Source organism: Natator depressus, chromosome 10 (assembly GCF_965152275.1).
Source record: "Natator depressus isolate rNatDep1 chromosome 10, rNatDep2.hap1, whole genome shotgun sequence".
Lineage (NCBI taxonomy): Eukaryota > Metazoa > Chordata > Testudines > Cheloniidae > Natator > Natator depressus.
In genome coordinates, this window is record NC_134243.1 from 31,884,219 (window position 1) to 32,018,963 (window position 134,745).

Genomic DNA, 134,745 nt, shown 5'->3' on the forward strand with positions numbered 1-134,745 from the left:
AGGCTGTGATCTGCGGTGCCTTGTAACGAGCTGTGGTGAAGCCAGGAGAACGTGGCTGGGGCTGGCGCACAGATGGGGCCTGGGCGAAGCAGCTTTGTGGTCTAAATATCATCAGCGGGGGGCCTTGGCCCTACTCCAGTCCCCTTTAAGCTGAGCCAGTGTTGGGGAGTTCAGGGCAGGATTATTCTGCAGCCCAGAGCCAGGGCCCAGCTGCAGGACGATTACAGCACTTACATAAGCAGCAGAGCAGGGCTTTTTCCTGGGTCTTCCCGGTAATGCTGTAGATTAACCCTGCACAGCACACACCCAGCTGGTGGAGCCAGGGGGCAGCTGGCGAGGGCCCGAGAGGAACCACAGGTCCCAGCTCCAGCCAGGGAGGACCCCAGCATTGAGCGAGCCCATTGGACGCTCCAGCCCCAAAGTGACTCCACCTCGCAGTGTGCGTGCTGTGGGGCCATGGGATCTTGGGGCCAGTGTCACTAGTGGGAATCCTCACCACCAGACTCCCCACAAGCCATGCTGCTCTGCTGGAGGGGCGCCAGGCCGCAGGCCGAGTTCAACCCCAACAGCGATTATCCCCCAGCACCTGGAAAGCACCAGTGGCAGCCCCCTCACATAGCCGTGGACCCAGCTACCGCCAAGGAAAGCGACAGCACATCAATTTGAACCCATGAAACATCCACCCCACGCAAACAAACCGGCCAACGGTCAATGGATGGGACTTGCGGGTAGCTAGTCCACCAAGGGGGCTGCCAGGATGGTGGCAGCCAACTAGCCCAGAGTGCCACTAAGCTGGGATGTTGCTGGGGAGGATACACCCTCGGTGGCGCACGGGGTTCTCTGGCCTGTGCTATGCAGGGTGGGGGAGCCACAGGCTGTGCAACTGGTGCTGGCAGAGCCGGGGGGGGGCAGGAGGCCCCACTGGCCCATTACACAGGACAGTTGGACCGACAGGCAGCTCCGTGAGGCGGCGGGAGCCCCCCGATTCCTGGCTGCAGGGGAGCCCTGCATCCCACAGCAGAGCCAGGGAGAGGGGATTCTGCACCTTTGGCCTTGTTCCTCCCCCTGCCCCCATGGTAGTGTGAACAGGGGGCTCTGGCAACCCCCCTCCCACACACCCCGAGGTCAGGAGCAGGAAGCGGCAGCAGGTGATGGAACATCTACACATGGAGGGCCCTGCCCATGGAGCCATCCACATGAAGCTGCAGGCCCAGCTCAGTGGGCAGCTGTTCTACCCGAGCCTCCTCTAGCCACGTCTTTTTCAGCAGGCCTGGGGCAAGCGCAGGTAGAGCCCTGCGCGGGACTATTTTATTAATCCCGCTCCTGTCCCACAGCGCAATACTCACTCCCGCAACGGTTCTTGCATTTTTATCCCACTCCCACCTGCAAAAACCTCAGATCCCACAAATCCCACAAGGAAGAGAGATTCTCCCCGGCCACTAGAAAAACCCAAGCCAAAAACCCCACGGTTGGTTAATATATTAAATATATAAATGGAATTCAGATACAATTTTTACCACAAAAAGAATACAACAAATCTTGCTTAACCCAGGTAAAAACACTAACTCCTGTTACAATAGACATCAAAACTCTCTCTAGCCCTCACTTAAATTTAAGTATTAAAACCCTTTTTTTTTTCCCCCAATAAACCTGCTTTACATTGCTGAAATTCGGTCTATGATAAACTGCTTTCTTAGGGACATCACACAGAACGTCCAAACGAATTGCACCACAATTTTGCCTTAAAAGGTGCTGGTTTTTTTTTTTTTTAAAATGACTATAATAAGTTAAGTGGTTTAAAAAAACTGGAAGTTTTTAAACCACTTGAGCACTATTTTTAGAACTTTGAACCATCCCAGTCAAGTTATTTAGGGCAGGGTTATTATTGCTTTTTGAAAAACATTTACCAGGGAAACCGTGCACAGCACTGACAGTAAGCTGCTGCGGCAGTGACAGTCTGCACGTACGTGAAGTCACAGAACAACAAAACCGGAGGGGGATTCTCTGACCTGACCCGAGCCAGTGTACGGTACGGATTCACAAAGAGGGAGATAAACAAGTAAAGGAAAGAGCAGCTCGAACAAAATAATTAGCAATTTCTCCAATAGGCAATTCTTGGTAAACTGATGAGAGATTTAGGGTTTTCCCACAAAATTACCAGTGTCTAGTTTTTTTGCCCACCCACAACAATGTACATTTTACCCACTCCTCCTATTATGTCAGCAGGTCCTGCAGGACCCCAGTCCCGCCACGCGGGGCTCTAAGTGCAGGTAGCAACCTGCAGGAAGTGTCACTGCAGAAGGGCCCTGGAGAAACGGTGAGCTAAGCTAGGGCCTTAGGAGACAGGGCCACAGAACGCAAGGAAGCGGATTGGGCTAAGGCAGGGGCTGGGAGGGAGCGGGTGTGGAGCCAGCCCGTGGGCAGAGGGAGCTGCTGCAGGTGGAACGGGGAGAGGGCAGTCTTTCCATGGGATTATCCTTCTGATTGCTCTAGGCCCAAGAATCCTGGTGCTGAGTCACCGGAGGTACAGGGAGGAAGGGGTTGGAGTCACAGGACTGCTTGGGTTACAGAGCCCATGCTGTGGGCCTGAGTTGGGGGTATGGGGTGTTTCTGGCACCCGTCTTGGCTGTGAAGGTAGAACTTGGGTAATGAGCTCCCAGTGTGAAGCAGCACAAGGGCAGCTGATCATCCACCCCAAGCCCCGGGCTTTTTCAGAGTCTCTGCTTCAGTGGTTGTAGGCTGAGTTTGGGGGCAGGAGTGAAGTACTCTGGGTGCTGAGACAGGCACCTGCTGCCAGGGATGAAGCCATGTCACTCACTGGCAGACTAATTTGAGCTCCCCACTCTTCTGTCCATTGTTTAAGCGGGGAGACTAGAGCTGCACCCAGTGCTCCTGGGACACTGCTATTTACACAGCCTGCCTTAACCTCAGCCCCTGCCCCAGGCCCCTCTATGCAGGCATAGCTTGGACTGAAATGGCCTTTTACTGCAATGGCAGATCCAGCATGGTGCTGGTCATTACACTTGCCCCCCGTCTCCCTGCATCTGAGACTGCTTGTTAGGCACCCAGCTGCTGATTCCATTTTCTCAAGTGCATCATCTCACACTTAATACTTAACATCAGTGCAAAATCCTCAGTGTCCAGCCCCCTGGGGCAGGTTTCATCTTTTCCTGGGTATTTTCTTCTGCTGCGTGTTACGCGCAGCTGGGATCAGCAGAGTTCATGAGCTCCCTCACAAAACCAACAACAAATCATTTGTTTTCACATCACAATGAGTAGAAATAAAAGCAACCAAGGGTTCAGTAATGAACTGAGCGAAACCGAAAAGTGACTTTTATTAGCAGCATAAAAGGAGACCTGCAAAGGGAAAAAATTGTGCTTATGCCCCTTTGGGGCTTTGAATTTAGCATCTATTGAGCTTCATGACTGATTCACATTCTGGAGACAGGAAGCCCTCGTTATTGACAACACTCCTGGCCCCTTCAGTGAACGTGTGAATGCTAACGTAGATCCACCGAGGTGTCCTCCAGGGTGCCTGAGCTATCTAAGGCTGCGTCTACTTACTGAAGTTGCCTGGGATCAGTTAAACCAATTTAAGAGCATCCACAACTGGGGATATAACTGGATCTGTTTTGATCTGGTGCAATGGGTGTGTTTAGAGAAGATCTAGAAGGAAAAAACAAGTGAGAAAACACCCCAGCTCTTTATCACAAGCAGCTCAAAGGGCACATGCACCCAGTCCTGTTAAAGTCCTTGGCCAGGTCCCCTGAAGAACTGGCAAGGCAGGCTAAATTCCACTGCTATTGGGAAAGGAGAGGAACGCTCGTTTTCCAGTTATAGTCACACAGTCACATGACGTGCTCCTGATGCGGCTGTGGAGCAAGCCTAGCCCAGATGGTTGGTGTCCCTATTTTATACAGCAGCTTCAGTGCGTCACAGTGCTTGAACAGATGACATGGTCCTTGGCATCACTTCATTTCAGTGCACGGTCAAACAAGACTAACTCCACAAACTGAAGGGGGGGAGTTTACTACTTAAACTACATCCAACACATGACAAGCTGCTCTACTCTGAAGTGTCATCAGAGCAATTTTCCTCCTTCCAGATAAGGGGGGGAGGGCCTGTTTCAGGACACGTTTTACAACTTCCCATCATTCTGTCAAACCCAATTCTGCATGTTCTGAGCTCAGGGCTCAGCCACGCTGGTTCCTTAAAGACAGCAGCAGAAGCAGAGCACTGTTTACAAACAATGCAAAAGAGGTTTATTGAATCATCGCAGACCACGCCCAGTACAGCAACATTTGCAATAAATTAGAGAACCAAACCTATCATCCTAGTGCTAGAAAATACACTGTTCACACACGCAATGATTTCTGCTAGTAGCGCCCAGCAGAGTTACTGAATCAAGTCACAATTAAACCATTCCTTCAGTACTGCAAAAACAATGACACGGGAAAAGCAGCTGGAAAGAAACTCTTGCATCATTACGAGGGTGTTAGCTTGGCACTGACATTGCTAACAGGAGAACCTGGATTTCCAAGTTATCAGGGAACGTGTTAACAGCGGAACTTAAAGCCAGAAAAGTCTCCCGAGGCTGAGACGCCGGCTCTCCTGAGGCAATGTTCAGAGTGCCTGCCTGAAAGGGTTGCGTCTGAGTAGGGGTCAGGAAGGAAGAGGAAAAACCTCAAACAGCAAAAATCATTAATGCACAATGCAATCCTGATGCACAGACCACGTCCCCTGCAGCCTTGTTCCTTTCGAGGAGGTTCAGCGAGATACAATCTGCAGCTGATATATATCAGTCCAACAGGCATGCAGGCTGCAGGGTTATCGTTTGCCCACGGCACAGTGCAACCCGCACGGCCAAGTTTCCCGAAGCTCAGCTTGGGCCATCAGTGAGTGGGTTACTGGCAAGCTGAACCTGCTATCCTCACTGACAGCCGCTCAGTGCCACCAGCAGGGTGCAGGTGAGAATCACAACTGTGCGGTAAGGCACAACCAAGGGATTTGCAGGGCCATTGGGTCTCAAGTCATTCACATGCCAAGCAAGAGGCAGGCTCCCGAAGGGTAGGCAAATCATGGGAACCTGAGCTAGAGCAAAGACACAAGACTGGGCTCTGCTTCCAGCACTCAGACCATTCAAAAGACCACGTTAGGGAGAAGGGGAATTCATAGAATCTCAGGGTTGGAAGGGACCTCAGGTCGTCATCTAGTCCAACCCCCTGCTCAAAGCAGGACCAACCCCAACTAAATTTCGAGAGAGAAGCCAAGGGAATCCGTGGCACAACACACAATGCAGCCTGCAGTCCCAGTGGAGAACGCTCTGGAGAGGAGCCCTCCCCAGACATGAGGAGCAGGGAGCTGAGGCATCATCCCACTGACTGCACGTTCTGGGGGCATCCACAGAGCAGGACACTGCCCAGTGCACCTTAGAGCAGGGCAGCTGCACCAAGCTGCCATGGTGGGAGACTCGGTTCCGATGATGGCTAGCTGTGCTCTCACCACTAATTTGCTCCAGTAAAGCAGCTCCATTCCAGCGGTGAGGGCACTGAGCGTAACACTCCACAACTGTATAATTTCACAAAGGGGTGGAGGGTTGTGCAATGGGGACCCCGGCCACCTTAGAAGCAGAAGTGCAAGGTCAAACAGTTGGTTGCTACACCAGCAAACCCTAGCAGTAGATGCTGCAGTTAATTTTGCCCGGAGTTTTTCCCTAGGGCCTGGCTCTGAGTAACTGAGGAGCCAGGTGCTGCCAAGTCAGATGCTCGGGGCGTGGTGCCCAGCAGCAGTTGAAGTCGCAGTGCAGTATGTGCTGGCGGAGGAAGCTGACACAAGCAGCTTCGCTGTCCTGCACAGCCTCCTCTCCAGCATCAATCACACCCTGCAGTGTTCCTACGCGTGGCCTTGACTCAGACCAAAGGGAGGCGAGCACTTAGCCCCACCTCACATCCTGGGGGATTATCGCCTGCCCTTAGCGTGAGAAAGCCTTGTCCGTGCCCGCTGGGGATCAGCTCCCCAATTCCACGGGCGCCACACACTCCTCCCGAGGCCTCGCAGGTCCTGCTCTCTCCACAGATGAGCGATGCGCCCACTCCAACCCGCCAGCCCTCTGAGTGTCCCCCGGAGCACCCAGCCCTGCTCCACTGGACACAGGCAGAATTCACAGATTCGCTGCTCCCAAAGAACCAGGACCTCAGCTTAGCAGTCACCCCACAAGCATGCAGCACAGAGCTCCAAGGAGCTGTGACGACTGGGGCAGTGACAGGGCACTTCTGGGCACTGAGCTGTGCCTGCGCTCTGCCTGGCCCCCAGGGCATTTCACCCTGGAGCATGGTGCCCCAGGGCATGCCAAGGGAGGCCCCAAAAGGAGACACCCCACCAGTTCTGCCCCCCCACTGCAACCTCAGTACAGAGCGACAGCAAACGGATATGACCACACTGCAATGGCAGCACCCAAGTGTCCTACCCGCCACACGGCTGCTAGCACTGAGAGGGGCAGCATTACCCAGCGATTAGAGCAGCAGATCAGGAGTCTGGGCTTTGCAGAGTTCTCCCGCCAGCCCTTTCCCAAAGAGGCCTTGTGTGACCTTGGCCAGACACTGCACAGCCTGTCTCCATGTTCCCCTCGCTCAGTGAGGTAGCAGTGCTCAGAGGACTCTCCTCGCAGGGGTCGTGAGGCTGAATTAATGTCTGACGAGCAGCACACACCCTGGGAACAGCTGGCTGGCCTCCTCCTGGCAAGGAACACGGGCAGCTCCACTCTGAAAAGCGCCTACAAACAGCCCTGCGGGTCCCAAGTACACTCGATCTGCCCAGCCGATGAGCAGAGAGCACGTGCTAGCACCACAGGGACTGGGTAGCCAGGCAGGGGATTGTTATGGCTCTTGCATCATCTACAACTGGAACTTCATTCGCAATTCTGTTCCTGATGAGTGAACCAGCTGCGGCAGGGCCAATGGGGGAAAAGCAGCCCATGCTTCTCTCAGCCAGTAGTAGGCAGCAGCTCTGCACCTCGGTACGCAGCAGGAGCAGCAGGCTTGGAAAATGAGGAACTGCAGTTTATACAGACACCTTTTCAGAGTAGAACTGCACTTTAGTCTGTGGCTCTCCTGGGCCAGAGAATATCTGCCATATCCAATATACCAGCCATTGCATGCCCCACTAGACTCACTCAGTACCCATCTCACCACATTATCCCTGAGCAGCACTCGGGTATTCCATTGAGACACCAAACACGCCATGTCCACGCCACTCTTTGGAAAAGGCAAAAATTCCTATTCAGGAGAGCCCATCTGTCTGACTGGGCAAAAGGAAAAGAAAATCCAATACCGCACGCACACGTGCGCGCACACACACTCCCTCCCTCCTCATCTTGCTCTCACCCAGATGCACATGCCTTCCCTCACTGCAAACACCAAGGTGAGAGTAATCAACTGAGGCCTCCCTCCAGCACCCAGACATGCCCTCCCTGGGTCCTAGTTTGGGGTGTGTTGGGAAGGTGGCCCTGGCGGAGGTACGCCCTGCAGCGCAGCAGGTATTGTGTGATTTAGAAAGGGAAAGAGGCAGATCTTCTGGAAGTGATGGCACTTCAGAGACAGCCAGGGACCGAAGCCCCATCAGCTCAGAGGCTGGCTGCGCTGGCAGCCACCTGTGCAGGATTTGGGGTGCCCAAGCCCTGCGGGCTCACAGGTGGATTTGCTGTGGCTGGTTTCTCAGCAGCCAGCCTTTGGCTTGTGGATCAAGAACAGCAGCTTCCCACACGAGTTCGTGATATGGGTTTAATGAGTCCATTGCTGGAGGAGAGTGCTGAGATGGCTCTCTGGGGTCTCCCAGGGAGCTCACATTTGGCTGCTGAATCGCATCCTGAAGAAGCGGTCCCTGATGTACTGCTCACTGTCCCCCGCCACCTGGCTCAGCCAGGTCACCCTACTGCCAGCGATGTCCTCTTTCAGCTTTCGCTTGGCGACAGACACCCAGCCTGGCCCCTCGCTGCTCTGCGGCCCAGTCAGCAACACGTAGCAGGCATGCCGGCTCCGCTCAAACAGCACCGCTGGAACAGAGAGAAGGGGGTTACAGCCAGACCCCTGCCCGGGACAAGGGCAGATCAGAGCGCTGCAGCCAACCGAGACCCCGCAGGCTCTGTGAGAGACGACAGTGCGAAGGGCCAGCTGCCACAGCCAGCGTCTCCACTGGAGGGGCCCAGGGAGCAGCACTTACCGTCGAAGGCAGCTATTCGGTCTGGGCTATTGTTCAGCTCCAAGAGAACATTGGGATAGGATGGATGGAACAGATACAGATTCTGGAGAGCCACTTTGGAGCCCTGAAACAAACAGGAGGCATCAAGGCGGGGGAGCACATCACCCTGCCCAGTTGGGCAGAAGCCACACTCAAAACACTCACCTGGCTTTGGGGAAATAAGCCAGGTTTTGCCCAACTCTGCTAGTTTGTGCCAGATGGCACCAAACGTGAGAGCTGGGCGGCAGACATTACCAGTCCAGCCTGGTCAGACGAGGCCCATCAGTACCAGAGCTGGGTTTATTCACTGGTCTGTAACGCCCCCGTCTGTTTCTCATAACATTCCTGAATGCCCCAGGTGCCCATCAGCCACACACAGGCAACAGAGAGGGAGAGGGTTCAGGAAGACGTACCCAGCGGTCATGGGGAAAACACTTAGCAAGTCTGCACACAACAATCAGGCTGATGATGACAAAGGTCCGAGAACGAGCAGCGTCATCACTGCCCCTCACTCAGCTCTCACAGACCCTCCCCTGGCTGGTTCCCAGCACCAAGAGGCTGACCTGCCAGCTGACTTTCCCCATCCAAGTCGCTGTATGCCACGGCCAGACAGACAATGCTTGAGGGGCACCAGAGAATCCACGGCCTCAAAACAAGTTCTATAGGGGCATTTGCTGTAAGTATGAAAAATCAAAGCTAACCCTCCACTGGGAGCTCCAGCACCTGCAATTTTCTAACCGCTTGGTAAAGACACGTGCAGACACTAAGGCACCAAGTCTTCCAGGTCGCCATCTCCTCCTGCCGGATGAGCTGAGCTGCCCCCCGCTTACCAGCCCCATCCACAGCACACCAAAACACTTGCCTGCCAGGCTTTCAAGAGCCAGGCTGTGAATGAGTAAACTCGGGGGCGGGGGGGGGGGGGTGTTGATGTGGATTCAGCCCACGTCATCACAGGAGGGGAGTAGACTGTGATACTGACCAAGGGTACTGGGCCACACATGAGCAGAGGAGAGCCTGGAGGGACGTGTCCAGGCACATGTGTGCGCACAGTACAGGAAGGGCAAAGTGCTTCCCCGGGGCTAGCAGATTTCAGAGTGTGCGTGTGTGTATGGGGGGGGGCAGGGGGTGGCTGAGGGGGTGTCCTGCAAATTCCGGTTCAAAATCAGAGTGAGCCTAAGGGGCTGCCCTCACCGTTTCATTGGCCTCTGCCTGGTACTCTCCCCAGAAGAGGAACGTGGACCGGTGATCTGCAGTGTTGAGTGTGGCTGGCCTTGGACTCCCTGCTCTTGAATTCAGCTCCAGCTCCCAGTGGACTGCTCCAGAGCCACCCTCAACAATCATGATCTGGCAGAGAAGAAAGACCAGAGCTTACCCTGAAGCATGCAGCACACAGAGAGTCAGGGGCCCAGCTCCACACCTCCCTGAGGGAACAGTGCTTGGCTACATGGGGAAATCAGATCAGGGCACGCTAGCTGAACCCAGACTCCACGGAATGAGCTGCCATTTGGAACCTGTGCTCTAGTTCCTCCTCAGAGCTCTACAATTTTCCATTGCTTCAATCCAAGGCTCCTCTGACTTTCTCAGCACCTATCCTTGGTATTTGCTCTCTCTCCAATTTGGGGGATGATCACAGCTGAAATGGACACCATGGAAACATGCATGATGCAGCCACGAAGGGGGTACCTAGGGGCCTTTATGTGTAGTTAGCCATGTCAATGCAGAGTCACATCTAGAGGTGCTCGGAGAAATCAGACCCAGAGCTCTGCCTTTGGATTCACCTGTCATTTATGGTTAGTTACTTGCAGGAGGGAAGAACTCCACACACTGTCTCGGCTGACAAAGGAACCTCCTGGAGAAAGAGCTGCACATCTCAGCAAAGGTCTTTGACACCTATCAAGAGAGCCAGCTCCCCTCCGCCCAGTGCAGGGCTAACTCCTTGTGCACATGGTATTCGAGCCCAACCAAACACAGACCGTAGCCAGCAAGTGAGCAAGGAACGGGGGATCAAAGCAAAGAGCTTTCAAACCTTCTTCCTGTTGGGTCCAACTCCACTTTCAAGGACTATGTGGAGAACGTCAGGTGTGTAGTAACCTAACACTGGCTCGCTGCAAGAGAGACAGGAGGAGAAGGGGACTGAGACAAGGTACCAAGCAGCCAGGGAACAGGTGTCTCAGGCCCAGTGCCTGTTTGTCTAGAGCAGCCTGTACCCAGCCCACACCCAGCCTGGTGAGAGACTCAACTGATCCCACAATGGCTCAGCATTTGACATTATTAACTGGAAGAGCTGGGGGTCAGACCCCTTTTTTTCCCTAGGCTGAAAGTTCTGCCGAAGCAGCACCCAGGTCCTACTTCTTCCCTGAGACAACAGGAACTTCAACCCCTGAGGCACAGGTAACCAGGCTGGGGCACAGAAAGGGGAGGTTCATGTAGTCAGCACTGGCCTTCAGAGAAGATGTAGGATTACCACCCCTCCATGGCACATAAGGTAATAAGCAGGCCAAGTTTCTACCCACTCATATGGCTACAGTATTTGGGTTGGGGGTTGGAGCCAGGCTATTGGGGAGGGGGTTTGCAGCGGAAAAAGACACACACTACGTACCATGACCTTCTCTGCCCTCACTCCCTGCTGTGGCTCCCAGGGAGAGACAGTCTTGGAAGAACCACAACACAGCCCCCCACTCCACGAATTGCAGCCATGTCCGTAGGAAATAGACTGATTGAATGAGGCTCCCCATTCACCCTCCCTAGAATCAAGGCAGGGCGTCAAGCTCTCCCCTTTGTGAAGGGATACTAGATCATATGAAACATGCACTTTACACGAAGGAGGGGCTGTTTATCCCTGGAACTCAAGTGTCATTGGGCAAACTCTTGGAAAGGAGCATCTCTCTCCTGCAATGGCAGCATTACCTCAAGATGTGGGAGGCGTTGACTGTCCACAGGGAGTTAAGAGTTTGTCCATCGAGAAGCTCAGCCATGTCTGACTTCACAACCAAGATATTCTCCCCCGATTTCCCGGGAACCTTCACCAGGTAATGAATGTCTCCAGAGCTGAACAAGGAGAGGCCAAGACAAGGAACTAGTGAGATTTCCTACCTGAGAATACCACTTTATTCTTAGCATGCCCGATGCAGAAATCAAAGGCTATCATCCCGCCAGGAAAAGGAAAGGTAAACAAGACCATGCGCCAGGCCAAATGTCTCTGCTGAAGCCAACATTTGGGGAGGAGAAGTTGCAGGTTGCCAGCTCTCCCCATCCAACTGGGCACTCTCCCTTCACAGAGCGCAGCTCCCTTGGGTGCCACATGTAAGAGAAGTAAAGCATTCACTCTCCCTGCACTCCAGGTGGCTGTATGAGGAAAGCACTCTGGACTTGTGCCCTTTGTTTCTTTATAACTGACGGATCACTGCAACCTGGAAGTGCTCCCCTCCCTCTCTGGGGAATAAAGAGATTTCCCTGACTGGTCACTGCATTAGAAATTCAGGTGCTGTCTAGTGAGTGAGTGACCAAACAAACATGTTCTGGAAAATTCCCTTATCCCCTGCAGTTACACACGATTCCGGTACCTACCAATCTCCCGCACTCCCTGATCTCTGCCCTCATGCTTTAGCCATATCCAAACCCACAGCCAGGTCAGTAGTCTAGGGGAGAGTTAAGGTTGTGTGGCTCGTGTGGAAACGCGTTTGGGTGTGCAGGGTTTAACTAGCTGTTGGAACTGAAAGGATGTCTGTAGTGGAGCTGAGGTGTCAGAGCGCGTGGGGGGGAGCAGGAGAGTTTGCATTACTGTGGATTTGAAAGTTCGTTTAACTGGCGATGGTCTCATTTTGAGAGATTGCACAGACTGGGACTGTGCTGTACCCACAATGCAGTTGGCTGTTCAAGACCGTGCGCACACATGCACGCATTCCGGTTTGTACTGATGGTTTTAGTCTAAACGAATTTGAACTGGAAGTCTCCAAAGCCTAAAACTTGGCAGAAATCATAGAAATAAAACATGGAGGAGACATTACACAATCCGGTCCATCTCCCTGGGGCCAACACAGGACTGGGACGTGCAGGGCATTTGATCTGTCCCGATTGTTGGGCGTCCCCCACGCCTTCCCTCTGGGGAGGATTCCACAATCCAATAGATCTTGCTGCCAGGAAGTTTTTCCTGCTATTTAGCCTCAATCCATGCTCTCAAATTCATCCCTTTCCCCCTAATTCTAACCCCTGTGTGCCACACTCACTACTTCCTCTCTGTCTTTGGTGTCTTCCCCCAACCAATATAGAAGCAGAATTACATCCTCTCCGCTTTGTTGTCACTTACTGAGTCAGTTCCCCCAGCCCTCTCCTCACTGTTTGGCACTGGAACATGCTCCTGGACAAGCCAAGAGCAACACCGTGAAGCGGATCTTAGAGACAGCTAAACCACACTGCTGCATGCTTCAGTCAGTGGACCAGAGGCCCCATGTATAAATCACAAGGTCAGGAGGATGCAATGCTGCTACCTGAGAAGAGGTATGTGATGTGTGGGGCTCTCGAACTTCTTCTCCCACTGAGAATCTTGCTTCAGGCTGGTGAGTTTACTTTCCATTCCACTTGCCATGCTGTAGAGATCCTTCAAGGAGTAGCCATAAAGAGAATTTACTGTGCAAACAAAGAGAAATCAGGATGACGGAGGAAGCTTACCTTGACCATTGTGCTAAACTGTGCAAATGAGGCCTTCTCTCCTGTCCTTTCCGCTCAGAAATTGTGCGTCAGATCCTTAGGGAAGCACAGACTAACTTAGCAACCTGCCCTACACTCACTTGGCATTACCTGTGTTTCGAACTTACATTTCAATGCACTGTCCAAAGAACATGTAAAGAGCACACTGTGAGTTCACAAGATGAGCTCTTATTTTCAGTAGAGGGCTCCTTCTGTTGCTTTATCTTGAATGTCATTTCAGAACCTGGAAGCTAGTCTTGCAAGAATGTGAAATACTGTACGACAAGCTGGAAGAGTATTTACGCATTTCAAAGTGATGGTCACTTCTCCGTACTGGGAGCATATTTAGCGTTCAACCAGCAAGAGGCCTTACCAGTATTGAAGAGAACATAGTAGGAGCCAGTCTTAGTCACATGCATAAGATAACCAGGCCTTGCGCCCAGACTCAGTCTGCCACTGGTTCCAATCTGCTCACCGTTCTTCCCCGAATAGATGAAACTTTTAGTCTACAGAGAAAAGGAAAACCCTAAGAATAAATACTTATTAACACTACTGCTGCAGGTTAGCATTCTCCTGCTGCTGCAGCCCAAACCCTTGGGGAGGCTGATGGCGTGAGATGGAAAGGTGGCTGCCTGGGCACAGCTTGCACTGTGGCTCACCCATCTGTGTGGAGCCTTCTCCACACATCAGAAGACACTTTACATGCCTTGGATCACTTTTTGCTGTTGACTTAAGACAGGGGTTTTCAAACTGAGCTCTTGTCAGGGGGTACGCGTGATCCTGTGATGGCGAACTACACATTTTATTTAGCAAGACTTTGCAATCTAATCATAGGTATACTACGACCCAATTCTAGATAAGGGTATGCGGTAGACTCCATTATTTGGAAAGGGGTATGTAGCCTTAAAACAGTCTGAAAAACCACTGACTTTAGACAATGCAATTCACAACACACAAACAATTCGCCACAAACCCATCTGGCCACTAGGTGTCACTGTCTGGCATGAGCCTCAATCTTTTTGTTGTGCATAATTAACCATAGGGCAAGGTTAGGCCTATTAACAGTAACAAAGGTGACTGTAGAACAACTGCTTGTGCGTTTTTGCTGTTGTATTAGGTAACAGGGAAATTTAGCTTTACAGGATGCTTATCTTACCCACGGCAGCAGAGTGGCTGGCTAGGTCTCGCCTCACTGGTTTATTGAGGGAGGCTGTCTAGGACACCGGCTTTCCTCTTTCCTCTTTCTGAACAATGCCAGCTGAGCTCTAACATCCGTTTGGCCAGAAAGAAGAGCAGAAGGCACTCAGAGCAGCACCTCAGCAAACCTGACACCCGGAATCAGCAGACTATGGGCACCCTAAACCAAGCTCCCACTAAGGCTAGCTCTATAAAACGGTAGTGCCAAAGAGAATGAAGAGCCCAACCTGCTCCCACTAAAGTCAATGGCAGGACTCTAGTTGTTCGAGCAGGAAACCTGTTGACCAGACAGGAACTTTTCGAGAACCAAGCTGGAGCAGACACCAAGCACTCTAGAAATGCTTCAAGCAGAACACTACACAGGGAGCCAAATGGGGTCAGATTCATATGACTAGCCAACAACCACAGCTAGCAGAGCCAGCAGGTGAGATCTCCTGCATGGAGAGGGGCAGGGGAGGGCCTCTGAAGGCAGTATGTGGGTGACTGGGATGGGTAGGGACATAGAGGACAAAAAGGGGGGAAGAAACAAACAGGTGAGGGAGAGGAAGAGGAAAGCTGGGAGGTGGAGTGGGATCCAAAGGAGCCTCCCACTGAAGGTGTGAATGGGTGGGTGAGGTATGGTTTGATCTTGCTGGAGAGATTGACATATGAACTGGGAAGGGCGGTGAGCTGGGGAAAAGAAGGTTTGAAGTAGCTGGCACTCGGAGAGTTAGCTGAGGATGTTGATTACTGTAAGGGGACTTAAGAACTTGATTTTCAGAGGGAATGACATGGAAACTCATGACTGACTCACCTCCCCTAGACACCTATCCCAAGGTCCCCAGACAGAACAATAAACTTCCCAGTTGTTCCCAATCTCCCAGGCTGGGGAGGATAGGGAAGGTGTGGGGTTGGGGGGGGCAGAACCTATAGTTCAACAGGTCATAAGTTTCTATCCATTGTGGAGAGTTCAGTTCTCATAGATTCCTACATTCCAAGGCCAGAAACAAATCATTGTGATCTTCTAGTCTGGCCTCCTGCGTACCAAAGGCCAGAGAACTTCCCCACAATAATTCCTAGAGCAGATCTTTTGGAAACACATCCAGTCTTGATTTAAAAATTGTCAATGATGGAGAATCCACCACGACCCTTGGCATGATCTCATGGTCATTTGTGAAGCTCTTGAGCACTCATACCCTATCAGTCCTCAAGGATAGTAACGGCCAACACCATGTACACACTGGATTGGACATATGGCAGAAATGTCCATGACTTGCTCCTCACTGTTCAGTTTAATACACAAATCAACTATTACAGGTGAGAAGCGAATACATGCAGATGGCTGCCTGGCACAAATATGCATAGAAACAGACACAAAGCATAATGAAGAGCTTATGGCAGCACAAACTGTACTCCCTCTATTTGAGATTAAGATCTCAACAAGTACTGTATTCACAGCCCTAGCCCCAAGGGCTTGTCAGGAAAATGGCCATTTAAACATCCACCCACCCAGCTCCTGGAGCCGATAAACTCCCCCACCCGTAGCCTGACTCTGCTGCCACTCTCAGGAAAGCCAGTAGATAGACCTTTCTGCTAATCACAATACTATCACTTTCAATCTCAACTGTACTTAGCAACAGAATCAATCCACTTAAAATAATGCTGAAATAAAAAGAAAACGGTACACAGTTCAAGCATAGAAGTTTCTGGTTATCAGGGAATAAGGTACAGATTATCAAGGGGTGCAAAATTTGGTTAGGAGCTGGTGGCGTAAGGAATACATAATCTGCAATCTTCCTGATTGGGGGTAAAAGTTTAACCGGTCAAAGTACAGACATTGAGATATAGGGGTATGTTGTCCATATAATGGCTATGTTCAGGTGTGGAGTATAATGAGCGGATACGATGATGGGGATGGATCTACCCTCATTTGGTGGGATATAATGTTCAGTGAGTTTATGGTTCCAGTTCATACGGTCCAATGGAAAAAGCCTCTCAGTCCCTTTCCCATAGTGGATGCATGATGTCGTACTGGCTCACACCTCCTGGTACTGTCGGTGGCCGGTGATGTGTTCGATGTAGATGTCCCTGGACCATCGGATGGTGTCCGAGGTACTACTCCAAAACTGGTTTCTTCCAAGCTGTAAAACTTAACATGAGGCTGCCCATACAGTGAGCTAAGGCCCATCTTCCATACTAAGGCCACGGATTCTTTTATCTGAGATGTGGCAGAACCCCAGCCCAGTGCTCCATCAGAAGGGTCAGAGGAGGGTTCACAATGGCTAAAGAAGTTGAACAGGATAAAGAAAACCTCAAACCCCTGACAAGGCTTTGCAGAACGTGGAACGCGTTCAAACATTTTTTGGCTGCTTTATCTATAAGTTGTGAGATAAGAAGACGACACAAGTAGCGAGGGGAACGCATGAGAGGGAATAAAAAACAGAGGAGATGCAGGAGTAAGAAGAGGCGGTGGAATTTCTGATGACCGCGGCAACAGATCAAAGCTACTGAGCTGCTCCAGTATTCTGTGTCTCTGAGAATGCAGGGCTCCCACATCCCCAGTGTTGTCCAGTTAAAGAGGGACACGTACAGTTAAAGTGGTACCACCTTCACAGTGTGGACAGCTATATTGGTATAAAAAGGTGCTTTTGAGGGGTATAGCTATTCCTGTTTGGGAAGGGAATAAGCTCTCTGGTATTAGTCACCTTTATACCAATATAACTGTGTCCACACTACGGGCTGTTCCAGTGTAGCTCTGTTGATAAAATCATCCCCCTAATTGACACAATGATACCAGTACAAACACTGTGTAAAATACAGGCCTTGGTCAAATCTCAGGTATGAAGGGGACATCATCAGCTTAATAATCACAGTTCTGAAAAGCAAAAATCTTCAATTTACCTTCTCTACAGTGCTTTACAGGACCCAAGCAGGACATTTCAGAACCTGATTTCCTGGTGCTGTTTGCATTTCTCTCAGCCTGGGCAAACAGACCAGGCCAGGCAATTGCACTCTTGTTCACCATCAAGGGGGCAAGGTACCATGGCTGGGCTGCAAACTCAGCAGGGGAATATTTACACCAAAATATGGTTTTCACTGGGATTTATATTTTTAGATCAGTGAAATATTTCTATTCATTTGAGGGAGCGGTAAAACTTTATTGGTCCAAAAGCAGCAAGACAATGTCCCTTCTGGGTGGGGCAGGGGAGGGGGAGGGGAAGGGGACCTGCCCTACTGAAACATGCTGGTCTCACAGAGGCCCCCAGGGGGTACTTCCCGTTTTAGAACGCTCCTGTCACACCTAGCAGCATGTGCAAAGGGTCTATCATGGCTCAAAGTGATGATTGTATGTACCTCATCTCCTGCAGTGATAAAGATCATCACGTCCTGAACACCGTCCCCATCCACATCTGGTATCTTTAATAAGGGAGTCATCACGGTATAATTAGCTCCAAAACTGTTAAACTGCCTCCATCGAACTTCCCCTGAAAAACACAGTTATTCCTGTTATGAGAAACATTTGCTCAAAATATACAAAACATTTGCTCAGAATATTGTTTAGTGGCTCTGTGGGACTAAGGAACAATTTGTCATTACTGTTCTCTGAGATACCCCACAGCCTGATAGCCCATCCTGCATCATCACCTAGCCCTGCACACTGGGGTGTCAGATTTGGCACTTCGTAGTTACGGGTCTTCTTCGCATTTCAATTATAAATTCAAATGTTCATGGGTTTTATTCACAGATGAAGCTCAAACCTAGCTTTCAGCTGGGGAGCCTGAAAGGAAAAGGCCTAAAATACAGCTGGCACTAAGATGTCTTTCCTAATTCTAAACAATGAACAAAAAAGTGTATGCTTGGCTGGGACTGGATCTCAAGTATTTTTGTGGGATCTGCTCTAGGAGAAAGATTTTTCTTTGACACTCTGAAGCTACTTCTGAGCAAACTCCAGATGGATGCATGAGCACATTACAGTATGCCACAGCTGAACTCCAGAGACACAGGGAAACTGGGAGAACCTCACCCCTACTGGGGACTGATGCCTGCTGATAACAGCTAACACCAGCCCAAAGCAGGTAACTGGCGTGAGGAGTTCCTTTTCATGACCTGTAAATTTGATATGATCTATTGAGGGAAGATCCTGTGTGATTTTTATCAGACACCTAAGACACTACATAGAAATCTAGATTTAAATGAATTAAACATAAGAGTGGCCATACTGGGTCAGACCAAAGGTCCATCTAGCCCAGAGTCCTGTCGGCCGACAGCGGCCAATGCCAGATGCCCCAGAGGGAATGAACATAAGAACATGTCATCAAATGATCCATCCTGTCGCCCATTCCCAGCTTCAGGCAAACAGAGGCTAGGGACACCATCCCTGCCCATCCTGGCTGATAGACCTATCCTCTGTGAACTTATCGAATCCTCCATGAACTTATCAAATTAAATTGAAGTAGTCTTCAGAAATTCCTTACTGATATCTTTGCTTCTGCACAGAAGTAGATCTGCCAACCTGGATGTTAGGGGACACACAATCACAACTGAAGATATAAACTATACATGCCCAACGACTTTTAAAATAATGAAACCTGTGTCAGCTTCTTACCCAATTTACCAAGATTCCTCATCAGACAATTTTTAAATCAAGACTGGATGTTTTTCTAAAAGATCTGCTCTAGGAATGATTGTGGGAAGTTCTCTGGCCTACAATATGCACATGATCACAGTGGTCCCTTCTGGCCTCGGAATCCATGACTCTCCCGTATCTGAGGAATGGACACAGAGCCTGTCTGATCACTCCTTTGCCAATTGTTTTTGTGTAAATGCAAGCTGTGATATTTTGATTTTATATTTATCATCCCATTTTACCAGCTCAGAAACAGCTAAAAGGGCTTTGCTTACATTGTCCAAATACAATTCAACCACCACACATATGCGGTTCCAGACAAAGGAATTTTACCCTTCCAGGAGTGCAGGGTAATCACTGGCTCGCTGTCATAATGGCAGCAGTGCTGAATAGCAAGGAAACTTTGTGCTGTCTGCAGCAATGCAGAGCAGGCTGCAGCCTATGACCTCAGTGGAACGCTCCCAAAGCTTTGACCCCAACATTAGAATTTGTTACTATCACAACAGATTTGGAATGGGAGGGTTCCTCTGAGGAGCGGAGGGTAGCGGAGAATTTTACCCCCACAGATAACAAGCAAACAGACAAGGGAGGGAAAGAATATAAGTTTTAGCTAGTGATACCCTGACTCCAAAGTTGCCTGAGGCTATGAAGGGAAGGCCAGGCTGATGCACCACATATTTAATTGCAGGTGGTTTTATTCTTTTCTGGGTAGACAGCGAAGTGAAGTTGGAGAAATGTGTCCCAGTGCCTCAAAATGGAGTCTGATTTAGCACAGACACAGGCTTGAGCAATGGTCATTTCAATCCAACACGAGGGAACTTTGGCGCTTTCATGCCCTTATTATGATCCTCATTAAGGATGAACACAGAATCTAATTACCTCCAGTCTTCTGCTCAGTTGAGGGAGAATTTCAATGGCGTCCAGAGACCTAGAGTACAACTGCACTTCCTTAGGGTTTTCAGAGTTAAGGCAAGTGGAAGGCAATGAAAAAAGAGATGGAAAATGACACATGCATATGCAGGAAATCTACAACAGAACGTACTATTTTGTCTGGGAAAAAATTGTGAGACTAAATCTTTGAGGCGGTGAAAGCTGAGTCTCGCCACTGATTTGAAAACAACCAGAGGAGGATGAAATGCGAGACTCTCCCTTCAGGATGGAGAGCTCCCAAGGCAACTATCTTAGAACAAAGATACCTGGGTAGTTAGGACTTTCGATAAACCACGAAGCAGGACTCTCGGGGGAAAAAACCTTGCCAAACGCTCTCCTGGATTTTACTCCTAGGTTAAGCTACCACTGTCCTTTGGTGGCTCTCTAGGATCACTGATTTGTAAAGGGATTACTGGGAAGGAGCTGTTTATTTCTTTGACTTCTAGGTCCCTGATAGGGTGGTGATGTTTGGAAGGCAAGCACTGCCCTGTTCCGAAATATATCCTATATGAGCTACCCATGAAATGAACTGCGAGCTTGACATGCTTCACAAAGAAGAAGCTGAAGATTTCCATTGCACCAAAGACCTGATGTGGAGAAGTGCTTACTGTATGGTATCAGGACAGAGCATCAAACGACTTACAAGTGGGCATTGCCATGCAGCCATCTGCAGGGGTGCTGGAACAATTTTTGTAGTGGGGGTGCTGAGAGCCAGTGTTATAAAAGAGTAATAGCAGGGCAGTTACAAAGTTAGTCATGCTAACTGTGTTTGCATATTATTGCCATTTCTCCCAGCCTTTTACTAAGCACAACAAAACAACCAATCAAACGAAAAAACCAAACACCGCCCTGCCCCCGACACACACACTCACACACACACACACACCCCCCACTCCCACCCCTCTTTGGGGACAGAGCCTGGCTCTTCATATGCCTTTGCACCAGCACCAAATACATTCAGGGCACTTCTGTAAGAGAGAATGACTGGCTCAGTGTTACCAGACATTTAGACCCTGGCTGAGTGACATTCTGGAGTAGGCAGGAGAGCTTTTTCTACATTTTGTAACGTACCCATATTGAAGCAGAACTGCCTTGACTACACAGGGATGTTAACGTGTCCTAAATTTTGCCATTGAGCAAGACCAGAGTTTACTTTGACCAGCTAACATATTAAAACTACAACTTGGCTTGTCCACATTAGGATCTTAAAATATATGGGCTGACACCATTTCTCCTAGTGAAGATAATGCTTAACAAGGAGGCAGCACTGTTTTCATGCTAGTCTTGCTCAATGGAAAAACACAGGACCTGAAAGCAACTAAACCAGGGGAGGGCAAACTACAGCCCAGATCCAGTTCATCAGGGTTTTCAATCTGGCCCACGGGATTGCCAGCCCCATGGTGCACTGGGGCTAAGGCAGACTCCCTGCCTGCCCTGGCCCCGCGTCACTCTTGGAAGCAGCCACCACCAGGTCCCTGCAGTCCAGGAACGGGGAGGGGTGCCCAGGAACGGGGAATCGCGGTCAATGGGAGCTTCGGGGGTGGTACCCCCAGGTGAGGGCAGCACGCAGCAGAGCCACCTGCCCCGCCCCCAGGAGCCATTGCCGGACATGCTGGCCACTTCTGCGAGTGGCACGGGGCCAGGGCAGGCAGGGAGCCTGCCTTAGCCCTGCTATGTGCCACTGCCACTCCAGAGCAGCTTGAGGTAAGCGGTGCTGGGCCGGTGCCTGCATCCCACACCCCAATGCCCTGCGTTGAGCCCCCTAAGCCCCTGTGTTGAGCCCCCAGGTGCACCCCAACCCCCTGCCCTGAGCCCCCTCCTGCACCCCACATCCCAACCCCTTGCCCTGAGCCCCTAACCCCCTACTGCACCCCAACCCTCTCCCGCACTTCGCACCCCCTGCCCTGAGCCCCCTGCTGCACCCAGCACCCGCCTGCACCCCAACCCCCTTGCCCTGATCCCCCTCCTGCACCCCAAAGCCATGCCCTGAGCCCCAATGCCCTGCCCCCCGCACCCCTCCTACACCCCAACCCCCGTGCCCTGAGCCCCAACACCCTGTCCCCCCGCACCCCTCCTACACCCCAACCCCTTGCCCTAAGCCCCTTCCTGCACACCGCACTCCCTTCCGCACCCCAACTCCCTGCCCCAGCCCTACATTCATGGCCCTGCATACAATTGCCCCATCCAGATGTGGACCTCATGCCAAAAAGTTTGCCCACCCCTGAACTAAACCCAAAAGGGGCATGTAAATAGCTTCCATTATGTCTACAGATAAAAGGAAACTGTGCTGAGAGATTTCTTTCAAGACAGAGGTTCTGCTGATTGACCGGTAGTTACCCTTCCTCAGTTGATAGGGAGGAGGGCCTTTTAACCTTCTGGGACTGTTTTCTACCCCACCCTTGCAGCTGTCTGTCCTGAGTTTATCACAGTATGTATCATTCTTGTATCTAAAACTAGAAATATGAAGTATTACTCTGAAGTCCTATTGTAATTATGCAAAGTGTGGGCCATTAATGGTGGTTTAGAACCTTAATGGCTCCCACTGACTAGGACAATTGGTTGGCTCTGTTTACTTGCAAGCCTTCCTGTGTTCCTGTTTCAGAGTAGCAGCCATGTTAGTCTGTATCCGCAAAAAGAAAAGGAGTACTTGTGGAACCTTAGAGATTAACAAATTTATTTGAGCATAAGTTTTCGTGAGCTATAGCTCATTTCATCAGATGCATGAGAGTCAGGGCGGGAAGAATGAAGGCTTGGGGTCTCACAGGACATGTAACCTGGTACTGGAATCCATCTTAAACCTGGTGCTTTTCCATTTAGAAGGAAGGGTTGGGACCCAGAGACACAAAAGATTCCCGCCTTGTGCCAAAGCTATAAAAGGAGGTGGAACAGAACAAAGGGGCTGCCAGTCATGAGAAATCCCCTAGTTACCACCTGAGCTGGAACTAACAAGGAGTGTACCAGGGGAAAGGATTGGGCCCAGACTAAGGGAGAGTCTAGTCTGTGAAAGAAACTTATTGGAACATCTCTGAGGGTGAGATTTACCTGTATTCAGTTTCTTAATATATGAGACTTAGACCTGAGTGTTTCATTTTGCTTAGTAACTTGCTTTGTTCTGTCTGTTATTAATTGAAACCACTTAAACCCTACTTTTTATACTTAATAAAATAATTTTTGTTTATTAATTAACCCAGAGTAAGTGATTAATACCTGGGGGAGCCAACAGCTGTGTGTATCTCTCTATCAGTGTTACAGAGGGCGGATAATTTAGGAGTTTACCCCGTATAAGCTTTACACAGAGTAAAACGGATTTATTTGGGGTTTCAATCCCATTGGGAACTCGGTATCTGGGTGCTGGAGACAGGAGTACTTGCTGAGCTGCTTTCAGTTGAGTCTGCAGCTTTGGGGGCGTGTTTCAGACCCTGGGTCTGTGTTGCAGACCCTGGGTCTGTGTTGCAGCAGCTAGTGTGTCTGGCTCAACTAGACAGGGTTCTGGAGTCCCAAGCTGGCAGGGAAGACGGGCTCAGCGGTAGTTTCGGCACATCGGGTGACAGTCCCAAGGGGGTCTTTGTGACCGAACCCGTCACACCTATTATATCAATATCCTCATTCAATACCAGGCACTCAAGTTCATCCATTTTAATATTTAGAGTTACTGCATTTGTATACAATCACTTATAAAATGTGTCAAAATTTAGTTTTCTCCCTTCATGTGATGTAACTGAATAGGACTCATTCATTTGCTTATTTCTCTTCAGTTTCTACCTGTACTTTATCGATACATATCCTCTCCTCTTTACTAAGTTATAGAGCCGGGCTGTTAATAAATCCTCCCTAAGGGATGTCTCTGTCTGAACCGTGTTCATCCACACCTGTTGGCTTTCCCCCAGCGTTTAGTTTAAAAACTACTCTACTAACTTTTTAATTTTACCTGCCAGCAATCTCACTCTGTTTTGGTTTAGGTGGAGCCCATCCTTCCTATATAGGCTCCTCCTTTCCCAAAAGATTCTCCAGTTCCTAATAAACCTAAATCCCTCCTCTCTACACCACTGTCTCATCCACCCATTGAGACCCTGAAGTTCTGCCAAACTGGCCCTGCATGTGGAACTGGAAACATTTCAGAGAATGCTACCATGGAGATCTTGGTCTTTAATTCATTGTCCTCACCTGGACTGTTGGAGGCAAAGTAGCTGGGCTGTTCCCCCTTCGGAGAAAGAATCTCCTGAATGGGAGTTGTGAAAAGGCTGCCAGGTGGATCTACAGTTAAAATCTCCAGGCTATTTTCTGTAATAGAATAAGGCTGGGAATCCTTTTGAATAGGTGGAAACTTGATTAAGAACAAATTCATTCAGCTCTGATGAATCCTTAAATGCACTCTGTGATGGCTCCTTTAGACATTAAATCCCATCAAAGGGAGCCAGGGCTGACCAGGTTAACTTTGATGGTGCAATCAATATTCACAGTTTTTCAGTACACCTCAGCAACTATACTGGATAACAAGGGCCTGGAACTATGCTGTTTTTGTGAAGAGGAATTAGAAACTTTAGAGTCGATGGCAGAACAGGAGAAAGAAAAGTGTGCCAGATTTCTCTCTGAATTCGGTACCCTTCTTTGTGTGTTATGAAGGGACCTTTCCCCTGGAATGAGCTAACTGGGGGGAGGGGGGGAACTGCTGATTTTAAGTGGCCCTGGAACAGGAATGTCAGCTTAAGTGGCGCTTCAAAAAAGGATGGAGCATCAGAATTCTCCAATCTCAAACATGTTTTTGACCTGTCCATCCAACTATTTCCAGTGTAGATGGGAGGGAGGGGGGAGGAGAAGAGGCACACAGGAAGTTAGAATGAAGGCCCAATGGCATGGCAAGGGGGAAGGAAATGGGGGGAGGAGAGGAGGCACACAGGAGGGGGAAAGGGGAACTGGGGTACACAGAGTCCCTGGCCTGAGTTTAGCAAAATATGCTTTGTGCTGACCATTGCCCCCCTTCTGGTTTCCCAATTTTCCCCAAAATCAATAGGGTTCTGTTCCCTGATGGCTAGAAATTTTGGAATTGAGCGGATTTGGTGTTCCAAAGTTATCGCATTTTAGACAGACAGAGAAATGCCATCCAGATGAATGTCGGACCTTGCTTTGCTCAGCCAAAAGCATGATTATTTGAGCTGCCCTTCCTAGCAAACTAGTAATCTGAAAGTATAAGTCTGATATCATCCCTGAGATGCAGAAAAGATACTGATACACAGAGGTTACTTTGCCAACACTGAAATGCAGTGGACATCAGCAGCTGTTGAAAAATATGCACAAAACTAATTCAGAGATTCACAAAGTTTAAGGCCTGAAAGGGACCATTAGATCTTCCAGTCTGACCTCCTGTATAGAGCGGGCCATTACATTTCATCCAGTTAGCTCTATTCTGAGCCCAACAACTTGTCTTTGGCAAAAGCATATCTTCTAGAAAGGCAGCCAGTTTTGATTTGAAGACATCACGGTTATGTCTACACAGCAGCTTCCCAGCACGGGCAGACAGACTTGGGTTAAGCCCTGCCTGCTTGAGCTAGCACGCTGAAAAGAGCAGTGTGGCCACAATGGCACAGGCAGCAGCTTGGGCCAGCCACCTTAGTACAAACCCGCCCAGCCCCCTGGGTGCACACTCGAGTGGCTGGCCCAAGCTGCCGCCGCCTTTGCCACTGTGGCCACACTGTTATTTTTAGTGCGCTAGCTTAAAGAGATCTAGAGCATCTGTCTATCTCGGGGGTTCTCAGCCTGTGGCCCACTCATCATACAGTTGCAGCCCAAGGGACCATACATGTAGTATATATATTGTGTGTGGATGCGGCCCACAAAACATAGAGAGAGCTGCATATCCGGCCCACAATGGTAATTAGATTGAGAACCACTGGTTTACCTGCACTGGTGGTGGTCATTGCCGAGCCTCACTAGAAACACCCCCATTCAGAGAGGATTCCCCATTGACAGCTGCTTTTTGAAAACTGCTGGTCAATCCATTTAATGTGTTCTTTACTGATACTGTACAATGCTAATCAGAATGTCATGCAATACTAAGAAAAACCTCTTACGAAGTATTTGGTATATTACAGCTATGCATTGATGCCAGTCAATATGGCTTCATTATATTCCCGTCCCTAAACTCCTTATTAATGAAATCCCATCTCAGCTGTTCCATTATTTTGCCTGGGATTGATATCCAGGCTAACCAGCCTCATTACTCTCATAATCCAGCTGGCTTTTTTTTTTTTAAATATTGGCACACCATTGGTTGGATTAAGCTATAAAGGTGAAAGAGCTGCTTTGGTGGTATAAGCTGCATCCACACTAGGAGCACTCTGCCAGTACAGTATACCAGGACAGCTATCGTATACGCAGAATACTGGTATAGCTATACAGGCAAAACATTCCTTGTTTACCCTTGGCCTAGGCAATTGCCAACTTCCATTCCAGTGGCATACTCATCTTTACCCATCCAAACGAGAGTTCCCCAATGTTGGAGGCAATACCCTTTGTGTTAGAAAATTATCTTCTATCATTTTAAGACACTCTAATGATGTTTTTCCTACAGGCTGCAGAAGACCCCCAGCATGCATCCCCCAAATTAAGGTCCCTCAAAACAACACAATTTCTGTCTTAACACATTACAGATCAGTGTTTTGGGAGTACCTCATCCTCTTCTCTGGTTTGATTTGGGGGTTTGTAACAGAGCCCCACCATTCATCCTTCTGGGCTTTGTTAGTCGGCGCATTGATCCATGTACATTCAAGTCCCTGCACTTCTGAGTTCCCAATAAATCTAAAACAGGTAATGGTGTCTAATGCAGAGTGCCCCGCTACACACTCTTATTTTAACCACTTGGTCCTTCTTGAACAGGTGATAAGCAGTGATTTTAACATTCCAATCATGTGAATCATCCCATCAGGTTTCAGGAATGCCAATTATATCACATTTCTCCTCAATGAAAATTCCCAATTGTTTTTGCTTGCTACCTGGACTCCTAGCATTGGTATATAAGCAACTGAACATTTCTTCTCCTCATCTTTGAGGCACACAATCCCCATGAGAAACATTCCCAGCTAGGGCTGAAAGTTTCTTCCCATTTCCCCTCAGCATATCTGAGCACTGCAGAGGGATGTGAGGGACTGCAGCACAGACAGTACCCAAAACACACAGCAAGACGAAATGGCAGCTTCAGAACTGAATTGGCTGGGGACATGTTGGCTTCTCACAGCCTTAGTGATGTTTGCAACGTGGATGCATTTGCTATGTTTTCACGCTGATGAAATACCTTGCATTAGTCTGTACCTTATTCATAAGCCAGCAGACCATCAGGGTTCCCTACTGCCAGGGGACAGAAGGGATGAAAAGCAATAGCAGAGGTGTGAATCCCCTGTGGTTCAGTAAAGTTCTGCCCCTTAGCCTACCTGTGTGAGGGTTGATTGCAGTTAGTAACTCTGGGTTCCCAATGACAAGACAGCCCGGGGACTGAGCCCCACCCAGCTGCCCAATGGCGCACTCCATCCACAGGAGGTCTTCGGTGACAGGCCTCTCCCAGAGCGTGCTGCCGTTGGTGCCCGAGACAGCAGCAACAAAGGCACATGGAGCAGAAAGGCCTGAAGAAAGAACACATTGCAGAGGGAAGAGTACTGTCCTCCCCTCTACCTGTCCGTGTATACAACCAGTTCAGTGGGGTAACTTGTCCCCCCACCTCCTGTTCCCACATGGCCAGTGCTAATGTTTCCCCTTCACATTCACACTGTCTCTCTCAATTCTCCCTTTTTCTCCTGGCTTGGTGAATAGTGGTTCCTGCTTCGGGACTCAAAGATAGCAGCGGGGCTAGACACGTGCTGCACAGACATCGAATGCTAGCTCCTTGGGAGATTTATTCCTCATCTCTGGTGAGGACAACTCCATCCACCCAAGGGGTCTCTGTCATCACAGCATTACTAACCAGCACTAAAAGAGAAAGCACACCCCATACCACTATGCCTCTGTCTGTTCCTGCTTAGAGTCACAATTACCTTCATCTGAGCAGGATCTGTTAAAACTGCTGCTGCCATTGGTATCTTTGAAAACGAAGATAACATCTTGTACTTTGTCTTCGTTCACATCTTCTACAGCCAGAAACTTGTAGGTCACTGCAGAGAGATCACAAACCGGATGCTAGAGAGCAGCGCTTGGATCAACAGGATTGAAGGGTACAGTGACAACGCAGGTAAACTGGAGGAAAATGCATTTTCTTAAAAGCACGATTGCTGCCCCCTTCCTTTTTCTTTGGGAAAGCAATGCCAAGATAGATTAGCACTTCATTTATACTAGTGTTTGAACAGAGCCTAGCACAGGGGGATCTCTGGTCTAGGATCAGGATCCCTAGGAGCTACCATAAAAATACAACAACAGTTGTATCCAACAGTAAATATTAGGAAATCTTATGCAGTTAGGGGAGTCAAACGGTTGAGAATTTGATAATCTCTGAAAGTGTGCTAATGAAATACACTGATTTGGTCATGCAATTGTCTCTCTCTAATGGCTGGCACTTGCGGATATAACAGCCTAGTACTAGCTCTCAGTCAATGGAGCTCTCCTTTAGCGCAAAGGGTAGAGGCCAGTGTTTATACGGAAGCACTGGATTTGATCCCCTGCTGATGTGCGTGATATCTGTGAATTGTGGCCATGATTTGTTACGCTAGGAACACACAAGACGGAAGAACTGCTCCTCCCCTTAAACTGAAGGAGGAGGATTAAAGTGGCAAAGTAAACTGTGAGGAGAGCAGGATGTAGTGTCAAAGGTCTGGCATGCAGTGGAGCTCTACCTAGCTTTTCACAGAAGAGCTCAGTAAAAGGACATTTTTCTTCGGAATTAAGTGTGAGAGTAATTTACAAGACACGATTCTCTCCCTTCACTAATCCAATGACGGTAAGATAGAGGTACTCATTTCTGATGGAGGCAGGACCCCGATACTGCTCTTAAGACTCAGGTCAAAGGCACTTAAAGAACATTTTAAGTTAAAGTTCAACCACAATAAAGGGCAATTCTGTAAAAACATCCTCTCAAGCTTTGCCCACCCGAGGGCCAATCTGCTACCTTTCTAGTGCTTGAGGGCAGCACTAATTTGCCTGTGTATAAAAGATTTCAAACACCTACCAGAAGGCCACTCCAATTAAGATAGGGGGCCACTGCATATCAAGACCTGGGATACCTGCAGCTCGCACTCTCATGGGCAACGTCCCTGCAGGCCCTAGACTGAGGCCACACCTTGGCCAGGGTTCTACAATCCTGACTATGATGAGCACAGGGAAATGAGCGTTTAGAAATACCGTTTAGTACATCAGACTCACCCGCACGGTCATATTTCCTGTTCCACGTCCTTTGTGAAACAGGCCTCACTGGACACGGGATGATGAACGAAAAGGCAAACACCACAATCAGGCACAGGAATAATGAAAGGAAGAAGGCAGCAGTGCGCCATCGGGAGAGCTGAGACAAGCGGGTGGGCTTCCTGCAGAGAGCTTCTTTTTCTGCACAGTTCTCATGGTTATCTGGAGCTTTCCCATCCTCATTCTTCAGAGGGTGGATCTCTGCTTCCAAGTTCTTGTTATCCATCACAGGATACTCATCAGAATTCATCAGACAATTTGTGTCACCTGAAGTAACAAAAAGGACGGTGTTACAATAGACTTTGGAATAGATCAAACAAAGCAAGGTACAGAATATTCAGTCACTACCTCAGAGCTTCGGATTGGAAAGCACTGAGTTATTAACAATGGCACAGCAGGAAAAAAACCCTCTAGGTGTTAAATAGGAGCTAAGCAAATAATATCACCTGGCCTCAGCACAGCTTCATGTGAAACAGGAAACAACAACCGGTATTAGAAGATTCCCACGCTGCAAGAAGGGGAGAAAATGTGGATGAAGATATATAGCTCTGTTGACATTCACCTGCAAAAAATCAGTTCTCAGGCTGAATACAGCTGGAATAGGGAAGATAAAGAAGGGCCACAAGCTCTTCAGTATTCTAGACTGGAGGACCCTGACCTGGTCTGTAGGTCACCTTTGGGGAAAAGCATGCACTGAAAGCTTCTTTCATTGGCACACTGATCCTTGCCGTTTAAGATAGATTTCAGTAGAATCCCAGGACCATATAGGTGGAGGGAGACTGTGAGCTTCATATGCTGACACAAATCAGAAAGTCATTCCCTAGTGTAATGGACTAACAGGAGTTTCCTTAAGAGAGAGAAAAGCAAACATGGAGACATTCTACACAGGAGCTAAACAAACCCATTAACCCCCGTCTCTGAGAAACCAAAGTGCACCCGACACTGCTACACACCAGTTCCAGCCTCAGGCAGGAAAGCAATAGGGTGGGTTAACGCACTGCAGCATCTAGGGATGAAGACTCCTTCCCAGAATAAAATGAAAAGAAGGAGCTTAAACTAGAGTCAGCCAAGTAATATTTGTGATGCTTTTCTATCAGCAGTTGAATAAATTACTCAGGCATTAATTTTCTCCCTTATTCATCCAGTTTTATAGATAGTCAAACAGTATTTGTCAAAGACATTACTTTCTTCCTGGCAATCAGCAAATAATGTATAACTAGCACCCTGTTAGTTGGACAGCTTTACTGAAAGCCTCTCTTTTACACATGGCAGAAGAGAGCAGGCAGTGCCTTGATGGCATTACCACTCTCGCTCCAGGGAGCGAAGGGAATGCCTGGCTTTATGTCTGCACTGCAAAGTGCAGGACCTGAAGAGCACTAGACCCTTACTTGTGAGCTTCCTATCTTGTGAGTTCACAATCCCATGACTCTGATAAGCAAGTCCCAACCCTCAGCAAAAAGTGAGGATCATAAGGGAAATAAATGAAAAATAGTAGATACAGACAAAAATTAGCTGGGTAAACGCCTTTCTTTGGGTCTACCAAAGCACCTTTTGTTTCTATGTCTGCTAAAACCAAGTCACATTCATGAGCCCAGTACAGCTCATGTGTCACGTAAGCAAATAATCAGGTTGGTTTGCTGGTTAATTTATTCTAAAAGCCACAAATAGCAGCTTTAAATAAATCAGGCATGTTACAGAAACCCAGAGCTTAAAACCTACAATCATCATAAAAATCAACTTTACACCAGGTTAGTTTTCAGGCCTCATTAAACTGTTAGGGAAAAGAGAAGCAAAGAATGAAAAATACAATGTTCCAATGGCCTTGGACAAAAGCTGCATGACAGCTTGTCATAAAAGATTATTTAAGAGCCAATAAACATGATGACAAAGCCAATTTTCCGGAGCCATGCCCTGAACAGTCACATGCCCAAATTCTGACTGAATAATTTACCTCTCCAGGAGTCTCAGCAGCAGATCTCATAGACTTTAAGATCAGAAGGGACCATTATGATCATTTCGTCTGACATCCTGCCCATTGCAGGCCACAGAACCTCACCCACCCACTCCTGTAATAGACGTATGACTAAGGCTATGATTTTGGCACGGGTATTTTTTTATTAAAAGCCGTAGACAGGATGCAGGCAATAAACAATAAATCATGGAAATGTGCACAAAGCTGAAGCCCGAGCCCCACCACCCGGAGCTAATGCCCGAGTCCTGCCATCTGTAACCTTGCTTCGCAGGGCCCCCTGTGGCTTGGGGCCCCAGGCAATTGCCCTGCTTGCTACCCCTTAACGCAGGCCTGGCAACAATGGTGCAAGAAATGGGATTTTTGACACGTGCTGTACTGCAAATATTAAAGGAAATAAGTGATTTCTCGTTTTCTCTCAAATCTAACACTTCCATTGGAATTTTCAAGAACACAAAAACGTCTCTTAAAATCATGGAATCTTTGACCTCCATGACAGAATCATAGCCTTATGCATAACCTCTGGCTGAGTTACTCAAGGCCTCAAATCATGATTTAAAAACTTCAAGTTAGAGAATCCATCATTCACACTAGTTTAAACCAGCAAGTGACCCATGCACCAAGCTGCAGAGGAAGGTGAAACCCCTCCAGGGTCTCTGCCAATCTGACCAGGGACAAAATTCCTTCCTAACTGGACCAGCCCAGTCCTGAGGGGCCCGGGCCTACCACCCACCAGATGACGGCCGGGGCTAGGCTGCACCACACACGCTGAGGGACCTTTTTGCCCTGGACCCAAACTGGGGCCTGGCCCCCCTCAGCCTGGCCTGGGGGAAGGGTGGGAGGGAGACGCCGGCTCTCTCATCAGGCTGCATCCGCTCTGCCCATCGGCACCGCCTGGCAGGAGCCTCGGAAAAGCAGGCTCTGGGCGCGCAGCCGCGAGGCAGGAGGAGGGCGGGGGCTCGCGGCGGCCTTCGCTTCCAGAGGGGAAGCCGGTGCCAGCTGAAGCGATGGCGGCCGGAGGCAGTGAGGCCCGGGTCACGGATGTGGAGGAGGATGCCTCGCAGCTCGTCTTCCCCAAAGAATTTGAAACTGCTGAGACGCTTCTAAATTCAGAAGTGCACATGCTTCTTGAGCATCGTAAACAGAATGAGAGTGCTGAGGATGAGCAGGAGCTTTCGGAAGTCTTCATGAAAACTCTGAACTACACGGCTTGCTTCAGCCGCTTCTAAAACTGGGAGACCATTGCCAGCGTCCACAGTTTGTTGCTCTAGAAAAAGCTCCATAAATTTGAATTGGCATGTTTGGCTAATTTGTGTCCTGAGACAGCTGAGGAGGCCAAGGCTTTGATTCCCAGCCTAGAGGGCCGGTTTGAAGACGAGGAGCTACAGCAGATTCTTGATGACATTCAGACCAAAAGAAGCTTCCAGGACTAGGGCTAATTACCAACCCTTATTATGAAAAGAAAGATCAGAGAATTTCAAATGTTTCTGTGCACACCAGTCCAATCTAGCTAGCTCCAGAACAGCGTAAAGAGAGTTCTTGATGCACAGTACTTCAGCCTTGGGTCCCGCACAGACACGTTTAAACTGGGGACCACTCTTTGACTTGTTGAATAGTGTAAACTTGACAAAGACTCATTTGCGGCGAGAGCCATGGAATCTTGTAAACTCCTGTCTAGGTGGTTTCGGTACCTGTTTCCCCCAACTCTCCAAATATGGTGATCCGTTAGACCCTGAGCATGTGGGCAAGATTCAGCAGCCAGAGAGAGAGAGAGAGAGAGAGAGAGAGAGAGAGAGAGAGATATACACACACACGCGCGCGCGCTCTCTCAGCCACACTTCAGTGTTAAAAGGAAACACACATGGTCATTACGGCCTGAGGCCACAGGTCCTTTGGAGCAGATACTGCATGAACAGAACTGCTTCCTCCGTCAGAGCTGGATCAACTCTTATGCTGCATTTTTTCCATCTGGCAATGGTGAGTAGTAAGAATCCTATGCGCTTAATGGTATGGCATAAAATGATGCCTAGCCCTGCAATGGAAAATCCCAGATAAAAGGTGGATATAGCAGCTTCAAATATCTGATTAAAGAAAAGGAGAATTGAGAAGGCCAGGTTGTTCAGGGGCTGTTTGCATCTGGGTTCCATTTTATCCAAACTAGCAAAGTAAAGTGGGTACAAACAAAAAGACAAGCACACCTGAGCACGGGAAGACCTAATGAAACCTGACACAACTCCAGTGTTTCTGGAAGCAAACTGTTTGTCTGAGGTGGAGACAGCTTACCACTCCCTTTCTACCCCCATAAGAGCCATAGGGGAACGGGGAGACTGCAAAGTGGTGACCGAAAACAAAGGGCCTTGAAGCACAGGAATGAGAGCACTGAGAAAACCATGGTGCTACCAGAGCCAGTGGCAGGATCTCATGTGGACAGCCGGTAGGTGACTCATAAAGGGAATCAGACTGGCCAGCTCACCCATCCACCTACTACATTTCGCTAGATTTAAACAAATGTGTTTTAAGCAGCATAAATCCCAGGCAATTTTTTTTTAAAGAACATCAATTTTGTACAAGAATAGAACTCCAGCAGATATAACTGCCTCCGTATCACCACAAAAGTCAGCAATAATTTAAAAACCTTACCTTTTTCTAGAGACCTCTGCTCCACAGACCCTGTCTACATCTAGTAAATCAACGTGGCCCAGAAGTCAGAGAAATCTGGGTGGTGGACTAGGGTTGCCAACTTTCTAATCGAACAAAACCAAACACTCCTGCCACGCTCCTTCCCCGAGGCCCCGCCCCTTCTCTGAGGCTCTGCCCCCTCTCACTCCATCCCCCCCTCCCTCTGTCACTGGCTCTCCCTCACCCTCACTCACTTTCACTGGTCTGAGGCAGAGGGTTGGGGTGTGAAAGGGGTGTGTGAGCTGCAGCTGGGGGTGCAGGCTCTGGGGTGAGGTTGGAGATCAGGGGTTTGGATGCAGAGGGCTATGGTCTCTGGACTGGGGGTGCAGGCTCCAGGTGGGGCCAGAAATGAGGGGATTAGGGTGTGGGAGAGGGCTCTGGGCTGGAGCAGGGGGTTGGGATGCAGGGGGTGTGCAGCCTCCGGCTAGGGTGTAGGTTCTGGGGTAGGGCCAGGGATGAGGGGTTTAGGGTACAGGAGGGGGCTCTGGACTGGGGCATAGGGTTGGGGTGTGGGAGGGAACATGGGGTCCCAGCAGCACTTACCGTAGCTCCCAGGAAGCAGCTGCTATGTCCCTGCACCCGTAGGCGCATGGGCGGCCAGGAGGCTCCGTGCGCTGCCCGCGCCCTGAGTGCCAGGTAAGCAGGTCCCATTGGCCAGGAACCGTGAGAGTCTGTCTTAGCCCCGGGTCCCTGCTGCGTCTCCGACCGGACTTTTAACTTTTCAACTGGGTGTTCTGTTCAAAAACCAGACGCCTGGCAATCCTATGGCGGACGCAACTTGCTTCCTTGTGACACTTGGTGCTGCACATCCACCAGCTCTGCTGGCCAGAAACTTGACATGGGACGAGTCAATGCTAGGAAGCATTCCAACTAGGAACGGAACAGAGGAAGGAATGGTCTTGCATATAGATTTCCCACTCAGATTTGGCCATTTTGCTTTCTCCTCCTTGACCATCTGGCTGAGCAAGTGAACCAGGTATCATTTAGTTCTTGTAGCAGGAGGTCCTGGCAATACAGGCAATATGGCACTGGTAAGCACCATGAAGGGAGCCCTGAGCACCACGACAGGTTCTTGGGATGATTCCCTAGCCAAAGGCTGAGCATCCAAGTAGTGCTGCTCATTGCTACATTAAGCATCAACTGGAAGCCCCAGGGTAGCTCAGCCCAGCATTTCTGTACTAGGAGCTGTACCTTTATGCTCCACCTATAAAGCTAGAGCACCTTCTGACATACAATAGAATGCACTCATCACCCCTAATAAAAATAATTAAACACTCCCTCTATCCTACCACAATAGCAGGAAAGTGGATTCTCCACTGGACTTGGTTTGGTGATGACGACAACGCCTCAAACCTTTCCGTGAGAAGTTATTTTTATAATGCGATGCAAATCACTTCAAAGTCATTAAAGGTGGACAAGGGTAATAAATTCAGGTGTAATTATACTGACAATCTCAGCAAATTTCCCTTCATTTGCAACAATGACTAACTCAAAAACATGACCCACAGCATTTGTTTCTCTATTTGGGCAGTACTCAAAGCAGGTCTACACTACAGATTTGCAGCTGCACTGCTGTAGTGCTTCTAGTGAAGATGCTCTACTTCTCCCTCTCCCTCACAAGGGCCATCAGCTGATTGGCCGCAGGGAGGGAGAGGAGGAGGGGCAGGAACCCAGCACACTGGGGGAAGAGGCAGGGGAGGGGGAGCTTGCCTGCCCTGCAGCAGTGGCCAGCAGGACCAAGCTTCTCCACCCCCCCGCACCCCCTTGCGGCGGCAGGGTGAAGAAGAGCAGGCCGGGGCGGGCAGGATTTTTAATGGCACGCTGCTGCCTGCCGGGGTCCCGGCCACCGGCCCCGCTCAGCCCGGGTTTGGCAGCAGGCTGAGCGGGGCCAGCGGCTGGGACCCGGCAGGCAGCAGCGTGCCATTAAAAATTGGCTCGTGTGCCGTCTTTGGCACGCGTGCCATAGGTTGCCAACCCCTGCTCTAAGCCAATGAGAGAGCGCTCTCCTGCCGACACAGTGCTGTCTACACCAGCGCGTAGATGCGAGTCCTGCTTTACGCTACAGACTTATATTGGTATAACTACGTCGCTCAGGGGTGTGGATCATTCATGCATCCGACGAAGTGGGTATTCACCCACGAAAGCTTATGCTCCAATACGTCTTTTAGTCTATAAGGTGCCACAGGACTCTTTGCCGCTTTTACAGATCCAGACTAACACGGCTACCCCTCTGATAGTTATGCTGAAGTAATTCTGTAGTGCAGACCAGGGCTAAGGGCTCATCTTCACATACAGCACTACAATGATGCAGCTGCGCTGCTCTAGTCCTTTACTGAAGATGCTCCTACACTGATGGGAGAGCTTCTCCCATTGGCGTAGTAAATCCACTTCCCTAAGAGGCGGTAGCTGTGCCGACGGGAAAAGCTTTCCTGCCGACCTCGCGCTGTCTACATTGGGTGGGGGGTTGGGTTAGGTAGGTATAACTATGTGGCTCAGGCATGTGAATAATCCACACCCCTGAGTGACACAGTTATACTGATATAGGTCTGTCGTGCAGACCTGGCCTCACACCACTGGAGTAAAGGGAGGGTTGGAGTGTCCATTCGGAAATCCAGTCTGCAGGTGATTCAAATGCAACTGGAAAGCTCAGACCCTGAAAATGGCAAAGAACAGCCCAGCCCTACCCCAAACTGTTTGTTCTTTGAATCACAAAGAAATCTGGTAATTAGTTTTCCTTTGTCTCCAAATAAAAAATAGCTCCACTTTCAGATGTTTTCTCTGGTCTTTTAGCAGCTGATGTTTTCTCTGACAGTAGTATAGAACACAGGTTACTCCCATTTGTTAAATTAATCCAAAACAGGTGTTCAAATCTGGTTAAGTATGCAATTATGTAATTAAACTCAGCTGTGTAATCAGCATCTTAACTCCCACTGACTCAGACTCATTGCTGAAAAGTGATTCCTTATTTGAAAAATAATTTACATGTTATACTTTGGAGTCACAGCAAGTAATATGTACCAAAAGCTTGAACGAACAGCTGTTGGACTGTCACCACTTTATATCCTAAAGTAGTCTCTCAGCCCAGAGGAGCCCCAGACTAGTCCAAGTGGTGCAGGCACGGAAGAGGAAAGTTCCATGGCCTTGCAGTCATAAGATCCCCTACTGCACGTACGCTTCTTCTCCTGTGGGTAGTGACACGATGGCAACTGCACAGACCATGGCACAATGGGTGGGACAGGCACCAACAAATCCAGACATCCCAAGGAGGGCTTCCAGGCAATACTGCTAAGGAACTGGTTCCCAGTCTAGGATTTCACACACATATTTAGTCCACATTACAAACTGACCACCTTCAAACTTCTAAGACTATTCTTCTTTTCAGTGGAAATAAAAAGATTAGAATCAGTCACAGGTCAAAGTGAAGAGCATGGAATGGAACCTGCAAAGCAACCTCTGATGGCCCTACCTTTTGCTAGGGAATGCCCAATTTTCAAATATCAGCACACAACAGCGTATGCTTTCCATACAACAGGGTAGGTTGCCAGTGTTGCAGTCAGAAGACACATGCACTCACCACTGTGGGATTTTACTCTACCCTCTGCTGCAGCTGCACTCCTGTGATGTAAATATGAATGAAACATGCCATTTAAATCACTAAAATGTTTACAATTAACTCTCTGCCTTTCATCAGTTCATCCCCCACCTTCTCTCCAGGTTTTCTTCCCTTTTCTCCCTTTAGCCTTTAAGAAAGAAATGTACCACTAAATTTCAAGAATGAATAATAACTCACCCTGTACTTGGTATAGCTACCCTCCAAGCTTCTCCTTTCAAAATACCTGTAGAGCAACTGTTGAGCTCAAACCTCTCACTTGTTCTCATGTCACTCTGCTGGGTGGATTAGCTCACTTTCCATGGTCTGAAACACTGAACCATCATGCCTCTGCCTACAGTAATATCCCACATGATGCGAGTTTTGCCTCATCCCTGAACAATGCATCATAGCAAGTAACTTTTTCAAGATCTGAGGCTCAAGTACAGTTTATTTACTTCTTTCCCAGATGGAGAAATCTGTCTGAAACACAACTTGCCATTTGAGGAACTATACACAGCGTTTTCACATACCTTAAGGGTGAAAAATTTCTGTATGCCAGACAAAACGTTTGAAACTATAGAACGTGATTGACAGGATGAAGAAATAGACAGCTTCCACAAACTGTTCTCTGCGTAAAAGAAGTTACATTCTCTCAAGCAGCATTCCTTTCACACTTGATGTCTCCCACAACCACCCATGATCTGCTGCCATTTTTGTTGAGGTTTTGCTGCATTATACATGTGTCCATGTGGAACCCCTCTGAACTCACTAGGGACCCATCTGCAGAATCAGAGCCTGACTGGGCCAAATTCTGCCCTGCTGATGTCAATGCTTGGAGAGCACCAAGTATGGCCAACTTGAAATCCGCAAGAAACTTTGCAAAAAATCAAAAATAATTTTTCCTCTCCGAAAAGACTGGCAGTATTTTAAACAGCAAGATCACTTTGAAACACACACAACACTAGGGCTGTACTAAACTTTTGCTCTGAATAGCTATTTTGGCAAAAGCTTGGAATTTAGCTTCAGCTAAATAATATTTTGAATACAAACCGGAAGCCAAATAGTCACAAGGCAAAACTCCATCGCTGAGGTGTCTGTAGCATGACTAGCTCAGCCATTTTAACCCATCTCCCTGTCAGTTATGACGATAGCTCAGGATGGCGAGGAGATGCTGCCCCTTTTTGGCCCATCCATGTGGCATGAGTCACTTCTCACCTCCTTATTGTCAGTCTGCATCCAAGTGCCATGTCCATCACCCCCTCACTGGCATTCTGTCTCACCTTCCTTGCAGTATCAGACCACGCCCCAAAGAGAACTCAGGACCCTTGCAGTGCAGTAAGCCGTATCTATGGTTGGTCTCCTGTGAGGTTGTTCATTTCTCCTTTTGCCACTGGCACCAAACTTCTCTTGAAAGCAGCACATCTCTCATCCAGGAGACTTATCTTAACCCTCTACTGCAGGTGAACAACATAAATCAGAGAGCATTCACAGCAAGTGCTTTAAGCTTCTCAGAGTGCTAGTCCACTTCATAGAATATCAGGGTTGGAAGGGACCTCAGGAGGTCATCTAGTCCAACCCCCTGCTCAAAGCAGGGCCAATCCCCAACAAAATCATCCCAGCCAGGGCTTTGTCAAGCCTGACCTTAAAAAGCCTCTAAGGAAGGAGATTCCACCACCTCCCTAGGTAACCCATTCCAGTGCTTCACCACCCTCCTAGTGAAAAAGTTTTTCCTAATAACCCAACCTAAACCTCCCCCACTGCAACTTGAGACCATTACTTCTTGTTCTGTCATCTGGTACCACTGAGAACAGCCTAGCTCCATCCTCTTTGGAACTCCCTTTCAGGTAGTGGAAAGCAGCTATCAAATCCCCCTGTCATTCTTTTCTTCTGCAGACTAAATAATCCCAGTTCCCTCAGCCTCTCCTCATAAGTAATGTGCTCCAGCCCTCTAATCATTTTTGTTGCCCTCCTCTGGACTCTTTACAAGAAGGATGTGGAAAAATTGGAGTGTGGGGCCCAAAACTGGACACAGTACTCCAGATGAGGCCTCACCAATGTCGAATAGAGGGGAATGATCACGTCCCTCGATCTGCTGGCAATGCTCCTACTTATACAGCCCAAAATGCCGTTAGCCTTCTTGGCAACAAGGACACACTGTTGACTCTTATCCAGCTTCTCGTCCACCGTAACCCCTAGGTCCTTCTCTGCATAACTGCTGCCTAGCCATTCGGTCCCTAGTCTGTAGCGGTGCATTGGATTCTTCCGTCCTAAGTGCAGGACTCTGCACTTGTCCTTGTTGAACCTCATCAGATTTCTTTTGGCCCAATCCTCTAATTTGTCTAGGTCCCTCTGTATCCTATCCCTACCCTCCAGCGTATCTACCACTCCTCCCAGTTTAGTGTCATCTGCAAACTTGCTGTGGGTGCAATCCACGCCATCCTCCAGATCATTAATGAAAATATTGAACAAAACTGGCTCCAGGACCGACCCTTGGGGCACTTCATATCTTAAAAAGTAATGCATGTGTCATTTTGTAAGAGAACAGTCATCCTGTCTGGAATAGTTCTCATTATGATCAGGTGTTTGAAATTGAGAGACATTTGCTGTTTTTTTCCCTTAAGTGTGTCAATGGGCACAGCAAGTTATTAAAATCAAATAGGAGCACAGCATTAACTCAGCAGGAATACAAGGGTGACTGGTTACTGGTTATTATTACTAACTTCCTGATACATCAAACAATCAGATGTCATACACACAAGTGCCATTTACTGCCCTGCAGACTACACAGCTTCAGTCCAAAGTCACTTGTTTGGCTGATTAGTTTTTTAGCATGAATGGTCTATCTGTAGTAGTCAACAACTTAACGGTACCTGTATTGATTACTACAGAAACTATCCAACCCACACCCCATTCATCCACGGGTTTTATAATCTGCATCGAAAGCATAGTGACTTCTCTGCACTTCCCAAAGATTAAATACCAGAGGTTTCTACGGGGTCTCTCATTAGTAAAACTAGCTCCTTGTCAAAACACACTATGGTGCACTTATTAATACATTAAGTATGATTTTAAATTAAAACTAAAGCTACAATTGTTGGGGGCAGTGGTCACATGACATGTAGAGAAAGTGGCTGCCTGACTCCTGGTCTCCTCAACCCCCCACCCCACACTAATCCTCATCAATTAAGGATTCCCAGGTATATAAACCATAACTTTGTCTGAAAGGTATTAACTAGATGAGGACCACCCTTTCTGTTGTGTTGTCATGGATCCAGCTGGGAAAAACAAACACCAAATGACCCATGCCTGCTAAGGCCAAGGGAACCCAGCCATCTCTCACACTGGACTTTGCAGCTCTGAGGACTTTGTAACTACCAAATTTGATTTTTTTATCTCAAGACATACATGAGCTCTCTAATGATGTGGGAGAAGTCAAAGCTTGTTTGGTCTATTTAGATAAGGAAGAAAGAAGAACTGCCATAGAAAAGAAGGAAATTAAAATGGAGAATGGTTCATTACAGCAAAGAGTAACCAGTCGTGAGGAGAAACAAGAAAATATTGAAAACAGGTTACAAAAATAATTTGTGGTTACTAGCATAGGGATAGTTTGACTTCTGTATTTGGGGGGGGGAAGGGGGGCTGCTCCTGTCAGGCCAATGGAGCAAATTCCACACCTGCCTGAAGCTTGTGGGGGGCATTGCTCCCCCCCCCCCCAATACACCACTGGTTACTAGGGGTCCTTGAAGCATGAGGAAGGAAAAAACATCATCAGCTTGCTCCAGAACATAATCTGAGATACTAGGTTTGGATCCCAGTTTGCCTCCACTGGAGACTGAAAGGGATCATTAAGTGGCAGGGGCCAGCAGGAGAGCGACCAAGACACCAATAATAACCACAAGCCCATCGTCTTTAAACTGCAAAGATTTAATGACAAAGTTAATCTGATGACTGCTCCCAGGCAAAAATGAACTCAAGTATAAGGATTTTAAATTTTCTTTGTATCCAGACTTGTCTGTGAATTTAAGCAAGAAGAGAGCAGAACTAAATAGCATCAAGTGAGCTCTTCTGGGATCAGATATTACATACATCCTCAGATATCCTACAATCTTCATAATGAAGCTGACACACACTGTGAAATACTTCAAAACCCCAGCAGATACTTGGCAAGCACTATAGGAATTGAGACCAGATCTCACTACAGGTATCAGCATGATCCTCTGATAAAGGAAAATAAATGGAGAATATAAGCCCTGAAGAAAAGGAACTGTGATTGGGAAATACTAGGCAACTCAAATACACATATTTTATATATTTAATAGTGTTACAGGGTATAATTATCTGTAATATAGGTTAATAATAAATACTTTCAATATATTGATAAGCCAACAAAAAATATACTAACAACTATATTACTCTTATCTTCTTTTATTTATAGCTATATTTATGAGCTTACTCATATGTTTATAATATATATGTATGGTGCCAATATATTCGTAACTGCTTACCTGCATGTTATTCGTGATATATGGCCACTTGCATATTTATTGTTATGTTTCTACCCATACTTAAAGTTTATATACTTTTACAGTGCTACTCAAAGTGGTGCTCCACGGACCGCTGCCGGTCTGCAAGCCATCGGCTGCCAGTCCGCGGCGAGTTTCCAAGAAAGAAAGAATAGTATAATTTAAAAGTCACACTGGAATTCCACCAAGAATAATTATCAGTGGATAAAGTCGACAATATTAAATAATATGTTTTCAGAAGCACATATTATAATATTGATAATTCTGCCATAGCACTACATGTTTTGCATGAGACGCGCGAGCGCGCGCTTACCCCACTCCTTCGCATATAAAGACCCCGCCCACCGGCAGTTACCATCGAGAAGTTGAATAAAGAACATCATACGGATCTCTGCGTGTTTGTCATTTGGGACCCCCTCCGAACCCACTGATCTGAGAAAGTACTAATAATATTATAAATTTTAATAATTATTTTCTATCCTATCCCTCCGTATCCCTTACGAGGTAGATAGAGGCAATCGAGCACTACACACCTACAGCCAAATAGACAGTCCTCGCTTCCTCCATATCCATATATCGTTTCATACACGCTCTCATTGTTCGTACTTATAGCCTTCCCCTCTTCTAGAATCAAACCTACATGTTTCTGCCAGGAAGTTCTTGAAATTCCTTGCTTTCTCACTCTATCTTTCAGACAGGTAAATCTTATTTTTAATGTTCATTATTCATTCTTTCCGTATGTTCAAACCATCTTACCTTTCCAATTATTGTCCTGTTTGCAATTTAATTTTAAAAATGTATACTACCTTCTTATCCTAACATTACTTACCCTATTAATCAATGTTCTCCTGCACATATTTCTCAATAAAAGCATTCCCACTGCATTTATTCGGCTTTCATCCTAATATCATAAATTAAGTATATACCCGGGGTAATGGAATTTATATTCATTATTTTTATGCCTAATTTACAGATGGCGAAGCGAGGCCCAATCAACATATTTATCAAAAAGAGACATCCAGTTGCTGAACACGCAAGTAATTCTGAATCAGATGATGGCAATGTAAATGAAACCGAAGTATTGTCAACAAAAAGAATTTGTACTAGCTTTACTCAGAAATATGACTCCTCATACATTCAGTTTGGTTTTGTAGCCACAAATGACGGTGGAGTGCCAAAACCAGAGTGCGTTATTTGTGGCGATGTGTTGGTTAACGACGCAATGAAGCCATCAAAGCTCAAGAGGCATTTAAATACAAAACATAATGAAATTAGTTCAAAGCCAAAAGAGTTCTTCAACAAGCTTTCTTTCGATTTAAAAGGCTGTCGATGTGACGATGTGACGCAGCAGGGAGGGGGGAGTGTTGACCTGGGAATGTGCCCTGGGGACGGGAGACCTGAGAGCCTGTCACCTGAGCCAGGAGGGGGAGGGGGAGGTGACACCTCTGCCCAGGAATGTGGATGGAGGCTGCAGCAGGGAACCTGCTCGGTGGGTTTAGTTTCAGTTTGGGGCTGGGTGGAGGAACACAGGGAACCCCAGGGCTGGGGTCTAAGCTCCCTGCTCCCCCAGAAGGACTTCACTGAGGGGTCCTGGGTGTACCCACAAGCTCTGTTTTGGACTGTGTTCCTGTTGTCCAATAAACCTTCTGTTTTACTGGCTGGCTGAGAGTCTCAGTGAATCCCAGGAAGAGGGGTGCAGGGCCTGGACTCCCCCACACTCCGTGACAGTCAGAAACAGATCTTTGAAGTGTCACACATAAATACTTAAAAAGAAAAGGAGTACTTGTGGCACCTTAGAGACTAACAAATTTATTTGAGCATAAGCTTTTGTGAGCTACAGCTCAGCTTATGCTCAAATAAATTTGTTAGTCTCTAAGGTGCCACAAGTCCTCCTTTTCTTTTTGCAGATACAGACTAACACGGCTGCTACTCTGAAATCTGACAAATACTTGTGCTTTGCAAGCTTCTTATAAAGTAGTGCTTCACGTTGCTAAGGCTAAAAAGCCATACACAATTGGTGAGACGCTAGCGATAGGCTGTATTAAAGATGTCTGCATGGAAAAGCTGGGCGAGCTGGCGGCAAAGAAAGTGGCTCAGGTGCAACTTTCAAATGACACTATAGCTCGATGAATTCACGATCTGGCTCACTATATGGAAGATCAGCTCATAGGACAGATTAAATTAGCAAAGTACTTTTCTTTGCAACTTGATGAATGTACAGACGTTGCTAAGATGGCAATTCTGATGGTGTATGTGCACTCTGAACATGAGGGTGATTTGAAGGAAGAGTTTTTGCTTTCTGCTTCACTACCAACAACAACAACTAGTTCTGAAGTGTTCAAGACTGTGAGCGACTACTTTGTGAACAAATGTGGGTTGGATTTCAAGTTTTGTGTAGGCGTGTGTTCTGATGGCACTGCTGCAATGACAGAACGGCATTCTGGAGTGGTTACCCAGATTAAGGCACTTGCATCTGAATGCAAGTCGACGCACTGCTTCCTTCACCGAGAAAGTCTTGCAACAAAAAAAACGTCAACAGAACTAAACAGTGTGCTCAGCGAGGTTGTAAAAATTGTGAACCATGTAAAAGGTGAATGATTTAAATTCAAGACTATTTGCTGCATTATGTGATGATATGGGAGCTGATCATAAAGAGCTCCAATTGCATGCCAATGCACATTGGTTATCAAGGGGAAAAGTCCTGTCAAGAGTATTTGAGCTCCGAAATGAGCTTGCCGAGTTTCTTCAGGACAAAAAAACAAATTGGTCACAATTGTTCCGAGATGTGGACTGGATAGCCAAGCTGTCTTATTTGGCTGATATCTTTGCCATCTTTAATTATCTCAACACCTCCATGCAGGGAAGGATGGCTTCGTGTCCTACAATGGCAGACAAGATTGACAGACAGAAACGAAAGCTAGAAGCATGGAAGAGTCGAGTGTCAAGAGATTGTTATGACATGTTTGACAAATTAGCGACAATCATCGCTGATGCAGGCGAAGACCTTAATGTTACATCTCTGCAAAACGTCATCAGTGAACACTTCACGAATCTGGCAGAAATTTTTGAGTTTTACTTTCCAGCAGAAGAAGATCCACGGAAAGGGACTGGATGGATCCAAAATCCATTTATTCTATTGAAAGATGACTTAACTGTCACTATGGAGGATAAATTGTTGGAGCTGGCTGCTGACGAAGGATTGAAGATGAGTTTCGAAACTACAACATCACTTGCTTCCTTTTGGATAAAAGTGAAAGCAGAATATCCTAAGATAACTGAAATTGCTCTGAAAACTCTTCTCCCATTTCCTTCAACATACCTCTGCGAGACTGGCTTCTCATCCATGAGTATCATTAACACAAAGTACAGGAATAGTATGGATATTCATTCTCCATAGCGCATGGCACTGTCCTCAATTGAACCATTGGATAAGCTGACAAAGAAGAAGCAGGCTAACCTATCACATTAGTAAAGGATAAGTTTTAACATGCCTATTATTGTGTTAATAAAATAGCTTATCAATTTGATATTTTAGTATTATGACATTTTCAAAATTATTGTCTTCAATTTAATGTTACCTATTCCTTTTAATCTTTTTTTTAAACTTTTACTTTATTCATTATAATTTTTTATTTTATTACTTATATATAAATTTTTTTATAATATCTTTGTTAGGAGACTTTGTTCGTTTGATTTTTTTAATATTTTTTTATTTGTAATGTAATATTGTATTAGTTTACAAAATAAACATAAAATAAAAAACGTCTACCAACTATTATATTCATTATATTGTTTCTGATATAAATTAGTATTACTACGAATGTTCAAATAATATTTTCTTGGATCGTAAATGAATAATAGTCATTTTATACTATCCACACAGACGCACAGCCTTTCAGTCAGTCTTCAACGTATTTAAATGGGAACATCTCTGCGAGTACGCTACACTTGGTATGCGCACTCCCACTCCAATACATACAGTGAAGAAGGTTAGTTTTTCTGATCTGATGGTGCTATGTGCCTATGCAAATAGGATAATAATATGGCACCAATATGGTACCGGTCCCTGGCACATTGGAAAAAAATTGCCAGTCAGCCACATCAGATAGTTTGAGAAGCACTGCTTTAAAATGTGTATGGTGGTAATATATTCAGGTTTGCACACATATCATTTATGTCACTTCATGTTAATCTTTTTCCATTAGTCTATTGGTATAAATATGTATATACCATGTGCATATTGATATTTATATGCTATTACTTATGCATTCATATCTATGAAGCTATAGGTTTAATTCATTTATACACCTTGGCACATCTAAGTATTTTGGTAAACCTAGGTATATTTCTGGTAGATTCCAAATACACCATGTGAGATCTGAACGTGCCTGTACTGGAAATCTGGGATGTCATGGGTAAGGCAGGTGGTATTTGCATGGAGAGGAACTCAGAGGCTGTCAATCTATTGGGCATCAGTTAGCATCTGAACAATCACTGATTTTTCATGAATTCTATTATGTTTTGTTCCTGGAACGTATTGGGGGCTTAATGGACCCTCCAAGAGAATCAAAACTTTGAGGCACATAATAAAATGGATGTCACATAGCTTCCCCTCAGGAGACCCATTTAAGGAATGAAGATGCAGACAGAATTAAAAACCTATAGAGGAGCATTACTATCATACCTTTTCCAACTCCAGTAACAAGGGAGTTGTGATACTAATCCAGAAGAGCCTAACTTTTCAATCTAGTCAGTCACGGTCAGATCCAGAGGGCAGATACATAATAGCTGAAAGTATTTTCAATACTAAGAGATTAATTTGTGGGGAGTGTATATAATCCTAGTGGCAGGAACACACCCTTTATCACAGAAATAACTGACATTAATTTCCAACAGAGGTGATGGCCCAGTAGAGCTAAGAGGAGACTGGAATGATGTCATGGATGATATCAGAGACAAATCTGTGTTCCAGGTGAAAATCTCAGGCCTGTGCAAACCATCCATTATCTCTACTGAAGTATATTGGACTAGTGAGTATTTGGAGACTGAAGCACTTTACAAAGCGTGACTACACATATTTCTCCACAGTTCATGCCTCCTATTTCAAATTCGATTTGCTTATGAAATTTAAGGTGCTAGCTCCTGAATGTCTGGAGGCTCAAGTCAGTAATATCATCATCTCTGATCATGCTACCATTTCTCTTCACATAGATAGTGATCATAATGTTACAAGATCCTCAAGATGGAAGTTAAACACACGTCTACTTAGAGACCCTTAATTTATTCAGATGATTGAAACATCCATTACCAACTTCCTGAAGGAAAATACAAATACTGTCTCCTCTACTCCAACTTTATGGGAAGCACTGAAGGCTATTTTAAGAGGAGAATGCATAAAAATTGCATCTGAAAAGAAAGGAATAAATTACTTAGTTCTTTAACAGAAGAGGCTGCTAACGCTTTGTCCACGCTGGCAAGATAAAACATTCCCTGAAAGACAACAGTTTTGTCTGAGGACAAGCACTGGTGTGAACAGTGCTTTGTTGGTAACGCCGCTCGTTGGGGGTGGAAGTTTTTTGTCTGCGGGAGAGCTCTCTCCCGCAGACAAACAGTGGCTACACTGTGCGCCTTTTAGCGGCACGGCTGTAGTGGTACAACCATGCCACTAAAAGCTGTGTAGTGTAGACATAGCCTAAGCGTGGAAAAAACCCAAAGAGGATCCTTAGAATAATGACCTGGTGCACTCTCTCATTACCTCGGAATACAAATACAATGAATGCATGTTCACCCAGACTGAATTCATGCTTAACAGAACTAAACAGAGGCATTAAAAATGCGGGGATGAAGCGAGCAAGCTCCTTGCGAGGAAAATTAAAATGGCGTCATCCAGTAACACTGCATCCTCTTTGCTACAGGACAACAGTTATTTTGTACTAGAACCTAATAAAATTAACAGTTTAAAGAGTTTTATGCACCCCTTCATACATCTCACAGCGAGCTCAATTCCAATCTATTTGACCAATTCTGACAAATGGTGTTATCCTCCACCACTTTTGTCTGGGGTACCCTCTATTGCCTCTACTATTTGATATAGCCATGGAATCATGAGCAGCATGTATCAGACACCCGGTCCTCCACTGAAGGAATTACCATTTGGGGTAAAGAGTACAAGGTAAGTCTATACCTGGATGATATTCTGCTCACTCTCAAAAATCCTTCCTCTTCGATTCTACCTGCACTAACCTACTTCAGAGAGATCCCAGATTTTGGATAAACTGGAACAAGTCTCAAGTGACGAATATTTCTTGTAGACCAAACCCATCTCATATATAATCATTCTCCTTTCATTCATACAAAGAGATAACCTATTTAGGCATCAGGATATACTCTGATTTATCAAAGATAGTATCTGCAAACAAATGTCATACTCAGAGAAGTGACATAAGACATTGAGAAATGGCATTCACTACCAATATATTTATTGGGAAAGGTAGAAGCTATTAAAATGACTGTAGGACCAAGATCAATGTTTATTTTAATTCCACTTAAATTTCCTGCTTCACCTTTCACAAGAATAGAGTTGTACAACAATTCTTATGGAATACAAAGACACCACGGATAACCCACAAGATACTTAAGAAATCATGGCAAAATGGAGGGCGGGGGACTACCTGATTTGCAATTTATATCACCCAGCTTTTCAATTAAGCTTTTTAATAAGATTGTTCTGTCCCACCAACTCTTCCCAAACAGCAATGTGAGTTGAGATTGAAGAAAAGTTAGTTAACTCCTTGGGTGCTCTCTCTCTCTGCACTTCCATTTTTTAAATGGTTGCCTGCACCTTTAAGGAAAAACACAATATTTACCTCATCTGGAAGTGTTTTTCAGAAAATCAAGTTGATTGCCACTTCAAATCTCACCAACTCTCCTTCCATGCCAATCTGGAATAATCCCCATTTAAATTTGCTAATAGCTCAAAACTCAAATCTGCCTGGATAACCAAGGACGTATTAACCATAAAAGATATTGCTGAACACACAGTTTTAGCCTTCTTTACATATCTTAGTGATAAATACCAGCTACCAATAGATCAAGGTCCTTTCTACAATAAACTTCAACTCAAAATTATAAAGGAGCTGGGGAATGGCTAGCAGGTCACAAACAACACTCCACTTGAATTGCACCTTAAAAAGAATAAGAAAGTTAGCCAAAAATATTTTGCAGATAACACATACAAATGGCAGAACTCCTTAATTTATCCCACTGAATATACCATAAAAGAACAATGGGAAATGAAGCTAAATATCTCCACTTTTTCTGACAAGTGAGATAATATATAGCACAATATATGCAGAACATGCAGTTCTTTGGTTTTGGGTTTCTTTCAGAACAAGTTTACAAGCATTACTGGACTCCTGGGTGACTGCAATGAAGCTGGACTCTCCCCACACAGTAAACGTTGGAGATGTGACAGCTCCAATGCAAACCTGTCTTACATTAACATACAAAGACTAAGTATATCCACACTTTGGGGGAAAAAAGGTGTGGTGGTCTACCTAAGGCGACTTGGGTAGGGATTTCCCCTAGTCCAAGCCTTTGTGTTTCGGGCATTCTCAAAGATCTACCCTTTCAAGTAATGCCAAGAAATGGACTACTGCAGTACTTACAGCGGCCAAGAGAGTCATTTTGCAAAAATGGAAATCTGCTGTTCCCCTCCACATTCTTCGAGCTAGCCAATATCATCCTCATGGAAAAATTGACATTAATCTATACAGCCACAAGATCCAACTGTGAAGACACTTGGTCGTTCATGACAGCTTGACAAATTGGCTCCAGGTACACTGAGTTTCTGATGTGCCTTTTTTCAGGAGGTGGGGTGGGGGGGTTTGCTATAATGCTCAGGAGTACTTATCTGTGAATATTAAAATATTGTGTTGTTGTTAAAAGCGTACTCGTGCTGTGTTTTCTTTGTCACTGTACTTTAAAGTCTGTATGGATTTATTAAACTTTTGAAAAATAAAATTAAAAAAAGATACAATTGTTAAAATTACTAAAGTACATTTTGTGACACAGCCTCCTTGCTCTATAATTCAAAAACTCCACAATATGCACTAGTTATGCGACTCCCGAGCATGCTCAAATATGTGTTAGTCTCTAAGGTGCCAAAAGTACTACTTTTCTTTTTTCAGAGTAGCAGCCATGTTAATCTGTATCTGCAAAAAGAAAAGGAGGACTTGTGGCACCTTACAGACTAACAAATTTATTTGAGCATAAGCTTTCATGAACTACAGCTCACTTCATCAGTTGCATTCATCCAATGAAGTGAGCTGTAGCTCACGAAAGCTTATGCTCAAATAAATTGGTTAGTCTCTAAGGTGCCACAAGTTCTCCTTTCCTTTTCTTTTTGCGGATCCAGACTAACACGGCTGCTACTCTGAAACTTGACAATGTGCACTGAGTCTCTCAGTCATTAATTTACAGAAATGAGGTCTGTGGCTATGTTAAATAAAATGGACTTATTTCACCCATTCTTGTCTTCAGAAATATGATCTTCCATTTCTGTGAGATAATTCGCTCCCTCCCTCGAGAGCTTTCCCCAGAAATAACCTACTTCCTCTGGAATGAAAGTTTCTGTTTCCCTCTCTCCTACACTTTTATGCTGGAGACCCAGATAAAAGAAATCTCAGATATTTTATAGAACATTCAACATGCTGCCACAGGGCCCAATCTTGTGAAATGCTGAGTGTTCTCAATTTCCACTGACAATTCAAAACCTCTCAGGATATAATCCTTATTCCTGTGGATTGTCTGTTCACATTAAAGACAACCACAGTGGACAAACCCCATTCGCTGCCTGTTTCATTGCGAAGCGTACATCTGTTCTAGCACACGCAACTGCCCTTCCTGTAGGAAGTCAGCAACCTTGTGCAGCATGCAGTTGTGTTCCTTTCAGAAAAAAAGTTTTCGTTTTTAAAAAGAATTAGTAAGAAGTTGTGATTTCGCCTCCCCCCAACACTGGTCATTTCTTAACATGTTAAAGGATTTTTCTCCCTGTTAGGACCAAGTCTGCAAGTGTGAAGTTGTAAAAATTAAATTGAGTTTGGTTATCCATTTGAGGGAAAGGGAGCTCAAAGCCCCTACCCCCCAATAAAATAGCCAAATAGAAACAGAGTGGCTTAATGAAAATGATTTTAAATGAAAAATAATTTATTTTAAACTGATATTGTGTATTTTATTTAAATTATAATAAGTTTCTCTTTTTAAAAATAAAACCTGCTTAAAATGAAATCTGAGTTTAATACAAAATATGTTAAGGACTAAACTTACTCTCTCTTAAAACATTTAAATAAAAAATAAATATGCTGAATCCATGAGCATCTACCATGAACTCTAAGAGTTATAGGCTGCTTGTCTACATAAAGAAAGAATCGGGGGAAAAACGTCCAACTTTTGAGGTCAAACTTTATAAATAAGGCAAAATAGGTCAGCTTAAGGGCCAGTGTAGCCATGCCCTAAGTAACTCATTTTCAAGAGATTTAGGCAAGAAAGAATTTAAGCTCCAGTAAGAAGCGACGGAAGCTCCCTAAAAGTAGGGGGCCCCCGGGCCACCCCTTCCCCTTGAGCCCCTCCCCCTGCACCACCCCTTCCCCTGGAACCTCCTGCTTACCCTTACAGCTACTAAAAAGTGATGGGGCCATGCCACCTGGCCCCAGTCACTTTCACATGGGCATATTTAAAATTTTTCCCAGGCTGACTTGAAATAATCCATTTAATTCACTGATTACAATTAATCCCTCTGTTCCTTTAATAACTCATTTAGTTGTAAATGTTAAACACATTTTGATAAAAAGTTTGTGTTCACAAAACATTTAAGATGGTTTTGTTTAATAAAAATAAATTGTATACGTTGCTGTGTTTCATTAAATTCCATTTACCATCCCTAATGCAGCTGGACAAAATTTACAAGCAAGAAGTTAATTAGCTAGTAAATAAGCAATCTGAAAAGGAGGACTAATGGCACCTTAGAGACTAACCAATTTATTTGAGCATAAGCTCTCGACAGCTCACGAAAGCTTATGCTCAAATAAATTGGTTAGTCTCTAAGGTGCCACAAGTCCTCCTTTTCTTTTTGCGAATACAGACTAACACGGCTGCTACTCTGAAACCTGTAAATAAGCAGTATATCATTCACTATTTTCTAACATACTAAAAATGTGCAATTAATAAGAATCTGAAAATATTAAGCTATAATTGCTTAAATCAAAGTAAACAGCATATCTCCTACGTAGCAAAAAGATCATCAAATCTAGCGTAAAGGCTCTATTTAGCTGTAAATCAATGTTTTAATGGTTATGTTAACCAATGAGAATGCACCTTTCTCTAGGCAATCACTGAACTATAAATGAAAATGGTGATTACAGTCAATTATTTAAATTGAGGCTTTCCACTTGGTGATTTAAATCAATGCACCCTGAATAGAATGTAACAAACCAGCCAGAAAAACAGGTTTTGAGTGCTAAACAACTGGGGATTTTTCCCAGCAAGACAGAAAGCATTTGAAGGCAGTGGCTTACAAGGAAAGTGCCTCTTCAGCATTGATGTGTTACACGGTCATCTAAAAAAAATTAATTCAATCCAAAGAAAGAAAAAGGGTTAGAACACTTACTTCTTACTGTAGAGTCACAATTTTTAAAGAAAATGTGATAAATTGACTAATTAATGCTGACAAGCTGGGCAGGTGTTTAACATCTTGAATTCTAACACTGTGAGCTGGTTGTATGAACAATGCAATTTTTTACTGAACCCTCCCCATCACCCACTCCAAACTCCCTTGGCCAATACCAAATGGCTGAGGCCATGAGGCAGCAGAAAGCAGAGGACTACAGGAACTGTTCTGATTAGAAATCACAATCACAAGAGATATAGAATCATAGATTTTAAGGTCAGAAGGGACCATTATGATCGTCTAGTCTGACCTCCTGCACAACGCAGACCACAGAATCTCACCCACCAACTTGTCCTGTAACAAACCCCTAACTTATGTCTCAGCTATTGAAGTCCTCAAATCGTGGTTTAAAGACTTCAACATGCAGAGAATCCTCCAGCAAGTGACCCGTGTTCCCCGCTGCAGAGGAAGGCGAAAAACCCCGAGGGCCTCTGCTAATCTGCCCTGGAGGAAAATTCCTTCCCGACCCCAAATATGGCTATCAGCTAAAACCTGAGCATGTGGGCAAGACTCGCCAGCCAGACACCCAGGAAAGAATTCTCTGTAGTAACTCAGATCCCACCCCATCTAACATCCCATCACTGGCCATTGGGCATATCTACTGCTAATAGTCGAAGATCAATTAATTGCCAAAATTAAGCTATCCCATCATACCATCTCCTCCAAAAACTTATCAAGCTTAGTCTTGAAGCTAGATATGTCTTCTGCCCACACTGCTTCCCTTGGAAGGCTGTTCCAGAACTTCACTCCTCTGATGGTTAGAAACTTTTATCTAAATTTCAAGTCTAAACTTCCTGATGGCCAATTTATATCCATTTGTTCTTGTGTCCACATTGGTACTGAGCTTAAATAATTCTTCTCCCTCTGTGGTATTTATCCCTCTGATATATTTATAGATAGCAATCATATCTCCTCTCAGCCTTCTTTTAGTTAGGCTAAACAAGCCAAACTCTTTGAGTCTCCTTTCATAAGACAGGTTTTCCATTCCTCGGATCATCCTAGTAGCCCTTCTCTGTATCTGTTCCAGTTTGAACTCATCTTTCTTAAACATGGGAGACCAGAACTGCACAAAATATTCCAGATGAGGTCTCACCAGTGCTTTGTATAACAGTACTAACACCTCCTTATCTCTACTGGAAATACCTCACCTGATGCATCCCAAGACCGCATTAGCTTTTTTCACGGCCATATCACATTGGCGGCTCATAGTCATCCTGTGATCAACCAATACTCTGAGGTCCTTCTCCTCCTCTGTTACTTCCAAGTGATGCGTTCCCAGTTTATAACAGAAATTCTTGTTATTAATCCCTAAATGCATGACCTTGCACTTTTCACTATTAAATTTCATCCTGTTACTATTACTCCAGTTTACGAGGTCATCCAGATCTTCCTGTATGATATCCCGGTCCTTCTCTGTATTGGCAATACCTCCCAGCTTTGTGTCATCCACAGACTTTATTAGCACACTCCCACTTTTTGTGCCAAGGTCAGTAATAAAAAGATTAAATAAGATGGGTCCCAAAACCAATCCTTGAGGAACTCCACTAGTAACCTCCTTCCAGCCTGACAGTTCACCACTCAGTGTGACCCGCTGTAGTCTCCTCTTTAACCAGTTCCTTATCCACCTTTCAATTTTCATATTGATCCCCATCTTTTCCAATTTAGCTAATAATTCTCCATGTGGAACTGTATCAATTGCCTTACTGAAATCGAGATAAATTAGATCCACTGTTTTCCCTTTGTCTAAAAAATCTGTTACCTTCTGAAAGAAGGAGATCAGGTTGGTTTGACACAATCTACCTTTTGTAAAGCCATGTTGTATTTTGTCCCAATTACCATTGAGCTCAATGTCCTTAACTACTTTCTCCTTCAAAATTTTTTCCAAGACCTTACATACTACAGATGTCAAACTAACGGGCCTGTAGTTACCCGGATCGCTTTTTTTTACCCTTCTTAAAAATAGGAACTATGTTAGCAATTCTCCAGTCATATGGTACAACCCCTGAGTTTACAGATTGATTAAAAACTCTTGCTAATGGGCTTGCCAGTTCCTTTAATATTCTTGGATGAAGATTATCCGGGCCCTCCGATTTAGTCCCATTAAACTGTTTGAGTTCAGCTTCTACCTCGGATGTGGTAATATCTATCTCCATATCCTCATTCCCATTTGTTGTCCTACCATTATCCTAAGCTCCTCATTAAAGACCGAGGCAAAGTATTTGTTTAGTTATTGGGCCATGCCTAGATTACTCTTAAGCTCCACTCCATCCTCAGTGTTTAGCGGTCCCACTTCTTTCTTTGTTTTCTTCTTATTTATATGGCTATAGAACCTTTTACTATTGCTTTTAATTCCCTTTGCAAGGTCCAACTCTACATGGCTTTTGGCCTCTCTCACTTTATCTCTAAATGTTCTGACCTCAGTAAGGTAGTTTTCCTTGCTAATCCCTCCCATCTTCCACTCCTTGTAGGCTTTCTGCTTTTTCTTAATCACCTCTCTGAGATGCTTGCTCATCCAGCTTGGTCTACAACTCCTGCCTATGAATTTTTTCCCCTTTCTTGGGATGCAGGCTTCTGACAGTTTCTGCAACTTTGACTTGAATATTATGGAACCTCTCTCACAGAGGAGTAGTGACAATTTGGGAAAAGGAGAAAATCTTCATCTTTAACGTATGGAAGTTCAGCCCACGGAGATGAAAGTTCCCGGCACTGCAACGTTCCACGTTGCTCTGAACAGCCTTGTCAAGACGGACTTTAATTAAAAACAAAGGCAGCTGAATCCAATCTGATTCATACCAGCTAAACACAGCCCTCAGTTCCCTGGTCAGTTGTCTAGTGTGGCCATCGGCCAGGCACAACATCGCCAATGTACCATCGCATCCTTTCCCTAGAACAGTGGTTCTCAAACTTTTTTTTTTGCTGACCACTTGAAAATTGCTGAGGGTCTTGGCGGACCACTTAATGATCTTTCCAAATGTTGTTTGCACTGTTAGCTAACTATTGTATAGCGCTTTGGATAAAAGCGCTATATAAAAAACCTTAATAATTAACTTTTTTTGTTCTACAAATAAAGCACACAACTCATATTTTAATATCAGTAGTCTTACCTTTCTAATGTGATGGATGTGCCCTCTCTCGCCGCCACAGCAGCCCCCAAGCTGGGGCTGGGAAGGGAGGGTGTCTCTCCCTCTCTCCCGCGCCACGGCAGCCCCCTAGCTGGGGCTGGGAAGGAGTGGGGGTCTCTCCCCCGCCACAGCAGCCACAGAGCTGAGGCTGGGAAGGAGGGCCGTCTCTCCCCAGCAGCCGCAGTCCTGGAGCTGGGTAAAGTTGCCTCTCTCTCTCGTCACCGCAACCCTGCACGTCCAAAATTCCTCCCACCCCCTCTTCTCACCCCACTGCCCTCTCCCACCTACTGCCTATTCCCCCACCTCACCTTAGATGTGCATCATCTCCAGGGTTCAGGCACCTAATTAGAGGAGCCACGCCTGTGCGACTCCACTAATTAGGTGGGTGGCCCTTCATTCTATTGTGTGCGGCCGCCCACGTTCGCACCTTAGAGGGAACTATCCGCAGACGACCTGAATGGAGCTCGTGGACCACAGTTTGAGAACCTCTGCCCTAGAATCAAATCTACTCCCTTCTCCAGGTGTGCAGTGGGCACATTACACAAGTAACATTGTTACAAGGTGTGTTTCCCTGTATGCAGACAAATCCTTCCGATCTCATTATTCAAGCCATTTTTTAAAATGTAGGAACAAAAGTCATCGTTTTGGCCTTCTGTGCCAAAGATCTTAAGTGTACAAGGTTAAAAAACAAGCTGCCACAATTTGTATTAAACATTAGCTGCACTGGCTTGATGGAATTAAATGAACTATTCTTGGCTCCAAAGTCAATAAAACAGAGCTTCCAGAGCATGCAGCTAAGAACAATTTATGTAAATCATTGCTTCATATGAGGGGAAAAACAAGCTGCTAACACACATCACTGCACTAATGGCACCTTTCCACAAGCACTGAAAAGCCCAGGCCTGGCTGTCATTAGGCAGTCGTTTAAACCAACGGACAAAAGGCCCTGTGGATTACTGCCACAGCCTTTTGCCAATGTTAGGATTCCGCTAGCAATCTCTCTCTAGCCAATAATGCACATCTGAGTAAATACAAAAAATATATATATATAAAATTACAAAATTCAACACAATACTCAAGAGATCTGGAACAGCAGGGAACACTGCAGGTCAGCACTGCAGTACAAAAGCAAAGCTATAGTATAAACAGGTCCTGAATTTCTATAGTGCCCTAAAAAAACTACACTCAGTGTTATGGTTGCAAGCGATGCACTCAAAAGCCAACAAATGACAATGTGGAGGTTGCCTGTGCCACCTTTATTCTATCTCCATGTGCATGCATGTCAATCTACACTAGTTACATCAACATGTACTACTTTTCCATAGAACCCCTGCATCAAACAGTGCACAGACAGTAATGCAGAGGTGAAGAAGGTGCTTACACACCACAATCTCTATTTACCAAAATTAAAGCAACTCTCCTCTGTGGAAATTAAATATTTGTAATGTTTTAAAAATCAATTCAAAAAAACATAAAAGTGTTATTCTTATCCTCACTATTTAACGAGGGCACTCCACCTTGTTGGGAATTGGCAACAAGGGATGGATCATTTGATGATTACCTGTTCTGTTCATTCCCTCTGGGGCACCTGGCATTGGCCACTATCAGAAGACAGGATACTGGGCTAGATGGACCTTTGGTCTGACCCAGTGTGGCCGTTCTTATGAGGTAGGGTGGCTCTTCTTTCCTTGCATTCCCATAAATGGAAAAACTAAGTCTAAAATGTTTGTCTGAAATCACGTTTTTCAACAGTGAAATGTAGCAGGTTTGGTTACTTCAGTATGTGCCTCAGAGCACATAGCAAACTAATGTAAGAATTTCATTGCCTGTCACTGAACTGGAGTTACTTTTGGCAGGGAACTCAAGTGTTGAACTTGTATATCACACAACAGTTTAATGTGAGAGGAGTATTGCATACATTTGAAACTACCTGGGCAATGTTGAGGAGACTGAATTACATTAATCAAGTTGAAATTTGGCAAGGAGCTTTGGGCTAACACCTTCACTCACATGAAAAGTTTTAGATCTCAGTTTTGGATGTCATACAGAAAGATACCTCCAGTGGTAGCGTACTCTGTCAGCCCCTGCAGAGGAACTGGTAGAGTATCTGGAGATAAAAAGAACGAATAAGTGCAGCTTGAAGTTCTGTTAGCTGTATAGAATACCGCTTTCCATATATCAAGCCAAAAGAAAAAACTCAGTTAGTTTTGTATGGTTAGAGGATATCTTTGAAAGTAATTCTTGTGAGTTGACCTATATTAAAAATAAGTGAGCAATGCCAACTGTTAGAAATTCCTGAAATGAAAACAGTAATGTCTTGGGGCCTGATTCCACGGAACGTTCACCTGACATCTGGGTGGAGGCAGAGTGTGCTTGTCATGTACAAACACTGAACCCAGGTTTATTCACTTCTGATTTATTATAAGTTGACCGTAAACGTTAGAGATCAAAAAGCCATCCGTAAGTGCATATCCAAATTCATTGGGTCTCCCCACAGAGTGTTATCTTAAGATTTTATAATGCTTTGCTTTAGGGAGTGTGTTTTCCTGGGAGCATTAAGTTTACAGAAAATGTTAGCAGCAGTCTTCTAGGTTCCATGCCAGTTCAGTCTGAGATAAAGGGTCAACAGCTGATTTCTGAACAACAGGAGAAGAACAGAAGAACCTGGGGTGTATAGTTACTTTTAATGAAACTTTGCAGCTTTCACATTTTTCTAGTAAGTGGTCAAAAGTCAGAAAATGCCAAAGTTAAGGTTACATATACAACTTTAACTTTACACACACAACTGTAACCTCTGTCCCTTGCGTATACATTGTGTAGTTCATAATGGCACAGCGATACTTTTTCCCGCCAGATCACTGCATCTTTCTGTGTACATGTTGGATGGTGTTCAATAACTGAGGGTAGGGGTCATGATAAGCTCTCTATTGTTCTGGGCGAATCCTTTTACAGGTACAGCAGTATAAATCCAGAGTAACTCCATTCTATTTCTCTCTTGATCTTAGTACTTATGTGGCCCCCATTATCATAGTGTGTATCACAATATTTTAGTGTGTTTATCCTCAGAACACATCTGTGATGTTGGGAAATACTTACTATTTATTTGTATTACAATAGTAACTAGGAGTCCTAGTCATGAATCAGGACCCCACTGTGTTAGGTGCTGTATAAACAGAATAAAAAGACCTTTCCTGCTCCCAAGGGGTTTATACTTAAATTGTAAGACAAGAGACAACAGCTATAGACAGATGGGGGAGCACAAGAAAACAATGAGACAATACCATTCAGAATGATAGACAGTGGTCTCAGCATATCAGCAACCTAACCGTTATCAAGTTTATTGTAGACATCATGGCAAAGAAGAGTGTCGAGGAGGGATTTGAAGGTGGATACTGTGGGAGTTTTGTGGATGTTTACAGGGGCATAAGCATGGACCTGAGGCACAGAGAGGCTCAGTGACTCACCTAAGGTCACAGATAATCTCTGACTGAGTAAGGTATTGAATTGGGATCTGCCAAGTCCCAGGTTAGTGCCCTAAGCCCTGGGACCTTAATTTATGTCAATGGATACATCTACACGACAAGCAGAAACCTATAGCAGCAGGTCTCAGAGCCCAGATCTACAGACTAGGGCTCACGCTACAGCGTTAAAAATAGCTGTGTAAACATTCGAGCTTGGGCTACAGCTTAGACTCTGAAGTCTAGGGAGGGGGGCAGGCTTCAGAGCCTAAGCTCCAGCCTGAGCGCAAACATCTATACAGCTAGTCTGTACGCCCGGCCCCTGAGGCTCAGTGCTTTGTGGATTTCTGTCTGCCGTGTAGGCATACCCAGCGTGACTGAGATGTAAATATGGGCTTCAGTATGCAAGTTGTAAGGTGCACAGAGAACATAAGAATGGCCATACCGAGTCAGACCAAAGGCCCATCTAGCCCAGTATCCTGTCTTCCAGTGGCAGGTGCTTCAGAAGGAATGAACAGAACAGGTAATCATCAAATGATCCATTGCCCATTCCTTGTCAAACAGAAACTAGGGCCACCACCCCTGCCATCTTGGCTAATAGCTGTTGATGGACCTATCTTCCATGAACTTATTTAGTTTTTTTTTTTTAGACCTTGTTATAGACTTGGCCTTCACAACATCTTTTGGAAAAAAGAGTTCCAGAGGCTGACTGTGTTGTGTGAAGAAATACTTCCTTTTGTTTGCTTTTGTTTTGTCTCCTTAACTCAAGTTATGAATAATCTGTTCCTGGCCATGATCTGCAATTTGTAGCCAGATGAGCGATATGGCTGGGGAGGATGGGAAGAGGGCTTGTCTACACACAAACTGGCAATGAAATTAGCTAGAGTGTTTTTAATTAAACTCTTTTGTTATTTAGGGAAAGTCTGTAACCAGACACTCTTATTGCAAATTAAACAGGTTTATTTCAATTTAGTTTAGACAATTTAAACTGAACTAAAATAAACCATTCTTAATCTGAGCATCAGTGCCCAGAGCTGCAGGGAGACAGATAGGAGCAATTAAAGACTATTCATGTATTTTAGCCAGGCAAGCAATCACATGTTCAGGCATGAGGCGCATATAGACAACCCAAGCATTACAGGGTGCACTACAAACTGCTGAAGCCTGGTGATGGGTGTCTGTGGCCACTTTCCAGAGGGCCGCAAAGAGCCAGCTATCCACTGCAGTCCCGCCACTCCCCACCCAGCATATGGGGCACTGTGGGTGCTGCCCCTCCCCACCAAGCCCCATACTGGTAAATTTCATGCCCTCAGGGGCCCTGGTGGCTGGGAAGGACCCTGCACGGGAGGGTCACCAAAAGGGGCCAAGCCCCATACAGGGGAGTCATGGGACCCCCCCCCCAAAAAAAGTTGTAGAGAATGGTGGAATAGCACTGTCCACTCCCCTATACACACAAAGTCATAATTACCAGTCATTACAGGTACAAGCTGTAAGGGGTGCGGCACTGCTCCCCATACATACAGGAACTCTCCAGTACAAGCTGTAAGGGGTGCGGCTAGCCCTACACTATCCCCACACACAGGGATTCCCCCCCCGCCCAAGTACAAACTAGCCCTGCGCCCCCCGGCACAGGGACACCGCAGTACAGGCTGTGGGGCTAGTCCTGCACAAACACACACACTCCCCCACACAGGGACCCCCCCAGTACAGCCTGTGCAGGGGTGGCACTAGTCCTGCACCCCACCAAATACAGGGAACCCCCTCAATACAGCCCGTGAGGGGGTAGGGGAAGTCCGGCACCCCACCACACACACAGGGACCCCCCAATACAGCCTGTGGGGGGGGTGGGGCTAGTGCTAGCCCTACATCCACCCCCCTGTACACAGGGACGGCCCCAGTACAGACTATATGGGGGTGTGGCTAATCCTGCAAACCCCCCCCCCCCGACTCCCCAGTAGAGGCTGTGGGGGTGGGGCTAGCCCTGCAGCACCACTCGCCCCATGCACAGGGACCCCCTCCAATACAGCCTGTGGGGGTGGGGCTAGTCCTACACCTCCCAGTACAGGCTGTGGGGCTAGCGCTAGCCCTGCAACCCCGCACACAGGGACCCCCCAGTACAGCCTGTGGGGGTGGGGCTAGCTGACCCCCTCACGCAGGCAGGGCCCTGCCACAGGGTGGGGGTCCCGTATCCCCCGCTCCGCTCCGCGCGCGCACACACTCACCCTTCGCTGCTTGCCAGCCGGCCTCCCATCAGCTCAGGCTCCTCTCTTGGCTCCGCCCCGGGGCGTGTCTCCGCCGGAAGGGGTGGGGCTCCGCAAGCATCACATCTAACACCGCCCCCCTATGGGCATGACGGCATTTCCGCTTCTGGTCCTCTCAGGTTCTGTGTCCCCGGAGTTGGGCGTCTGAGATGTGCGCCTGCGCGAGACCGGGGTGCCCAGGCGCTCGGCAGACGGCTGCGGCCCCGCGTGCGAGCGTAGGGCCCTCTAGGGGCGGGCTCGGACCAGGGCAGCACCCCGAGGTCCGCCGGAAGCGGCCGCTCTTCCAGCCCTGGCGTCTGGGGCAGCTGGTGCCGGGGAGTTCCGCAGGCTAAGCGCACTCTGGTTAAACATAGCCCGAATTTCAACAGCTGCGGTAGGGTTGCCAAGCCTCCAGGATTGGCCTGGAGTCTCCAGGAATTAAAAGGATGTCATGTGATGAAATCTCCAGGAGTACCTCCAGCCAAAACTAGCAACGCTCATCCGCAAGCTCCTTGGGCCCTGGTGGTGCCTGAACAGGAGCCTGATTAGCGTCGGCAGCTCCGGCGCCTGGGCCAGAGGGGAACAGCTGGGGCAGGCACCACAAAGCAGCAGCAACAGGGGTCGGCTCCAGCTGCAGTCGAACTGTGTTTTTCCCATCTGTGACCATTCTGCCACTTGGTCTAAGAAACCTCTGCCCAGGGCTGCAGAACTCTCGGCCCCAGATTACTAGGAGTTTAGGAAGCAGAAATAATTTTGTGAGTGTCTCCGCAGGGCAGAGAACATGCAGCACGGTGCTGCGAGAGAACTGGCCAGGAGTGTAGCACTGACCGCACATCACCCTCTTCCTGCTACTGGGTTGTGATTATTTTAAGGGGAGCAAGTCAAACCAGAACCCATTCAAACCAATATTTTTACCTGAAGCAGAACTAAAGCTTATGGTTAAAATATTTTTTTAAAGCTCACTAGTTTAAAACACGACTGATCTTATTTGCATTATAAAACAATAAAGAGATCGAGGAGTGACACCTCTAAGAATAACTGATTTTACATAAAGAAAAGGAGTACTTGTGGCACCTTAAAAACTAAACAATTTATTTGAGCATAAGTTTTCGTGAGCTACAGCTCACTTCATCGGATGCATGCGATGAAGTGAGCTGTAGCTCACGAAAGCTTATGCTCAAATAAATTGTTTAGTCTCTAAGGTGCCACAAATACTCCTTTTCTTTTTGCGAATACAGACTAACACGGCTGTTACTCTGAAACCTGATTTTACATATTCAAAGTTGTTGCTGTATATAGAATCACTCCAAGGCACACATGTAGTATTACAGTAATGGAGCAAACATGGTGAAAACAGTGAAGTTAATGAGGACCAGGAAATTGAAGAATAAGCACAACAAACTCAAAATAAAGGGGAGGGCGGGAGACAGAATTTACTCTTCAGGGAAGCTGCTCAAGAAGATATGGACCAAGATTGAATTGATTTGATTCATGTGGCTGAAGAAGCTAGACTTAGGAGGCAATAGATGTAACACTGCAGGGAGTACACTGTTCTGCCCACACACTTGCAACTTGCTGTTGAAGAAATGTGCAATCTCTGCCATAACTTGTAAAGCTTGATATCTAAAAAATAGAGAAACAAAACAATATTGGTAATCATTAGATAGGGATAGATAAGACAGAAAACATATTGCCTCTATATAAATCCATGGTTCACTCACATCTTGAATACTGCATGCAGATGTGGTCGCCCCATCTCAAAAAAAACATACTGGCATTGGAAAAGGTTGCCCTTTTCTGAACAAAAATGATTCAGGGTATGGAACAGCTTCCCTATGAGGAGAGATTTAAAAGACTGGGACTTTTCAGCTTGGAAAAGAGACTAAGGGGGGATATGATAGAGGTCTATAAAATCATGACTGGTGTAGAGAAAGTAAATAAGGAAGCATTTATTCCTTCTCATAACACAAGAGCTAGAAGTCACCAAATGAAATTAATAGGCAGCAGGTTTAAAACAAGCAAAAGGAAGTATTTCTTCACACAATGCACAGTTAACCTGTGGAACTCTTTGCCAGAGGATGTTGTGAAGGCCAACATAAACAGGGTTCAAAAAAGAACAAGATAAATTCATAGAGGATAGACCTATCAATGGCTATTAGCAAGGATGGGCAGGAATGGTGTCCCTAGCCTCTGTTTGCCAGAAGTTGGGAACGGGCAACAGGGGATGGATCACTTAATGATTATCTGCTCTGTTCATTCCTTCTGGGGCACCTAGCATTGGCCACTATTGGAAGACAGGATACTGAGGTAGATGGACCTTTGGTCTGACCCACAATCCAATATGAATTGAACATGGTTGATTTTTATGATACAGAGTTAAAATGCAAACTGGAAACATCAAGTCTCTTTTTACTGTCTTCAATGAAAAAACAAGAACAAACTGTTTTGAAAATTGTATTTTCTCTCATGTATGTATCTTGATCCTTGATATCAACTCCTACTGTCAGAGGAGGACAAAACCAAGGCAACATTTAATTTACCCAAAATGTGGACAAAAATGGAAATGTTTCATTCGTTCATTTCTCTTGCTCATGGAGCACAGAGTGCCTACTTCACATCACCTTTTCCAGACAGCCTGGTCTCCTGCCAACACTGCAATAATGATGTCATAGAATCAATGTCGGACACATTTGAAATTGAAATATCAAATGATGATTTGGAACTTCTTAAAGCTCATGAAAATCTCCAAAAAGCAAGAGCTATCTGGACGAAGGAAAGTGCAAAAAAGGATTGGGACAGTTCTTGGTTCATTTACAGCTGAGCTATTTCTCAATAAGAAAAAACAAACATATTAAACTACTGGGGACATCATAAAAAATGGCATGTCCGAGCTGTATCAATTGGCACAAATTGTACTGGCAGTTCCAGCAACACGAGTGAGTGCTGAAAGAATGTTTTAAGCTTCAATGTATCCTTTCACTGCAGAGATCCAATATAAGAGAGCAAACATTTGCAGTGTTGGTGGAGTCATGTTGGTGTTGGGATACGAGAGACACACACATAATATCATTTATTGGACCAACTTCTGTTAAAGAGAGAAGTTTTCGAGCGTCACTCTATCAACATTCTTCTTGAATTGTGGGCATCACAACTGGACACAGTTCACTAGGGGCTTGTCTAGCCGAACACTTAGTTTACGGCAAGCTGGGTTGTAAATCTAGCCTGCTCTGCACTATCTGCACGGACTCTGCAACTCCGCCCTAGAAGTCCTGTTGTCACTATAATATATACTGCTTTGAATGGGAGTAAATAAGAGCACACTAGGGAACTGAGTGCACAGCTGCCAGGTCCACAGGGACAGTTAATGTACAGCTGGCTAGTGCAAGTTAGTTTGCAGCAAGCTGGCATGCATATCTAAGTGCATAGACAGAGCTTAAGTTAAAATGCCCTATCTGAGAAAGGGGCAGTGGCATGCACAAGATGAAGTAAGTCTCTAAGTTCTAGTCCCAGGCTAGATAGTACCTGAAAGCTTAAAGGCAGGCCAGATTAGTCACAGCTGAAGATCAATTCCTCAACCACCTATCATGGGGGGCGCTGGTAGTGACCTGGATATTTAGGTTGGTGTCTTATGTATTAACCCCCTCAGCAGTAGTCGTCACCTGCGCGGAGCTGAGAGGATAAGAGAAGGAAAGTGGAAGTGCAGCTAATCACACTGGCCAGGAGAACAGTATGCAAGTCATAGCATTGACACTCACCTCAGCATTTCTAGCAGAATCCTTGCTCAGTGTATTTGAAAGCTGCAGTATTGCACGGATTTGCTAGTTTCAACCACAGTGTCATACCATATACACATGCCAAGCTAGTTAGTAAGGAAAAGTATCAGCATTACTTCATTTGCTTAGTAAAACATTTGAAGTGCCAACAGTTCCCTCCTTTTATTTATAGGTAAAGTATGGTATACTTGGTGAATACACTGGCACTGAAACTTCAACATAATACTGACCAGCATGTGCTGCAGAAAGGCACAGTAACAGCCCTTTTGGATGGGGTGACAGCAACAGGTAGGAACAGAGACAGGAGCCAGCTCTGGCCAATGCAATAAAGAATTGCCCTGAATTGCAATTCACAGAGTCTCTACCCATTGAGCACTCACTCCAGGAGGTGGCAGTAGCTCAGTATTTGGAAATGCACCGTAAAGGAAGCTGCACCCATTCCTATGCAACAGCTTGTTTTCATTCTTACAATTTTCCAAACATTTAAATATAAAAGCAGCAATGGTTTGCATACACAAGAGACATTGCATTCCCCATGACGTAGAGCAGGACTGCTGCCAGTGCTGGTCTCTAGAGTGATTATGGAACGATTTTTCCAAAATTTACAGTAACCAAGTAATTTGCAGAATTTACTGGTCAGGTCAATGGCTTTGGGACCCATTTAAAGGGACCATGTCAGTGCAACATCAGCAGGGTGCAGATACTAGACTAGTATACAAAAGCCAGAGTACCACTCCAAGCCACAAACATAAATCTTTAATGTGAGTAAGACTGGCAAGAGAACAGCATATTTTACTTACATTTTTATACTTAGACCAAAACTCCTCATAAGCAAAGGTGCTATAAAAAACAAAATGCTCCAACATGATAAACCGCAACATACAACAAATCAATGCATGGTGGGTTCCTTTCTAACACTCCATTACACTTGTGTGATCAGCTTTAGAGTTTTGTTTGTTATTAGATCCTTTGTGTTCCTAGAAAGGAAATACGCTGGGCCAGGCCCTGCTCTCAGCAACATGTACACCCCTGCCATTGGCTTCAACAGGAGCTGCAGGTGTAACTGAAGACAAGAGTTGAGCCCAGCATACCAAGCAACTGCCAACCTGTGTTATGTTCGCTCATCACAGGTTAAATTTATTCTAATGATGACCTTGTAAATAAGAGCCCTGAAAAGCAGGAGCTCACCGATTGCAATACACAGAGATTACAAAACAATAATTAAAATGCAATATTAGTTGTAAAACAAAAAGGAACTAGATTCCCCCAATACCTAAACATGCATCTAGAAGACTAACACACCAAGGACAACTCCTGCACCTCTGCAAAAAAAACCAAAAAAAACAAAAAAACCCCACTCCCCCACAAATTAAAGGAAATTGAAGAGTTAAGTGAATTATCAGAGGCTCAGCAAGGAAAAAAATGGCTGGAAAACCCCAACACGCTGGCCACACTAATGCAATAGTATTTACAAATACCTTAAGTTTCCACTACGGGAAAATGGTAAGATTTAACTGTGTTAATTTCAGATACCTGCCTTACCTAATTAATCAGTAGGTTGAGAAGTCAAAACTGGACAGCAGTGGCTGGAGTTACATTACTTTAGTTCATGATTCTGCACATACTAACTGCTTTAGCTAAGTTATTCTGTGGGAAGTCTCACAATAGCGCAATCCTTGTGATCACCACTGTGGCTGGCACAGTGAACTCAGAGGAAGTTTTTCCTCCCTAATTTTAAAATACATTTAGTTACAGATATTTGATTCTTCCCACACTGTGTTATAGTCCAGGTTCCTTTCACCTCAGTTGTAAGCACCAATGAGATAAGTCAGTTCAATGTAAATTCATATACACAGAAACCAGGCCAAGGGCCCACCCTTATTAGGCAACCTCCTGTTTTAAGAAGCCACACCTCAAGGTGCCGTCACATGTACAAACTACAATTCTGCTCCACCCTGATTGAAAGGTTACCTCCATTAAGCATGACTGAACTCGGTTACAGAGATCAATCCAGATATTGTGTTTCACTTGAACACAGGATTTTTATAGTAGGTATGTGTAATTACTACTAGGGATAGGCCCAAGCGTATCTCGGTATTGTGCCCCAGGTACTTTGGTCATCATCATAAAGATGAAATGGAATTGTTTAAGAGGGAAATTAGGGGCTAGTTTTGTTTGTCCTAAATTAGCTGGAATACCAAGATGTTTCTCAAACACTGGAACAGAAAATGAGTTGCTAAGCACTTAAAAAAAAAGTGAGAAAAACCTTACATTCCTCTGAATGTGCACAAACCAAAGGAAAAATGTGAACTGAGGTAGCACCAGTGCTACTGATGATCTCAAACTCCAATTGTGTGAAGGGACAAGTGGACATTCCAAAAGGGCATAAGTGTTACAAATATGCAGCAGGTTACGTTTCCAACCACAGCACTAGCTCTAACTGCTGCATTCCTTGGGTCATGCCAATCAACACATATGTAAATCACTGACCTGCATTGAAGTCAATTCATCAATTTATTTATTCCTACTAAAACAAAATCCTGGTAAACAGTAAGTAACTCTGTATCTCTACAAACTCACAGCTATCTGCCAAATAATAAAAATTCAAAACTACAAAAGATGAGTTGTGTTCAGTAAATATAAATGGGAAATTTAGGCTTTTTGTAGAATGTTTATCAGACTATTTACAGTGCAATACAGATCATTTGAGTTCAGATCTCGCCAGCTTCTCTCTCTTCCGATCTCTTGGAACGAGATTTTCCATTTGTGCTCTCATGCCGTCTTTCAGAAGAGCTCTTCTCTTTCCTCTCTCTGTCTCGTGACTTTTCTCTTGAAGATCGGTCTCTAGAGGATCTGAAGTACAAACCAAACCACTGTAAAATTTTGCATCTAAAAGCATTCATGAATGTGCACTTGATGGCAAAGAGCCGTTCCTATCAGGAAATAAAGTATGTCCCAGGAGGCACATGCATATATAATGCTATGTCAGGACTACAAGTCACCCTGTAGTGAACTGAAAGACCAGACAGTCTCTCGGTGACCTTTGTGTAACAGTGTCACCATCATCTGACTGGTTTGTGGAAGTCAAGGAACATTTCTCAGCGGTAAGAGAAATATGTAGGCTCTAAGTATCAGGGGGTAGCCGTGTTAGTCTGTATCCGCAAAAACAACAAGGAGCCCGGTGGTACCTTAAAGACGAACAGATTTATTTGAGCATAAGCTTTTGTGGGTAAAAACCCCACTTCTTCAGATGTAGGCTTTGTCACTCTCCCCGTAAATAGTTTGACACTAGAGACTCTTTAGGGTGTTGCCTACTGGACAACAGTAGAAGTGTGTATGGTTCCTCTCACTTCAGCTCTATTTCTGTTTCTCTTACAGCACTTTTTGGGATACTGTGAGACAGTGGCTTCCTGCCTAGAGTGCTCCTTTACGTTAAATTGACTCTCCTCCTTGGGCTCAAATGTTTGTATAGTCCTGGGCTTTTGGTACTTTGCCTCTTGAGAACTGTCAGTTTTGCCAGCATCCTCTGTTCAAAACACAGCTGTAATTTTGGACCCAGGGACCACTCTGCTAGCACAAATTATCATAAGATAGCTAGAACTTTAATCAAGCCTTCACTACTTCAGCCTAGGCAGAATTAAGTAAATTAGCTTTTTAGGCCTAGTCTTCCAGTAGTGACCTAAGCTAAGAGTCAACTAGTCATCGAGCACCCTTCAAGAGGTGCTATTCCCATCAGGTTCCTTACACCATCAAGTTCAGAGGGCATGGGAAGCATTTTATTCTAGAGCTCCCATGGTATAAAAACATTTCCTTTGCAGCCACAAAAGATTGGCGTAGGGTTTTATTTACATGCAAGCTTCAATTACTCTGGAAGGTAAGATTGAGACACTATATCAAATGCTGTCATAACACCCAGATATATCTCAGCCACTATTTTGTCTTCATCTCTACGTCGGTCATTCAGCCCCCAGAACAAGCTAGCCTGTTTGAGAAGGTGTATTCTTTAGCCCATCCCCTCAATGGTGCCTCTTGCTCATAATTCCATTAGTTTCCAGATGTTTGGAGAGCTCTGCTTTGCTATGGAACAGTAATTGTCAGGCTCACTAATTCCTTTTTAGAAAATGGGATTGCCACCGGCTTTTCACCAATCTTCTGGAACCTCCCCAGTTCATGAGTTTTCAGAAATGCCTGTCACTGGAACAATAAGTTTGTTAGCCAATACTTATGGGGCACATGTTATCCAAGGGGGCTAGTTTGTATATGTTGAAGTTTTCCGAAGTATTCCCTTACCTGCTCTTTAGCAATAGTTATTAGAGGGTCTTCCTCACTTCCTAATTGTCCAAACTTCTTTTCTTTATTTTTCATGTTCAAGACAGATTTAAAAAAGGACTTTAGTATCTCAGCCATTTGTGAGAGTCAACATTATTTTCACCCCCCTTATTTATTAACAGGCCTACTTTCTCTCTGTTGCTTCTTTCCCTCCCCCTTCACATATCTGTAAAAACCCTTCTTATTCCCCTTAGCTCCTGGGCTAGCAGTCGCACAAGCAGAGAGTGTGTGCATAATGCGTTGTACATCATTTGCATTTTACTCAGGTGGGTTCAAGAAGGGGATGCCGTACTAAACACAGCTTCCTCAAAGATGTCCAGAATACCGTTAGAGCATGCTATGGCTGACTTCAGCAAAAAGCTTGGTGACATGCGTGCACACACAGGATCAGCTTTTAGATCCCTGGCTTTTGGACTTACAAGTGCTGCAAGGGAGCATGCTCGTCCCTTGAGGTGCAGAGCATTTAATATTACTCTTTGATGCCTGCTCCCACCCTTCCACTAACCCAGGGACTGTTTTAGGGTCCAGCTCCCGAAGAGACACATCAAGCTCTTCTGTAATATGGGACCGTGAGGGAAAAGATGAGTAAAGGGAAAATGCCATAACTCCTGCAGTAGCCTTGCCCTCCCAAAACATGGGAATTCCTAGAGAACCGTCCATCCCTCCTGCCAGAACATGCCAGAGACCGATCAAGATGTAGTCCAGGCTCCAGCAAACAATATACCCCCTTCCCAATGACAACCCACCAAAAAAGAACATGTGTCCAAGACCCCCCTTCAATGCTGAGAGGATATAGACCCATACCAGGAGGCAGCTGTGCAAGCAGTAGCCAGGCCATGGCATGCTGATGCCCAACATCCCTCTTGTACTTTCCTTTTAACAGGCCAAGAGGGAAGTTCCAGATTCGCCCCAGCAGGCTCTTTGGCCTTTTTCTATAGAGGCATGAGTGAGGGAAAGGTTTCCCTAGCAGCAGGCCCTCATATTGTCATTTAAAAAGGAAAACAAAGGTTCTCCTTTAGAGACACATCTCTAAGCTGCCACTCTATTACACCAGTCATGCCTCAACTTGCTTCCTGGCACCATCATCTGCAGATGACCATGGGGAAGAACTTCACAGGCTTGGGGGTTAATCACAGTTCTCACAGAGCAGTGGTTTTCAACCTGGAGGTCCGCAGACTATGTCTAAGTTTTCCAAAGGAGTCTGCACCTCCATTTGAAATTTTTTAGGGGTCCGCAAATGAAAAAAGGTTGAAAGCCACTGTCCTACATGCTTAGTTCCTAACTTTCAGGTTAGCCCTGCTCCCCCGCGAGGAAAGGCCATTCACAACATCAAGGACTTCCACAGAAGGGCCTCCCTGATAATGGTGCTGCATGAAGGGGAGTACATACTTGTGTTTTGAACTCCTGTCTCTGGAACCACGGCGGTGACCTCTGCTGTGGCTGCGTGAGCGGCTCCGATGGCGTCTGTGTCTGTCTCGCTCTCGGGACCTGGAGCGGGACTTTCGTTTCTCGCGGGAAGCGGATCGTGAGCGCCTTCGTCTCCTGTCCCGAGATCGTGATCTGAGAGAACACAAGCTGTTTCAAACCCCAAGATTCTGTACACATGAGACACCTCCCTGCCAATACAGTCAAGACAGGGGCATTCCAAAGTAACAGTGCATCTAAAGAGACAGCAGCAGCCAACTTCAGTTGTGCTTCACTATACATCCTTCCTAACGTAGGAGGCAGCCCAGCCCAGGGAGCACACACCATCCTGCGATGGAGGGCAATCAACAAGAACCCAAAGCTGGTAAATTCCATACAGGAAACCAGCTGGCAACCTCAACACCCATTCAAACATGTGCTGATATAGCGCACAGCTACAGTGCAGCAGTCAGAAATGGGATCCACACATCAAAGGAAGAGAAGCTGAGGAATAAATGGCTATGGGAAGTGCCATGCAAGATCTTTAGAAGGACTGCAAATGAACTCTTTCCTATGAAAATGCTGCACTTTAAAAAATAAACTCATTTCACTCTGTCCTAAAACAAGCAGCAAAGGGTACCAATATATTTTTAAAGAAGTGGGGAGAAAGGTTAAATGATCACAGAGTTGTCCCTGGCACAGCATGCCATTGTACTGGATGTGCCAGGGACATCTGGCATCCATCTACAGTTGCAGGAATCCCAACTTTGTACTTACAAAGTGCATTCCATTCAGGGACTGCAAAGCTCTGTGCACACAAACGATACGAACATTCTACTGCCAACAGGCATCCAGCATATTCACTTGTTTAAATGCTGGAGTTAATGTGCTCAGTGCCCTATTCCCTGGATGTCTAGAGTAGTCGGCACTTCTCTCTCAAGTTACTGCATTCCTCTGCCCCCACAGATCACTTTTAGAGACTAGGGAAGTGTAGGGTCTGGAAAGTGCACTTGTGGCAGTTCCCATTTTCATTCAACGAGGGCAACAGGTGGGTCTGGGACATCATGGCAGCTGTTGAAAGTATTATCAGGCTTCTGATTACTATACCCAGGAACCAAACACAATTAAACTAGGCAGGCACGAGCACATGCACATGCTGCATTTGAAGAAGACTTCGTAAGATTTACATATTCACCTTCTGCGATCTCTATTTTTGGAGCCAGACCTAGAAAGAAGAGCAAAGCTTATTTCAGAGAGTGAATAAAGAAAATTCATGACATCAATACGGGTTTTCATAAGACCCCCAATTCTATAACATCGCTGTTCTCAAGGACACTGCAACACACTGAGTAGCTTGGCCCCTCAACTGGGACCACTAGCGTAGTGGAAATCAGATGTACATCAATGGCTTGTTCAACTCCAAAAAACTGCATTAGTCCAACTTGGTTTCGGGTGCTCCATGTAACAATTCAATACAAAACCAACACACCCCCATTCGCTATAGTGTTAAGTATGCATGCTGCCCTCTTATGTACAGTATTAACATCTCATCATTTGTCTTCCATCTTAGACCAGTGGTCCGTGGACCCCTGAGGGTCTGCAGACTATGTCTAAGGGGTCCACAAAAGATTGTCATTACTATAGAACAGTGGTTTTGAACCTGGGGTCCACAGACAAAGCCACTGCCTTAGACACATGTAGCTGAGATTTCTTGGGACCATGAATTTTAAAGCTATCATAAGGAGTTGTGCAGTAGCTCAGACTTAAGGTTGCATGTTCAACCTTTAATTTCGCAATAACTCCCTTCTGGCAGCTTAACCTTGCACACATCCAATTAACAGAAAATTACATGAAAGAAGTGTTGAGTGAAGGGTGAAGTCTTGTTTAATAATGTCCATTTAAAACAATACCTGGCTAAGAGGACAGAACCCCATACTAAGGAAGGGACTTTACTGAGAGGGTGCATTTACTGAATTAAGTCTGTATGTATCATGACTTAGCCACAAGGAATTATTATTATTCAATTATAGCACTGGAAGATAAAAAGGGAATTCTGCTAACAGAACAGTAACAAGGTTGGAACTGAACTTGGAGCTAGACAGATTTAGAACATGCTGAGGCGGTGCTGACAAGCTGGGCTTAAGGTACAGCTGATACATGAGAAAGAAGTTAAATCAACATTGTCTTACTCCCATGATGTAACTCAGCTTGACAAATAGAACAGTAGAGCCTTCCTATAGACAGGCGATGTTTAAGATCATTTTTGGTGTTCCCTACTGTATCTTTAAATAAAAATGTCACGCTCTAACAGGTATGGAATCTGACAGCTTTAGGAAGATAATGTTCCCTTCCAAAGCATTGACCACTATCTGACTCTCTGGAAGAGGCCTGAACTTTCAGAGGGGTGGGTGTATGCTCTGTATGGGTCAAAGGCTGAAGAAGGGCTGTGGTATCTGCTCAGGCAAAGCCATATGGGGAGCCTGCAGGTATCAAGCGAGGTTCCAGGCCAACACTTAGCATGTATAGTGTTGTGTATGTCCAGAAGCATCATGCTCAGCTGGTTCTGGCGTGGGGTCCAACACTAATAGCTGGCACACCAAGAATCCCACACCTAAGGAGCCATTAACCTGCGTCTCTCCCGACCCTCAGGAACCAGGCTTTTGGAAGGATGTGAGGAGGAGCTGGGAGGAGGCAACCTCTGGGGGAACTGAGCCAGCATTGTGGGACAGTCTGACCAAAGAAACTCTGAGCATTTCCTCAAGGCAGCCAAGTCAGGTTTGTTGAGTTTCTGGCAGAAGTGAGCTCCACAGTTGAGAGGCTACCACGAAGAGGACTCTCCTTAAGATAAGGAGTACTTGTGGCACCTTAGAGACTAACAAATTTATTTGAGCATAAGCTTTCGTGAGCTACAGCTCACTTCATCGGATAGCTGTAGCTCACGAAAGCTTATGCTCAAATAAATTTTTTAGTCTCTAAGGTGCCACAAGTACTCCTTTTCTTTTTTGCGGATACAGACTAACACGGCTGCTACTCTGAAACCTCTCCTTAAGATAGACACACGACAGCATCCAGGCACGCTGTGGCCCTGAGGTGGGTCAGAGAGAGAGGCTACCAGGAGGCAGCTGGACCGTAAGCCATTTAGGGCTTCATTTTTAGGAACCAGCAACTTGCATTTTTGTGGGTGCATTCCTGGCAGCCAGCACAGTGACCTCATCCGCCAGCCACATCGGTGCCTGCTGGGCAGCACTCTGATCGGTCCAAGGTAAAGCACATTACAACAGCGTTTCCTAGATGCCACCAAAGCAGAACGATTGAAGCAAGGTCTTCTATGAGAGCGAAGAACTAGGTTTTTGGCCATCCAAAGGCAACGAAAGGATTTTCTGGACACTATGTTGGGGGTCTCGTTGCAGAGATGTATGCAGTAGTGCCCGGAGACTGTGGACCATTTTCACAATAAATGGGGAGACACTGCCAACTGATGGGGCACTCAGATATGCCAGTTCCCCCAGAGGCTGCTCCCTGCAAATAGGCACCATCATGTCCAGGCTGAGCTTAAGCCAGCTGGCTTCCATGCAATATCGTCATCTGTCAGTCATACTGGAGGAAGCAGGAAGAGAGTTCTTTCTGGGTCACCAGCATACAAACACAATAGCCCACGTTGTCTCGCTCTCCCCTAGGGTATTTACATCCACACTGAACAAGAGACGACAAGAACCACCCACAGCTGAAAGCCACCAAGAAGAGCAAACACCCTCTGGGATTTCTCAAACAGGAATGAGCAGAACCATAGCAGGGAGATTCCTGGCACTCCTGGCTGTGTCCCAAATGTAAGTCAAAAGCACCTCACTGGTAAGGTATGAAAGGCTGCTGAAGAAAGGGATAAATAAGACAAAATATCATATTGCTTCTATATAAATCCATGGTACACTCACATCTTGAATATTGCATGCAGATGTGGTCTCCCCATCTCAAAAAAGATATACTGGAATTGGAAAAGGTTCAGAAAAGGGCATCAAGAATGATTAGGGGTATGAAACGGCTCCCATATGAGGAGAGATTAATAAGACTGGGACTTTTCAGCTTTGAAAAGAGACGACTAAGGGGTATATGATAGAGGTCTATAAAATTATAACTGGTGTGGAGAAAGTAAATGAGGAAGTGTTATTTACTCCTCATAACACAAGAACTAGGGGTCACCAAATTAAATTTATAGGCAGGAGGTTTAAAACAAGCAAAAGAGAGTATTTCTTCACACAACGCACAGTCAACCTGTGGAACTCTTTGCCAGAAGATGTTGTGAAGGCCAAGACTATAACACTGTTCAAAAAAATAGATAAATTCATGGAGGATCGGTCCATCAATGGCTATTAGCAAGCATGGGCAGGGATGATGTCCCTAGCCTCTGTTTGCCAGAAGCTGGGAATGGGTGACAGAGGATGGATCACTTGAGGAGTACCTGTTCTGTTCATTCCCTCTGGGGCACCTGGCATTGGCCACTGTCGGAAGACAGGATACTGGGCTAGATGGACCTTTGGTCTGACCCAGTATTGGCTTTTCTTATGTTTTTAATTAGTGAAGATGCCTGCCATCTGTTCCCTGCCTCGACATCTTCACTCACAGATTGGTGCTGTTTCAGTACAATGTCCTAATCTGAAGTCTGTTCATGGAATTAGTGCACGGCAGAAGCTATTTGAGCAGACCCAGCAGCATCTTCTTAGTAATTTTGGAAGGATAGAGACTGGGCCATAGCTGAAGCCATGTGTTCAGAGTTGGCTTCTTAAGCAGGGGATAAGGCAGCACATGCCTGAAAGTTCCTAGGAGCCTCTAACTTTCAGCAATGCAGCCAAAGATAAAAAAAGCACTATAAAGATTTTTTTTCTTAATCAAGTGCGCTCCTAGGAGCTTACATAGGGACAATAACACAGTGCCAGGAATGAGCCTGACACAAGGCTTACCTGCTTTGTCATGGTTAGCCACCATTGCCTATGTCACAGCAGCTCTCTTAGCCCTTAATGACGGCATTATTTTGGAAAGGATTTGTCTGTCATTTTCAGGGCTCTTGTAACAGCCACAAATAAGAGAACTGCACACTTTTACAGCCCATCCCTGTAGAGGGGCTCACTTGCTTTCACTCACCGTCTGCCCATTCTCTCCTCTCTTTCTCTCTCTTCTCTCCGCCTCAGACGATCTTGGTTTCTTTTCTCCTGTTTTTCTGCCACCATTTTCTAAGTTGAGAAAGAATTTATATGCTGCGTTAGACACACAACAAGAGAGCAAACTAAGACAGCAGGAAGACCTTGCAGTTGGAGGCAAAATGCAGTAATTCAATAGATTTGTGCAACATTTGCCTTTTCCAACACGTCATGACTCTTTATTGGCTTGAAAGGGATTCAGATTCCAAGGCCAGAAGGGACCATTGTGATCATTTTGTCTGACCTCCTGCATAACACAGGCCATAGAACATCCCCAAAACACACCCGTTCAATGAGATTCCTCATTTACAATTTCACTTTGAAACCTATCAGCTAGCCAGCTTTTAATCAATTTGATGTGTGCCATGTTAGTTTTTTATCACTTGAGTTTTTTTAATCAAAAAGCGTGTAGCATCATGTCAAATAACTTACAGAAGTCCCAGTATATTATTACGTCAACACTATTACTTTTATCAAGCAAACCTGTAATCTCATTAAAAAAAAAAAAAGACATCAAATTAGTCTGACAGGATCTAATTTCCATAAACCCATGCTGATTGGCATTAATTATATTACCCTCCTCTAATTCTTTAATAATCGAGTCCAGTATCTATTACCTTGCCCAGGATCAATATCAGACTAACACGCCTATAATTATCCATGTCATCTTGTTTATGCTTTTTAAATAGTGAGGCTATAAAGAACTGCTTATGAGATGAGACGGAAGGCTGGGAAGCAGAACATGGATGGTACAGACTTTGTTACAGATTATTTAACACTTGAAAAGCAGCTGCTTACTTGCCTGCCAAGACCCCTATTCAAAGTCCTGTGTTTCCCCTACATCCATTGAAAGTATCACTAACATATGGTGCAAAGAACACAGCTCTGGGTGCCTGTGGTTGTTAGCTGTAGCATTATCTGTTTAGGTTGTAGGCCCTTCGGGGCTGGGACTGTCTCTCACCGTGTGTATGTAAAGCACCTAGCACAAGGAGACCCTGATTTTGGTTAGCGCCTCTAGGCCTTATTGTAATACAAATACTCAACAATCACAGCACAGAATGGAGAAACCTGATCTGAGCAAGCAGAAAGCACCAGTTCACTTGTAAGGCTTGTGAAGTGACTGACTTGACTAAGTATCAGTTCTACCATTCATGAGCCAAGCTACTGTCTGTGCATCCAACTTCACTTCAAGCTCATGTTTTGAAAATCATTCCATCATCAATGCTTCAGCTTCTGCTTCACTGAGACCTTCATGGTCAGCACTCTGTAAACACACTTTGCATTGCTACAGCATCTCACCAGTAGGTCTGAGTGCTTTATAAAATGTTAAAACCCAAAAAAATATACGTATAATTTTTAAAACTAATGACAGACTTCCCATTGCTAATTGTGGCCCAGACCTATGGACTCCAATTCAGAACATACCAAGAACCCAATTTATGTAAGGAGGAAGCCAGTCTAGTGTAATTCTTCGCCCTGTTCCTCTATGGGTACAATTTCAGTTAAGCAGACATTACAGGGCTTAGGCAAACCTCCACTTGGAGTTTCATCTATCCTGAAGTCAGAGTGTTTCAGAACAAAGACTGTGTACAGTTTCCATACAAGCCAAAGACAGCAGGTTACAAAACAAATCAAATGAATAAGTATTCACAGGAGAGCTGTCGGGCCATGCCTGGCCAAAGTAGAGGGATGCTGTTTAAAATATAACTGATTACCCTCAACTGGTCCAGTTTTTCACGGATCTGAATGAAGCCCAAGTGTAATTTGCCTCCAAAGTGATCAGCTAGACGCCGGTCGTTGTCATGGAGACCAAGGTACGCGGAGCAGACCTCACAGACGCGCAGCTTCTGCTGCTGGAAACTGGATGCGGGCATGGAATTGCGGTATTCTTCCTGCGGAGAGGCACAGATGGCTCAAAACCAGGGGAAACCACCATAACACACACACAGGACACATGCAACCCTCACAGAGCTTGAAGCGAGTGTTTTAAATTTAAACAGGAATCTCATTCTCAACATTTGGACCACTTCTAACACTCCAGTAAAATCTGTACAAGAAATTACTATTACTATGCAACCTCCTGCTTTAAAAAAAGACCTAAAAAAGCACCTGCTAATAAGAACACAAGAACTGCCAGACTTGATCAGACTAATGGTCCATCTAGTCCAGTATCTGCTCTCTGATCATGGCTAGTACCAGCTGCTTCAAAGAAAGAAACCCTGCAGCAGGCATTGTTAGATGGATGAAAGCTTACAGGGAACATTTCATCTCCTTTCATTCTTTGAGAACAATCACTTGCTAACTCACTGTGCAGATGGAGAGGGGAGGCTGCCCAGCTGGGTGCTATGTGCTCTGTTTACTAATTCAGTTCACCATTACATAAAACATGGGAACATAGTAAGTGTTGATCTTGGCAAACCTCTGCTTCTTTCTTCTTTGCTCGGACCTTCTCCACTTCCATCAGGATCTTTTGGGATTCATCCACATTTCCTTCAGCTCCCAGCTGCTCAGCTTTAGCCAGCAGTTTTCCTATGTCTTCATTCAGCTCATGAACCTTTTCTGCCTAAAGAGAGGAGTTTGCTTTTAATAAGACAAAGAACCCTGTAAAGCTTGTGGGATTTGCAGACAATGAATCCTTCACTTGCACTTATAGCTACAGACACACAGGGGCCTACAATAAACCATTCCATTGCCACCATGACCCCAGGGCTGGTTCCAGTGGCCTGTAGTCCCCCCATAGAGAGGGAGAGAAAACTGTCCTTTCCTTCCAGGTCCCAATTTCTATTCCTGGTTGTTCCTGCCTCCCTCCCACCACTACCAGGATCTTTTAACGATGACTGGAACTTCCTTCAGGCCCAGACCCCCCATGTGGGTGACAGCTCCCTTGGGGGATTCCCTCCCTAGCAATTGCTAGCCCCCCAGCCTGAAGTTTTAACAAATGGGATGGAACAAATAATTACACAGGGAAGGGCCAAACATCCAGGTCCTTGAACCAGCCTTGCAAGTTTCACTGACATATCTTAACCTGGAACTGGTTTAAATGCACCTCCTACTTCTAGCAGCAGGGAAGACTTAACTTATCTTCTGCCTCCGTATTCATGCAGGCCGGCTAACAGGATAGTACCAGATGGCAGAAACTTTACTTTGAGAACACAAAGTCCCATGTCACGCTCCACTGTGAGATATAGAGAGAGTGCTCACAGTCTCCATGGGAGCCACCTGTATTTCAAATTAAACTGTAACTACTCAAACGCTGTTAACACTGGTTTGCCTCTACAGTGTTCTAGCTTCATTGGAGTGGACACCTATTTCCAATCTATTAGGAAAGCCACGATGTTTCAAGAGGGACACCCTCAGAGATAGAATGCTTTCGAGAACACACTAGGTAAAAGCAGTAGCTGCAGGCAGCATCCTTATTATTTTAATCTTTGCCCCAGCTAAAGATGATGTATCAATATCTACAGTGAACTACAGAAAGTTTTCAATCAAGTCCTACATTTGCTTGTAAGATTCCAAGAGGGAGAAGAACTGGCTGGTTACAAATTTCAGTAGTATTGGAGTTGCGCTGAAGAGCTCAAGGAATATGGGCTACTGACCTCCAAATTTTTCTGCCACAGCAAATTTCCTCCCGAGTACCACAAAGGGTGTGGGGGGAAATAATAAAAATAAAAAAAATCAGGGTAGTTAATGGGGATGGTACTTTCGGACCTTTGCTGGTATTTGGGAGGTCACTGGCAGACCAAGATTCCAGGGCATCTGCAGCATAAATTCCTCAGGCTCGGGGAGGGGATGACAGGATAATGGTCTCCTGCTTTGTTAAAATACAGCACTAATATTTATACACTACATATTAGATGCATGATGGTTTGGTATATAGGGTTGATCAGCATGATTTTAATGCATTACTTACTTGTAGCAAAGCCACAAGCAAGTTACTTAGAGCACCTCTCAGCCACTCCACCCCCCAGGCATTCTGTATTTGCTTGAGGGTTACAGGAAAAGGGTGAGACACAATATTCCCAGAGTACTAAAACACGCTAATATTTGTATCCCCTACTGATAAAGCCAAGTGCCTAGGTTACCTTCAGTCAAACCAACAGGGCTCAGAGGAAGCCACAGAAACCTCAAAAATGATTTTAAAATGTGAAGATTTTAGGGTCTGATAATCTCATGACTTCCCAGGGCTGGAAGCAGATATTGTGTATCCCAAGTGAAAGATAGGAACATCCCTGTTCTGCATTCATAGACTAAGGCCAGAAAGGACCATTCTGATCAAACAATTGGACATCCTGCATAGCAAAAGCCAGAGAACCTCACCCAGTGATTCCTGTATCAAGCCCACAGCTTCAGGTTGAGCTAGAGCATTCTTGAGAGACAGATGAGAGTTTCCTCTCCCAGCCCTGCAGGATCACTAGACAGGATATAAACCTATCCCTGGTGCAGGATTCCCTTACCAAGGGCCTCAGGCCAGGGCCTATTTCATGGGGAAATTTGGTATTTGGGGCAAGAAAGTAACATTTATCTGGCAGGCTGGTTTAACAAGAGTAGCTCTTGGAAGCTGCTCAGAGATGTGGAATGATGGAAGCAGATATGGACAGCAAGACAGCCAGAGGTGTATGATAAATGTATGACAAATTAGATGGGGAACACATCACACAGTTCCACAACTGATCCCCACACATACGGCTGTTTTGCTACCCCTCCTTTGGGATTGTACAAGCTAGTCTGAAGGGTTCTCCTCCACACCCACTTTTCTTTAAACTCTTGCTCTTCTCCCCACAGGGAGGGCAACAGGGACACAGCTGCTCACAGCCACTGCAGCAAACAGTCTCCTCCAGCCCCCACCAACATCACGGTCATGGCTTGTTATTTTTAACCTCATCTGTACTTGCTGTGTCTTTATTGCAGTTTCTCCTGTTGAATTTAGTTTTTTGAATATCCCTGTGCATCCCTGGGTAGCTTCCTTTGCCCTGTAGTCATTAGCAATGTGGGTATTTTCAATTGTGGAAGGAGTGAACCATTTACACACACACACACGCTGAGAGAAAACCCGTGCGCTCATCTTGAAGGGAGAAAGGATGAGGGGACACCCACCTGGGCTACAGGAGAAACCAAGCAGCAAAATACACATTATACAAATTCCATGCCAGAGGGGTGGGAGAGAGGGCTGGGTGTGCGTGCGCGCATGCAGGTCTCCTGTCTCATAAGGGGCATGGGGAAGCGAATGGTCACAGGAAGTGTCACTAGGAGCCATATGATGAATGAGAAAACAGGGATCTTCCAACATGGATTTGGTGGTAAGAAATCACTGTTTAAATTGCCACTAGTGCAAGCTACAGGTACATTTACTCTTTGTGCAATGCAGCATTCAACCAGGAGACACCTCCTCAGTCAGCCAAGACTTCACAGCAACATCCCAAAGAAGCAGGAGACAGCACTGAGCAAACTCAGAGCTTCAGGGCCTAGGGCATCCCCAACTATGAGGATTGGGAATACTAAAGAGATCGCCACTGAACAGCACAAGAGAAGAGAAAAATGCTTCAAGCAGAAAAACTAAGTTGGACAAAGTTGCCAAGGCTAGAAGCCAAGTCAGCCAGACAAGAGGCAGGCAGCCCTGACCACTCTGCACTAGCAACTCGTTAAATGGCTGCAAGACAGGACAGTGGCCCAAACACAACATAACAGTTTTCTGTGAGTGGAAGGAAAAAGGTTAGAAACAGGTGAAAGCAGAATGGTTTGTCTTCATCTCGATCCCAACATGGTTTTCTTGTCCATGCAGGTAAGAAAAAACCCCACCACCGCAGAAGGGCTGAAGCCACATTTTGGAAATATGAATAGTTTGTAGTCTCCTGCAACGTTCCCTCTAATTTTTTAAGTCCATGTGCGGAAAGAATTTTGTTATGTGCACCAATATGGAGGGGGTGTGGCTGAGGGGTTCAGAGTGTGGGAGGGGGCTCAGGGCTGGGGCAGAGGGAAAGCTCTGGCTGGGGGTGCGGGCTCTGGCATGGGGCTAGGGATGAGGGACTTGGGGTGCAGGCTGCCCCAAGGCTGTGGTGGGGAGAGAGGACTCCCCCCAGCCCTCTCTCGCCACAGCAGCCCAAGGCCGGGGAAGAGGCGCCTCTCCCCTGCCAGGGCAGCTCCGGGGCTGGGACCAGGGAGAGGTGCCTCTCCACGCCTGCACGGCCCTTGATAGCCTGCTGCACAGCCGCGCAACTTAGAAGTAACTTAGGTCTCTTGTTTTAGAAATCACATTTTAACATAGATATACCTAGTCATAACAATGCACACAGGCCCTCAGAAGAAGTGTTGAACTGAAGAGTGATACCTTTGCAGACACTTCAGCACTGATCTCCTCCTGAGTTTCAGCCAGGCGTTTCTTCGCCAGCTCAGTTCTCCGGTCACACTCTGCGATAAAGGATTCCAGGTGATCCATAGCCTGTGTGTATTCAAACCAAGAACTGTAACTATGGGTGCTTTTTGCCATACAAGCAGCATTTGCTGGGCTCTGGCTCTTTCGCTACGGAGAGCCAGCCAGGAGGATTCCTTTACAGATCACAACCCACCACACAGCTCTCCTTTCTTACCTGAGTGGATGTAGGGCAACATTTTCAAACTGGGATCGGATGGCCCACTGACCTGATCCAGCACAGCAATTCCTATATTCCTCATGCTAGCAGCACCCACTCTGGGGAACACACTTCTAAATGGATGGTGGAGATCAGCTTGTCTTTTTCCCTTCATCTCTTACTCTTTTGAAGCAGTGATACAGTTGGGATTTGAGTTCCTGCCCCACAAAGGAGGCTGTGCTCTGCCCTAATCCACCTCTGTATATTTTTTTTACTCAGTGTCATTTACTCTTCTATGGGGCAAGGATACAGTATTTCCTTAGGCTATGAACACACTACCACTTACTGTAGAATAAGCCGCCACCTCCCCCACCCCCCCGAGTGACATAAGTTACGCCGACCTAAGCGTCAGTGTGAACAGTGCTATGTTGGTGGAACAGCTTCTTCTGCCGACGTAGCCACCACCACTCGCAGGGGCAGGAGTAATTACGTCAACGGGAGAGCTCTCTCCCATCAGCTTAGAGAGTCTGCACTTGGAGTGCTGCACTGGTGCAGCTGCATGCACAGCTGTAAGCTCTGTAGTGTAGCCATAGCCTTAGTGTGAGGGAAGATGCAAAAGCAAAGGTAACTAGGAGACCAGGATATCAGTGATCTCATAAAGGGGGGGTGGGGGGGAGGGGAATGGCAGGGTGCCAGTAATTAATGAGAGAGTTGAGAAGACAAATGTATAGGTTTAGCTAGAAAAATACTGAGCTAATAAAGGAGCAGGAGATAGAAAAAGCATTGGGTTCTGATATTTCAATAGAAATGAAATTAGGGCAGGGAACAACAGAATCAAAATGACCGACTCTTGTGAAACCGAGATGAGGCAAACTAAGAGTCAACAGCTGCTTGTCTGCTTAGGGAAGGGAATTTCACTGATCCCTGTCCCCCCTCCCCACCTTTCCCAGGTAAGTAACTACAGCAGGGTCATTACGCCTTATTTTGAACATAGATGTGGGCAAATAGAATGAAGACTGCTCTGAAGAGTTTCTGTTCTGGCTGTAACTTGACAAAGTCTCTACATTCTGAGATTTAGCGGGGGACTCACACCTAGATGGCTGATGTGGTGCACTGAAACACCACTACATGGACAACGGGTGCACACAGACACGCCGGAGCAGCCAGGATGGGAGAGCTAGCATTGCTTTTACGCTTGAGCAGTTCCAATGCACAAAATCAATGCGGAAGCACAGGCTGGCAAAGGTACGATTACACAGAGCAGGTTTCTAATGTTAGAATTCACCCCTGTTCACAGCCCATCAGAGCATGATATTTCTAGCCTTGCTGAGAGCAGTGGCAGTTCTGAGCAGAAAAGGAATGTAGCCTGTTTTTGTTCCTAGGTTTTGCAAATGCCATAATTAATTTTAACTTTTCAATTCAGCATCAGGTTGACATGAGGAAAGTCATGACATGACATGACTACAAATTAGCAAATAGTACAGTAAACAGAAAGATTAGCAGAACTCTGCTGCTCAATCTGATATCAGAAGTTACACTGAGCTGTTTACACACAAATAATTAAAAATCACAATACTTACATCCAGCTCAAAAAATAGGTCCCTCTCTTTACTTGCAATCTCATAATCTGCTCTCAGTGCCAAGTCATGGATCTTTGTACATTCTCCCAGGTCCATACGCTATGGGAAAGTAAAGAGAAAGGTCAATGAAAGAACTTTCTACTGCTGCAACAAGCACTGATATTTAACTGCTGATAGCTATGTAAATGCTCATTTCATGTATCACACCCACAAAGGCAATTTAGAAACCGATTTTCTTTCTTGATTTACCAATATGAGAAGTGGCCACAAGAGACATGTCTGGTTGGATTATTCTTCCAGGTGCTTCTGAAGTAGCACTATTTTGACTATATGTAAGCAAAACATATCACTCAACAGTCAGAGGCAGGTAGAATGAACTAGTTATCTGACTCCTAATATTAAAGGGCAACAGGAAAAATGCATTAACACTGGGGTAACTGAGAAAGTGTCCAAGGAAACCCAATACAACCCCATCACTCAGGTACTGCTTCCTGGTTAAGAGTAACTCAGTCTGAAGGTGAAAGGATGGGGCCAGTGACCAGTATGTCCATGTGCCTGCTAGCAGCTAACTTGCGGAGAAGTATTAAGAGTTCCATTGACAGCTCCCTTTCACAGGGTTAGCCTAATGCAGCTATGGATTTGAAGTCCCACTGGACCAACGCAGTGGCCTCTTTTGCACAAGCCCATACGAATGACCGGACTAGCAAGCAGGGTTGATAAATAAAAAAAACTTGTAATTTAAATTACAAGTTTATTAAAAAAAACCAAAACACCTATTTACAATTACATTTGAAATTGATAAATTATGTTAAGACTTACAAAAACAACAAGGAGTCCGGTGGCACCTTAAAGACTAACAGATTTATTTGGGCATAAGCTTTTGTGGGTAAAAAACCACTTCTTCAGATGCAACTTATTTATAATTTATGTTAAGACCTAAATTATTAAAATCATGTAAATTAAACAAAAAAAATATTAAGGAGTACATGTTTGCTGACCAGCTTTAAAGAAAGTCAAACTACTGAACTGGTGGAAATCACCAGCTAAGCACCTGGAACCAGAGTTTGTTGAAATGCTAAACCAGTTTTTGACAGTAGTACCCTTTTCTGCAAGTGGAGAGAGAATATTTTCTTTACTTCAGTTTATTCAACTACTTCAGGCCAATGACTAGTTTATTCGAAGTTAGGAAACCAACTAGGAGTTGAAAAAACAGGAAAGCTCTTCCAATCTATGAATAAAACTAGATATGAGAGGGTGAGATCTACTAGTTCTAAAATCTTGAAGGACATGGTGACCAGGAACAACAACGTCAATTCAACTAATTACAGGTAATACTTCCTTAGTTTTAAATGCCAAACATGTTTTCATAAATTTTCTTTTCTTATGTATCCAACACATTTAAAGGTAGTTTTATGCAATAAAAACATGAAATGCTGTTCGTGTGTGTTTTTAATTGCATTTGAATTTCAATCCAAGTATCGCTTGACACAAATTAACAGTTAAAAATTAGTTTAGGAAATAAGAAATGCATCATTCCCCATTTTCTAACATAACAAATAATGTAAAAAAATAAAGACTAAGAATAAATATAAGATGCATTATATAACTGCTTAAATGAAGGTGTATAGATATAGTGTACCCTCCTGGTTAGCAAAAAAAAAAAAAAAAAGCACCAAACGTAGTGTAAAGGCTACATTTAGTTGCAATCAACATATGTTAATGGTTACCAACCAATGAGAATCAACCTTTCTTTAGGAAAACACCTAAAAGGTAGAAACACAAAACAATTAAAATACGAGATATAAAATCGCTTTGATTTAAAACTAATCCACCTTGCTAACCAGACACTAAGTAGGACTGCCTCCTTGCCAAAAGAGGCTTCAATCACTTCTGCCATCTGCTCCCAATTTTTAAATCTATTTCCACAGTTATCAACTAAAAAAAATTAAGGGGCTTTAAGGTTTTAGTTAAAATATTTACAACTGACCCCTCTAGTTTCATCCCTGCATTTATCAGCGTTGACTGCCAAGCACTTGGTTTGTTTTTTTTAAAATGGAAAAAAGTATATTTACCATCTGGAGAGCTCCAGAGCCAAAGGCCCATGTATGAGTGGAGAACAAATTCCATCAGAGCTTGCAGAGTCATGCTGCAGACATGTGTATGTATGTATGTATACACCCAGATGATTAGGGGGTTGAGCAGGACTAAGATTAAAACTAAATATCTCTAAATTAGCTAGCCAGGAACTGAGGAAAATACCTAGAGAACTGCCTACAAATGTCTGATCTAATCCTGCAGCAGCAGCCCCATGATGATGGAGGACAGCTCCAATTTCTATTATTCTGTAAACAAGAGAGCAGTGTGAGTCACATGCACGCTAGCAGAACAGGTACAGAGGAGGACTGAAATTTTCAGAATGAAGCAAGCACATTAACACAAAAGACAGACTACACAGAAATGAAATATCAGTTTTAAAATCATCACTTGTGACATCAACATAATCTTAGTTTATTAACAATGAAACAACTGCTCTAATTGACTTATCAAGCCATTTACTCTTAGCTTGAGCTGCCAAATGGAGACAGGCTGTGGCCTTTAAATACAGCCACCACTTCCAGGAGCAGCCTTGTTCCAAGATCCTTTTAACTGGATAACATTTGGATTAAGTCTCTAGAAAAAGCTCTGAAGGACTACTAAGATGTTACAATCATGCCGAGCCTAATATCTCCAAAGGAATCTAGAGTGGCTTCAGGTCAGTTTGTGGTAATTACAGCTTTCAGCAACATCAGACCGGCGAGTGTCCTTTCACCCCTTTCGTGCTGTGGGGCCATTCTGTCAGAATTCCTTTCCAACACCAGCCAGAGGAGGATTTTCCACAAGACAAGGAGGTCCAGTCACAACCTAGAACCATCTTCTCCTGAAAACATGGTTCAACATTTTTTGCAAGCAGAGATAACACCTTCTCTGATTTGAGAGGTAAGCTCTCAGGCTCAAGTCCTCACTTTCAAGAAGTCCCCCAATTCACTCCACACTGTTCCCTTCTCTCTCCAGATCTCATGAAAAGCAATGCATCTCTGAACTTTTCTCCCTTGGGGCAATCACCCTGCTTTCAATCAGCAGAGAAGCCTTGATTTCTCTTCCACATTTTTGGTGGTAATCTAGATGTCTGGAGGTTTCCACGGGGCCCTTTACCTCAGCGCACCAAGTTGATTTCCTGATAGAACACTGGCCCTTCTGATCAAGAAACAATCCCCCAGAATTTTTCATGTTCCATAGGCCTCAAGCAGGCTTATCTTCATGTGCCAATATTACCCTGCCATTAAACATTTCTATCCTGTAAGAGATGACCGCTATCAACTACAGGCAATGTCCTCTGGACTATCGTCTGTTTCACGGGTGGTCTATGTAACTGATGTCTCAGCATGGCTACCAAAACGGCTAACAATGCACTGAGATTTACCCCCTCCCTACCTTAAAAACCTACTGGTTGCAGAGTCACCACATTTGCCTAGTCATCCAGATCCTGGGGCATCACATGTTTCTAAGGAGCTCTCCTGCAGATTCAATAACTCCATCACAAGAACTCTTAACCCCTAAGAGCATCTTTCACAACTAACTTGGATGTTGTGAGTTGCCCAAGGAAAAATTCAACAAAATTCAGGTCCTCATGGATGAGATCTCTGCCATGCCACAGGTTTCATCAGCTCGCCACTCTCTTGCTAGCAGGCAATGGTAATTTGTGTCAATACAATTCTCTGGGTGATGCTCCACCTCTGTCGCTTTCAGAACTATATGATCAGTTAATAGAGCTACCCAATTTAGGGAAGATTACCAGCTGACACTTCCTCCAGAAGTGCTGCCATTGTCTGTTCCATGGCAATCTGTTGGCAGATCCACTAGCAATCTAGATGACCACCAGGCCAGAGCTATCTGCATTCAGTTCAGGACAAGTAGTCCCTCAGAAATTCCAGCTAAGCATCAGCCTCCAAGAGTGCAATAGTCCATCTCCCTTCTCCATGTTTCTCCACCTGATTGGTTGCGAATTCCGGAGGGTGACAACAAAACAACTTTGTAGCTTATCGCAACCCACGAGGTGGAACAGACCGCAAAAGCTTTAAACAATGTTTTCTTCACTGGAAACCTCTGTGCTGGCTCCCTACGCCACACAGGTTTGGAACCAGGCTCAGCAGTCATGAGACAGAAAAAAAGAGAATGGAAGCTGAAGCTGAACCAACAAGTCTGATCATATTGCTGAGAGGTGGTTTCTCCCACCAGTGGATTGTTAACAAACCAGTCCAATGGGAAGTATGAAATTCCATCCTGGCACTGGCATTCACAAGCCTGGTGAGTGGACACCCTGTCTCCAGGATAACGACTTTCCATGCTTCCTTGAAATATCCATAGTGGCCAGATAAATCAAACTGGCGCAAGCCACAGTTGTTACAGCAGAGAGCCAGCTCTGCTACAGTTAAGGTGAGAGCACCTTTCTGTTTAAAGGTTAACTCTTGTAAGTGCTCTAAAATCGGCATGGTTACTCGAGTTGCCTTGACATTTGGTGTGCCTCATGGGGTTGCCGGGTGGGTTTAATGATCCAAATTTGAGATTCTTTCGGCAAAGGGTTCCCAAGGTATATCCCTCCTGAAATAAAAAACACTAGCTTTTCTTAAGTTGACAGATTCTACCAACTTTCTCTGAGCAAACCTAGGGATCAAAACAGGGTTCCAAGTGTGGTCACATGGTCTGATTAGCTGGACTTTTAACCCCCCAGGTAGTGCATGGGACCCACCGACACAAATGTGCAGACAGTGTGCTTAAGAGATTTGCTAGCCAGCCACAACTCATAGGATCTGCACAGCTCAAGAGGACATATTACAGCCATCAAATCTGAGCAATATTGAGGCACTGTAAACTCAAATCCAACTCTGGGCAAAAATGTGAAAAACAAAAAAAAAAAAAAGTAGGTGTATTGCTACAATACGCCCCTGTCAAAGGACTTGCGGGGGGAGGAGGAGGAGGAATATGAGTATAACAGAAAATTCAGAAGGTGCTCAAAATTCTGTTTGAAAAGATGATAGATTAGACATGTGAAAGGGAAGGGGAGACATAGAAGTGGGTGGCAGGGGAATTGGGAGGGGCAGGGGCATTGGTCATACCCACATTCTCCCCTCTGGGGGTGTCTGAGCCCCTCTCTGTGCCACCCCATTCGTGCCATGATCTGGGGGCCCTTGCCTCTCTTGGGGATGTCTGAGACCCCCTTCGGCTCCCCCCATGTGAGCCAGCACCCGGGGCACTCCTGCCCTTCTGGGTGGGGAGCTAAGAATTAGCATGTTAGGAACATACACAAGAATACACTATATGCTGAAACTGGTGCGAGGAGTTGAGAACAGGCATGCTTGAGGTATATCACCGGCTCTTAAGCACAAGGGAGGAGGTGACAAGAACACTCACTGACACGAATGTGGCAGATCACACGTCTCAGTTCTATTTTTTCAGGATGTATTCAACTCCATGGGGTGTTCTCATTCTGCTGAGACCATCACATTGAGAAGAACTGAGCCAAGATTTTACTGTGGGGGGGATCTAGACACAGCAAAGCACTTGCTGATGATTAATTTCATACAATTGTTATAGCAGAGAAGACTTCTCTTTTAAAGGACGATTTTTTAAATGTTCTAAAATCTGCATGTTTACCTTGAAATTTGCTGTGCTTCATGGGGGGGGATGATCCAAATTTGCGATCATTTGAGCAAGAGGTTTCTAAAGCAACTCTTTCAAATTCTACCAAAATTTTATACACACACCTGGCTTCTAAAAAGCTGATGGCTTATTAGGATGGAAAGAGAAAGTTGAAATAGAAATGATGGCAGGATTGGAGGCAGTGATGAGAGAGACAGTCTTTTCTCACATGCTTAAAGTTCCTGTAACCACCATCGAACCGTCAAATTTTGGGGACATAGACCATGTTTGACATTTCCCTCACCAGCTCTCTTTACAAGAAAGTCCAGGACCTTCAGGGTAGCATTCTTTAAAATGCTTTCTCCTTCTCCGGTTGAGAGTTCTGGAGGTTGACAACAAAGGAACTGGAGGAAGTCAGACAGAACTGCAGGATCTCAAAGCATAGATAAGATGGTGATGTTTGGAAGAGGGATTCAGGTTTATTAGGAACCGGGGAACCTTTTGGGAAAAGGAGACACTTATACAGAAAGTAAGGGCTCCACCTAAACCAAAATAGAACCAAAATTGCTGACATGTAAAATTAAAAAGGACATAGAAGAGTTTTTAAACTAAGGGCTGGGGAAAAGCCAACAGGTGCAGAACAGCACAAGGTTCATACAGAGACATCTCTTAGGGGAAAAAGAAAAAGGAGGACTTGTGGCACCTTAGAGACTAACAAATTTATTTGAGCAACTTAGGCTTGAATAAAGACTGGGAGTGGATGGGTCATTACACAAAGTAAAACTATTTCCCCATGTTTATTCCCCCTCTCCCCCCGCTGTTCCTCAGACATTCTTGTCAACTGCTGGAAATGGCCCACCTTGATCATCACTACAAAAGGTTCCCTCCTCCCCCCCCCCCCCCCCCGCTCTCCTGCTGGTAATAGCTCACCTTACCTGATCACTCTCGTTACAGTGTGTATGGTAACACCCATGGTTTCATGTTCGCTGTGTATATAAATCTCCCCACTGTATTTTTCCACTGAATGCATCCGATGAAGTGAGCTGTAGCTCACGAAAGCTTATGCTCAAATAAATTTTTTAGTCTCTAAGGTGCCACAAGTACTCCTGTTCTTTTTGCGGATACAGACTAACACGGCTGCTACTCTGAAACATCTCTTAGGGGAAGATTTATAAATGGGGATACTCTATATCCTAGTAAAGAGGACAGGATAGAAGCTGATGAAGTACAGGTAGGAACTGAAGAGAAAGTTAAATTAAAAAGAGGCCCATTCAATTACATCAGATGAAGGCAGACAATTAAATATTGGCAAATTTAATAAATGCTTGTTTACAAATGCCCGAAGTTCAAATACTAAGATGGGTAAACTTGAGTGCCTGGTATTAGATGAATAATAGGCATCACAGAAACGTGGTAGAACAACAATAATCAACAGGGCATGGTAATACCAGGGTATAAAACATACAGGAATGAGATATTATGTCATGCTGGTGGGGGAGTGGCACTACATGTGAAAGAAAGCGAAGAGTCAAATATAATAAAAATCTTAAATGAATCAAACCATACCACAGAATCTATATGGATAGAAATTCCATGCTTGAACAACAGGAGTATAGCAGTAGGAATATACTACCAACCATGTAGCCAGGATGGCGATGGGGACTGTGAAATCCTCAGGGAGATCAGAGAAGCCATAAAATAGTAATGGGTGATTCAACTCTCTCCATATTGACTGATAACATTTCACCTCAGGACAGGATGCAGAGATAAAATTTCTAAACACCAGAAAGGACTGCTTCTTGGAGAGCTAGTCCTGGACCCAAAGGGGAGAGGCAATTCTTGCTATAGTCTTAAAGAGCGCACAGGATCTAATCCAAGAGATGAAGATAGCCAAATTGCTTGGTAAAAGAGACCATAATGTAATTAAATTTAAAATGCTTGTGCGGAGAAAAAAGAAACCCACCACAGTAGCATTTAACTTCAAAAAGGGGAATACACAAAGATGAGGAAGCTAGTTAAATGAAATTAAAAGGAACATTCACAACATGCTCAAATAAATTGGTTAGTCTCTAAGGTGCCACAAGTCCTCCTTTTCTTTTTGCGAATACAGACTAACACGGCTGCTACTCTGAAACCATTCACAAGAGTGACATGCCGGCAAGCTGCATGGAAACTATTTAAAAACATCATAATAGAGGCTCAAACTAAACATATACCCCAAATTAAAAACAAACACAAAAACAAAAACAGAGGACCAAAAAACCACCACCATGGCTAAACAGAGTAAAAGAGACTGTTAGAGACAAAAAGACATCCTTTAATATTTGGTAGTCAAATCCTACTGAGGAAAATAGAAAAGAGGATAAACTCGGGCAAGTCAAGTGTAAAACTATAATCAGGCAGGCCAAAAAAGAATTTGAAGAGCAACTAGCAAGAGAAACAAAAACTAACAGCAAATTTTTAAGTACATCAGAAGCAAGAAGCCTGCTAAACAATCAGTGGGGCCACTGGACGATTGAGATGTTAAAGAAGCCCTTAAGGAAGACAAGGCCGTTCTGGGAGAAGCTAAAAGAATTCTTTCCATCATTTACTACTCAGGGAATTCAAAATTAACATCCCCACAAAAAAAATGGATTCCCACACCCAGGGCGTGCGTCTGGTTCAGGTGTCGGAGACGTAAATCACTTCAGGAGATGGGGCTGGGCTCTCTCTTCTGGCTGCAGGAATCTCTGCACCCTTCCTCCACTTCCTGCTCCCACCACTCTCTAGCCGCAGGGGGAGGGATCACCGTAGGCGGAGCTCCATCCCCATTTGCCCAACCTCTGTGCATCCAGATCGCACCCCCCCCGGCCACAAACAAACACACACAGACACCCCTAGTTCCCCCCTGCATCCGGATCCCCATCCCTGCACCTGGACCACTTCCAGCTGTCAGGACCCATCCCCCTGCACCTGGACCCCCCTACAGAGTTCCCTGCACCTGGACCCCAACCCCACTGAGTCCCAACCAACTGTATCCAGACCTGCACCCTACCAAGCCTCACTCTCCACTACCCAGCCCCATCCACTGAGCCCCATTGCTCTCCACTTCCAGACCCCATCTGCTGAGCCCCAATGACCTTCACCTGGACCTCCCTGCACCCAGAACCCCCCACCAAGCCAACCGCAGCCCAATTGCCCCACACCTGTATCCCCCCAACACTAAAGCCCCTCCATACTTGGATTCTGCCAGGCTGAGCCTGCTTGACCCACACCTGGATCCGGGGGGGCTGGGTAGGGGGAGTCGGGGGGCAGGGCTGAGCATGCATGCAAGACTCTGTCCTCTTGCTTGCTGTGGAGCCACACAGATGTGCCAATATGCCTAGTAAGGAATCTATTTTTCAAAAAACATTTCCTGAATCTGTTTTGCTATCTGTATTGTTACAGACATACTTGCCGAAAAGTATGTTGAAATAAATTACCAAAATAATTGAAAATGGTGTGATTATATGGTGTTATTTTGACAAATAAAATATGCCAAATATTAAAATATTGTGTGCAGACTTTTTAATATTTTGGTGCAAAATTCCCCCCGGAGTAGGTAGGAGTCAGTCCTTCAAACACGACAGATGTTTCTCTGTGATTACAAATTCATAACACCGTAACACCCATTCAAAACAAGAATAATCAGAATTCTGGAAGTTACTCCTTATTACCATTTGGGCCGCTAACCTTGTTCTCATGGAACAGGTGATCAGCGGACAAAGGTCCCCTCCTCAAGGCTGAGTTTTTGCATAACCAGAGGGGGGTACCTTTGCATATACCTTCGCATAGATCTTCCCCTAGGAAACTTTAAAAGTTCATTCTTGTCTGGCACATTGTTTCAACTAGTCCTTTGACGCTCATAGCCCTTCCCAGAGTCAACATTAGTCACATCTCCCTGCCTGAAACATTACATACAATAATACACAAACATTTGCATTTATAATACAAACTCTTAAGATACACCCACGATATTGCAGAAGTTGCCCTGTCACAAGTGTCAAAACAGCCTTGCTACAGCTGCTCCTACTGATACCATGATTTTATAGTGGTCTATGAGTGGTACAATCTAAAGATTAAATACTGAACCTTTCCTCTGTTGGCAGCAAGCATGCCAGCTCCAGCCCCCATATTACAAAAGGCAAGGCTATAAATTGTAACTACATTTTAAGCAGTGTAGCTTGACTACAGCAATATAAAATGACTGATTTTATAATACTTTAATATTTACCATTGAAAGCAAGTCCCTCTAAGCTGTGCGCATGCACCTAAACCCCATGCGCACAAAAAAATGAAATGCTACATTGGAGCCAGGCCGTAATATCATTTATGGGCGACTTTTTGACATTGTTCGCCTGCCGTCTATCAACACAGCCAGATTCTACTAGCTGGCGGGGGGAAGGGGAGGAGGAGGAAAAGGAGGGCAATGAATCATACCCCTCCCCGCCAGCATTTCGAACATAGAACGTTGATCACATTGAGACCCACACATCTCCTTGTAGTCTGTTCATTTGGCTGTGTACAAACTCAAGTACGTGCGAATAAGTCAAAATGCCTGGCCGTAGTTGCTAAGGAACTGCAAAGATTTCCCAGAAATGAACAAAAAAGGTAAGTGATGTTTTTGTGGTTGAAATCTTTCAAAGACATTGGACGTCATACATTTACTCGTGATGTTTTACCATTTTCCCGCGTTTTTTTGCCACAGATGCATGGAAATGATCAGAGCTATGCACAAACTTCCAGTATCCTGATCTGAATGATCTCCCATTTACCCTTTTGTCGAGTCACGCTGTTAAGCGCATTAAAATAGTAGCCATATAATAAAAGTATTAATTTTAAATAAACCAATCCGGTAAAAAAATCAATCCCAAAATGTCACTGTCTAGAGGTCTAAAGCATAAAAGAACAGCAACTTCATTTAAATCTGGATGGCTGGATGAGACTATAGAGACGGTTATACGAAAGTCACATAGTGTAAAGTTTGTTAAACTTTGTGAAATATTCAGATATGATGAGGACAACAGAGTCATTTGTGTATATTGTCAAGATGCCAGAGCTTCAAGAGAATTTAACAGGAAGAATGTGGAACATGTATGGAAGTTGGATTTCTTAAAGCATCATCTGGCAAGTAAGTCTCATATAGATGATGTAACAAGACTTAGAAACAAAAACCCTTCCTTATGGAGTGGATTGCTTAGCATGATTCTTGAAAGTCCAGCTGACAAGCAGAGGATGCAAATTAATCTTGAACGCAAGCACTCAAACCCAGAAGAAATCAAGGTATTTATTGACAGTGTGTTGTTGGCTATTAAAATGAACAGCGCAATGCTTCCTGTTCAGGATATTAATGACCACAGGGAAAAGTACGTGCGCATACCAGCGAGCTGGAGAAGTAAAAATTATGCTTTTGAATTTCTTGAAAATATCAACTGCATTGTCCAAAATGACCTCATGCATGAAATAGCACCAGCAACGTTTCATACTCTAGCTGTTGATGAAAGCACTGATATATCCATTAACAGATACTTGATACTCTACTTTAAATATAGATCCCTACATTCTGCAGACTATAAAACTTTGTTTGGTGGACTATTACGATTGCAAGAACTTGATGCTGTTTCAATAGTGTCTGCAATCAAAGAGTTTTATAAAAAACACCAACTTGATCTAATGAAGATGGTGATGTTCACATCTGATGGTGCCTCCGTGATGTTGGGCAAACTCAATGGCATGGTGGCTCAGTTGAAACATGATATTCCACACTTAGGGGATTTCCAACGCATGGAAAGATCAAGCTGATAAGAGACATCGAAACCTTAATGAGGACCGTCTACACAGTGTGCTATCGGTTATCCAAGAGAAAATGCAAATTTCAGGAAACAGTGGATGCTTCTGAATGTGAGTCAGTGGCTTTCAGGCCACTCAGTGAAGTGCGCTGGTTATCTAGGCACTTTGCACTTCGAGCAATTATTTGCAACTATAATCCTCTTCTGGAATATTTTGAGCAAGAAAAAGATACTGATCCAGTTTCTAAATACTGCCACGAAAAGCTGAAAGCCATGGAATACCGAACAACATTAGAAGTTTTGAATGATGTTTTGTTGGAGCTGGCTTCACTATCCACGCTGCTCCAGAAACGGGGCCTTACGCCTCTTGAAGCATTTCACCTTGCCCGAGGTAAACTGAACAAGATCAGAAGACAGTACCTTGGAGATTCAGTCTTATGGAGTGACAAAGTTAAGGCTCTCTTAGATATGAGCTCTCAAGAAAATAATGAAATTGATACCAATTCCATAATAACTTTCATAAACATCTTGTGTGCACATTTGGCAGACAGGTTTCCAGAGGATGAAGTCCATGAGTGGTCTGCTTTTGATTGTGTAGCAATAGTTAAGCGTGACTTCAATTTTGGAATTCATTAGGTCAGATCCCTATGTTCAAAATACAAAGACTTTCTTGCTAAAGAGATTGTTTTGGTCAGTCAGTACAATGACTTCAAGTTTGCAGTAGCCAAAAGAATCAAAAGCCAATCGGTTTTAAGTTTCCCAGATATGGTGACATTTGCTCACCAGAATGAACAGTTTCACGATCTTGCGAAGTTGATGGATATTGGAGGAACATTCCTAGCATCAAGTGCAGACTGGGAGCGTGGCTTTAGCTTAATGAACACTCTAAAAAACAAACTATGGAATTGTTTACAAGTAGATCATTTGGACATGCTGATGTGTATTAAGACTTACCAGCTGGATGGAGGACTGATAGATCTGGACAATGTTTATACTGAATGGGCAAATGAAAAAGATCGCAGGGAAAAACAGTAAGATTAGTTTAGCAGACTTTGATATTTCGACCAATAAGAAATTAAAATTCATTTGTAATTACATATCTTATTCTTGGCTGATAATCATTTATTGATTTTTTTTAGGAAAATTTTAAATTTAAAACACACAAACTCTTGTCTCTTTTTACTTATGTTGTCTCTATCTGAAAACCCATATAAATTGACATAATGGCATACTTATTAAATTGTCTTTATTATATGTTTATCAAAATCTTTTCAGACATGTATATAGAATGAAAGGTGAAAGTGGACACCACGGGCAGAAGCTATATGTGCTCGATATATGCTCGTGATTGTCTATAAAAAAAGATCATAAAGCGTAACGCTTAAAGCTAACTTCTGCTTCATGAAGAATGGTTAAATTTCCTTTTTCTAAGTATTTAAAAATGACATTTATAAAATAAGTTTAGAGTAGCAGCCATGTTAGTCTGTATCCACAAAAAGAACAGGAGTACTTGTGGCACCTCAGAGACTAACAAATTTATTCCACAAGTACTCCTGTTCTTTTTACTTATAAAATAACATGCTGTAAAACTATTATCAAAAATTGCAAATTAAACCTTTTTAAATGTATAAGCATTTTACTCACTTGGGCGCATTTGCCTCATGGCGCACAAATTTGAACTCTGCTTCAAAAATTTGCACAGAAGAAATTTTTTGCACGCATGGCCTGTCAAAAATTACAGGGAACATTGAAGGCTACAGAAGAATTCAAGTATTTGAATTCATCTCCAGCATGCAGCAGTCTAGTTCTCATGTGGCGATGACAGAAGACATGCTTCATTTTCTTTTGAAAGAATATCCCAGTTTACTGTAATTCAGCAATCTGTCTGGTGGTATCCATTTTCCATAAGTAATTTTTTTCATCTTTACTCAGCCACCCCAAATTAGGATACTTTTAATTACATAAAATCTTGTCAGCACCATCAAAATCCTGCATCCTCTTTTTTGCTCCTATAGAATGCATTTGAACTGAACACTCAAGATGAGCCAGATTTTTCCCAGGAAGGGAAGCAGAAACTAGAAAAGCAGGGAGGTGCAATTGGTTTCCTTCTTTCATCTGCAGATTAAACAAAATCTGCTCTGACACACTAACATGCTACTTAGCCAAACCAGTCCTAAGAACTGAATTACAGTGAACTACAAAATGCCATTAATACTTGAATATATTCCCCATCAAAAGAAAGTTGTTCCCTGGGGAATCCATCAGGACAGGGCCACATGCAGTAAGACTGGAGACTGGAAAGCTGGGGAGTTGAATTATTAAATTAGATCAAAGAGAAACAAGGTTGTTTAAAACCATCTCTGAGTTCCACAAATGAGCCTTGATCCAACCTGCTGAGGACAGAGGGTGGGCTGGAAGGGGCAGTGGCCGTGTCCCATTTAAGATTCATACATTGCAAAGTCAGAAGGGACCATTGTGATCATTTAGTCTGATCTCCTCTATAACAGAGACCAGAGAACTGCCCCATAATAATTCCTACAGCAGATCATTTAGAAAAAAATCCAGTCTTGATTTTAAAATTATCAGTGATAGAAAATCCACCATGACTCTTGGTAAATTGTTTCAATGGTAAATTACTCTCACTGTTAAAAAATTATGCCTTATTTCCAGTTTGAATTTGTCTAGCTTCAACTTCCACAGCCACTAGATCACGTTAGACTTTTCTCTGCTGGACTGAGAAGTCCATTATCAAATATTCACTCCCTGTGTAGATACTTATAGACTGTGATCGTCACCCTTTAACCGTCTCTTTGTTAAACTAAATAGATTGAGCCCTTTGAGTCTATCACCATAAAGCAGATTTTCTAATCTTTTAGTCAGTCTCGTGGCTCTTTTCTGAACGCTCTCTAGTTTATCAACATGCTTCTTGATTTGTGGGCACCAGAACTGGATGCAGTATTCCGGCAGTGGTCGCACCAGTGCCAAACACAGGGGTAAAAAGCGTCTCTCTATTACTACTCGAGATACATAAAGCTGGGGTATCCACACATCTCATTAGCCCGTTTGGCTGCACCCTAGGAGCTGGTGTTCTGTTGATTATCCACTATGACACTCAAATCTTTTTCAAATCCTGCTCCTCAGAGTCCCTCATCCTACAGTCCCCAGATGGCCGACACTCGTTCTTCCTAGATGGGTACATTTATATTTAGCCATATGAAAACACATTGTTTGCTTGCACCAAGCTTACGAAGAAATCCAGATAGGGCAATCTGGATTTCTTGGTAAGCTTGGTGCAAGCAAACAATGTGTTTAATAGCATAGGTTCAAGAACCAATCCCTGTGGGATCCCAGTAGATATTCACCTGTTCAGCAATGATTCCCCAATTACAATTACATTTTGAGACCTATCAGTTAGCCAGATTTTAACCCACTTAATGTTTGGTGTGTTAATTTTATATCTTTCTATATTTTTAATCAAAATATGTGACACCAAGTCAAATGCCTCACAGAAGTCAAGAATATTACATGAACACTAATACCTTTATCAACCAAACTCGCAAATCTCATTAAAAAAAGATACCAAGTTTGTTTGAAATTATCTATTTTTCCATAAATCCATGTTGACTGACATTATATTATCCTCTTTTAATTCCTGATTAATAAAGTCCCATATCAGCATTAGAAAGTTTCAAAGGCACCAAGTATGTCAAACTGACAAGACTGTTCTATTTTAGCACCAGATACGGGATTACTAAAATCCCTCACTTCTGACCACTTCCACATAATTCTACAGGCAGATTTTTTCAACAGCAACATGTGTGTGTCACAGATGGGCATGCTGAAATTCATGCACTAGGTACATTCAGAATTTGCAGAGATTGTCTGATCTTTCCTAACTGGCATCTCCTAAGATGTATATATGGCACAGGGATGTGATCTGAACAATTTCCATTGCCTTATATTTCACCATATCTTACAACTACCAAGACAGACACTTACTGTTCCTGCCAGGATATCATGAGGGCAGCAGTCCAGGAGATGGCTCTTGCAGACACGATCATCTGTAAACTTCACCCTTTGCCTCGTTTCATCTCCTGAAATTTATGTGTTGGTTTAAATAAGAAAGCATTAGAATGCTGATAAAGCATGATGGTGCTGGTATGATCATTTCGCCTCAATATGTAGATTAAAAATACTTCATGTTCCTGTTCCCCAAGATTGTTTGGAAAAGCTTAGAGGAGAATAAGGTATTCTGGAACTTTTATAATTGGCAACTGAAATATGAATGTTGCATTTAGATGACCAGTACACCACATATTAAATATGGTGCTGGAAAGCCAGAGAGCGCCCATGGCCTGTTACCAATGCAAAGAGACAGCCTAGCCAGGGAAAAAAGACAACCTGGCTGATAGCCATGACAATTTTTTTATTTTCCTCTTTTAAATATATAAAGGATAGGGGCAGGAGATACTGAAACCCATGCTATCAGAGGGCCATGAATCACAAAACAGGGCTGTGCCTGGCAATTTCTACAGGCAACTGCTATTTATTAATCCAATAAGATAATGCTTCAGTCCTATTGGTTTGGACAACTAAATATGCAGTGTGCTTTCCAAGGCCATGTGAGGAATGAAGTTTGTTAAGTGTCGGCCTGGAACACAAAACATGTACTTCCCACCCCACCTTCCCACCCTCAGAAAACATTTTACACTTGGGAGCCACTTAAACAAGACAATATCAGAAAAGCAAAAAAAAAAGAAACAAAGTTAGTCAATACACACTGCGAGCTCCAACACATACTATACCCTTCTGCATTCTTCAAGACCTCAGCTGCAGAATTTTATGCCCACTGTTGAAAAGTTTTAAAGGAAAAGTTTTCTTGCCCACACCTGCAGTAAGGAAGTCAGGGGAATGATACATAAAAGTAAAGGCAAAGTGGCAATGGTATGTGACAATTTTATAGCTAATCTGTGTATATGACACAGGTATGTGTAATACTAAAGTATGAATATAGTTTAGGATTTGCAAAGCATCCAGGATTAATGTCGTGTCTACTGAAAATGTTTTTTTCTCTCTCTTTCTTTCTTTCTAAGCTACACTCTTAAAATTACTTGTGAAAAAAAGCAAACACTTTTTTTGTTATAACAGCTTTAAAAATTGGTTGTGACTCACGGCTCGATGAACATGAGGCTTTTCTGCAACTCCCTTGCAGATTGATGTAGGCAGGCAAAGATACACTGAACCTTTATAAATAAAATAGAGGGGCCACAATTGTTCAGTTTGTATGAAATAAAAATATGGGAAGCAATTCAAAAGCAACTCAATACACAAGAAAGAAAAAGCACTTATTCACTTACGAAAAAAAGTGCAAAGAACCAGGACAGCCCTGCTAATGTGCCAGAATGAGTTTAAATATTCAGCAGCTCAGTAGAAAAGAAAATACAAACCATAGCAGGAAAATAGTTTTGCATAGGATGCAACATTCCTGTCCTTGGCAACTGCTATGAGCTTCAGTTTCTACGTACAAACCTACCTAACATGCTTCTGTGTGTAAAGCACTGACTGAAGGACAGAGCTTTTCCTCTGAGCTTATGGCCGGAAAGTCTCTCCAAATAAATATATATTAAATCAGGAAAGTTAGACTTCCAGCTCACCTTGCAATGCAATAGCAGAAGCACTCAAGGCTGCTTTAGGGGAGGCTTAGATTGTCTCTGTTACAGAACCGCACACTAAGCACATATCCTCTGCTGAGGTTTCCAAAGAGTCCCAAGAGAAAAAGGCTGCACAGGCTAGACCTAGGCTACTCTGATTAATTACTATAAAAGAAGAGGCTCCACATTTTCAAACCCGGGCTCCCCACAAGGAGTAGGCCAAACCCCACATGTGGGCACTCAAGTTGACACAAACAGAGACAAGTGTCAAACAGGCACTGGAGTCCTGAACCGAGTTGTTCAAAGGGGAGCTGCAGACGCCCTGGTGAGACACCCCCTCTTTGAAGTGGGGCCTGGGCAGTCAGTGTGCCCCCCTCCCCTCGGGATAGGTACTGAAACAACCAGAGACTCGGACAAGTCTGACTCATGCAGACGTTTCCAGCAGCTGCCGAGGGCTCTACACGGATAATGACAGGCGCCACAGCTGGACAGGGCCCCTGTAGACAGGCTGGGGGAGCATCAGCAAAGCTCAGGTGCTGGATACGGAGCCTCCACAGCTGGGGGCAGCAAGAGAACCGGGCTCTGCCCCAGCTCGGGAGACGGGAGGGCAGGGGAGAGGGGCTCAGACCCCGGCGCCAGGGCCCCCGCTGGGACGGAAGCGAGCAAAGGAGCGAAGATCTGTCCTGGGAACCAGACTCGGGCCCAGGAGCCAGGGCCCCGGCGGGGGAGAAGGGGGCGGGCTCAGCCCAGGAGGCAGAGCTCGAGGGGACGGTCGGACCCCGGATCTGTCCCCCACGGCGGGCGCTCACCCTTCCCCAGCTGGAGCGGCCCCGCGCTGCCGGGATCAGGCCCCGCTCAGAGCCCTCGCTGGCGCTTGCCCGGGCCCGGGCCCAGCGCGGCCGGTGCCGGCCCCCGGCCAGGCCGCGGCGCTTCCGGCAGGCCCCGCCCGCCCCTACTCACCGTCCCGGGCCGTGCCCATGAGCTGGTCCAGCAGCGCCCGCATCTGGGCCTGGGCCGACATGGCGGGAGGCAGGCAGCGCGCGACTCCTCACAGCGGGGACAGAGCGGGCGAGGGGCGCAAGCAACAGCTCCGGCGCCGAGTCCGGCCGCAACAGCAGCCAGCGCGGGGCACGCTGGGCGGAAACAGCCCCGCCCCCGCGCGGCATCCTGGGAGATGTAGTCCCTGCCCCGAGCCGGGCTGCTCGGAAACGGGGGGGGCCCTGGCCCACCACCCCGTTGGGCCTTCCCGCAGCCACCGTCCCGGCCCTTCCTCCCACTGGCCCGCCAGAGGCGGAGGCTGCTGGGGGCTCCCCAGAGCCCCAGTAGTGCCGTTAATACTGGGGGCCTCTTAGTCCAACCCCATGTGTCTGTGCAGAAGGGAGCCTCCTGGTGGGTGGATGAGTGGTAGAGGAGACACATGGGGTGAGAATGGAGGCCCCCCGGATGGGGGGGGGAAAGAGGGGTAGAGGAGACACATGGGGTGAGAATGGAGGCCCCCCGGATGGGGGGGGAAAGAGGGGTAGAGGAGACACATGGGGTGAGAATGGAGGCCCCCGGGGGGGGGGGAAGAGGGGTAGAGGAGACACATGGGGTGAGAATGGAGGCCCCCCGGGGGGGGGGAAGAGGGGTAGAGGAGACACATGGGGTGAGAATGGAGGCCCCCCGGGGGGGGGGAAGAGGGGTAGAGGAGACACATGGAGTGAGAATGGAGGCCCCCCTGGGGGGGGGGGAAGAGGGGTAGAGGAGACACATGGGGTGAGAATGGAGGCCCCCCGGGGGGGGGGGGAAGAGGGGTAGAGGAGACACATGGGGTGAGAATGGAGGCCCTCTGGGGGGGGGGAAGAAGGGTAGAGGAGACACATGGGGTGAGAATGGAGGCCTCCGGGGGGGGGGGAAGAGGGGTAGAGGAGACACATGGGGTGAGAATGGAGGCCCCCCCGGGGGGGGGGGAAGAGGGGTAGAGGAGACACATGGGGTGAGAATGGAGGCCCCCCCGGGGGGGGGAAGAGGGGTAGAGGAGACACATGGGGTGAGAATGGAGGCCCCCCGGGGGGGGGGGAAGAGGGGTAGAGGAGACACATGGGGTGAGAATGGAGGCCCCCCGGGGGGGGGGGAAAGAGGGGTAGAGGAGACACATGGGGTGAGAATGGAGGCCCTCCGGGGGGGGGAAAGAAGGGTAGAGGAGACACATGGGGTGAGAATGGAGGCCCCCCGGGGGGGGGGGGGGAAGAGGAGACACATGGGGTGAGAATGGAGGCCCTCCGGGGGGGGGGAAGAAGGGTAGAGGAGACACATGGGGTGAGAAAGGAGGCCCTCCGGGGGTAGCTCAGTGGTTTGAGCATTGGCCTGCTAAACCCGGGGTTATGAGTTCAATCCTTGAGGGGGCCATTTGGGATCAGGGTAAAAATTGGGGATTGGTCTTGCTCTGAGTAGGGGGTTGGACTAGATGAACTCCTGAGGTCCCTTCCAACCCTGGTATTCTATGATTCTATGAGGGGTAGAGGAGACACATGGGGTTAGAATGGAGGCCCCTGGTGTGGGGGAGCAGAGGGTAGAAGAGGAACATGGGGTTAGAATTAGGGTTGCTTGCACCCCCTCCTGCACCTCAAGCCCCAGACCTGAGCCCACTCCCACACCAAATCTCTTGGCCCCAGCCCGGAGCCTCCTCCTGCACCCCAAACCCCTCAGCCCCATCCCAGAACCTGCTTCCCCAGCGGGAGCCCTCATCCTGTTGGGTAGGAAAGGTTCAATTTATTAAGTGTCCATAGTAGTCATTTTGGATTGGTAATAGGACAACCTGTCCTCCATCTTTGCACCCCTTCTCCTTCAGCTTTTTGGCTCTCTTTTTGAGTTTGGCGCCAAAACAAGGAAAAGGTGGGAAAGGTAATGTCTCGTGGCAGTAGAATCTGGACATTCAAAAAAAACCCAGAGAACTCATATAAGGGATCATCACCCTCTGAGCAGCACTCTGTGTCTCTAGATGCTGTGAAAGCAGGTCATCCGAGTGAGGCATAGAAGCCCTTCCACAGAATACCAGCCTTGCTATTAGCTAGAGCCCTGTGGTATTAGGACTTGAGGTGAACCAGTAATATCTACCAAGGTTCCATTAACTTACCTCCACTCACCTGTTCCATCATCACATGAATTAGCGTCGCAGGACGACGAGATCAAGAATAGAAGGCAGAAGACACCATACTGAAGATCTACTTTACCTGTCACTGAAGTTCCTGAGTTCCGGTTCCTGCTGTGTTTCTGTTCCTGGCACCTGTCCCTGAGATTCTGGTTCCCGTCTGTGTTCCTATTCCTGTTCTCCTGTCTAGTGTCTGAAAGATATGGTATAGTCCTTCTTGTTTAGTCCTGTCTACCCCCATTGTGTATAGGGTTTGGGGCTGTGGGGTTCACCCCCATTTACATCATTGGGGTTAACAACCAAGCTGTTATTGTATTATCTTAGTTTGCAGGGGGTCGGTTACTGTTACTCGTAATAAATATCACCTGACTGTTTGCAACCTCAATCTGCCTTTGTCTTAACTACACAATTGCCGATGATAGATGCGGAGGGGGTAGAACACTGCAGATATCCCAACTTCTGTAAAGTAAAACCTAGTTCCAGCTATCTTGAGCTAACCACCCCCTCCCGCACCCTGACCTACTGCCCCAGCCCAGTAAAAGTGAGTGAGGGTGGGGGAGCGCAAGTAACGGAGGGAGGGGGGCTGGAGTGAGTGGGGGTGGGCCTCAGAGAAGGGGTGGGGCAGGGGTGGGGTAACGGTGTTTAGTTGTGTGCAATTAGAAAGTTGGCAACGCTAGTTAGAATGGAGGCCCCAGAAATGGGGGGAGGGGAGGGTCAGAGAGTAGAGAACACACATGCGGTTAGAATGGAGGCCCCAGGTAGGGCAGGGGAGAGTAGAGGAGACACATGGGCTTAGAATGGAGGCCCCTGGGGGGAAGGGGATAGAGGAGACACGTGGGGTTAGAATGGAGGTCCCTGGTTGGGAGGGGGAAGAGTAGAGGAGACACATGGGATTAGAATGGGATTAGACGAGTAATTTTACCAGGTGTTCTGTATTCAGCATAGGGAAATATGGTCACCCTAAGTAAAGTCCTTTCATCATCTGAGTTTTCAGCTGAGAGTCCGGGGGGAGGAATAAAAAGCCTTAACAAGAAGAAACGCTATCTCTTTGTTGCTTGGAGTGTAGGCCAGGGGTTCTCACAACAAAGTTTTTGGTGGCCTCAGTGTGTGGTAATTTTTTGTAAAATAATTAACTTTAGGAAAAAAATGAATATGCACATACACATGTCCAAATAATAGTAATTTATTTATGTAGGGGTTATTTTGCAGACTTAATAAAAATAATGTACCGTTACCTCTATTCTTTACTGCAGTGGTTCTCAACCTTTCCAGACTACTGTACCCCTTTCAGGAGTCTGATTTGTCTTGCATACCCCAAGTTTCACCTCACTTAAAAACTGTTGTAGAACTAGGCAAATATATAGATGAGTTGATGTACCCCTTGGAAGACCTCTGGATACGCCCAGGGGTACATGTACCCCTGGTTGAGAACCACTCCTTTCCTGGATCTAAACTGAATAGAAACACAAATAAGGTGCTTTGCATATTCTTGTCTTTTTCTGTTGATCCTTTTGCTTTTTTGGTTGCTTTTTCTTTCTTTTTTTTTAAAGTCTTGCTAGTTAGTAAGTCTGCTTCTGTGAAAAGTGATATTTGTATATTAATAACACTTTTCACAGCAGCAGACCTGTTAGCTAGCTAGGAGGCAGTGAAAAGTGTGTAGAGTCTGAATGAGCTCTCCTCTGACATCTAGTGGTGAGCTGTGGAAAAAGATTTCAGGAGCTGATCTTGTTTACATGGACACACCCACCCTGCCTAGGTGCTAGGCATGATGGGATTGCTTGCCAAATAATCACTTGTGGCTGGTGTTGGATCCCCAGTTTCGTTGTTATTGGGGCAGGAGTAATAAAGGGTTGTTATCCTGGTTGTGTGACCCGAGGGCAGCAGAAGTGTACCTGGCATACCACGATGGAGGGACTTACCCTCAACCGAACGGCACTCACTGGGCAGGGGACCTGGGTTCCAAAACCCAGTGAGTTGGGGGAAGGTAGGTATTGGTATTCAGATACTATTTGATGCCTCCTCTCTCCATGGTATAATAAAAGAGTTAATTTAGATTCAATTGAGAGCTTTGTTATATGCTGCAGAGCTGCGATCACTGATACCTAGGTCTAAATATTAGACCTACTTTGGGACAGTGTCTCTATTGCAAGAGACTGCCCAGTGTGCACCAGCAGTGAAGCTTCCCTCACTAACAGCTGATATCACTAAGAGCTGTGTTAGATGGGGGTCCTTGAAGATATATTGGTGAGTGGCCAGCCCAGCAGCTGGTGGAGAGGTGCAGCAAGTGGCCAGTGGGGAAGCTGGTGGAGAGGGCCAGAGCAAAGCCCTGCAGAGAGACATGGCAATTGGCCGTTGGGGCAATGAGTGCCCAAACAGCGGAGTGTGTAAGGTTCCTCCTTACCGCTGCCCCTCCACACAGGGTGGGAAGTGAACACTGTGGATGAACCTCTGAATGCTGGGGCTGCATTGGCTAAGGACAGCAACTGTGAGTGGGGTACAGAGAAGAGATGGGCACATTAAAGAGACTTTTGGATTGTTGGACTTAAGAACCTGAGGGGAAAAGGACACTGTCCAACGTACTTGGGGCTGGGTCTTTTGCTCATGGTTTATGTTTATGAATCCTAATTGTGGTGTTTTCCCAAACTAATGCTGAGTTACTTCCCTCCTTTTATTAAAAGTTTTTGCTACACAGACTCTGTGCTTGCGAGTGGAGAAGTGTTGCCTCTTAGAGGCGCCCTGGGGGCGGTGTGTAATTGTCACTGGGTGGGGGCTCAAGCCGGTTTTGTGTTGTATTGTTGATAAGGAACCCCTAGATACTGAACCTGGCCCTTGTTGCTGCTGGCTCCACCTGGCAAAACGGTTACAAATATCACTTTTCACAGCAGACTTACTCAGCCCTGTCAAACTGGGGGACAAATTAAGTGTTGGATGGAGAGGTGGGTAGGGAGGCACCAAGGACCGCGATGATGGGGTGGATGGGTGAGGGGCCAGGGGAGGCAGTGGGGGCCAGGGGCAATGAGTGGGGTGGTGACACTGAAGCCCTGTGGCCGGGCGATGGAACCCTGTGGCCAGGGCCCTGCAGCCAGGGAGCGCCGCTGTGCAGCCAAAGCCTGCAGCCCCAAATCAGAGCCTATCACCACATGGTTGGAGCCTGCTGTCTGCCACCCCAGGGCTAAAGGTGGAAGCCTGAGCCCCACTGCCCCCAGGATGGTGGGGACCGCACAGCAGCTGTCCACTCCTCCGGTGTTTGTGGCTCCAGAGCGGGACAGGGCTCAGGATAGATCCAAGTGCCCAGGGCTACCACGTGTGCCTCTCTCTTAAGGCTGTTATAGTGCCTGAGGAGTTTACACTTAATTGTTTGGTGAAATCAAAGTACAGAACTCACAACCAATTTGGGGTTTGTGACCTGGCTCTTAACAGTATGCCCTGAGGTTGGTATTCATGCTTGTGTACAGCTTGACAGCAACATTGACCAGTAAGGGCACAGAAGGCACCCATGAGGCTGCGGGCAGTGGCTATATACACTGGAGAAATGCAGGTGCCTATATGCCACATGCTCCAGGGCCCGCAGCACAGGTCTCCCCAAACTCCACAGGCTGGAATCACCCCCAGGCCCTGCTAGCCCAGCCTGAAACCCTACCTGGCTGTGCTGCAGCAGGTCAGGTTGAGGGGGTGGAGAGGTTTTACCCCCTGGAGGCAGCGATGCCAGGTGATGCTCCAGTGCCAGAACGGAAGTCACTACAGAGTCTGCAGTAAGGTCCCGGTGGCACTTGGCAGTGTCTCTCTCCTTAGACAACTGAGATGCGCAAGCCCAGGAGAATCTCCATAGTGGCTTACGGCTGATCTCGTCTTGCAGCAGGATGCGGCCAGGGTGAGAACAACTGGCTGCAACCCAGAGGGGCCAGGGTTTTGGGGTCCTTCTCGACCATGGAGTCCTTTCCCAAGCCTTTGGCATGGTAGGGAGAATGGAGGACCCTGATGTGTGTGTGGGGAGGAGGACAGAAGGGAACCAAGCCCTTGGAATGGCAGGGTGAAGGAGGGACCTCTTGTATTAATTCAGATGGAAGATCTGGGCCTGAAGAGTCAAAGGTGTTAACATTATCCTGTCACTGTCCAACAAAGTTTTCAACAAGGTGCAGGGTTTGGCACACAGAGCCCTCAGCTGCTCAGACACACCAGATTCATGCCACAGGTTAGAAATTTACCGATTGAGGCACATTCAAGGGAAAGAATCAAAACACGGAGAAAGGCAGCAAACTGAAACTGAGTGATCAGAAAAAACAAACATAATCCAAACTTACCAAGGTCTCTTTTTAGAGAGCCACAGAGGGAACAGCGGCTAAAGTCACCTTTCTGTCAAACAGCCCGTGGTGGGGGCGAAAGTCAAAGTTCAATTGTTTAATTCTGAGTGGGAAATAATAGTCACTTTCCTGCTTTCCACAGAGAGACCCATGGGGAGAAGAGATAGGAGAATAAAGACAGGGGAGAGATGTTTTTTGTTGATGTCAGGATACAGGGTGACTGGCCAGCCACAGATCGATTCTCTGGGCCAGCAGGTCAGCCACAGCAGCTATTGCTCTGGACCCTGGCTCACCTCCCCAGTCAGGGACATCATCTGGCTGGGCTGGTCAGGTCTGGTCTCTCTTCGTCACTGGTCCTTTTCCAGGTGGACCATCTCATCCCACTGTGCTGATGCTGTGATTTCAGGATCAGGTGAAAAGCCGAGAGAGAGAAAGGACAGGAGGAAGACGGGGACTGGAGAAGGAGCACATGAGAAAAGGGCAAACAAGATCTCCTGTGTATCAGACTCGGGTTCTGGGGATAGTCCAGTGTCCCTATGTGCCAAGGCCTGGGTGTCTGTATTACTCATGACAGTCTCCTGTTGGTGGAGTGTCTTGGAGCCCAGCTAAATGTCTGTGACCACTTAGCACATGCAGGGCTGTGGAGCAGGTTGTGATGCCCAGCTCTGAAGGCAGCACAGAAGTGATGGTGGCAATCCGATCACACACACACCCACCAGCTTAACAACCCCGCCCCAGTCCCCTTTTGGGTCAGGACTCCCACAGTTACAACACCATGAAATGTCAGATATAAACCTCTGAAACCGTGAAACTAACTATTTAAAAAATCCTATGACTGTGAAATTGACGAGAACAGACCACGAATTTGGTAGGGCCCTAGGTATGAGATTGGCACCACCATTGCCTGGGCACGGCCACAGGAATGAGCCAGGGCCAAAGAGGTTTTTATGGGAAAAATAACAGAGCTCTGTGGGTCCCCAGGAGGGTGTGCCCCCTCCCACCCCACAGCTCCCCAGGAGGATCCATGTGTTGAGGCTGAGAAAGGGCAGTTCCCTGTTCAGGGCCTGTGAGTCTATATTTCCTAGGCTGCTCTGTGACTTGGGAAGGTAGGAGTCAATCTTTCCAGCCCCTGAGGCTCTTCTGGAAATTCGCCCTTGTCTGTCTCTTGGATTTGTCTTTCCTCCGGACGCCAGGGGCCCCTCCCCTGATCCTTCCCAGATCTACACCCTTCTGCCGCTCCTCCCCAGCCTCCCCTCTGTTCTGAGAGCACCAGCCCCAGGCAGAGGCAAAGGAGGAACAGAAGAAAGCGAGGTGACCATAGAAAACCCAGCTCATCTGTGCTCCATGGGGAAGCGCCTCCCATGCTGCAAGCTCTCAAACACCCAGTAGGCTGCAGGAGCTGGATCCCACAGGGCCCAGGAGCATGGCCCCCCACAGGAGGAGATGAGGAGTTGTTGGGCACAGCTTGCTCCGGATAGGGAGGGCTATGCATCCCCTTGGCTGAGCCCTGTAACTCTTGTGTCACCCACATGCCACTTTCCCATGTCTGACAGGTTGTGGCTGTTGGGGTTCATGGGGGTGGTAGGGCTGACAGTTTCCAAAGTGGCTGCTGATTTTGGCTGCCTCAGTTTGTGGCTGGCCAACTTGAGAGCCCCACAGCCCAGCAGTGGTTGGGCTGTGGTGGGAGGACCCGGCTGCCAGATCACGTGTGTTTTATCGCAAGTTTTGTTGTTATTTAGTCTGTTCTGTAAAGCCCAGGGTCCTGCAGCGATGGGATTAGGGAAGCAATCCCGCTTTCCTTTGTAGATAGTTCTGAGCCTCCCACCCCACTGCAGGGAGAAACCTGACCACAGGGCCTGCCTGTGCACAAAGGATAAATCCAAGAACCCCAGATGGAGACATCTCCTGGGTGTTAGATCAGTCCTGTAATTCTGGGGGGCAGGTCATGCTCTGTGAATGTTGGGGACTGGCAAGCCTGAGCCAGGGGCAGCAGCAGGCACTCAGTGGTTCTGAAAATCCAGTTCAAGCACCCTAAGGTTGGGCACCCAAAAATGGAAGCTGCCCAAATGAGTGGCTGCCTATTCCTTGGTTTGCACAGATTATCCAGGTGTAAACTCAAGTTCCCCTGCACCTGGCAAGCCAGACATGAAGCCTGTCTATCATGGCAGCTGCCCCATAGTTAACCAGGCCAGTTTCCAGACAGAACCCTATTTATCACCCTCCCAAAAATCTGTACATAAACATGTATGGGGCTGAAAATTAGAAGGGTGCCTCTGTTACAGGTTTCACTCACCACTGGAAGCAACCCCTGGTGGCTGGTCTGGGAGATCAGCTCTCATCTGGTTTAGCACCCCCTTCCATCACCAGGCTTGGGGTGCTCACTCTTCATGGCTCAGCCCTCTGGCCAGGCTATTATATAGTTTTCCTCTTCTGGCATATCAGCATCACACCAGACCAGCTACCTGGATGCCACCTTCACCAGTCCTGTACCACTTCACAGTGGCTGGTAGGGGAACCCAGGGCCTGCCTGCTACTCCAGCTTCCAGCCCAGGGACCCAATGAGCAGTAACAAAGATCTGCACAACCTCACTGTTCTTTCCCTGGACTTCTTCCTACTCTGCCTTCTACATGCTTTACTTTCCCACAGCTCCTCTAGTAAACCCTTCCTGCAGGGCTGGGAGCCTAGGGGTCTTGTGCACTCCCTCTCTCCCCCTCCAGCCCTCTTCTACTTGCAACTGTCTGGCTTTATACAAGCGCAGCCTGCCCCAACCAGCTGGGCTTCATCATCAGTTAGCCTAATCAATCAAGCCTGGCTCTCCCCCAGGTGCAGCCTTTAAGGTTAATTGGCCCCTTCTAAGCCAGCTGAACCCCACCCCCGGGGGTGAACCCCCCCTTCACAGCTGCTAGGGTGGTGCCTGTGTCATTTTTTAACAAAATTTCATGCAAATCAAAAGGAGGGTTCTGAGGCTGCAGCCCCCCACTATCTGCCAGGTGCTCACAGCTTGCAAATTCATATCGCTTGTTTTGCTCACTTGTAACTCCGTGCACAGGGCTGCAGACATGCACTGCCCGTCAGTGGACTCCTGTGGGCAAGGCTGGGAGTCTCTTAACATTGCCCTGCCCCTAACAACAACCAGGGCAGGGAGAGGGGGAAAGAGGTAGGGATGCTGCTCAGTGAAGCAGAGATCTGAGCTCTAGTCCTAAACTAGCCTTGGATCCAGTGAGCTTCTCCTGCTTTGCTGGAGGGGGGCACTCTTTCTAGACAAGCCATTGGCAGGTTCATGTGGGTGCAGGTCAGTTGCTGGGAGATTTGGGAAGGGAGCTGTTCCCCTTTGTCCCAGCCAGACAGTCAGAATGGGAGAGTTAGTAGAGCAGGAGGGGGTCTCCAGCCCTCACTGTCCTGCTGCTCACACAGGCCACATGCAGGCAGATTTCACCACCCACCGAAGAGCGATCAAACAAGGTGATGCCATCCCTACAAGGTCAGAGTTAAGGTTGTAGGAGCAGTGTCACCCATGTGGGCAGAGTTAAGGTTGTAGGGGCAGTGTCATCCCACAAGGGCAGAGTTAAGGCTATGTTATATGGACAGTTTCACTTTAATGCTGTATTTCCTGGTTCCTCTAACATTTGTTTTGTTTCTCATCACCACACTAGCATCATTATAAAGGGTGTGTGTGGCGTGGGCTCAGTAGGGGTCGCTCCTTCCTTTGACTCAGTCCTGAACAATGCCCAGACTATGATGCCAAACTTCACATGAGATTTCAGCTGAGGTTCTGACCACTCAAGGCCACTGCAGTCACCATGCCAGGCGAGGGAGGAAAAGGAAGCGGAGGCACAAAATCCTGACCATTAATCAGAATGGAGCCCTTGTGTCCTAGGCCAAGGAGCACGTCCAGCTGGAGAATGGCTGCATGAACTCTTGGCTGATGAGCTCATCCCTGCCCCTTTGGCCACCTGGCTCCCCGGGCCCAGCAGGAGCCAGCAGCACCTCTGCCTGCCAGGGGAGATGGCTGTTGTGTGTGGCCCTTAAGCAGCCATGCGAGGAGAGGAGAGGGTCCTGGTGCCTCTAAGGCCAACTAAGGGTGGCAACATGATCTGGCTTGACGGCTTTTGGCCCTGCTGGGCAGCCAGTGGCCAAGTTCAAGGAGGAGTTTCTGGAGCTCAGGACTCTGTGGGCCAGACGCCCTGCCAGTGTAGCGCCACTGAAGTCATCAGAGCTGAGGTGAGTCTCGGCCAGTGAGGACCTGACTCCCATTTATAAATGCACCTGGTGCATTTGATTTTGCAGCTCCCAGAAGAGAATCAAGCCTCACGGCACAGGGCCAGGATTGCAATGCATTGGCTGGCCTGTGATGTGGCAGAGGGGAGCTCCAAGCCCCTTTGTGGCTCCATGGTCCGCCCTCCCAGCACTCCTCCCTGCTGCAGGGACACATGAACTAACCCCTGGCTTTGATTAGCTCAAAGCACACAGAAAGATCTCACCCAAGGGCCTAATGTTCTTCTAATGGCTCCGGGCGAGCTGCCGTGTCGCTGTGCTGAGTTGCTGCTGTCATTTCCTGCAGCTCCCCTGGAGTGCTAACATATTGGGCTATTGATTTTCCTGCAGGAAGATCAATAAGAGGTGTGAGAACAGCAGAACTCTGAATCCTCCCAAAGGGATGGAGCAGGCAGGGCCCAGAGCAGGGCTCAGGCTTCCAGCCTGCTGGGGTGATAAGGCCGAGGTTGGCAGGGAGCTGTGTTTTGATTGGAAAGAGGCGGCAGAAGAGGCCATCCTGCAGAAGCATATGCCGGGACATATGCTCCATCTTCCCTGACTGCATCATCAGGGCACTTTATTATTGAACAGCCAACTAGGTGCCTAATCAAACACCCTGAACGAGGAACAGGTTGCAAGATGTCCCCCTAGCCCGGCCACTCCTCCCTCAGAGCCAGACTTTGGGCTTGATGAAGCCCACAGCCCCAGACTCCTTTGACATGGGGCCTAGAAATGTGGAGGAGACTCTGGGCTTTCACTGACCAGAGCGGTGGGGTGCCGGGAGTTGAGAGCCTGAGTGTGCATCTTCTCCTGGTGTTGGGGGCCTGGCAGTACTGGGCATGAGCCCCCGAGTTTCCAGAGGAGCCAGACCCATTTGTGTTGAGGCTACACAGGTTCCCTCCCAGCAGGGCAGGCTCCTCCAGGCTCCTGGCCAAGAGGCGCAGGGAGTTGGGAAGCCCACGTCACTCAGGGCTCCTGCCTTAATCCCAGCTTGGAGTCAGCTACTGGAGCACATCAGTCATATATATCGTTACCTAATGACTCTGCCCCGCCAGCCACATACCCAGCTCCAGCGAGCAATCCCTCCTGCCTGTGCAGCCAGATCCACCGACTCGCCCAGAGGCAGAGCTTCAGCCCCCCCCCGGCAGGGGTCAGGGTGGGATTCCCCACCCACCTACTGGTTTAGTTTGTTTGTCCCTCCCTCCTTCCTCTGCAGCATGTGGGTGCAGGTCATGGGCCAAGATTATCTGGGTCTCTCTCGCTCTCAGGCACGGGTCACCTTGGTTCCCCCTGAGCTCTGCCTGTGGCAGGGGATAGTCTAGTCTCCTCTGAGCTGTGATACTTCAGTCCGCTGCAGGCTTCTGGGCTCAGTGTGGGGTGGAATGGGGGTGGGGATGTGGCACTGGCTCTCTGAGAAAGGAGGGCCCTGGAGCCGTCCCACCAGGCGAGGGGACATCCAGTGGATCTTCTTTCCCTGGCCTCTTCTCCCCACAGCTGTTCTGTCCTCGGGCGAGCAGGCTCCCCCCATACTCAGCTCCTGTGTTCCTTCAGATCCATCCCACAGCTGCCACGCTCACAGGGGGCAAAGGCTGGTGGCTGGAATCCCCCAGTCGGCCTCCTCCGTCCTGCCCCAGCAGACCCAATGGCCTGTCAGCCCCCTGCCCGTGGGACAGGGTAGGTGTGCAAGGCTCCTCCAGGGGACACTTCTCTCCCCGTGCCACAGCGAGCCAGAGACGCTACTCCATGTCCAGCCCATGGCACCCCCTGAGGAGCAGCTCATCTCTGGCCAATGCCTGGATCCCACTGGTGCCTTCACCCCAGCTCCTTGCACCTGTGCCTCCGGGTGTGGAGGGGGATGGGCAGAGGAAGAGACCACCCCAGACCTGCAGATGGGGACAGTGAGGCAATACCACTCCCTGCCCCTCTGCTGCACCAGGTGTGGGGCTGGTGTGGAGTGAGTTCCCCATCTGTTTGGCATAGATGGAGGGACATAGCAGCCAGAACCAAGGATGGTGGGGCTGACTGGGAAGCCAGGCAGAGAGGCTCCCGGGGTCCCAATGTGCTGCTTGCCTTTGGAAGTGCCGTGAGCTGGGCTGCAGCTGGGGCACTGGGTTACCCCTTGTGCCTGCTTGCTGAGCTCTGCCTGAGGCAGCCCCTGCAGCTGGCAGGGAGCCTGAGTAGGGCTTTGAGAATGTGAGATGAGTGGCCATGCTGTAACCATGGCCCATCCCCGCCCTCCCCGGGCATGCAGCATCCTCTGTGCTCACCCACACACCCTTTTCAAAGTCACCTGGGCACCCACCACAGGCAATCTCCTCTTAGCCACCAACCTGACAGCTTCTGAAAATCTGCCTAAACCATGGCTCATAATGCCCCAGCTGTGCTGTGCCCCCATGCCCAGCCCCACCCCCAGTCGCACCACGACCCTGTACCCAGATCCGGCCCCAGCTGCACTGCGGCCCCATGCCCAGCCCCGCCATGGCCCCATGCCTAGACCTGGCCACAGCCGTGCAGTGCCCCTGTGCCTGGCCCCACTCCCAGGCGTGCCACACCACGACTCCAACCCCAGTCCTGTGCTCCATGTGCACCTTCCTGAGAGCCCTGCGTTGGAGACTGCAGCCAGGACGCTGCGGGCTGTGCCCCTCGGTGGGGTGGTCCTGGCCAGTACGTGCCTGAGAATCACTCAGGGGGAAGTTCTGGTGACAGGGGCAGGAGGGGCTGAGATGTGCCCCAGCAGAGCGTCAGCGGGAGGGCGGTGCTGGGCATCAGCAGGGGCCTTCTGCACATTGCAAACCACAGCCCGACTGTTGGAAAGCTCCCTGCAGGCAGCCCAGGAGGCCGCTGCTCAGAGAGGGAGGCGAGGAGCAAGTACCTTATCACCACTCCACAGGGAGATGCTGAGAGCTGGGGGTGTGATGCCCAGCTTGCTAGACCTGCCCATACTAGTGCACTGAGAATAGCAATGTCGCTGCGGGCCCACAGGCAGCGGCGCATGGGGCTTGCCATCCAAAGTACAAACCCACCGCAACCTCCGGGCTACGTGCCCCAAGCCGCTGCCCGTGGTACTGTGGCTCCCCTACTATTTTTAGCACATTAGCTTGGGGAGATCTAGCACGAGTACATCTCTTCGGGCTGGGAGCCCCCCCCCAGCTTCAAGCGGTGATGGAGCCTTCAGGTCCTGCTCGGGGGAGAGGAAGGCGGCTGGTGGAGCACAGCAGCTGTGGATGCAGGACCAGCGTCACTTCTCCCTCTCCCTGTTCCCATGCAGCTTCTTCAACTGCGGCAGAGTGGCTGGGATGTCCTGAATCAGCCACTTCCGTTCAGCTGGCGTCATCCTTCCTGCAGGGTCCCCCAGCCCTCTGCAGAGCTTGCTCATGCTGATTTTCATACTCAGGAGCTTTAATATGGCTTCCAGCTCTTTCCTTTGGACACAGAAATGGGCACACCCGGACACGTGTCAGGGCCCAGCCTACACACCTTAGTGCAGATCTGAGGAGCCCACTACATGATGGGGGCATCCTGTTACAGGCCCTACGTTGGCAATGCACCACCTCTGGGGTGGGGCGTGGTCCCTGTGGCAGGGGTAGGGGGTATTGATGAAGGGGGGAATTCTCAACGTTGGGGGCTCAGGCATTTCTACCTGTGGAAGCACAAATGTCAGCTCCAGGATGCTCTGGATCAACTGGTGCCAAGGGAGTGCCAAGGAGAGTCTCATGGGGCCTGGGCACAAACAGCAGAGGTTGGCTGCATAGTCCCCGCAGCATTCGTAGCCCAAGAAGGAGGCGAAGCGAAAGTGACGTCATGGGACCATAATGAAGGCTTATCAGCTGCTGCTGGGATCTGGCTTGAACTAATCATGTTTGCTGAGCAGGCAAATGGGCTAGATGGCTGCTATTCCGGCAGGACGGTTGCCAGCGTGAATGTTTGGAGAAGAGAACAGTAAGTGCTCCTGCAGGGCGGGGGCCACCCTGCGAAGGGTCCAGAGAATGGAGGCCATGAACAGTGCCGCAGGCCTTTGCAACTGGGTGACAGAGAACAGCTTCCTCTGCTCTCCGCAGCTATGTACCTTATAGGATCTTGTTTCCTGCACACTGTACCTATCCAGCAGCCTGCTGTCTGCAGAGGGCAGTGGTCGTAGTATTGGAGGGCAGGTGCAGCCTGGCTTGGAGGAGACACCCCAGCAGGATGCTCTCTCTTGGGGACTTGATGTTGTTTCTTCCTTGCTTTGTTATTTTCTCCGTAACCCCCAGAGATACAAGGCTGAGATGGCTGGAGCTCTCTCCTGCCCCCTATGGGAGAAAGGGGAAAAGCCAGCTCTGGCAGGCTCATTTACAAAGTAGCATTTCACCCCAGTGCAGTTCTGTACGGAGTTTGGAGCGTTCTGGTATTAGATGGTGTGTGTAAATATACCGGGGGGGGGGGGGGGGGGGAGAAGAAGTCTGAAAGGTACAACCCTGAGGAAAGAAGATCATCACAAGCTAAGAGTCAGCAGAGTCTGGTTGGGTAATGCAATCCAAGCTTTCCAGCCAGAGAAGAGGAGCTAAAAATGGGAAATGTTGCTAATCGGATTGTGCTGCACTAGGGATCTCCCAGCCAGCCATTTTGGACTGTATGTGGAATGGAGTTTTGTGGCAGGACTGCTGGAAGATGAGGAGGACCCTGGTCTGGAATGGTGGTAGCCACCGGCGCCATGTGGACTCCCTGGACTAGGCCGGGGACGCAGAGTAGATTCTGTGAGACTGGACCAAGCAGCTGCAGTTCAGAATAGCTACAGGTCTGGAGGGGCTGCACTGATGTAAGGAGGCGTACAAAGCTGCCATCCTGGTGCCCACACAAGCACTGCTGAGCCTGTTTGGATTGATGGGGCGGGGTGTGTCTGCCCGAGAGTGTGGGCCCCCAGCAAGCGGGGCAGCGTGTTGACTGGGATCAAGGAGGCTGCATAGCCCTCTCACTTCCTGGATGTGCTCATTTTCCTTGCGGTTCCACATAACAATGATCCAGAGGGCTCCTGCATGGGCAGGAAATACTTGGAAAGGGAGATTGTTTAGCTTCCTGAAGCGAAGAGTGGGAGTTTGTCTCAGTGGGGGACGGGGCCTCAAGCCAAGCCTTATATTTTGTTTAGAAAGGGTCCCCTAGACTGATTATTGGACTCAAGCCTCACTGCTGTCATTGACACCTGGCAGAGGAGAATATCCCTTCATTAGAGGGGCAGCTGGGATTGTAATTAGGTTGCCATAAACTTTCCATTAAAAAGATTCTTGTGATTTTGTGTTTGAGAAACTAGCTAATGCCGCCGTTGTTAGCAGCAGGGCCTTTGAAATTCAGCAGCAAGAAAGCCCTGGGGCCAGAGAAGTGCCTTTTCTTTGTCTGGGGAACTTCTGTTCAGATGTGGCAGAGATGTAATCCTTTGAAAAGGGCCCTTTCCCTGCTGGTTGCTTGCTTTGTCAGCAACGTTTTTGCAGCTTGTCAAAAGAACTGACCATGATGATGTGAATCTAAAGCCAGGCTCCTGGTGCCCCAGCAGCAGCTCATACTGCACTGGGAATCTCAGAACTAGACAGCCTCTCTGGGAGGTGGGAAGAGCATGCCAGGCTGGGCACCCCCAACCCAGCACATGGCACCAGTGGACCACATGGGGGAAGGAGCTCCCTCCCCTGCCTCAGGCTAACAACCACCTTCTGCTGCCAGCTAACATAGTTAGGTCTGTGATTCAAGCTGTGCTTAAGGGTCCTGCCCAGCGCTGTTCCTGTGTGGGATGAGAGTGGTCCAGCTCCCACATCACAAACTCTGCTTTGCACTAGCTTGGGGGCTTGTCTCTCCCTTGGTTTGTACAGCACCTAGCACAATGGGGCCCTGAGCTCAGCTGCAAGCACACCTGTAGCAGAGGCCAATATGTGCAAGAATCAGCAACAAAGTTCACACAGAGACATGCTGGAAGGCAGGAGGGGGAGCAGGGACAGCTCAACAGGCAGCCAGACCAAAAACCACCATTCAGTTCTTTGTTAACTCTTTCCTGGTGGAGCCAGACCCCTGAGTCTTGCCCTTTTGGGGCTGGCGATAAAGGATAAGCGAAGAGCAGATAGGAGCACCTCTCTGTGGGGCCATTCCAGCTGGTGCTGCAGCGTGTATCTCTGAAGGCTTGCAGGTGCAATCCACCCCACCACCCTAAGGGCAGACTTTATGCCCTGGAGTTGAGTCCCTGCCTCCCTCTGTGAGGGCATATTTGGAACCAACATAGCCCCTGCCCCAGCAAAGGTGGGGGGACCCCTGTGCACATGCCTAACCTCCTGGGGAGGGTAGTGGTCCCTTGCTCTGGAGTGGGAGCAAGGCCACTTTGCCTCATTACAGTCAGACAGTAACCAACAGTCTATGGGGGAGCCCTGGCCCTATGGGCAGGGCAGAGTACAAACAGTCTTTATCCCACAGCTTTTGGGCTGAAGCAGACAGCAGTTCCAGCGTCTCTTGGCCTAGAATGAGTCCGCAGTCACCCCAGGTGTGGGATGGCAGCAAGGGACAGGGGGACCCAGGCCCATCCTACTCCCCCAAATCCCAGCCCAGGGCACTAGCAACGGCGAGTGGTCCCTTGCCACTGGGTCAGCAGGGAAACCACTGAAACGTGCTGCCTCGTTTCCCAGCAGCACAACTGGATCAAGGTCTGGCTCCCCTTGGCTACAGCCTACCCCACTTAGTTGCTGGTGCTCCGGTGAGCTGGGGGCTCTGTCTTGTCTCATCACCTCACAGTCAGGCGGCAGCCACTCATCAGGGTCTTCTGTCTTCTCCAACAGCAGGGTGCTGCTCCGCTCAGGGCTGGTCTGGGATCCTGTAGAAGGCAAGGCAAGGCAAGGCAAGGCAAGGCAAGGCAAGGCAGCTCCCTGGAAGAGATATCTGCTCCCTCCGGTGGTCCAGCCCTAACTGAGTTCCACGGCTCTCCTTTTATACTTCCTGTCCTGCCCTGGTACTTCTGGTGAGGGAGGTGGGGTGGATTTGGCTCCGCCCACCAGGGGAGAGTGTAGTGGTCCCTTGCTCTCCAGTTCGAAGGGAGGCCACTCCACCTCACTGCAGGGAGTGATGCTCAGTGTGAGTGGATCCTTGCAATAGGGTTGTGTGTGTGTTGTTGTGTGAGGTCACAGCTGTGTGCAGGCTGCTCCCCTGGGCATGGGTCCTGGCACGAGCGCTCCCTGCTCCAGTGTGGGGGATGATTGGGCTCATCAGTGACAGACAGGCAGTTAGGCAGGGAGGGGGCCTGCTCCCATAAAATCATTGCTAACACCACTATGTGGGCCTCTACGGCTGTTTACAACCCATCAGCTGTTGGAGGCAGCTCAGTGATTCCCTCAGCTGCTGCACTTCCTGGCCTGTGCTCCCTGCTGAGGAGCTGACCCCTCGCTACTCGCCAGGGTATGAACCGCTGCCCACTCAGGATAGCACCCTGCCCTGGGGCGCAGTGCGCAAAGAGCGGGGTCACTGCAGAGTCAGGCCCCTGGGGCTGCGGGGGCTTAGCACTGGCCAGGCGGGCACTGCACAGACTGAGCACGGCCCTCGTCTGGCCAGAGACCTCAGGTCAGTCCCAATCAGCATCTAATGGGGCTGCAACCTGCCAGCCTCACAGCCACTTCCTATGCCCTGGGTCTGTCTGGGGATCTGAGGGTTTATCCTGGCGCTCAACGCCGCAGGGCCAGCCTGCGTGTTAACCATAGCTGTGTGTCTGTGTCTGAGGCCACGCAGCTGGATTCCACGGAGCCATCTCAACTGTACCGGCATGTTGCACGACCAGTTTGTCCTTGACGCCCTTGTGCAGCACGCTGACGTGGCTCAGCTTGGGAGTAGAGACCCACCCAGCACTGTGGGCCCGCCCCACCTCTCGGGGTGCCCAGAGCCTAGCTCACCCCCAGGGCGGATGGGGAAGATGAATGACACCAACAAGCAAGAAAGAGGGAAGTAAAGCAGAGTCAGCCCCAGGAGACCTCACCCGCTAAGGCTGGTGCCTGCAGCCTCAGCCCCTGCTCCCTGGCCTCTCCATCCCTGTGTGTGTCTGTCTGTCTGTCTGTCTGTCTGCCTGCCTGCTGGCTTTGGCTGGCTTCACCAGGCTAGTGCCATCCCTGTAGGCAACAGTTCGTGTGGGTAGCGGCTGCAGGGAGTCTGATTTCCAGAAAGCAGAGCACCGTGTGTGCTCCTAGGCCCTCCTACAGCCCTGTCCTCCCCTGGCCTGGTGAGGGCTGTGCCCCTGGGATCACAGGGCGCAGGCTGGCCATGGGGCTGCAGAACATTTCAGCCAGGCCCCACGGTCACCAAAGGAGCTATGCCAGCCAGCACCTGATCCCACCTGACTTGCCAAGCTGCTTGCTGGAGCCTGTCCCGTGCTGGGAACATCCCCTACCAGTGGAGGAAGAAAGATGGGCGAAGGGACAGGGCACCTGGGGTCAGCTCCCGGCTTTGCACAGGCTCCGTGGGTGACCTGGGCAAGTCCCTGCATCGCTCTGGGCCCCTGTTGCCATCTGCACAATGGGGATATTGGCCCAGCCCTGGCATGGGGGACTTGTGAGGATAAACGCATTAGGCCTGTGACAGTGATGGGGGCCACAGGAGCAGACAGACAGTGGGAAGCCGGCTGCATACAGAGCCAGGGGCTGGGCTACCCTCCTGCAGAGATTCTCCCATGGGATTCCTGGACACCAGGCTCCCTGTGACTTGTGTGCACGCAGCACCCAGGCACCCGGTGCCTGGCCCTGAATGTGAGTGGGGCCTTGGGGGAGGGGCTGGGCACCCAGCGGCAATCTCTGGGCCCAAAACAAGGGGAAATGTTAACATCCCAGCCCTGAAGTCAGGAGGCCCCTGGAAACTGGAGCCCTTTAACTCAAATACCTTGTCTGTAAAGCAATGAGTCCCTGCTGGGACTGTCCCCCTCCTGAGTCTGGGTTGTCTGCCACGCTGCCTCTTAGAGGAGGCCATGGCGGGGAGAGGGGGCTGTGCTAATACCAGGAATTGTGGGGCTGGCTGCCTGCTGTGCCCCCCTCTCAGGGCAGCTCATTAAGCCCTGTCCATTCCTAAGCTGGGCTGGGGAGCGGGGGGCTGTGGCGAGGGTGGATGCTGCTGGAGAAAGCCGAGTCCCCCAGGAATTCAGCACGCTCTGGAGCTGTGCTGTGCTGTGCCCTGCCAGCAGAGGGCAGTGGTGTTCCCCCAGCAGAGGGCTTGCAGCACAAGAATAGGCCGAGGCCAGATAACAAAGCTGCTGTGTTCTCCAGCTGGGTGTTTACTAAATAAAATTATGAGGCTGTTATCTGTGATTTATAATAGCCACGCCCACCAATAAATCAATTACACCAGGGGCCAGCTTTCCGAGTAAATCACTTACTAAACATTAATCCTGGGCTTCCTATCACACCAGCTTGTGTCGGTGCAAGCCGGGCAGGCTAGTGAAATACTTCAGTAGCTAATTAGCCCCGGTGCATTTGGGGGTGAAATGGTTCTTGCACAGAGAACTGATGAATGGGTTCCTGGCTTTTGGGGGATTTGATAGCTGCTTTCAACTACCTGAAAGGGGGTTCCAAAGAGGATGGCTCTAGACTGTTCTCAATGGTAGCAGATGACAGAACGAGGAGTAATGGTCTCAAGTTGCAATGGGGGAGGTTTAGATTGGATATTAGGAAAAACTTTTTCACTAAGAGGGTGGTGAAACACTGGAATGCGTTACCTAGGGAGGTGGTAGAATCTCCTTCCTTAGAGGTTTTTAAGGTCAGGCTTGACAAAGCCCTGGCTGGGATGATTTAACTGGGAATTGGTCCTGCTTCGAGCAGGGGGTTGGACTAGATGACCTTCTGGGGTCCCTTCCAACCCTGATATTCTATGATTCTATGGTTCTATGATCTGGAACATTTCAGAGCCAGTGTCTCGGGCAGTGGGAACATGATGGCAAAGGGTGAGAGTCACTCGCAGCCAGAGACCCGAGATCTGACCCTAGGCATAGCGCCTGGCACTTCCACCGCGGCCCCCATGCCCAGGGATTCATCTGGTTAAACCGGGAGTGTCTAGACAGGCTGCAGGATGCTTCCTGCCAATCTGGAGTGAGCTCACTCACATCAGTGGAGCTGCCCTGGTGTAGGGAGAAGTGAATGGAGCCCTGTGTTTGTAGCTCTGCTGTGATCACTGGGTCTACCTGTGTACCTGAAGTGTGAGCTCCACTGTAAGAAGTAAGGGAAAGTTGACAAACTGTCACAAGAACTGATAACAACACATGGTGCTGGGCAAAAGGGAGACGGGCTGAATTAGTCTAAACCAAAAGGCCTTGTGATAATTCAAGAGCTGTATTATGATCATGCCTGGGAAACAAGACGTGCGGGACTGGAAATCAATGGAGCAAAATTGTTGTGTCCATAATTAGGCCTAATGAGTGAACATAACCCCGAGGGGATGGGCTGTTCCGCCGGCCGTGCCTTCTTACCAAGAGATTTTGTGGGGGAAAGCTGGCTGTGGCAACACTGGAAGACAGGAGGGGAAGGAGCAAACTTCACCATGATGGCAGTCATCTCCTGGGGGACAGCCTGTTTTGCAACCCTGCCGTAAGCTCACAGCAATGCCCTAAACAGCCTGCCATAGGTACCCATTTGCCAGCCCTCAGGGTGACTGATCAGGCTGTGGGCATGGCCCATGTTTTCCATCACTAAGGCTGCACGTCAAAGCCAATAGCTTCATCTTCTCTCTGCTGTTCTTCTTTCTCCCCTGGTTCGTGTCTTGTTTTGTCTTCTAGGAAACTGGACTAGACTTTAACAGCAACGACAGCTCCAGCCTGTCTCAGCAAACTCCCTTTCCTCAAAAATACCAATGACGAGACTGCCAGACAAGAGATTCTCTCTTTGAAAGACTCTTGCCAGCTAAGGATGTTGCTGAAATTAAAGCCTTTCTTAATACTTTACATTTCAGACACTTTTACTGGTTTTCCGTCTGTATTTTTAATAAAAGGTTCAAAGGCTGTTTAATGGCATGTTTGCACCATGGCACTAAGCAGGTGGAGGTCTCCGTATGCCAGACCCTGAACCTTGTTTAACACTGTTAATGTTGGACAGTGACTGGGTTGTATTAACACCCGTGGGCCCCTTATTCCATCTAAATGAACACAACAGATCACAGGCGGCTGGGCTGTCTCTAGTCCTGCAGCTGATTCGAGAGGCTGTTTCTAATGGGGAGGCCCCCATCTAGGGCACGTCCCTTGCCCAGTGTGGCCAGTATTTGCACAGGGCTTGTTTGATGAGCATTATGTTCTTCAGAAGATGCCTACTCCAGGAGTCAAAATAGCATGAAATTTAATTTTACGCCTGTTTGACAAAGCTTGATTTCGCTTCCAATCAGCAGCGGAGATAAGAGCCCTCTGCACAAGTGTGCGGGGTGGTCTGGCAGCTGTGACTGCAGATTTACTAGGTGAATCTACAGGAACAGCACTTGAAAATCCCCTGGGAAGTCAACCATTAAGGTGAGCCCTATCTTCCGTCCCACTGGCTCCCTTGCTGCAGTGTTCTCTGGTTGCTGGGCGCTAAAGCAAACCAAAGCTCTGTTTACCGAGTCTACTATTACAATACAGCTACCAAATATTTGCCAGCCGTCAGTCCAGCTCCACTATAAATACTTCAGCCCCAGGTGGAGAGAGAGAGCCTGGGATGCTGCGCATGGCACGGCTGCTGCAGCGAGGTAAGTGCTGAGGCTCCAGCGAGGAGGGTGCAGTACAGCGGCTTGGTGCTCATGACGCCCAGAGGCACCTGGCTTGTTCAGGCACCAGGATGGTATTTCAGTCGCTTGCGCCCCAAAGCTGGCCTCGTTCTCCCTCCGGCTGACTGCTTGGGGACGAGAAGTGTCCCTCCCCAGGCATAGCTGCAAGAAGCTGTAGAGTCGGAGTCTTCTTTCTAACCACTCCCTATTTAGCGCCCGGGTCCCCTTTCTGTCCAGCAGCTGAGCGCTGCAAGGGACAGCCGGAGGCAGAGACTGGGACCCAGGGTGCATTGAATGGGCCAAGGAGAACAGGGCCATTCTGCCTGGGCAGGCTCAGCCCCCGGTGCTCCCCAGCCTTTGGCCCCTCTGCATTCCCAGTGCTGGCACAGAACGCGCGTGGGCCCTGCGGCTGAGAGATCCCAGGAGGATGGGGGAGGTGTCTGGGGAGAGCAAAGCCGGGCTGTCTGCGGTCAGTTGGAGGTGGCTGAGCAGGGGCTGGAGTGAATGAGGCCTGCTTTCCCGGGCAGGCTGGACTTTCCCGCTGCGTGACCCCCTCATGAAAGCACCATCGGCACAGGACATGGCCTGCGGGCAGAGGTGGCTGGGGGGCGATGGCACGGTTGCAGCGGGATCCTGTTCTTGTTTGCTGGAAGTCAGGAGCGACCCCCTGCTCTCAGTGGCGTGTGCTGGTGCGCAGGAGCTGGAGCGCAGGTTCAGGCCCATTCTGTGTCTCTCCGTAGCATCCCCCACCCAGGAGCTGAACTCGCCCCCACAGCCCAGCGCTGGGAGTGTCACACCTGAGGGGCATCCCCAGCGTCCGAGCATCTCCTCGCTCAGTACACCCATGGGTCCCTGTTCTCCCGGGGCAGCACCGCTGAGTGTAGGGGTGACCCCTGGGCTGGCTCCGGCCAACTGGCTCCCAGCACACTGGCTCCCAGTGTGGAGCAGCCTGCCCAGTTCGCAGCCACAGCATTGCTCCTGCTCCGTGTGGGTCGCTTGGGACACTGCTCTAGCCCCTGCTAAATCCTCTCCCATCCCCCCTTCCCTCCCTTCCCACCTGCATGCACACTGCACGGGATGGTCCTACCAGTGTGCAGCACACCGGCCAGGTCGTTGGATTCATGGGGACCAGGGGTGAGGCTGCCCACTTGGCAGCGGGCTCTGTATGTGTCAGTCATACTTTGCCCTTCTCTAGCATCCTCCATCCACAGATCACACTGTGCCTCGCACTCTACAGTAGTGTCATCCCTGCTTTACACATGGGGAAACCGAGGCACAGAGCAGGGAAGTGACTTGCCAGGATTCCTGATTCCCAGTCCCCTGCTCTAGCCACTAGACCCCGCTCTCCTACCCATTGGTGGCTCTCCTAGTTTTCTTTGTATTGGGAGTGCTGTACTGGTAAGAGAGGGGGAACTGTAGCCAGGACTCCTGGGTTTTGTTTCTGGCTCTGCCTAGGCACAGGGCAAGTGATTTGTCCTCAGTTTCTCCTCCTGGGACATAGCAATGTTGCCTGTCTCCCAGGGCACTGCTAAGGTGCTGGGACTGTTTCCCAAACGACGTGAGATCCTCTCAGGAAGGGCAAAGGGTTGTTAGCGTCTTTGCCTAATGGTGGGAATGGCCCCCCACCCTGCATGGGCATGGAGTACCCTGAAGGCGGCGAGCCAACGGGGGCTGCTCTGCAGGGGACAGGCTGCAGGAAGCTTGCGCTGGGTGCAGGGAGCCCAGTTCTGCAGCTGTCTCTGCATTCCAGCCTGCAGGGGATGGGGATCTGCAGCTATGCCGAATCTAGGTGTGGAGGGCACGCAGCAGAACATGCAGCAGCTACTGGGGCCGGACCAGCCTCAGGCCCAGTGGAACTCCCCAGCCCACAGTCTGCGAGCTTAGACACGGGGCGGTGGCACACAAGTCTTGCCCTGCTGCTGAGTGGGATGCTGCCAGCCCTTCCTGCTCAGTTTGCTCAGGGGGGTGAGTGCAGGGAACACTGGTGGTTCTCTCTGGTGTTCTGGGGGGGTGGCTCCCACTCGCACACCACCTGCTGTGGGGCCCTGCCCACCTGCATTACCGGCCTCTTGCCTGCCCTGGGTGGGACTCCAGTGCCTTCCCTGAGCTGTGTGTGTTCTACCCACAGCGGTGCTCAGGCTGCAGCGAGGGGCAGCCCCTGAGCTCCAGCACCTGGGGTGGGAGGGTCAAGGGGCCAGATAGTGCAGCTATAAAGCAGCTGGAGGTGGGTGCTCTCTACACTGGTGAAGGAAGCCAGGCACTGGTAAATGCCTTGCCCCAGGCATGTGGCTGGGGGGCCGGGCAGCAAGGGCTGCGGGCTGTCAGCGGGGGTTGGGCCTGTGGGGAGGAGCGGACGGGGGCCATGCCCTGGCACCAGCAGCATGCCTGGAGAACTAGCTGGGCAGCACAAGCAGCGCCCGCGGTGGGGGGTGCCCAGCAGGAGACACCCATGCCCCAGTGGTTGAGTCAGCACTCGCAGGTCCCCAGCTGTATCTCCCCAGCCAGGTGGCTAGTCCTGGGGCAGTGGCAGCCGAGCTGTAGCGCAGACAGGGTGCGGCAGGGGTGTATACACTGCGGTACAAATGCCCGTTATGTGTCCACACCCTTCCAGCCTGACAGAGCTGCTGTTTGCTAGCGTAGAGCCTGGAGATAAAGGCCCAAGTGGGGCGATATAGCCCCAGCCAGTGGGCGCAGCCCGAGGGGGCGGAAGCGTCTGTAGGGCAGATGGTTCCCTAGCTCCCCTGGGAGAGCTGCTGGGGAGGGAGCGCTTAGCTAGAGCGAGGCACCCAGCTGTGTGGGGAAGTCACCAGCACGGTGGCAGGGAGGAGCACGCTGCATTCTGCTCCTTATGCCTGCCACAGATCAGGGCCCCCTCAGCACCTGCTGCCGGCCATGCACCCACCTTCCAATCAGCAGCCCGGGTCCCAGCAGTGCAGGGAGGATTCCAAGTGGTGCCTATTGGAATTGGAAGGCCCTATAGAAATGACTCCAAACGCCTACAGACCATGCAGTCTCCTCCCAGGGCTGGGAACCAGTCATGAGCAGGGATGGGATGGTCCGTTATGTTCTTTCGGATGCTTGGAGAGTGATCCTTCGTGGTGCTGCTCTCTGAGGCAGTACCGAGGGGGAGAAGGGGGGGTCACAGCCTTGCGCCTTTCTCCTCTGCCAGCTCAGCAGCCACTCCAGCCCCGCCCTGTCTCAGGCAGGCAATGCAAAGCCACTGAATGGGCATCAGCACTGGGAGGAGCCAGAGCAGGTTCAGCTTGAGCCCCAAAGGGACCAAACCCAGCCCCTGGGTCTGAGAATCCTGCACCCCGGGCTGGCCAGCTCTGGAGTGCTTTGGCTGTGGGTCGGGCCGTGCTCTGTCTCAGCCCAGGCTGGGTTCTAAGCAGGCGCTCCTGCTGCACATGGGCGATCGGTGCCTCCCTCCCAGCGCTCTCCTGGGGCTGGTCCTGCCCATGCTGTGCCAGCACAGGCCTGGGCCTTAATGGCACAAGAGCCAAATGCCCTCCCCACTCTGCCCCCTCAGCACACCCATGGGAGGCGTGGGGTGACCATTATGGCAGGGCAAGCAGACACTGGGGAGATGCTGATCTGTTACCCTGGGCTCTCCCAGTTACTCCCCATTGACACAGGGCAACCGAGATCCAAACCGGGGCCTGATCCCTGGCCTGGGTCGTGGGAGGGAGATTGCCTCCTGCAGCCTCCAGACCCTGCTGACAAAGAACGCCCCAAGCTACCAGTTGGACAATGTGCCCAGCTGCACGCCAGGTTCTCTCCCTGCCCCCGGCTGGCTGTGTGGCCTTGTGCTTCTCAGGCCCGGCAGATGTTAGGGGGGTTGTTTGTTTGCTTAAGCAGCATAAATCCCATCTCCAGTTGTGCAATAAAGCTGTTATCCTGGATCCGACCTGCTCCGCACATGGCAACAGCCGGTGGGATCTGGTAACGCCAGCACTGCTGCCCCCTGAGCTGCTTCCAGCAGGCAGGGGCCCTGCTTCAGGTGTCAGTCACAGAGTCGCGGTGACCCCATACTGCAAAGCAACCACCTCAGAGCTGTAGAGAACAGGCGCTAGTCCCATACCGCAGCACACCTCATCCACCGCCTGGCCAGCTGTGCGCAAAGGCAGGAGCACAGAGCAAGACTGGGAGGGGGGTGGGGGGTGCATGAATACAGAGCTGCTTGAACCATTCCCACTGTAACTGACCCCTACAGACTGACAGGCAGCTCCCAGGCACGTGGAGAACAAAGTGCAAGATCCTCCAGCTCTCAGCACCATGGCCCTGCTCAGCGGGGAAGCACTGACGTTGCACAGGAGGAAAGCACCTGCACGGCTGGACTGGGGAGTTAACACACAGAGGGGAGCAGAAGTATCACTGCATAAGCCTTAGTCCTCCACCGGGTCCCATCCACACATCCCTAACCATGCGTTTTCCCTTGCATCCTCCAGCGTGACTGCACAACCCAGCGGCACCCATCCATACGCAGCGCGGTAAGATGGCTGCAGGAGTGATCAGGAACCTGCCAGAGTTCAGGCTGCCTGCTTCCTTCCAGCACTCATTCCTCCACCCCACCCCACCCCAGGACATGGACTTCCAAGACCTGTCAGATGAGGAGGAGGTGGAAGAGGAAGACGACTATGACGTGGAAGAGCAGGACAGCCCTCCCTGTCACAGTCCTGGCACAGAGGGGCAGAAAGTCACAGCTGGTTGCAGCCAGAGTGATGCAGAAATGACCCTGCAGCTCCTGAAGTTCTCCGAGCTGATCAGCTGTGACATCCAGAGATACTTTGGGAGGAAGGCCAAGGATGAGGACCCCGACTCCTGCAACATCTACGAGGACTGCTTCTCTCCCCGCCGGCTGGGGCGGGAGCTGTACTACGCAGACCTGATGCGACTCGCCCAGAGTGGCGAGCTGGACGACGAGGATGCCCAGGGCCCTGTGGCGCCCCCCGGGCAGCTCGACCAGCGGGTCTGGAGGTCCATTTGTAACAAGGACGGGGTGCAGAAGCTGGGGCCATTAGCGGAGCTTTTCGAATATGGCTTGTACCGCTTCCTCAAGCGGAGGGTGGCTGACGGCAGGAAGCTGCGGCTGGAGAAGAAGTATGCCCACATCATGCCCATGCACAAGAGGAAGCTGCCACAGTCCTTCTGGAAGGAGCCGTCACCCGGCCCTCCGTGCATCCTCAACACAAACCCGCCTGACTTCAGCGACCTCCTGGCCAACTGGACGTCAGAGCCTGGGCAGGAGCAGGAGCTGCCCAGCACCGGCAGGGAGCTGGCCAGGCCGGCTATGGAAACCGATCAGTTCAGTGTGCTGTGAGGCAGAGGAACTGGGGCCCCAGCCAGCCCCACCAGGGGCCCCTGTGCTGGACAGACGCTCTATGCCCATAAGGTGCTGAGGATTGGCTCTGAATGGGGGCACCATGCCCACCTGCAGTTCTGACTGAACCAAGCCCCCAAACTGATGCCTGGCCTATGCACCATGGGCCTTAGCCTGCTCTCACCTGTTAAACCTGACAGGCTCTGTCAGGCCCCCTCCCAGCTGCAGCACCAGCCTTTGTGCCCATCCTGTAAAACCATCCACGTCTGTGTGTCCTGCAGGGATGCTGGGCAGTGCCAGGATGCACCTGCTGCCATCTGATCGCTGCATCCCCGCCATGTGCCACCCTGGTTAATGATAAAGCTCACTCCCTTTTTATGGGACAGGGTGGGGGTTGGGAGACATGTCACCTGGGATTTCCCAGCAGCCCAGAGCCGGGCTGTGGCAATGCTGGTGTTTGATTTTGTTCTCCTCGGATTGTGATGGCACTGGCTAGGGCGAATAAACGCTTCTTTTCAGCGCATGTGTATCAGCAATGCCCTCCGATCACAGCCACGCACGAGGGGCCCATGGCACTGAGACAGAGGCTGGCCCCAAGGGCAGCGCACATACTGGGCCAAATCCTGCCCTAGCCCCACTGATTTCAGGCTTGGATCCGGCCCCTGGTGCACTGCGTGCTGGAGGCAGGTGGGGGCCTGTGGGATGGGGAGTGCATCCCTGCCCTGTCGGACACACTGTACTCCAGCGGTGCTGAGTGCTTGCTGTGCTGGCAGTCAGGGCGGGGTGTGGGGGGGCCCCTGCAGGCTCTCAGTACTGCTGAGGAGAATCGGGCCTGAGGATCTCACCGTGGACACCCAAACCGCCCGCATTTCACTTGCGGGGCAGGTGAACAGAGGGGACGAGGACGCAGACACTCCACCGTGGTGGTGGTGGTGGGGTTGTCACTCCCCATTCGACTCCAGGGAAGGCCAGCCTCTCTGGCGCTGGGTGCCCACGGGCATCCTCTATAGTGGCTCTATGCAGGTGTAGCAGGGAAAGGGGATGTAGCTGGAGAAAGTAGATGTGGCTTGCACTCCCCAGTGCTGAGCCTCAACTGTGTTTTCAGCCCCTCCTTTCCGGCCACTGTAAGTTCAAGCAGTCCTGGGCTACTCTAACATGGGGCTGGGAGTGAAGAGGAGAGCCTTCTGCCACCTTTGCCTGCTTCCTGAGGCTGGCAGCACCATCTCCCCGCTGGGCACTGTAACCAGTTCTCAGCAATGAGACAAACCTTCTAGCTACAAGAAACAATCCAGGGAACATGCCCCCACGGGGCCTCTTCGAGAGTTGCCTCTCCCAGTACACACTGAGGGGGAATGTCACATATGCCATTAGCCCCAGGAGGTCGTGTGTGCCTCCCTCCCAAAGAGACTCGCCCAGCCAGATCTTGCTTTCCTGGAATGGGAGGGGAAGGGCTTTTAAATCTCTCCTGAGCAGCTCCCAACCTTCCAGTCATCCCCCCTGCTGCAGGCAAACCCCCATGCCCAGGGATTTGTCTGGTTAAACCGGGAGTGTCTAGAAAGTCTAGAAAGGCTGCAGGATGCTCCCTGGAGTGAGCGCACTCACATCACTGGAGCTGCCCTGGTGTAGGGAGAGATGAGTGGAGCCCTGAGTCTGTAGCTCTGCTGTGATCACTGGGTCTACCCGTGTACCTGAAGTGTGAGCTCCACTGTAAGACGTGAGGGAAAGTTCACAAACTGTCACGAGAACTGATAACAACAAATGGTGATGGGCAAAAGGGAGAATGGGCTGAATTAGTCTAAACCAAAAGGCCTTGTGATAATTCAAGAGCTTTATTGGGGGGGGGGCAGCATGTGATGGGGGTGCTCTACTCACTGCAGGATGGCGCTGCCTCCTGGCCATTCTGGGGATTAGCTCCAGGACGCCAATGCCCCTTTCTGCAGTTGCATGCCGTACCTCCGTCTCTCTCTCCCAGTCATTCTCGCTCCAGGAGCTGCTACTGCCTCCTCATGACTCAGTCCTTGGGCCAGGTCATTCAGTGTCCCCCCTCTGGGGTACAGTCCTTCAGCCTCTGTCACTCCCAGTGTGACCGCAGCAGTCCTCCAATTCACTGCCCCACCACTGCCACAGTGGTGGGCAGGGGAACCTGGGCCAACCCATGACTCCAAGTCCCAGCCCAGGGACTGTACAACAAATGGTCAAAGTCTGTTCAGTCCCCAGCCTTACTACTTCCCACTGACTCTCTTCAGGGTACATACCCCCAAGCTCAGGGAGACCTATGCTTTCCCTGGGTTCCCTCCCTGATAAGCAAATGGTGACCACAAACTTCCTCCCAGCAGCCTTTGCTGCTGCTGGGCTCCTGGGTTTATACTAGCCCAGCCCACCTCTGCTCAGGTGAACTTCCTCTTAATTAGGGATTTCTCCACCCTTAATTCCCCCAGTTTGCAGCCTAACTAGTTGATAGGCCCACCTGGCTTGCCTCAGCCCTCTCCCAGCCAGTGTGGGGAGGACACCCCAGCCCAGGGCATCAGATAGGGAACTAACCTCTAGTCTGGCAGGTCACTTCTTGGTCAGTTTTGGGGCCCGCAGTCCTCTGTAGATGACAGAGGGGTCTGAAAGCAGGATCCTAAGGGGCTCCCGGCTGCAGCCTCATCTCCAGGGAGGGTGTGACTGCCTCCCAGTGCACAGCGCTTGGACAGCGCTTCCCCACCAGAGAGCACAGAGATGGGCATGTGTCATTATCCACCGGCTGCTGTGAGTCCTCAGGCCAGGAATGTAGAGCCAAGGGCTGGGTACTGGCACAGGTATGGGAGGAGGGTTTTGCTCCTTTGATGCCCCCGTATGGGGATGCAGCCCAAGCCCCATTCAGGGTCATCCAGGAAGTTCATGGTGGGGGTCAGGCACAAGGCACCGTACCCGCCCTTCTGCCATGGGGCCTGTTGCATCCAGGCAGGGGCGTACCACCTCTCGTCACCCTCCAGGAAATGCCATTCTGACCTCCCCCGCAGTGGTGCACGCTGACTGCCTGGGGGGTGATTCAGTTCCACAACACTCCCCCTTTCCACTGCCTCCTGGCCCGAGCCCGCCTGGGGTGACGCTCACATTACCCGGCACATGAAACCTCTACTAGCTCAGAACCTGCTAAGCCCTGATCTGTTCCTAGGGGCTGGATTTAGGCATTTCCCTTGTGCACAAAGGAAGCAAAGTCAGACGATCTCTCGTCACCCTTAGGCAGGCTGGGAAACCACCACCAGTCTGGGCATGGCTGATGGGAGACAGGCCATGTGGCCTGAGTGGATTGAGGATGTTTGTGGTCACCCTCTGTGTAGCAGAGCAGGAAAGAAGGACCCCAGGGAAAGTGTAGGCCCCTAGGGGCCTGGCCTGGGGGCATGTACCCTGATAATTCACAGGCTAAGGAGAAGGAGCTGGTCTCCACCCAGGTTGGTTGCTGATGGGAAGAGCCATGCCTCAGGCAGGGGTGCTGGACCAGGGGGGCCCAGAGAGCCATGGCCCCATCACATCACTATGCCTTCCCACTTTTTACCGGCTGTAAGGGCAAGTAATGGGGGAGGGAGGGGCGGGGAGGGAGAGGCAGAGAGGAGCAAGTCGGGGCAGGGCCTCACAGGAAGGGGTGGGGCAGCGCAGGAGCTATGGTTCGGGCACCAGTGGGGGCCCCCCACACTTTTAGGGAGCTTCCACTGCTCCTGGCCTATGGAGCTTGTTATAAATTTTATTAAATCCATTAAACAAAAATAAACCCAAGAAAACCTGTCACCCAAGCGGTGCCTGTTTCTCCTTGTCCGAGGGAAGCGAGTCCCTCATTTCCCCTCCCTGCCAATGCTCTGTTTGTCTGTTTGCTACAGGGCCGATGGCCCCGAGGTCTTTAGGCAGCCGACCCACATTGGTTTGAGGGGGAGTTGGGCACCGACGTGCCTTTGCGAATCAACGTGCTGCAGTCCAAGGGGGATTCAGTGACGTTATCTGGAAACGATTTCCAATGATGAACAAATGTGAGAAAACTGCAGTTTGCTCCTGGGCACTTTGGGTCCTGAAAGTACAAGCAAACTCCATCCAGTAAAGGACTGGCAAAGACCCTGGGGGTTTCACCTTCCTCTGCAGTGGGGGTCCCAGGGCACTTGCAGGTTTAAACTAGTGTACATGGTGGATTCTCTGTAACTTGAAGTCTTTAAGCCATGATTTGAGGAGTTCAGTAACTCAGCCGGAGGTTAGGCGTCTATTACAGGAGTAGCTGGGTGAGGTTCTGTGGCCTGTGATGTGCAGGAGGTCAGATGAGATGATCCTGATGGTCCCTTCTGACCCTAAAGTCTCTGAGCCCCTGGCTGGCTCTGCTCAGAACAGGGCCAATCCCTGAGCCCTGGAAGTCAGCTGTTCTGTACCAAACACCACAGGGGGGCTGGGACAGGAAGGTGCTAGAACCTTCTCTCTCTTGTGCCCGTGGACAGGCTGGGGAGAGGGAGTGGGTCATTGCCATGGTCCCTCCCTTTGCACATCAGCCATGCGGGGAGTGTGGAGCATGGTGGACCCTGTCCAAGGATGGAGAGCTGATCCTGTGGCATGCACCTTCCAGGAGCCCCCGGGGTCTCATGCTGAGCCAGCAGGAGCTCCTCCAGGGCTCCAACCACAGCATTCCTTGCAGGGATCAGGCAGAGTCAAAGGTGTGAAATGAGCATTAATGGTTGACGGGGAGCAGGCAGAATGCTTTCCA

At 47.9% G+C, this 134,745-nt stretch overlaps 3 protein-coding genes and 2 pseudogenes across 6 annotated transcripts; 3 read left to right on the top strand and 2 right to left on the bottom strand.

Moving 5' to 3' along the window:
- Nucleotides 1-2,435: 2,435 nt before the first annotated feature.
- Nucleotides 2,436-61,395, bottom strand: FAM234A (family with sequence similarity 234 member A). 2 transcript variants are annotated; one of them, XM_074965640.1, is made up of 12 exons: nucleotides 61,324-61,395; nucleotides 28,994-29,299; nucleotides 27,676-27,792; nucleotides 27,079-27,267; nucleotides 17,452-17,582; nucleotides 13,295-13,427; nucleotides 12,723-12,861; nucleotides 11,143-11,283; nucleotides 10,262-10,340; nucleotides 9,427-9,579; nucleotides 8,218-8,320; nucleotides 2,436-8,050 (listed from the first exon to the last, which is right to left on the bottom strand). In XM_074965640.1, exons 2-12 carry the CDS (start codon nucleotides 29,280-29,282, stop codon nucleotides 7,839-7,841), a joined length of 1,686 nt encoding a protein of 561 aa, XP_074821741.1. In that variant the 5' UTR covers nucleotides 29,283-29,299; nucleotides 61,324-61,395; the 3' UTR covers nucleotides 2,436-7,838. The 2 variants fall into 2 exon arrangements, with proteins under 2 accessions (XP_074821741.1, XP_074821742.1); XM_074965641.1 differs by lacking the exon at nucleotides 61,324-61,395 and adding an exon at nucleotides 34,224-34,659.
- On the top strand, nucleotides 32,009-32,568 carry LOC141994436 (DNA-directed RNA polymerase II subunit RPB4 pseudogene; annotated as a pseudogene).
- Nucleotides 61,396-65,854: 4,459 nt separating the features above from the next.
- On the bottom strand, nucleotides 65,855-102,464 carry LUC7L (LUC7 like). 3 transcript variants are annotated; one of them, XM_074965643.1, is made up of 11 exons: nucleotides 102,280-102,464; nucleotides 99,668-99,762; nucleotides 84,186-84,284; nucleotides 82,365-82,475; nucleotides 78,459-78,602; nucleotides 77,755-77,931; nucleotides 75,984-76,072; nucleotides 72,043-72,072; nucleotides 70,833-71,003; nucleotides 69,405-69,466; nucleotides 67,831-67,967 (listed from the first exon to the last, which is right to left on the bottom strand). In XM_074965643.1, the coding sequence occupies exons 1-10, from the start codon at nucleotides 102,338-102,340 to the stop codon at nucleotides 69,439-69,441; spliced, it is 1,005 nt and encodes a 334-aa protein (XP_074821744.1). In that variant the 5' UTR covers nucleotides 102,341-102,464; the 3' UTR covers nucleotides 67,831-67,967; nucleotides 69,405-69,438. The 3 variants fall into 3 exon arrangements, with proteins under 3 accessions (XP_074821743.1, XP_074821745.1, XP_074821744.1); XM_074965642.1 differs by lacking the exon at nucleotides 69,405-69,466 and having other exon boundaries at nucleotides 65,855-67,967; XM_074965644.1 differs by lacking the exons at nucleotides 69,405-69,466; nucleotides 102,280-102,464 and adding an exon at nucleotides 100,841-100,858 and having other exon boundaries at nucleotides 65,855-67,967.
- On the top strand, nucleotides 94,478-96,703 carry LOC141994621 (E3 SUMO-protein ligase KIAA1586-like; annotated as a pseudogene).
- A 22,092-nt stretch (nucleotides 102,465-124,556) lies between the features above and the next one.
- Nucleotides 124,557-130,490, top strand: PERCC1 (proline and glutamate rich with coiled coil 1). The gene is made up of 2 exons (XM_074964660.1): nucleotides 124,557-124,684; nucleotides 129,151-130,490. Exon 2 carries the CDS (start codon nucleotides 129,198-129,200, stop codon nucleotides 130,020-130,022), a length of 825 nt encoding a protein of 274 aa, XP_074820761.1. The 5' UTR covers nucleotides 124,557-124,684; nucleotides 129,151-129,197; the 3' UTR covers nucleotides 130,023-130,490.
- Nucleotides 130,491-134,745: the final 4,255 nt, after the last annotated feature.

Bases quoted from the DNA above. Each gene is read 5' to 3' on its own strand.
- FAM234A (XM_074965640.1), bottom strand. From the start codon at position 29,282: ATGAATTCTGATGAGTATCCTGTGATGGATAACAAGAACTTGGAAGCA. The intron at 13,428-17,451 runs GTACATACAATC...TTTTCTCTGTAG, and splicing joins TTATCACTGCAGGAGATGAG to ACTAAAAGTTTCATCTATTC. The intron at 11,284-12,722 runs GTAGCAGCATTG...CTCCTTGTTCAG, and splicing joins CATCACATACCTCTTCTCAG to CTCTGGAGACATTCATTACC.
- LUC7L (XM_074965642.1), bottom strand. From the start codon at position 102,340: ATGTCGGCCCAGGCCCAGATGCGGGCGCTGCTGGACCAGCTCATGGGC. The intron at 76,073-77,754 runs GTAATCAGTTAT...TTCTCAACTTAG, and splicing joins AAAAACTGGACCAGTTGAGG to AAAATGGTGGCAGAAAAACA. The intron at 67,968-70,832 runs GTATGTACTCCC...TTTGTACTTCAG, and splicing joins GACAGGAGTTCAAAACACAA to ATCCTCTAGAGACCGATCTT.
- PERCC1 (XM_074964660.1), top strand. From the start codon at position 129,198: ATGGCTGCAGGAGTGATCAGGAACCTGCCAGAGTTCAGGCTGCCTGCT.